Below are 144,179 nucleotides of genomic sequence, written 5' to 3' on the forward strand. Positions count from 1 at the left end.
AGATTAGGGACACTGAAGAAGTTGAGTAAATAAATGTACTGGGAATAGATATCATATGCTGATTGCTTCACGCTGGCTATACAAAATACCAATTTAATGTAATGGGAACTTTCATTTGGGAACCAGTTTACAGGCAATGCCTAAGTTTCAAAAGAGGATAACTGCCTCCTGAAAGCGATGTCAAAAGGGTTGGATATGGAGATATGAAATCCAAAATGGAAGAGCTGTATAAGTTATCATATTAGGTTTATGTTATCAAATTTATCTGTAACAATGTGAACAGACGAATGTTGCCATAGATAGAATTAATACAGTTTTCCTTAAGCCCTGTACGCTTTTTTAGTGAAAAAAAAAAATTAAGACTTTAGTAAGTATTTTTTTCCTATGATCAACATGAAAAATAGTAGGGACATTGGAATTGCATAGACCACTCATAGATCAATCTGGAGCTATAATACATTTTTACTGGAGGAAATCTATTATGGATTAAAGCAGAATAGAGGTGGTCATATATTTCATGCTAGAACTATGTATTGGGCTTTATTCCAAAATTATGATCCCAAGAAAGTGCGTTTAATAATTAGGTGTGTGTGAGGTATAATGAAAAAAGAATCTTTGGCTGAAAAAAAGAACATTTAGACTACTAAAATAAATAGAAAGATCTCTTCAGGGATGAATGATGCTGAAAATAACGTATATTACATTAAAATGCGTGCACAATAAGTTAATACAGATTACTTGCTTAATTGAAATGCTTCTGGAAGAAAATAGCAACAGTAACTGCATAAAAGCATTTCAGACATAGGATAGCATTTTGGTAATTAAGATTATGTCTAGACCATCTAGTTATGATTGTTTTTTTCAGAGGTAAACCACATTAAGCTATTTAGTTATGAAGTGCAGATTTTAAATATGAAACAACAGGGAAAGAATAAAATGTAAAACCTGAAATGAGCAGAAGTCGGTGATAAATATTGGCTTTGCTACTAATCAGGTAGTGTAAGTTCTGCACTGCCTGGTTCACAGAATATTTTTCTCTCTGTACAATAAAGTACATTTTGTTGTGTTGGATATCTGTCTAAAATGCCAAACAAACTGTCTTTCAGAAAAATTATATGGCACTGTTGCATTTCAATGTCTACTGGAAATCTGACAGGAATAATAAAAAATCCCAAAGACAGGGAACTCAGCTAGGTCTTAAAAGTATGCAGTGGGAATTGGAGTGCTAACAAGATTTCAGCTGCCCTTTGTATATAACCTCTTTTAAGCCTGAACCTGAGCCCTTTATTAATATTTTTTACAATCCACTTAGAGAAAAAAGTAAAATATCTAATAAGAGACATTTCCAATTGTTTGGGTGTTAAAAACAAGAATAAAAGTAATAATATGTCTTGCCTAGGAAAACAAGGCATCAGCAAAAGAAGGAATTAAGAAGATACTATGGCCTGATACTTAAGAAGAAAAATAGTAGGAAGAAATGCACCTGTAAGGGAAGATCATTTAAATGTCCATCTGTAGTTGCCTGTACCTGTCCTGTCCCAAATGTCCTGCCCCCAGCCTCACTGAAAATGTTCAGTTTTAACTTGAAATCTAAATTCTCGTGATAAAGGGGAAAGATTAACTGTATAATTATATATATTATAACAAGCCATATTTTTTTATTTATAAAAAACTTAATGGATTTTCTCAGATGGTAAAAGATCAATATATAACATTTTTCTGAGTAAGTCCCAGTCACAGAAGTCTGTGTTATAGTTTCTGCCCAAGAGACAGCATCAGAGACTATCTAAACTTGCCAACACAGGGAAAAGACAGGGTAAACAAAAGTTTAATGGAAGCAACTGTTCGTTCAGACCATGGATATACTAATTCTGGGGAGGTCAAAATTTGACTTCTGCCTATATTGGCTGTATCTTTTTAATACCCAGCTGTAAGCATCTTTTCAGCACTAAAATTATTTTTAATGTAATGTTTCCTACCCCGGATGAAAATAGTTTTTATATTCTAAAATGGGACTTGAGCCCAGTATCCCAATATATAAAGCCATTACATTAACCAGCTGAGATGCTCCGTCATAAAAAGATAACTACCTTTACATAAATAACTCCTGACTATGCAAGCAGGGCTCATCTTTGAAGGTGAGAGAGAACATTGGAGTTTATTATATTATACAAATGATAAAAATTATATTTATAGACCAGACTACAATGACCCTGGTGATGAGCACTGAGAGATTTACACTTTAAGGGGAAAAAAAAAACTTTTTAAGAACTGACATCATCATCAAACAATTTGTGTTTCTCGGTGAATCCACAAGCTGAGCATGGTGTTTTAATGACTAGAAATCATGAATATTAAACTGGAGAAAAGTTGACAGTATTTAAATGAGCATCATTAAGAGACACATAAATTAACAGGATTTTTAGTTCTTGTGGAACCGCCGTTTCAATGTTAATTAAACAACTGGAGTGCTCTTGTGCATTCCCAGCAAACTGTCCCTAATGTGTTCTGCTGAATATCATTATGGGTGGCTGCCTTGCTGTTTAATTATTTTCAAGCTGATTTTTTTTCCCCGTTGCTGCAGTGGTTTTATGCTTGTCTTGCATTCAGAAGGCGATGGGGCTTAATCCCAAAGGAGTCTGTCAGTTTGATCTACATGTGGTGCTTATACTGAAATACCCATTTTTGTAACTAATAAAACATGCACATATAGTGTTGCTGCCTAACCCTGCTGAAAAAGCCTCACTATTGACTGCATTATCTTTGTACGTAACAACCATTTGATGACTTACTGGGATTTTAGCAGTAGTTCCCTATCACAGTGGTAATCATTATTTATTCCATTCTGCACACGCAGGTGGTAAAGAATATGAATTTAGATATAGAGAGGAGAAGCAAAATAAGCATGAGATCTAGTTATTTTCTAAATGTGAAGAGAAATGCTGCACAGAGCACTGTGTGCTGTATCTGTTTAGCAAATTCACTCTTCAGCTGTTCCTTTACTGCCCTGTGCATTATGTATGTGCACATCAGGAATTAAAGCAGGGTTTCTTTTCAATCTTGGACATTCACCTACCCCTCTTGCTACCAGATCTTTAGGGAGAACAGGCTCTGTTTGATTCTCCTTCAATAGACCTTGCCTTGCCAATCTCCTGTAGCTGGCTCTGCATCCTTCCCTTCCCATGGCAGCCAGCACTGTGCCTGCCTCACAGGAGTCCCCACGCCGTGTTTGAAGGAGACATTCCCTCAGATTTTCACATGTATCCAGACTCCCTGTGGGGCTGCTGCTCATCCTGAGGCCGGTCACAAGGCTGTATGGACTCTTGGGATCTGAGGCCACCTCTGCAGCTTAGGTGTTTGTCCATGTTACCTCTTCTCTTGCCAGGTGGTTGCCCATCCTGTCTGCTCTCTCCAGACCCAGCACATACAGATAAAGCACCCCAGCTGAGCTCACCAGGGCCATTGCAATGTGCACTCTAATCCTGATGCTAAAGCAATGCCAAGTGGTTACGTAGGATCCACATAAAGGGGCCACTGAGGATTGCTCCAGCCTACACAGTGATGAGGATGTGGCTATTTCCTGCCCAGGCAGAACAGAGCAAGGACTCTAAATATTGAATGAATTTGTATTAAGTCATGTGTTACTGTCCTGCTTCCTTCCCTTCTGCCCTACAGTATCATTAGAATCAGAGGGCACTACCTTCAAGTTGTGGCTATTTATTACTGAAACCCACCAAATCTAAATCTTTCCTTGGAGGCTGTTGATGTATTCCTACACCATTTAACCTTGACTGATCAACAGCTTGGCCTGCAGAATAAAAACTTAGATGGCAACACGACAAATTGCTGGGTGGCCAACCTGAGTATCACAAAAGGTCTTTTTATATTTGTGAGTTGAGGGAGGGAAAAAAAAAGGCCTAGTTTTCTATCTGGAAAAAGTCAACCTCAGTGGTTGGTGGTACTATTCTGTAGTATTACTCTGTGACTAAGTAAGGCCAAGGAGTGCAAGTGTTAAAAAAATTCTACCATCCTACACATTTGGAAGGCCTATAACACACCTCTTACTGTTAGTGACAGCGGCTTTCTCCATGGAGTTCAGCAAGCCATAGAGATAACATAGTCAGTGTTACTGTGTTGAAGTTATGAGAAATAAAGTAGATGGAAATTGAAATTCTGACACGTTCTTCAGATTTAGGATTATCTTTCACTCTAAAAAAATGCTTTAAATCCAATTTTCTGAGAAATATGACTGAACATTTGTTGATGGGGGAAAAGTAGTTTGCATCCAGGCCTCAATTTAATTAACTAAAAGTTGTTTCTGAATGTTTTTCCATCCTACCTACTTACTCACAGTTGCCTGTATTAATAGAAACAGTTGATACATGTCTTTAGGGGAACTTCCTATCTAATTAGTAGATTTTTTCATACTGCATCTTGCCAATAAAAACAAAATTAAAATAACTAAACAAAGCTAATTATGTGGTGCTTTGAAATACCTGTCACATAGTTGAATATGTATTTTCTCCTTCCCTTATTGTACACTACAGCAGCTAATAGGTATTTATACATCATGCATTTCACTTTTTGCTGGGGTGTTGTTGTGATGTGTTTGTTCAGAAGGTGATACCCAGGTCCTTCATGAACTGTTCCTGACTGGAACAACGAGAAATGAGGTAGTTGTTGTTCACAGAGTAAGCAACTGTGTGATGCAAGCAAGTTCTTGGCTTTATTTGTTTAGACCTTTATCCTTGGAGATCCTCCCTCTTCCCCAAATCTCTAAATAGTTGATGACTAGACATGTGAGTATTGAATGTAGGTCTGAAATAGCATAGAGGTCAAGGTGTCTGGATGTGAAATCTAATCTGAGTTACATTCAGAGCGTGATTTAGCCTTACTTTGGTTTGAGACATTGGGAAACGGTACTCTTCACGTTATCTCTTCAAAAATGTAAAGCAGTCCTTGATTTGGGACTTCAGTACAGATTTAATAAAAGATATTTCCTATATTCTCTCAAAATTTAAGACAACATGATATTGTTTCAATTTGGCTCAAGTTAATAACAGGGTTTATTTGGAGGTAGACTTCAGTGAGTCACCTACTTAATGAACTTGTACTAACTTTAACCATTCACTTAGGATTTCCTGACTACAGGGAGATGATCCAAGGCAGAAGTGTATGTGGATGGATCCTACATAGCATTGGGGAATATAAAGCTAAATTAATCCATACTGGATATAGCTGCTAGAGCAGGTAATTAAATTTAAGCAATTTGCATTGTTTCGGATTATACACCACAAGAAGCTGGCAGAAGCATAGTGCTGTGTTTTACTATTTTGAAATACTTCTCTGAAGAGGGGTGGGTGTGTTAAATCCCAGGACTGTTTACACCAGTGGGAAGTTGTAAATGCCAGCAGCAAATGCAGACAGTTACAAGGTGTTGCCAGTGCAAAGACAACCACAACTGTACTGCATCGAAATCTTGGCTACAGGTTTCGGGAAGAAGAGTGACAAAGCTAGCAGAAACCAAAAGTCCCACCAGGTCAGCCAGACAGCAAACCCCAAAATAATTTAGTAATTAAAGTAGGAGGCAGGCTTTCCTCTACACAGAAATTTGTAGGACGAGTAATAACATCCATAAGAAGAAAACAATATCTCAAGGGTCATGACAAATGCAAATTCATACCACTGTTGAAGGCTGTGGCTTACTTATGTTGAAGGGCAGTGATCTGACTAATTTATGTATATCATGACGGTCACATGGAGATGACTCTGATTCATTAAATCAACTTTTACCTTTGTCTCATTTGAATTTCTTGGAAATATCTAGTACAATCTATAAATTCCTACCTTACTTTTGTATGAAAGAAGAAATATGAACCTTCAAAAAGGTATTCATAATGAAGGCAATTGTGTCATCTTATTCCTTGTATTTAACTTCCCTAGTAAGTACTACAGAGCACAAGCTGTTATTCCAACTCAAGGCAGTGTAAAAAGGCAGTTATTTGATTTTGCTGGGCCCACAGCATAGGATCAAGTACTGTTGTTTCGTTGCTCAGTGTTTTACAGAGATTTTTGGAGTGTTTCTGTGTCATTTAAGTACTGCAAATTATGACCATTGTCTTGTCAAGGAGGCATTATACAGGTGAATGAATGGCTTTGTAAAAGTCACAGTGACAAAAATACATACAAGCCTATGTTTCCTTATTTTGGATTTTTGTCTTTGCCGTCCTTGAAACTTCAATTTACCATCTGCACATGAAGATGCTTCTGAAGATGTCTGCAGGTTTTCCAGTAGAATCCCATTTCCTAATTCTTGCATCTGCAAATCTAAGCCCAGGTACTTTTCTATTACTTTTCCTTCAGCCAATGATATTTTTGCTATCTGTAATCTTGAGACATTAAAAAGTATGGACGTATTTTAAATATGTTTTCTCTGTACATGGGAAGACTACTGAGCTTTCTGGCTCTATGACTAAAATAAAGATGTAATGAGTCCTGTCTTCAAAACCTGAGCACTATTACATGTAGTTCAGTGGGTAAGTGAAGTAGATTAATCCTCTGTGTAGCTTTTAAGACTGGCCTGCTTGCTTGAATCAGCTGCTGATACAAGTTTTGGTTACTGAACAGGGGAAGTCTGGGCTAGATTATCAGCCCCACAGTGTATGTGTTCATTTATATCTGTGTAAATTCTGCACTGTGTCCTATTCTAAACTCTCCATAGAGGTGCTAGGGATGTAACAAGGTGATGGAAACCTGGCCTAAACTCACCATCTCTTTTTTTATGGCTTTCCCCAGTGGAATTTAACAAAGTAATAAAACTGGATTTTGGCACCATTGCTCTTCTGAAAGGATCTGAGGTAGTGAACCACAGGCAAACCCTGGGCATCACCAGTTGCAGCTCTGTGCAGTTTATGATGCACAGGTACAAGCTGTGCACACTTATACTGTCTCTGGTGCGCTGGGCAAGCCAGGTCAAGTTTTCCTCAGTGTGCAGAAGGGAAGAAGAAGGTTGTAATTCCATTACTTAGAAAGTAATTGAAAGTCTATAGTACAGTGTCACAGAAAGCAGGGAATGCACAAAAGAGAAAACTCAGCAAGCAATACAAGGGCTTAAAGACAGCCTAAGGAATAGGGAATGTTCTAGGGACAGGAAACCAGGGAAGAGCTGGGCCCTTGCTTTAGTGCCTGTTTTTTCTGATCTTTACTTCTGGACATGAAAATCCTGGAACTAAATGGAGGCTCAACTAGACAAAACTAAACTAAAATCAAACCTGTCTGAGGCCTTTTTCTTTGGTATCTCACCTCTGAACTTGCACTGACGTGCTGATGGCCTTACTCACAAGCCTGTGCTACACAGGTGCACTCTGCCTGGAGCTACACAACTGTGGCTGAAGTCCCCAGAGGAGTTGGCACCCTTGGGGCAGTGTCAGGTGCCTGGTCCTGCTGGGCACTAGACATCCAGGAGAGCTCAAGTTATTTGCAGGTTTGTAACTACGTTGTTTGAGACAGAAGCTCCTGAGCAGGAGTGTGTAGCCAGCTCTCTGGCAATTGAAATTCAGGTTTTGAAGCAGCAGTAATCTGATACTCAGCTTTTTGGACTCCGAGCTGCTCCAGCACGCACATCAGAGCTGTACTCACAAAATCAGATATAAAACAACTTTTCAAAAATCTTTCTTTGTTCAGAGCTTTTTATGTTTATTTTTCCCGTATACAATGACGATTTTAGTTAAAATAACATTGCGTCATTTGGCTCAGGTTACTAGATAATTGGGGAGTCTTTAAAGCAGATTTTCAAGTTGAGAGTAATGGAGACAATTTATAGTAGAACAGATGGTTGGCCTTCATTTGCCTGTTGACAGGTAGCGTGTTGTCAGCACTTCAGGTTGTTATCATACAGAGAACAGCAGTTCAGAATCTTAATTGGGACCCAAAAGGATATACTCTACAGCTTTTTCTGGGCATTTACAGGCACAGGAAGAAGTACAAAAGAAAACAGGGGGGGAGGAAAGAAAGCTGATCTATACATGTGATTCGAATGCAAAAATTTCGAGTTTGTGTGCAATGATTTCAGTGTAATAATCATTTGGTGAGAAGAAGGCAAAAATTGAGAGGCTGAAAAAGGTCAAAAGAGTATTACTTCTCATGCACAAGTTATTGCCTGGGAGTGCACATCCTCACACGAGTGTTTCCTGTTGTAGTAACAACAAGCAGTTTGTTAAAGCAGGCAGAACACACGGTGTGAGCAGCTATGCAGAGCACCTGGAAGAGTTTTGTGAAAATTGAGAGATTTCTGATTGAAATTTTTTCCACTGTGATTCGGATGTTCACTATACTGAGCAGGAAGCAGCTGAAATCACATTCTCTGAGGCAGCAAAATTGTGATTACATATAAAGTACTTGTCCTAGCTGGAAGAATGTGTAACAAAATCTGTAGCACTTTTCAAATAGCAAGGTTTGCATAAGTATTACTTAATCAATCTCTGGCTTTGTTATCTTCATATTTTATTTTATTATATTTGATTACTTTATTTGGTGTGCTAAACTCCTTCTGGGAGTCTGTCTTTTCAAAAAGCCGATGTTTCCAAAGGGTTTGAAGAAGAAATTGTTTGGATAATGTCTGGGAAACTAAAGTAGGTGCTGGCAGCAAGAAAGCTGGCAGTGTGGTCTGTCAGGGACAAATTCCTCTCATACATGCTGCTTAGAGAGATTCCCCTGAAATAATGCCATTATCCCCAAGAATATTGTCAACCTTTGCTCTTCAAATATTCTTTGTCTCACACATCCAGTTATGAACTCCTTTCACAACTCATTATTATTATTGAGGGCTAACACTGTGCTTGGCCCGAGTCAGTAACACGTAAATCCTGCTCAAAGGGCTAACAAGCTGTGGTGGACTGCTTTCTTGCAGAAATGAAATCAAAGTCTAGAAGCAGGTCACATCCCAGCTGTGATATTTTCCCAAGGAAAGCAGCTCCATTAAGCCTACAGCCAAAGCGTGATCTCCATCTGAGGGGCACATGATGCTCTATTATTTAGGAGCGGAGTATTTTAAAAAACCAAAGTCGATCTCTAGCAGCTGCCTCTTCTTTAAATCTTGAAACAAAAAAGGAAAGAAAGCAAATGCTCTTTTTAGGAGTAATGAGACATCCGAGGAGATGCCGTTTTAAAGCTATTTGAGATTCCACACAGCAGTACAACAAACACCTATTGCCGCAGAAATTTCAGGAACATGTGGGAGATGCACGCAAGCTGGATTAGAAACAGAACGTCCTCTAGCAAGCTTCATTTTCTTTTTTCTTTTTTTTTTTTTTTTTGCAGCAAGCCACAAACGTTACTTTCATCCTCAAAAAGAAAAAAAAAAAAGGAAGAGAACTTTACATAGGCTGGGAAGTGTGAGGAATTCACCCCACTGTACCTTGCCTTGCTGATAATCAGCTGAGCTCAGCCTTCAGCACACACCGCTGCCTCAGCTGAGCACCACAGCTGCACTTACGGCATATTCATTCTACAGTAAGGGTTGGACACTCCCTGTTACACCCTTGCAAAGGATTATTTTGGCCAAATCATGATTGAAAGGATATTTTTAGCTGGTTTCTGCAGACAAAATGTCAGAGGATTTGTTTCTGAGTCATAGATAGAGGTTCTGTTCAGAGTGTTTCTGGAGCACTTCTGCGTCCCTGCAACGTTACATCGTGGAGTTACTGAGTTTATTGTTCTGTGCTGGTAATTAAGTGGGTGCTAAATATTGGACTGAGAGCTATAGCATCCATGCATGGGGTCAGTGACACCCAGCTTTGTGCAGAAAGCCCTGATGAAAGCTGGGCATGCTTTGGTGTTTTGAGAGATTGGAACCAAAGCTGGGCTTTGATGCCCAGTACAGGCATAATCCAGGTAACAACACTAACAACTGGTTTGCCTCTCCCCGCTGCTGCATTCATGTGTGCACCCGGAAGGTCATGAATAGGATAAAAGCACCATTTATTTACTCTCTTTGCTCATGGAGATCTTGGAGACCTTGCTGACCCTGAACTAGAGAAATTAGCTGAGCTCAGGTAATACAAACACATTCTCACCAGGAAGGAAATGAAGGCCTCCTGACCAGGTCTGTGAAAAATTGGGTTGAGCTGAATTTCAATAGTGCTGTTGATTTTAAGGCCTTTATTGGTCTTTCTGCCATGACTGCTCTCGTTGGGTGTGCCTGATATTATTAACCTCCTACACAGTCCTCCCCATCTGACAGAAAACTGCCTACCTTGCAATCTTTGCCAAAAACCTGTTCAATCTTAGGCAGCTCTAACAACAATGTGATGAGGTGAACAGCTGTAGAAGTGAGAGATATGGGAAACAGACTAATTTCTCTTTTATGACCAAGAATAGGATGAAGGATCTGTGCTAATACTAAACACAGTTATACTAAACCTCAGTCTGCTTTGGCTGCTCTTAAGCAATTATTCTCTATCTGATGTTTTATCTTTTAAATGAATCTGCCTCAGCTGCAGAGGTATGAGCAGATGCTTGAAGACTACCTTGCTGAGAGGGCTGAAAACACAGAGATGGGGATATTTGACAGACATTTCACATTTAGCTTGCCAAGAGTGTACCATATTCATTTGCAGCTGAACCCTAGGGAGAACATGGAGCTCACAAGTCTTTATGAGGGGTGGGATCACAACACCCCGTCTGTAACCTGCCCACCCCTCCCAGCCGTTGCACAAGGGCCCTTGGCTCCCAGTTTCCTTGGGGAACAACTTATGGCATCTGCCAGGGATGTGTGGGATAAGAAAGTCAAAGACAATGTTTCCTATGTCCTTGTTTTCCATCCTGCGCTCCAGGAGAGTCAGGTACATTGTGCCCTTAATTATCCCCAATTAATAATTAAGCCTTTTTAAAGTTTCTTTCTTTTTTTTTCTTTTAAGAGGTTTCTCTTTCCCTTCCATTTTCTTTCCTTACTGTAACATTTTCATGTAATACTGGAAAGCATTTCTTCATTGTTTGGACTAATTTCTAAACAGATTAAAAACTGTTGTAGCAGTCAAGCTTCAGTTCCTTCGTTTATTAGATTCAGAAGACAGCAAATTCCTTAAAACACAGATATAAACAGTTATGGTAATGCATTCTGATTTTATAATTAGTTTTCATCACAGGAAACATATAAGTTTGGGCTTCAGATTTTTTAGTACACTCCTCCCATCTTTGACTTTGAAGTTCATGCATTTCTGTTCTCAGCTTTACTCCCAGTCCTTGGTGAGCCATGTAGTAAGGGACAGAAACTTAACTCTCAGAGACGCCAAAACATAAGAGAGAAAGTCACAAAAGAACATGGACCTGTTGGAGTGAGCCCAGAGGAGGCCACAAAGATCATCAAGAGGGCTTGAGCACCTCTCCTATGGAGACAGGCTGAGAGAGTTGGGGGAGTTCAGCCTGAAGAAGAGAAGGCTTCAGGGGAGCTCTTAGAGCACCTTTCAGTGCCTAAAGTGTCTAAAAGAGAGCTGGAGAGGGACTTTGGACAAGGGCATGGAGTGACAGGACAAGTAGGAATGGCTTTAAATTGAAAGATGGTAGACTTACATTAGATACTAGGAAGAGATTCAACCTGTGAGGTTGGTGAGGCACTGCAACAGGTTGCCCAGAGAAGTTGTGGCTGCCCCATCCCTGGAAGTGCTCATGGCCAGCTTTGAACAACCCAGTCTAGCGAAAGGTGTCCCTGCCTGTGGCAGGAGGATAGAACGAGACGATCTATAAGGTCCCTTCCAACCGAGACCATTCTGTGATTCTATGATATTTTTCAATTACTTTTGTGGGCACAGAATTGAGCTGTCGGAGCTTTGCTGAAAGCTGAATTTGGACCCTTGTTGTTATTACATACAACAAGAGCTTCTTAATTTTTGTTTTAATTACTTTTGTCTTGCATATCCAGAAGGATAGGGAATGAGTTTTATTAATACATTGAGAGTGTAATGATCATTAAAGAATAAAGAAAGGATTATAGTATTCTGGTGCAGTCCTCCCACATGGAACCCTGAAACCTAATTGTAGCCCTTGAGGGTTTGAGCATTGCCCTGCTTAATGATAATTTGTGTCACTGCTCCAAAAAAAGAAGTGGCTGTTAGGGCAGGAAAAAAGCTCTGATGAACAATGGGAGAGATTAAATTAGCATGAATGGGCAGAAGCCCCATATGTGATCACAGAATCCATTAAGAAAGGTATTTCCAGGAGAAAGAGGGAAGTATTAAGACCATTGTACAAAACACTGATGAGCTTTGAACAATTTCATCTGTATAATTCTCATCACTTACCTTCAAGGAAAACAAAGTCAAGCTGAAACAGGTGCTGGAAAGGACAGTGGGGTGACAAGGGGGAACTGAAGAGCTTGCCTGACAAGTGAGGATGTATATATTCTGTGTATTGAAGTACAGCAAAGAAAGCCTTGAGCTAGCACCTGCCCAAGATTGTGCATCCAGATGGTGCACTCAAATCTGGAAATAGCAGCCTCAGTGTAGCCCTGAGCCTCGACTGCAGTGCAGCAGCACCTCTTTGCTCAGGTGGAATGATGTGCTGAAACACCGTTACGGCTTCTAGAACTCGATCTGGCTCCCACGGAGTCTGGCTTGCACAGCTCTTCTCCTTGTGTTGTAATACATCCTAAAAGCTTGCTGAAGCTACACAAGTCAAGACCAGAGGGATATAATCTCGCTCTTTTTAAGGACACTCACTGAATTTTGTGCCTGCGTGCTATGGATAGGGTGAGTGAAGAAGGAAGAGAAGTGATTAAACCTGGGGCAAGATGTACTTAAGCTGGTCATGAAAACAGTAGGAGCTCCAACCAGCAGAGGAGCAGTTCTGCAGTGGCTTTGCCTTAGTATTCAGTCTGGCTCTTAGGAAAGGTTTATTGCCTTCACTAGCAAGTTAAAGGATACCACAGTATTGCCAGCTACGGTTGTTCAGCCACTTCTGGGTGAGAACTCTGAAGTGGTAACTGATTTTCAGCACATGGTAACTTCTGCAAAGCCTGGACAGGGGAAGTAAAGATTTGCCTAAAACTACCGTGTGTTTTGGAGACCAAGTTCAATACCAGTTGCTGTGGCATGGAAGTTGCTTTAAAGCCTGTATATGGCAAAAAAGTGCAGTGTGAAATTCTAAAAGTTTTGTTGAACTTATCCAATGCATACTGTTGATGTCTAGTGATGACCTGAGATCTGCGCTAGAGCACTGGTTCAGTATGAACCAAATGTCTTCTGTATGAATATTAACTGAACTCTGACCTCCCAGGGTCTCACTGGTCCTGCCTCTGATCTTGATTCATTCGTGATGGGCCTAAATAAAAGTCTTACTAGTACAGAACATGACTGCTCCTTATCTGTGGCAGGAGACAGTCCTGCACAAAAGGCTGTTTGTATAACTTTGCAGAGAACCGAAGCTCAGCTGAAATGAAGATTTCTGCATGTGTAGGGCAAGGCTTACAAGATGAGTCCCTGCTGTGCCGTTGTCCCTGAGGCAGTGGTGGGGCTGTGGAGTAGGACCCATCTGAGAGCAGCAAACGGGTATGAAGAATCTCTGCTGTGTGTGCTTAAGCACTGCACCAAAGGCAGAATACATTTGTTTATTTCGCTCTTCAAGGCAATTTGTACTGACTAGAAGAGACAGAGACCGTGGAGGTTAAATATTCAGGGTGGGGATTTAGCTGTATGGATCCTATTAAGGTTAATGGAAGTTGTACCACTAAGTCCCTTTGCGTCACTCAGTGAATAGTCAGGAATCCTTGTAGCGTGAGCCTTAACAAGAGTTTAGTCATAAGCAGCAGTAGCACAAGAAATAAAACTCATTTGATGAGCTAAATAAAACCCTTAATTTAAGAACAGCAAGTTTTGTTGTAGTTGCTGTTATATTCAGAAGCTCAGAAAACAAAGTTAAAGAAGAAATTCAGATTTTGTAAGAAGCAATTTCTGTTTTCTTGTCTGAGATCCTTTTCTAAGGCTTATGGTGCAACAGTTTTCAGTATTATCCCCATGAAGATGTCATCAGATTCCCATTCTGTCCTGTTTCAAATACCTCCTGAGAAATTTGAGCCACCTTATCTACACTGAGAGCTAAGCATGTTGAGCCCTTGGCACAAACTGGGCTGCAGTGGAAGTGCAGTCAAGATACGACTTTAACCTTGGATGTAGCAGTCCCAGGCCTTTGACCTGTGATGCTCTTTCTGTAAAATCCAGGTGCAGTATTCCGACATCCATAGTACTGCACTCTGGATTGTTGGATTTCTTTCTGGTGGACCATAATAGGAAACAGGAGGGGAGGGGAAAGCTGTCTTTTATGCAATAAATCGTATCTCACTGGGATGTAGGGAAGTTGCAGACACCCTGGATTGGGCAAATTTGAATCCTCCAAATTTGGAGGATCCCCCGGGAGCGTCTGTAATTCTCCTGAAAATGCTTCACGTGATAAGATCTTTGCCTCTTCAAAAGTGGCTTTTGAAGTCGCTTTTTGCAAAAACTCTGTTCACCTGTAGGAAGATAAGGGTTAAAAAGGCTTTCTGCCTCTAGGAGAAAACAGTAGATTATCAGCCTTATCCCCCTCAGAAACATACAGATAGAGGTCATCTGAACCTTTATGTAACTCAGGACTCATTTTCTCTAATACAATCATATGTTTGGTGATGGATTCAAAGAAAATTGCCCAGTACTTGCAGGGTTAAATCACTAATAATGATGTTAATAGTGATCCGGCTGGCAAAGTATAATTCCCCTGAGATCACTCTCCAAGAAAGGCAGCAGTGTGCTGTGGTGCTTTTTGAGCAGAAAGCATTATATCCCTGTTTTCATGTGGATTAGGCGACCACTTTCACATCTAACCCTTTTTTGACACTTTAAGTTCACGTGGCTTATTGGTGAGGTGATAAGAGGGTGACATTCACTGTTGTCTGACCATCCTTTGTCATTATTTGTCTTCATTACCAGTTTTTGGTAACCTTGGAGAAAGAACTTACAGGAACTATCAGCCCAGATGACAAATTTGCAAGCAGGCCAGGGTGAGAGCTGAAGAATCTGATCTGAGGTGAGTCTCTCTTCCTCTTGAGTAATGCACCTTCTCAGGCTCCACTCTTCAGGATGATGTGATGTAGCAAAAAAGGTGTGAAACAGGGAAATCCAGGCCCAGGTAATTCAGCTCACGTTTATAAGAAGGTTTTGCTTGTTGATTAGGTAATCCTTCTCTACGAAATGCACGGCACCAACTGCTTTTCATGCTAGATTAGTGCTCCTGTGGTCAATTTGCTTTTACTAATGTCAGGGCCCCACGGAGCAGGTTCATCTGTCGCATAGCAACTGCTTCAGCAGCAGTGGAGGTAGCCATGCATAAAAGATTACACATGATGGCAGGGCACAAGTGTGAAGATTTTCAAAATTAGATACAATCTCAGCATGAATATGAACCGCAGAATTGACATGGAAGGATTTTTTCAACTCATCAAGTTTCCATATTTATCAGAAAAAGTGATTTAACAGAAGTGCATGTAAAATGAAGGAAATGCAGAGGGCAGTAATTTAGAGAAAGCAGCAAACAAACCAGTGTCTGTACACAAATAAATGTAAACAGAAAGCCCTACACACTTTCTGCCAACTGTGAGGCCACCTTCGGTTTCATGCTACAGATGCCCTCAGGAGAGGGGATGAGCTGCAGTATTTTATGTACATTTCAAAAGGTCACACCAAAATGTCCCACAATCACTGGTAGGAGCAGGTGAGAGAGCTTATGTGGCTTCACTTGCAGTGGACCTCAGCAGCCCATGGAGCTCCCACACCCTGCCTCAGGACTCTGCCTCCTACCCTGCATTTTTCAGAGGAGCAGGGACATTTTCAGCTTTTACTGTTTGCTTTAGATCTGGCTTTTGCTTTGTCACACAGATGAGTGTTCTTGGACACTTCTTTTCAAACTACATTCACTCTTCTCTCTTAAAAGATGGACAGAGGGAGGGAGAGATTGATCGATTAGTTATTTTAAAAGCGGTATGTCAAAGACTGTGTTTTGTTGCTAAATGAGGCTTTTCTTCTCTGTCTCTAAAATAGAGCAAAAGTGAAGATTTGAAGATCTTTGTATTTGAAGTGCCCTGCTAATTTGACAGGCTACTTTTGCAGGGCAGGTTTGTTTTTGTTTTGTACTTTTCTTTATTCCCTCTTACAGGGAGGACAAAAGACTCGGCTCACGCTGCAGAACACTGTGGCTGATCCTTTTGTATGCAAGACTAGCAGACTTGCCTGAAACAGGAACCTTGGAGGTAAATCAGGCTAATGAAGCAGCTCAGAGAGGCGATGTGCATTATTTTGTATCCCACAATGATTTTAAAGTCAACACACATACAATATCAAGTATTTTGTAGCCTAAGTTACCTGTAGGAGATCCAAGAGAAAACTGTTCATCTAGTTTCCTCTGTGCTTTCATTTAACTGATAGCAATTAACTCTCTCTTTTTTTTCATAGCAAGGAACGTAGGAACCATTTTATTCTCTGGATAAATTTTATCTGGGCAAGAAATTGTATTATGACAGTTGCTATCCGTGACACTAAAATGCTTTTATTAGGACAATTACAGCTCTTTTTACTCTAGGCTGAAAGAGAAAGTGAAGAGCTAACTCTGCTAGAGAGAAAGCAGTTTGTTAGGAATGGCCTTTTGCTGCAAAGAGATCAGGGTCTTCTGGATTAATCTTCGGATTATATAGATTTTCCAAGGATAAGACAGCTAAGTCATCCTCCGTCTCTAAGGAAGACAGCATTGTAGCTGCTTTGGCTAATCTAAGACAACAGCTTTTCCCTCAGAGGGTGTCAGTAATCCAAAAGATTGGTAGATAAAATAATTGAAGTTCTCAGGGGTTAAGTTTAGAGTCTGCAGCCATTTTTGCAAGAGCAGCATCTTATTAAACTGACAAAGCCACACTTCAGTACCCACTGGCCCTTCCTTAGCTGCCATCACAGTGTTATTTCCTCAGCGTGTGTTTGGGGCATTCTGAGTGGAAGGGAAAGTGGGAGAAAAAGGTCAAGGCCTTGTAACAGCCAAAATTCTTCCTTGCTGTTGTAAGATTGGTAATACTGTACAGTTCAACTGTGTTTACTCACTTGAGATCGCAAAGCACGATCTAGGCTGTAATGATGAGGATTATCCTACTCTACACAACAAAAATACTTCACTCTCCCTTGTTTGTAAGTGGGAAACTGAGGCACAGTGTTTAGCTGGCATGCATCCCATCGTGCTGTAGGTTAATGGCATAGGAGGGAGGAGCATCCCCAAACCTAACATTCCATTTTATACTTTAACCAGTCACAACACGTTCTCTTGGACCCAGTGCAGGATCTCTAAGTTCCATAGCTGCTATCCCGTCATATGCAAGGTGATGTTGTAGATATGAATAATTAAGGGTGAGCTCATGCCCACAGCCTGACACACAACACAAAGTACACTCAGCTCATGGACCCAAGGGCCCTCCATCCCTCCCTGCACCACTGTCTTTGGGAACGAGCATGCACAACCTTGTAAGTCACAGCAGCATTTCATGTCACATTTCTGGTATTGACCTTCCCCTTGCGTGCTCCTCCAAGAGGCAGGGAGCAATTGGGCTGGGGAACAGAAAACCAATGCTAAATCAACACCTTGTTCACATTTAGTCCTGTGAAAGAGGAAAGAGAGAGACTCTTCCACCCAACCATGAGTGTTTTTGTTTTGAAAGAGCCCCATCATTAGCCTCCACTCTTTGCAGATTCCTAACATATTCAGAGTTCCACTTTGATAAAATATACAAAATAATTTTCAGCCTCTCCTTACATGATATTGCCAGGGGTTCATTTTCTTTCTTGCACTTGGACGGCCACTTTTATGACCAACCCTAATTTTACTCAGAGCACAATTGGCAGCCACTATTTTTTCAAGCAATCAAGTCCTTCCCTGTTAGAGTGTGAGCAGAAACATGCTGCCATTTTTCTATTAAAAGGAGACAAATCATCATCCTTCTTGTCTGACAGGAAGGCGAAAGTGAGGATAGGAGTCGTGTCTTTCTGTCTAGGTGTATTTAAGCTCATAACATTAATTATGTTTCCACAACAAAACCCAAGTGTTTCTTAAATGTATATACAGTGTACAAACACACACATGTGCAATTATAGTACTTGCAATATGGATGGTTTCTTTTATTCCTCTTTAAATTGTCCTTTATTCTCTTCTAAAAACACACACAAAGACGAAAAATAGGAACTGCCCAATTTGACTCATATGGATTTGCATTGTCCAATCCTCTAACAACAATCAGTGCCAGTTCCTGCAGGCAAAGGTGCAGTTATGGGACAACTCTACCAGTCATCCTGCAATCCTGACAGGTGAAAGTTGGTGCAGACTGTGAAGCAAAGTGCTTCAAAACCATTTAAAAGAAAAAAAAATTACCTTGTACATACTGCCTATTTACTGCAGTGTATCTTTGGAGTCTTGCTGAGGTGGCGGTACCAGGAAGCAAAATTATCGAGTTAATGTTTCTGAATTTGCAACTGCTCAGTCTCATTGTGTTTTCCTTGTACTTCTAGAAGGACAAACACAATAACAAAGAACTGAACAGGGCTGTTAAACTGCTTTTTTGACTTTTGTCTTAACCTCTCAATCTTTTTTTAATGTAAATTGTCCCAATATCTGCAATTTCTCTTCTCATTCAATTTGTGTTTCCACCCAGTAAGATCAAACCATTTTATGTTACCTTAAAAAAAAAAAAAAATCAATAGATTGGGTATGGCACAGACACTAATGGTAATGTTTTTTCCAGTATTTGTGACTACCCCTGTTTATCTGTGATTTTATACTTCAGCAAAACTGTATTCAGCTTCCAAACTCTTCAGCTGGAATCTGGTGGGCTCTTACAGAATTAATTTTGATTTTATCATCTTTATCTCTTCTTAAATATTTACCAGTACACCATAATCTCTTTTCTGTCAAACATTTTGTTCAAGACATTTTTTTAATTTGTTCTGTGTTCTTTTAGAGTCTGACTGTAATAACAGTGTTGCATGATGTCACTACCTTTTCCTTACAAATATTTCACATCTAATGGTATGATCGCTGAATTCTAATTGTGCAGTAACTTGTATTTTATTGCTCAGCTTCATTCATTTTTTTGGAAACATAGTCCAGGAGAATTATGACCCTCTTGCATCTCATGCAGGTGGTATATAAACCCAACAGACTCTGAAATAGAGTGGGTCCATCTGAAAGTATGTTTTTACTAATGCTTTTTTTTCCAGTTATTTCAGAAGTAATTTTAAAAGTGTAAAACTTGATCGTCCTGCTTGATACATTTTTTGTTATCTTTAGATCTATCCACATATTATTCTGTTTTGAACACCTACTTATACATATAACTGTCTTTCTAGTTCTTCCTTCCCATGTTCCCCTTCTCCTTTTCCATCCTGCTTATATCACTGCTGTGGAACCCATCACTTCTCTACAGGTTTTTTTTTTTTTTTGCTGTATTACTTGATTTCCACAATTGCTAAAGTCTGTATTATTTTGGAAATTAATATTATCCATTTTTAGGCTTCTTAATGCAAAAAATATAACTCAAGCATTATACATACTGTATAAAATTTGTTTCAGTACAGAAAAAATAGGCTCCACTTAATTTTTTTATTGATAATAACATTTTCTTGCTGGAAGGAACAATCAGCCTTTCCATTTTCTCTTACTTTGTTTTTCTCATTATACCTTTTCAGATTAATAGTATTCTGCTATCACCTACTTTCACCTGAGATTCAATGTTTCCATTCCACCGTATATCCAGTCCTTTAATTAGCATTTGCTAATTAAACCCATCATATTTCACTGTTAATAGCCACTGTGTCCTCTTCCTTTCTTTGTTCAGGTACAGTTTCTTTTTCTTAGTCTGCATTGTTTAAGGACCATGTCAGGACTGTCTCAATGCAGATTCAGAGCCTTCATCCATCAGTGACAAACTGAACTGTTTGTTCATCAAAAATTTTTGCTTAACTCCCAGATTCCTGAATGACTATAAGTGAGCTTGAACTCTTTACCTCTCTTCATCATCTCTCACTTTACCCTGGGGACTTAAATCTTGTCTTCAATTCCATCTACCTGGTCTAAAATCTGGCCCCTACTTCTCAGTAGTTTCTATTTTTTCTGTATGCTCGTGGTCTCTAGACTTCGTGTCATAACTCAGAGGAATCAAGGTAATGGTTGCCAAAAAGGTACCCAGCACTAAGGTTGCAGCCTGGTTAGATGTGAGGCTGCCAGTGGACACAATGGAAAGACAAACCATCTCCAGAGAGCAGTTAATTTTACCTATCTTAGGCACGTGCCTTAGAACAGGCATGAAGCACTGCATTGGCTGTAGCTCTTCCTCTCTCCAGTGCCTGCAGTGGGAGCTGAAGTGATCATCTTAAAGTTGGGGCCTTGCCTTACCTTAGGTGGCTAAAGGTAGGTGTGATGAACCCTCAGGTTCAGAGCACAACATCCAGACGATGCTGAACATGTTACCTCATAAATCAGTCCTGTTGGCAAGGAACTAACAGGTCCCTTTGGGAATTACACATTTAGCGTCTCTGTAGGTATGTATAGAGGCAGGCAGCCCCATCTCCACCTGGATGTGATCTGGACTGAGCAACCTCACCACACGGAAGTCTTCTGCCAGCAAGGAAGTTCCCTGCTGATGCTGTGAATGATCAAGCCTTCAGCTCCTACCAGTTGTGTCAGGTTGTTCCAAGACTCTGTGTATCAATATCTTGTAGCACGAGGACTGTCCTGCAGCTTCCAGATAGAGGCATCTCATTCAGCCAACTTGTGTACCACAGTGACCTGTGAGGTCATTTATTTAATGTGTATTTAATCCTGCCTCCCTTATTTCTGGTCTGTCAAGAAATTTCAAATTCATCTTCAAGTTTAATTTTAGAATAACCCACAGGTAGTTTAAATATTTCAGTCAGTTCACCTCCTAATCACCTTTCCTTGAGGCTAAATAATTCCCATTTCATCATTCTCTTAGCTACTGTGTTAGCATTCTCCAGTACATTAATCATTTTGGTTGCCCTCTGCTGTACTTTCTCCATTTTATTTACATCTGTCTTCCACTCTCATGACCAAAATTGGACATGGTGTTCCAAATTTGGTCTGCCACCACGGGGTCTTACATAGTAAAAATGTAATTTTATTGGCTTTGTTACAGATATACCTCTTTCTTAATGTGTACTAGCATCTAACTAACCTTCTTCACTGCTGCTGCCTTTGGAACTGAGAGTGTCTGAGCTGGATCAGTCAAATGCACCCAGAGCTTCTTTCTCTTCAGGTTAACTACTTCTTTCCCAATTCATCTGTTTTTAGTTTAGTGCATCTCTGTTAATATCAACATTATTAACTGTGTACACACTACTTTTCTGTGAAGAGGAAAAAAGAGGACATTGCAATAGGAAATGAGCATATTGGCACTAATCAGTGAATTTTTCTTGAAAATCTGTGTTTTTCTCTTCTGATTTATATTTATTTTTTCCTTTATGCCCTTCAAATTTCCATTAGTGCTGTCAAAGTTTTTCTATAAACAACTGAATTCTTCGGAGTTTCAACAATCACCCCTATTTTAGTGTCATTTGTATTATTTAATAAATGTAGAGAAAATTCTTAAAAGGGACAGTCTGAGGATAGCAGAGTAGGGATATAGGGAATGTTAAAAATCCTAACTAAATAGCTGGTTCTGATTTTCTCAGAGGTATAAGCTCATATTTTTCCAAAAACACCACAAAAAAATACTTCAATAACAAACTAACCAACAACCCTCCTAATTCATTAGTAATTTGGACAAAATTTCTGTTCAGGTAAATATGGATTATTGTATTTTCTGGACAAAGCCAAGACTTTTTTTTTTTCCTCAAAGATTTTGTCATATAATCTTCCTAGGATTTCATGCAACCTTATAATTAGGTAGATTTAGAATTATGAACCTTATCATAAATCAAGACACTTTGTTCTTAAAAATGTGTAAGACACTAATCCAGAGTAAAACAACAGAATCAAACATCATACTAAATAAATACAGAGGAGGACGGGTAGAGCATACCATTTTCTTCTAAATTTCTTATTATTTTAGTGACAGATGATTCCAGTAGTTGTCAGGTTGGGACTTAGGAAATTTGAGTTCAGTTTGAGTTCAATTGAGTTCAGTTTCAGGGCAAGTCATGTAATTTATCTTTGCCTCAGTTTCTCACTGATGACAGGTTCTCTGTAAATGCTGAGTGCACTGGATACCACGGTCATAGAGACCATATAACAAAATAAAGGGCTCAAATGACAAGCCCATTTTAATCCTGTTTTACCAGAAGCAAGGGCAATGCTTTTATGCAGCAACCAGACTGAAGTTGCTAATGACCTGAGATTTGGTCATTAGCCCTGCCTGGGTTTAAATATGCTGGAGGGAAGGACAGAGGTGATTTCTGGAGCAGCCACACATCATTAAACTAGTTTGCCTCCTGCACAGAAAAATGTGGCTTCCAGATTTCTCATGAATCCTTGTAAACAAGTGCAGCCAGAAAGTTAAAAAGAGGGTTTAAAAGGGCTAAAAGCATGGGCCAGAATTCCCAGATGATTTATGTTGTAACTAGACATTGTTTTCTGTAAAAGATTCTGTGTCCTATGAGAACATAACCGCTACTAAGATTTTCAGGAAAAAAATATGCCTTTTGACTTGAAATGTTCCATACTGTTTGGCTGATTTGGTCACTTAAAAAAGTAGAAAACATATAAAGTTTTGTACTATTCATCTAGGGTCTTCCTCTACTCCTTTCTGCTGTTCAGACTGCGCATACTGCTTTTATATCAACCTGGGTACCAACAGAGTGTCATTGAGAGCTACTTTTTAATGCATATTTAATAGTTATAGATGTTTAATAGATGTTATAATAGTTCTAGATGTATAATAGTTATAGACATTTAATAGTTATGGACAAATTGTTGCAATATGATGCTTAGCCACATTCAGGTGGTAGGGAAAATATCTGAGGAGTCCTGAATTTCTCTCTGCCTACAGTAGTAGCCAATATTTCAATAACTGTAAACAAATAAAAACGGGTGCAACTCACTGTACATCTGACCAAGCTCTGCTAATTTACCCCAGATGAGGACTTGATTCCAGTGTTTAGACTGAATACATATGATGGTATTTATTTTTGCCCAGAAGGCAATCAGAGGTAGGATTTCCAAACACAAATTGTACTGGCATAATCCATTTAGCTGGGATTTAAGGATTAAAAAAGAGAGTAGGAAAATGACTTGGATGCCCATGATGTAAATAAGATTAGATAATGAATCATTTCCTAATGCGTCGAGAAAATAAGATTAGATTGTTGGTGGTCATGTGAACAGTTTTTCACTGATGACCAAATCCAAACCTCTGAAAATAATCCTTTGCTTGTCCTCATCTCTTACATTGCATCAGGAATATGTCCTTAATGCTGATAATTTTAGACATCAAGTGTGAATACTGCAGTTTTGTGTGACTGTAGGGTGTAAGATGACAGAGATTTGGTGGTTCAGAGTTTACCACCATTTCTGTTGCGCAGTTTTTGTCATTATACTTATTATGAAGATTGGAAGCAAGCTGAGACCATGGGAAATAATGGAGCTCTGCCACCAGTTTCAATGCAGTCAGTGTTTATTTGGGAGTTTTTATGTAGTGTCTGTCCACCATATGAGGAGCTGAACTTGACCAATTTGCTGTGTGATAATAACAAATCGTCCCAGAAAACAGCACTCATGTTAGCCATCAGCTAAACCTGGAGAGCAGAAGGAGCAAATGCTTTATTCATTGAACCTCCATCTTTTATACTTTTCAGATTTCAGCTGTCATTAAACCTTTTTTACCAAAGTAGTTTTAAATTACCCCATTAATTTCAAAATCAAGCTAAGTTCCCTAGTAAGTGAACCATTTTCATCAGTATCTGAAAGAATTCATTATAAAGTTGATTCACTAAGAGCTCTCAACTTAGAACATCAAAAGAACACCACAATTTTCACAATTCATTATGTTCTTACAGTGGAAGCTCAAAACATTTATTGAGCTGCTGCTATTAGGGATTCATGTTAAACATTATAAAAGTATTGCTGATTTTTTTATTTGGTAGTAATTTTCCTTCCCAAATATACGTATGGGGCCAGGATGCCACGGCAGATGCATATCCAGCTGCTGAAAATCAGTACAGCTCTATTGACCTCCTCCAAGCTGTTCCAGTTCATAGAGATCTGACCTATTAAAAATCTTTATTTCTGCTTTTGCATGTTTATATCCTAGTCAATCTTCAGCGATGGGAAAGGTTGAGACGAAGGAGTAGATCAATGTGAGACCAATTGTTAAAATTTTAACTGTGCTCATTTGTAGAAATAGTGTTATGTTACTGTGAGGTTTATGTAACATAACACAGTGGGGTCCATTTATGAAATGAGCTCTTATGTGCTACCACAACACAATAAAATGCTTGCTTTTCTCATCTGGCAGTGGCAGGAAATAAAGGTGAAAGAATAACTGTACAGGGGAGAAGAGAAACAAAGAGTTTGGACAACTGTTTATCCAAATCCTGTGGGCTGGAGTGGTGTGTTTGTATCAGCCCTCTTTTGTTGATTACTTCGCATTTGTAACAGAGTTTTGATGTAGTTTGGCTGAACTGTATTTGGCAAACCAAAAGTATATTCTATTGAGTAAACAGGGGGAAAATCTTAGTATAGCCTTGTTGGATAAATGAAATGAATCAATTCCCTTCAGGGTGGTTGGTGTTTCCTATCGCATTGAGCCTCCTGTTAAACTGAAAGTTAGAAAACTGTGCTCAGATCTAGTGAGAAGTTTTCAGGGAAATCTGATTTTATGTTTGACATGGCAAAGTGACTTCACCAAAATAAGAAAATCACTGTACTGCATGTCACCCCTCAACTCTAATAGAGCTTTCCTGTCAGAGAGCAGATGGGAGATACCGGTCCCAGAGATAGCCTAGAGGCTCCTGGCTGTAAAGATATTGGTTTAGAACTCTGAATATCCCTTTTCATAGCATGTTATAGTGAGGAACTTTTGCTTGTTCCAGTCTTTCTTTATAGCCTGTTCCATATGAATCATTCCTCTACTTCTGAAAACCGTGGCTTAGGGGAGGTTTGTCAGAGGAAAGTTTTGGAGTTTATAATTCCTGAAGAAATTCTTCTCTTGGATATTTTTATGGAAAGAGATGTTTGGTTCCAACAACTCCAAAAGCAGATCAATATCTACAAAAGCAATAAAACACCTCAGCAGAAGAACAGCGAGTGCAATTCAACAGCAATTTGCCCCTGCCAGGAGAGCCTTTGGCAACAGAAAACTTGGTGAGGAGCAGTGGATCACAGTGGTGCAATATCACACACCCAGCACTGACAGAGCAGGAACAGGGCACAGCACAGGGTAAAAGGCCTGATTTGCAAAGAGGAACCAGATCTAGGGCTATAAATACCTTGCCAAAAGAGGTGTCAAACCAGGAGTTAATGGATGACATGAGCTGTATGTTTTCTGTAGGGCACTCATTACTCCTGTCCTCCAGAGCAGCACTGTGTGCTGGCAAAGGGAAGGCTTGGAAGTCAAGGGCCCGTGGAGACAGTGGGAGCTGGCCCCTGGATCATCAGCATAACTAAGAGTATGTTTTACCTTCTAGAAGAACTATGGTCCTAACTTTCCAAATTGTCCCAGGCAGTGCAATACAACAACTACTCCTGGGTGGTAACCAGTTCTTCCTAAAATCAGGGATGTACAGGAGCCTGAATGTTAAAATCTTTTTCCAGTAATGTAATACTGCACTTTCAGATAGGATATCCATATGCAGGGAATGTATCAATGTGTTAATATTCTCTGGAAGAGAAGGCTCTGGGGAATTTGCTTAAGTACTTGATGCCTCTGGGTACATCACATACCATTTGGGTGCTTTGCATGTTCTGGCAGTGGGATATAAACTTATAAAAATTTTCAGCTGTGACAACATCATTTGCCTCTTTGCCTCCGTGAATAACTGAAAGGAAATGTGCCAAGGGTGTCAGAACCTGCTTTTAGAGAGAGTACCTATGAACTTTAGGGGTGTTCAGGCTATGGAAATGACTTGTTCTGTCACAGCACTTTCTGTGGGGAAGTCACACTGTGCAGCAGGTACGTTGCTATTGTTACATTATATATTTGTGATTACCCAGAGTTAGATTAGTAGGGCTGATTTAGGAATTCATCGAAATGAGCTTGTACCTTCCATAAAGGTTAACTTTGCCTTGTACAAAATGCATTAAAGATGAACAGTCTTCAGTGCTATGCTCCTCAGAATTTTACAGTGAATGAGCTACATGTCATTGATTATTTACAGAGCACTCCACACCATAGTAATTCCAAAGTAATATCAAGATATATGTATCCTGAAGCTTGTTGGAATGGAAAAAATGTTACCAGTGATATTTTGTAAAATAAGTACAGTATAAAGGTCATTGTAGGGAGGTGTAAAATTACTGGATATCTTGGCCATGAAATTCAGTTGAAATAAGTTCAGAAATTATTAATCTGTCCTTAGAGTGAAATGATGCATTGGCAAATCTGCAGTGAACTGAATTTCACTTAGGTTTTTGTTTTAAGTGGAAAACTGAAGGGAAGAGAAACCCCAGCTGCACAAAGATTTTCGATTTCACCATGTTCCCACAGAAGAACTGCAGTTTTGACAGGGCTTCAGCTTCAACTGGCAGCACGTCCCATAAGAGATTTTTTCCTTTCCTTTCTTATACAAAGACAGTGTTTAGTATTGTATCTCTGTGTGTTTGCCTGGAGCAATCTAAGGTACTACGGCTTTTCTAATAGCAGTTCACATTTGATTTTCATACTGTGGCTGTTCAAGGTTTCCAGTAGTGTTTTAGTTTTAATTTGACAGAAATTAATAAGTATAAGGAGAAAGATATCATACATCAGCGCTGTACAGCAGTATTGTCACACTTCCTAATTCGTTAGACAATAAGAATAATCTACCACTTCCAATTTAGGCTCAGTAAAATAAACACATGTATATTAATGATTTTAAAATATTTCTGCTCGTTCAAGCATGTCTTCTTTATGCAGAACAGCATCAGATCAATAATTAGTCACCATGCATTTTAATAACAAGAGTTTTTGGTTAGGATTGTTTTTCATAATTTTGCATTTATGTTTGACAAGTTCAGGAACTTGTCTTATTTGAAAGAAAAAATATTAATGCAGAAATTATTTCTCATTGTATTATTGCTTGCCAAATCTAATATGTAAATACCCAGTAGAACTCATCCTTATGTTAATGGAGAGAGGATCATAGAAATCTTGTAGACAGAGTCTATTTGTCCCACTTTGTTCCACACATTAGTATTCTCTGTGGTACTTAATTATTCAGCGTTTTAATTTTAAATTAAAAATAAATACTGTACATGAATGATAATTTGAATGAAATGATAGGAAAACACTGTCACAGTGAAATGTAAGATAAGTTTCCTTACGGTCTTCTGGTCAAAAGAAGTATCGTGAAGAACTACTTCTTATATTTCCTAAATTTAACTCCCTGTCATCATTATGGATCTAAAGAACACATATCAGTGACTGGTTATAATGTGGAAAAGAAAGCCAGTTGAAATCATTGTATAGCCAAAGGCATAGTGAAATTATTATTTAATACTGGATTTATTACCTCTGTGCACATTTTGTGAAGTATAAGGATTGTTACTTTTAGTTACAAAATCCATGTCTTGCATAAGAAGTACATTTTATATATGGATTTTCTTTTGCCTTAATGGCTTTTCTCAAAATAATTAATTACCAACAAACTTATAGCTGGCAATTTTGCCAGGATTTGGCTGACCTGGAGGGTTGTTCTGACTGTAGTTGTTGGGTTCCATGGTGGACTGTAATGCCAGCCTGAAACAAGAGGAAACTTCTATCTCCTGTGTGGAAACAGCTGCAGAAGTGACCTTCTCCCTCTCAGGTACCTGACTTCAGTAGTGGGCTTCATCTGCAGAGGGGTGTTTTGTGACCAGGGACCTCCCTCCTTCTCAGCCCAGTTCTGTGATAGTTCCTCTGGAAGATCTCTGTCTTTCTTCTTGATTATGTGTGAAGATAGTTTTCTTTGCTCTCTTTAATTAGGAGCTATCTCAGAATTTTGCTTTGCTGTGGTTGGACATCCTTTGCATTCCCAGACAAGTTTGGACCTGCTCTAGCTTGGACCTGGACTGAACTATGATCCAGTCACTTTCTACCTCCTTCCTTTTTAACACATTCCACTTCAATCACATTTTCAAATTTATCAGTTTCTTAGTTGCCTTTGTACTAGTTGTATTTCCTTTGGGGAGTTTGGAAGAGGACCTCAGCTCCAACAATACACAAACCACATAAAATTACACATTGTTACTGATAATATACTTCAAGTAAAAGTCTGATTGTTGCATTGTTAATTCACAGTGGAAACAAGCAGGAAGTCAAACGCCCAGTTGTTACTGGTGCTCAAATCACATAATCCTTTACATTTATATTAAGTTCCATCTTGAAGGCAGTTGGACTTCTTTTGCTGCACTACTGTTATGGGAGCCTGTTCTAGAGCATCTTTGCTCTTATGATTAGAAATCCTCTACTTTAGCCTAAATTTATCCCATTTTTCGTTTTTGCTTCAGTGCCGGCAAACCCCTGTAGCAGAGAATTTTTTTCTCTCCTGTTTTTTTTCCACGTTAAACTGTTCATCCCTCTTTTTATTGCTTTCACCCCTCATCCCTCCTTGTCTCAGTTGTCCTTCTTTGCACCCGTTGGAAATTTTTGCTCGTGATTCCGAAGAGCACAATTATTCAGACTGTCTCAAAGAGGCGACACAAGTCCCTTGCGCGGCGGCGTAAAGTCTTTGCATTTGGAAATACCTTCCTGGATACATCCTCAAGTTGCATTTGTCTTTTTGACAAGTGCATTACCCTGACACCTCCCAGTACCTGCAGTCATGGGGGAGCGTGGGTTGGTAAATCCAGCAGCTACTGTGAGTGAGCTGGGCAGATGCTGGTTGTGCTCGAAGGGTAGGGATGCGAATATTTTTTGCAATAAATCAACACTTAACTCTTCGCTTTGAAAAAAAAAAAAAAATCTGTCAGTTCTAATTGGTAAATTTTAATAGTTTGTAGGTTATAATTTAATAATGAAGGGCTGGGAATTCTAAATGAAGCTTAAGACAAGTATCAAAGCAAAATTCATGATGGGAAGAAGTTACTGCTTAAAGTCACATTATCCAAGCACTATTTTGTATTTTTTAAATATTATCCATTTATTATATGTGGCCTTGTGGTTATCTGAATAAATATTCTACTTTGTGTGCCAGAGAACAAAATGGAAATGTTTACTTGGAATGTGAAAGCACGTGATACTATATTATTTTTGCCATCTTATTAATGGAAACAAGATAATTCTCAGTATAGGGGAGCCAGATTTCTTCACTTAGAGGACAATTCAATAAAGAAAGGGGTAGAAATACATTACTTACCTTAGCAACATATTCCTCTTAACTGGGGCAGCAAATCAATACCACAGAACCACAGATATAGAACATTAATAATCTTTTCTAGATGTTAAGACAAGAATAGCCTTTTCAGTGGTACCAAGCCCAGGATATAGTTACGTACTAATAAAGAGATGCTTCAAATTAAGATTGGAGCCATTTTCAATAATTAATTCCTATTGCACAGAGAAGCTATAATCTGATTTACCAAGCAGGGTAGGGCTTTGGTTAGTTTTAAAGGGCGTTACAGAAATATCTCATATTGAAGTGAGCTGAGCATGTGCATGAGGCTGAAATGGTGAATTCAGTTTTGACTTGTCAGCTGTATCTCAGAGCTGTCATTAGAGAAGTCATTGAACCTGTATGTTTCGATTCCTATATATGAAACCTGGGTATGACACTTGTCTTCCGTAAGGGATTAACAGTTACAATCAAGGCTCATCTGTGTGCAAGAAGTTGAACTGTACAGGCATTTCAGTATACTATAGCAATATGAATATGAAAGTAAGAGACCAAAATAATTGAATTATACCCAAATGTGACTTTATTCTGACACTCCTATAGAAGCTACTGTGGGAGATAACCTTGACAGCTGGTCAACAAAGCCTCTAACAGCAGCAAGCACAACAGCCATGTCAATTTTGCTGTGTAGGCAGGATCTCACCTTTTACATGGAACTTTGGAGGTCTAGACCCTGCCTTGTCACAGCATTTAATTGTGGGCTTAACATCATACAGTTCAGTGGTAGACTTGCATTTGAGCCTAGGCTTAAGACAATCTGCCTTCTAGTACAGATACAATAGTGTGGCTTTTTCATATATAATCCAGAAGAACGAGTGGCAAATAGTACACTATCCCAAAGTATACCTAATATACCAAATATTAGGAATAGACTGAATTGATATGACAAACAGATATATTTGAAATACATCTATTTCTTTATGAAACAAGATCTGCGGCCCAGACCACTTGAAATGTTTTATTCTAGTTTTTGATTTGATAGAAATAAGCTGTGAATTCATAGGATTGCTTTGGAGGCTGAACTGTATGGTGGGAACAACAGGATGGTTCTTTGGGCATTGCATAGGCATTTCCACTGCCAAAACCTGTAAAGCTCCAGAACTCTGCACCTTGCTAGGGATGCCTATGTTCAGAGAGAGGGCTCTGCAAATGTGGAGCCTAGTGTTTAACTCAAAAGTCTGACAAATGTGTATTCTAGAGAGTTGTTTTTTGCTGTCAACACAGTCCCCATTAGACTCCACAATACAGTTTTAAGCTCAGAGCCCTACAAAGCCAAAATTACCGTGGAGAAGTGGATGGATTGCCATATCCCTTCTTCAGTTTGAATTAAAAGGCCTGATCATCAAATGAGCCTGCACTTTGGGCTTTGCAGTGGGTCCTGAATTGTCATTCACTTGCTAATCATGCAGCCTGGTGCTGGTGATTAGGGAGGAGGAAATAAAGGCAGGGTTTGACTGCGGATCTGAAAGTGAGCTTTCAAAGGTGACTTTAGAGAAACTCTCTTTTGACTTGCAAACTTGATATAGAGTCAGAGGAAGATTAAATCCAGGAGCTTTGTTTTGACTGGGGGACATTTCCAGCTGCAGCTCCACTTTGCATGGTTACATTTCAGCCAAATCAATATGCATAGCGGGTGGTCCATACAGAACCCTGATACCAACTGCTCACAGGAGTAGAAGTTTGCTTTCTGATCAGACATTCATGTTCAGCTTCAGTGAATCTGCTGTTCTGAATCTGTGAAGCAATGCTTTTCAAATATAAGACACTATTGAAGTCAATAAATATAAAGAAATTGTGTTATACTGTAAAAAGGATAATAACGAATTTTGGCAATGCTTCAGAATAAATGTTCTTCTGATATTGCTCCATTGCAGGTATTTTCACTGAAAGGAAATTCTGAAATTTCAAAATGGTAAACTCTCCCAGGAATGGAAACAGCGATCAACAGGATGTAAGATCCAAAATCACAGAGGTAAAATGAGAATTAGTCTACCCAGAAGCTGCAAAAGAAATTAAAACAAACAGTAGGGATTTTCAGCCATCAAAATTAGATGACAGCAAGGAAAATAGCAGTGAGGTTGGCTTGAGGGAAGCTGGGTTTAAGGTTGGCACAGAGGCTTTCCAAAATGGAGATGATTTTGTGACTCGGTGTTCAATCTTGACAATGGTTCTGTACTTGAGTGGCAGAAAACTGGCTTTATGGGAGCGAGTTTGGGAGGATGAAAATGATGTCCTCTTTGAGGCAGAAGTAAAATTCAAGGAGCAGTTTCTGAGATCTGCCTCACCGTAGTCTGAAGGAATTGGCATTTGAAACTGCACTTCTGCTTGAAATGTATTTAGGACCAAGTTAAAGTAGGGGTGGTATGAGAAATTTCAACATGATTCCTGTATTGAAGATGTGAAAAAACCTGTGATCTAGTTAAATGTAGGCATATTAATGTGACATCAGTAGTACACAAGGCATTAGAGTGCTTTTCGAAAGCGGAGTAATAGAGAGCATAGCAAATGGAAGAAGTAGGATAACACACAGAATAGGTTTACCAAAAGCAGATTTACGAGATTAACTTGATAATCTTTAGATTATCCTGATCTTTTTAGACAAAGAAAACGGCCATAGATGTGATATATATACCCTGGGAGAGAAACATCTGACACAGAGCCACATGGAGAATTGTTTGATTGGGAATGATGAAGATTAGGCCCAGGATTGTAAAATAAATAGAAACTGGCTATAGGAGATAATAACAGATGATGCTGAAAGAGGAAATGCCAGGTTAGTGGGAGCTAAAAGTGGAGTTTCTGAAGGCACAGTCTGGGGACCAATATCATTTAATATTTTCATTAATCAACTAGGCACAAAAAGAACCTGCTAGAGAAATGTGCTGATGGCTGGAGGTGGGAGGGTTTGTCAATAGCAAGGAGGCTGACAGCATACAGAAAAACAGAATATCCTCAGGGACTGGGGAGATATAAATGGGATTACATTGAACAGTTCAAGTAGCAAGGTCAGGTAGCTGGGAACTAATGACAATTTCTAATATAAGGTAAGGCTTGTCGGTTGGACTGATACAGAAGAATGGGACATACATTTGGCACTATATCAAAAGAAGCATTTGCAGTCGAGCTAGGAAAAAAATGAATGCCCTTTAGAAGGCTTTAGTAAGACTTCTTCAGGAATGTAGTGACCAATTGTAGCCACTTCTGTTTGAAAGAAATTCAACCTAGAGAAGGAGCAGAGAGAGGTGAATAGATCATTGGGGGAGTGGGGATTGTGCCTTAGAATACTAAAGCCTGCAAAAAAATCATCCATAAACATGATAGGAATGAAGAGGATTTTTTTAAGCTTCGACAATATTGTTACATAAGTAACTGTAAACTAATCATCAGTAAGTTACCCTGTGTTTTAGAAGAGGTTTTCTAATGAAAGATATGAGTTTTTGGAAAAGCCTTCCACAGCAGCAGTGGGGAGAACCCCTGTAACTATTTCTGTGATGGGGGTGGGTACATGTCTGAGGGCTTCTGCAGCATGTTTGCCTGCTGTAGCAGCACACTGGGCTCTGCAATCAGTGCACTCTGTCCCAGACTCCTCATCCATTCTGGTCCCACATTCATATAAGTCCAATTTAGCTTTTAACCTTGAAGTCCCCTCAAGTGAGCCCCCAGCACCACTGATCCAGAGCAGGGTTATGACACTTCTGCAGCTTTGGCAGACAGGGGTAGCAAAGAGATTCTCCAGCCTTAGGAAACTGGGGAGGGGGAAATGTTTTGCCTCTACCCACCTCTCTGGTGAGGGGTGAGGTAGGGGGAAGCAGTCAGTTTACTGCATAAACATCTGAAATAGAGCTGGTCATAAACAAGAGCTGGGTTTCTCCAATTACTCTTTTGCTGGTCAGGCCATCACTGTTTTAATCCAAGATGTTCAGCTGAAAATATCAGCTTCTCATTGACAAAATGAATACCGTCCCCTCCCCCAGCCATTAGGGTTTCTGGATTTCTGCTAATAACTTTTCCATTTTCCATATTTAATTTGCCTAGCAGAATAAAATAAAAACATGCTGACATTTTCAAGGAAATCAGATACTTCCCATGAAAGTTTTGATGGAAAATTTTCAAAGAGCCCTGAGGCTCGGGAGCCGGTTGCATCGGGGTGTGGCCAGCTAAATCTGCTGCCTGAATCGGTGGGGGCAAAGCCTGAGCATCTCTTAGACCCTCCGGACCTTCAGGTGATTACTTCTAAGAGGAAAACATCTTTTATAGCACACCACGTGCTCTGGGTGGCACCGGCTTTGCTCTCGCAGCAGTTCTGGCTGACCTTGATGCGAGTGGTGCAGAACGCTGAGACGCGGCCGCCTCCACCCTCCCCTTCCTCCCCCTCGCACTGCGGAGGCACATGAAAACTGACCACAGCGTAGCCCTAAATGCTTTATTTTTAACTTTTGCCAGACAACACGTGTATCTAAGGCCGAACAAAAAGAGCCAGAGAAAGGGGTGTAAGTGCTTGTCAATGTCAGAGCCAATCACTGTCAAACAGGGGCTGGATTCTGCAGCTCCGCTGCTTGCGGAGCTCCCGAGCCTTCTGTGGTGCTCTGAAGCCACTGCGATGGATGCCTAGAGAGATGGATAAAGGCAGACAGACATAGATACAGACTGACAGAATCAACCCCCAGATGGATGTCGCTTGAATTTACCAGAAATTAAGATGCTATACTGCTTAAGAAAGAGTTCTATGATCTAATTAAGTCTCTTTTATGTCTCCTTTTTTTTTATTTTATCCTCCACCCTCTTACAAAAAAAATACTTTGTGTTATTTGCAGATTGAATTAGAGGAAAATTGTCTATGGGCTAAATAAAATGTTTGCATTCTTTTATACTAGCATTGAGGGCTTGTGTTTTTTAAAGGAGAAGAAAATGCAGTAGGACATAATAATGTCATACGTTCTAACTTGCTCTTGCAAATCAGGACTTCTCAATATTTTCCTTTTCAATAAAAATGCTATTTATCATTATCAAATGAAGTGTTAATGGAATCAACTCAAACACAAACTCATGCATATATATCTATCTATATAAATAAATATATACATAAAAAAAAATCCTCACTGCAGAGAATGATCAAGCACCTTGTCAGCAATCCATATCATATTCGTTAATTTGATTCCTGCCAAAAAATCACTTAAGTGAGACCTTCTGATTTCTTTCTTTAACGCTTGAGGCTCCTTTCATCTAAGCAATGTTTATTAACCTATTTTTGAAAATCAGCATAAGCACAAGTTACATTTAATTTGTTCTTTTCATGTTCTTTGGGTTTGGTTGTTTTTTTTTAACGTGTTTTGTTTTTAATTCCAGTGTAAGAATTAGAATTGAGCATGGGTCAGTATTAAAAAAACCCACTGGTTCAGATAGTGACAACTGAAATGGTAAAAACTAAGGCTTTTAATGTTTTTTTTTACATTCTTTAAGGGAGACTGATTCTAGTTTAATTCCAGGGCTAATGGTAATGACAGCGAGAAAAGTATACTCACCTGGAGAATAATACTGTGACCTGATGAATGTGGTTTTGGGTACAGTTTCAAACTCTGTGCTCTGTCTGTCTTGGCAGTGTCCCCTTCTGCTATCTTGAACAGCAAATCTCTCCTGCATGCCTCTGGGTCCCCATCAGAAAGGTGAGTAAAAACTTACTAAACTCCTTAGTTAATTTGAAATCTGCAGATTAAAAGCATTATATGACTAGATATTCTTGTTAATATTTTCACACTCAAAAATTACTCAAAACCCCAGTAATCAATAAACTCGGCAGGTCTCAGAAACCAGAATCAGTTTGGAGATGAAAAACTGTCATAATTTTTACAAACCTGAGAGATACACCTATACTTGCATGGAAGAAATCCTGGTTTAACCCCTATGAATGGGGTTTTGCCACTGAGATGATTGTGTCTAGGGTTTCACTCACACTTCCCAATATCCAGGCTAGAAGAAGGCAGCCTGGAACAAGAGAAACTTGCCATTGTGCTCAGTGTAAATGGAAGGTAGTTCAGGACTGCTTCCAGGACTGATCTGTGCCTTCAGTCCCAGTGAGGCCATCCCCTCATTCACCATGTGCTCCACCTTTGGCAGTATCAGGGATGGATTTTATCAGCTCCAAGGAGTTTCCCCTAACAGGTTATGTGGTGACAAAGTTTGTCCTTCTCCCAGCTCTGCAGCCAAGGACAAAACACTTGCCAAAACTAAACTGTCTCTTATAGAATTTACCTGATGTGAGGTTGGGGCTACAGACTTATATAGGGAGGAGGTGTCCTGTCTGGACACCCCCAGTATTCCTACCAGAAAGGGAGAACTTCTTTTCCAAGCTGATTTAAGAAGATGGTTGTGGTAGTGAGATAGTCCTTATAAAAGTGATCGTAATCTGAGAGCTGAAGCAGAGAGATACCAGAAAGAAGCAGGTAAGAAAAAGTTATTCAATTTTTTAGCCCTGTTTATTTAGAGAAGTGGATGGCCCTCAGTCAGGAGTTGACATTGCACCCCTTAGAAGTCTTATGCCTTGCTCATCAGGCAGAGAAATCCATCGGATAACTTGTTGAAATTTAGAGACCAAATCAGCCTCAAATTTTCTGAGAACCCAAAATAAATAAGCTTTGCTCTAGCCACTCAGTTCAAACACATGCCTGAAAGATGTTATACCTCACAAGTATCACTTGCATTTGTATACACTGGGAAATAGAGTGGGTAATAAATCTTCTTACTATTTTTTGCTCTACCAATATGTATCTTGGCAATATTAAAATATATGCATGCATACTTATGAATTTTATTTCTCTTCAAAGGAACCAGCTCCTTGTACTAACAACCACAGCTCTGACTTGATAGACTCCTCTTTACCTGGCATGCCTATAGAAATCTCTAGAGAATTAGAATTCTCATTAAGTGCACTGGAAAGCAGAATTTAATCAAATGTATGCCAAAGCTCGCTGTTAAAAATATGCAACTATAAATTGCATTTCTCTAGAAGTTGTTGCAGTCCTACAGTGACCACTGAAGTCTTTTTATTTATTGTACCATGAATACAGAACAGATAAAATTAAATCCTCCATAATCAATGGCTCCAATTTACACGCGTTGCTTGTCAAAGTGACTTTCTCCAGTCCCCACAAAATGCTATATAATGTGACATCTCACAAGTCTTCAGGAACATCCTAAGATGAATCTGAAAGATAAATATTGCAGTTGTGAGTCTTTCTGTCATGACTCAAATAATTTTAAAATTGCATAGATGTATTCCTCTAACAATGTTAAAATTGTTCTAATGCAGGATAAAACGGTAGTTTTAGTCTCTGTAATTTTTATAGCAGCTTGTAATTTCCATGCACTTGTTACAATTCTCAGATCAGGAAGAATCACAGGAGAAAATGTTTTCAATGGAAAATCTGCCCTGCTGCTCATTTTCCCTGTGAAGAATGTACCCAATGTTTAGAATCTAGGAGGGCTTTTATGAGGTTTTTGATACTGTGTCAAAGACAGACCATTTGATTTGGATTAGCATCATTTCTGGAGTCTGTTAAAGGGATAAGTATGAGCCCACCTGGTTTCTCCCCAAATTTCACGAATACTGATGCATTCATGCAGGCTGGGAGAGGTTTGAGACACATGAAATATCAGAGTGAAAAATTTGTGTCCTTTGTTTCTGCTTTGAATTGGTTTTAACTCCCCAAATTAGAAGAGCTATGATTACCCCAGAAGGGGTTTCAGAACAAGCACTTGAACAGTAAAAGCCCTCAAAGTGCAGTACCTGAGATGTACTGAAGTCTGCTGGAGAGCTGCTGATGTGTGACTGTCATCAGATAGACTGCACTGGGACTTTGGGCTGGTTTGGTGGTTTGTAACACCTCAGTGATCCTTTCAGGCTGTCCTTGGGTTGGGGACATGATGGAGGGGGAGTGCAGATGTTTTCTTGATAAACTGATTAAGGGGGAGGAATGAGGCCATCCTTTAGACTCACACACAGGTTGGGAGAGGAGGAGAAGGTATTGTACAGAGAGACCACTGTAGACTCATTGTTGCAGTGAATCATGTCAAGTTTGCATCATGAGAAAGTGCCTGTGAAGCTTAACGCTGTGCCAGGCTGCACACCGAGGGGCAGTGTGCCAGATCCATGGTTTTCTTTGGATTGAGCTGCTTGGGATACGCTCTGGAGAGGTACAAGGCAGCCCAGGGGAACCCCTGCATGGGTGTTTCAGCACATAGGAAGGGTGGTACATAACAGTATTGCTCCAGATAGAACTTAGGGAAGGGTTTGGGCAGCTGAGGAAGGAAGAGTCCCTCAGGAGGCGTGATAACATACAGGGGAATATTTTGACTTTATATCCAAGGGGACAAATGGGCAAATCATCTGCTTGTTGTGGGGCTGGGTCAGCATCCCTGTGCCTCTCTCTGTACCTTTGGGAATAGCCTGGTTTCCCAGCTGGTGAAGGGCCAGTTATGCTTCATGTCAGTGGTTGGTAGAGAACTGCCAGTACCTCTCTCCTATCTTATATATCCTCAAAACAGTTGGGAAAATAACCCTGCGCTTAGAGAGGACAAGGAAGTTGTCCACAAAGCAAAGAGAGCAGACTCCCCAGGGTAGGATAAGGGACAAAAATGGCACATCCTGTCCTACATCCGTCAGGCTGGAATTAAGGGGAGATGCAATATCACCGGCAGTACCTGGCTGGAGGGAATTGGAACTGGGGACTGAAATGTTTTTCACATTGGTAAGGGGATGAATAAATAACACTAATTGCTTGTGTTTGACACCGAGAAACATTTTGTAACTGTGAAGCAGATTCTGAGAGACCTTTTTTTGAGATTTGTTTTTAACTCTTATAGTTAGTGCACACCCTGGGTGCTAAACCCTGTTCTGCTGTCTTGAGGCTGGTGGGAGATGAGGTTAAGACCAGACTCTCTGTGAAGTCTTTGGCCCTTTCTTATTCTCTGGCTGCCAGGACTGGCTCTGAGATACAGGGCCCTAAATCACAAGCCTAGAGAGGAACAAATCTGGCCTAAAGCTGCCTGTGCTTTCATACCCTCAACCTTATTTGAATCAGAGCCCAAATAAACATCTTCATTTTTCAAAGGGAAACTGCTGGAGCACCAGTGCTGTAGTACTGCAGAAGCCAGTTGGACTGAGTGCTCAGTGCTAAACCCAGCCTTTCTGTATCAGATCACATCTTTTTAGCTCATTCTCCCCATTCTTAATGCCTGAAACTCTATAATTACAAATTAAGACAAGTGGAGAACACAGACTTTTGAGCTAGAAACCGATAAGCCTCCTTCCTCTCTTAAAATTGATGTATATATTTTGTTCTCATAAAGAGCTGTTGGATACAGCATCACCTCAATTATAATGAAACAGCAAAGAAATTCCACATTGGGAAAGGTTTTCTGAGGGTATATTCTCAGTTACTGCTGAAGATTAAAAATAACCTTCTCAAGCAATAAATTGGTTGAGACAGTAACAGGACCAAAATCATAGTGAAATCTAGTAATGAAATATTAATGCTACCGTGTTAAGATGGGAAAATAATAAAAATTCCTTTTGCAGAGCTGCATAGATCATATTACTGGTGTCCTGAGCAAGCTAGATTTTAATATGCATGGCTTTCTACCTGTGTCCTGTTCCTATATACAATTCTGATTAGCAGAAAAGATGACCAAACTCTTAAGTCATGTAACTGCTTCAGGAAAGCAAAGAAACCCTGTTGGAGTACATGGCAGTAGCTCTCTAGAATTAGAAGGCATGTTGCGAGTGACACAAAAAGAGCTGTCAAGTACCTGGTGCTTTGCTTTGCTGCTCCACTAAATGGCCATTGTAGAGCTGTGGCAGACACACGGGGAAATTTCATTTCTAGGGCAACATTATTTTGCGTGAAACTGAAATAAGATAAAAACTAGGCGTAAAGGTATGTTTGAATTTCAGATTGTGCTTGATCTTTGTACGCCAAGAGGACCTCCCTTGGATATCCAGCCTAGCTGCAGGCTTTCTTTCTGGTCCTGGAACCTGCAGCTTTCAGAAGTCAGGCCAATTTAAATTGTGTAGATTGTGCTGCTTTACATAACCTATTTGAATTCAGTCAGTTTAAAAACCTGCAAGGTAAGTAGGTACATTCTGCATACGCCTGTCCTCCTGGCTTAGGGGTAGGTTTAATGTCACACAATTAAACAAAGTGGGGAGAGGAAGCCCAGCAAGGTCCAGCCATGTGGCATTAACCATGCACAGTACTTTCCAGAGGAGAAGGGGTGGCTGATTCACTGCCCAATTGAGGTTACTCCATTTTATTGGTGTCCCTCACCCTCCAGCTACAGGCCCTCTCTGACACCCCACAGAGCAGCTCGTGTGTTGTTGGCAGCGGCCACAGCTCAGCTGGAGGCGGCTGAATTAAGCTCATGGGTGTAACAGGATTGTATAAGTTATTCTGTACAGCAGGTTGGAAGGAGGATGATGATCCTTGCAGTCAGACTGGCTCACTGTGCCCAAGAAAAATGACTTCCAGAGGCACATGTGAGCATACTGAGGCACTGAATGGAAGAGTACAGGCAACTTGGAAAGAGATGGGCACCTCAAGGGGTGAAACGGCAGGCACAGGATCAGAGAAAAAGCAGCTGGAGCAGCAGACCTTGCCGTGGAGTCCACATCTGGCACAGCTGGTGGAGAGACAGAGGCATAGGACCTCCAAAAAGCCAGCGTTAGGAGCAAGGTGCTGAGCTGGAGATGGGGTCTTCAAAGCAGCAACAAAACCCACAGTGACAGACATAAAGGCCTTGTAACCAAGCTGCTCTAAGGGAAAAGGATGTAAATATGGAGAGAGGCTTTTTATAAGGGCTTGTTTTGACAGGACAACGGGGTATGGCTTTAAACTGAAAGACAGTAAGTTTAGATTAGATATTAGGAAGAAGTTCTTCACCGTGAGGGTGGTGAGGCACTGGAACAGGCTGCCCAGAGAAGTTGTGGATGCCCCATCCCTGGAAGCTGAAGGGTAGGTTGGATGGGGCTTTGAGCAACCTGGTCTACTGGAAGGTGTCCCTGCCCATTGCAGGGAGGTGGGAATGATGTGATTTTTAACGTCCCTTCCAACTTAAACCATTCTCTGATTCTATGACATACCAAAGACTAGATGGCCTGCAGAAACACTGCTCCTCTCCCCAGGCCGGGGTCTTTCCTGATGCCAAGCAGCCACTGAGTTTCAAAGCTGAATTAACTCCAGGACATCACTACTGCGCATTATTTTTTTCTCTCTAGGGCCTGAATGCTATAGGGGTTTGCTCCCCTTGAAGCCTCAGAGGAAGGCTCAGTCAAACCAAATACAGACCTACTTTGCTGCCTGTGTATCAAGGATAAGAAAGCTAAAAAACCATCGTAGCAGCTTCCTGGACAGCTTCCTGCCTGGAAGCATTCCTGGACAGCCTGCCTGTTAACATCACCTCGCAGGCAGGTCCCTCGGGGCACAGACCCCGCTGGCCAGCATTTTGCCTGGCCCCTTGAGATGAGCCTTGCAGCCCGGCTGAGGGGACATCCAGGGTGACTTTGCAGAGCCCTGGGTCTGTGTGCCCTGGGGCAGTGCCTGGGCAGGGTGATCCCTCAGGATAAGGACAGAAACAGAGCAGAGAGCATAATCTGTTTTAATGGGTCCTTCTGCTGCTGCTGAATAACTCCCCAGTTTGGATTACTTTTACTGCAGGCACGATTAGTCAGCAATTGACAGGGCAGGGGGTATCAGTGGGGAGTCCACAGCTAGCTAAGAATATGAGCCAAACAAACATTATTTTCCAGCTTATTGGGAGAAAAACCTGCAGAGAGCAGAAAGTTGGTCCCTCACTGTTTTCCTGGGTAGGGATGCAGTCTCGAAAGTGATGAGACAAACACTTGAGGATGGCTGATAGCACTGGAGTGCAGAATAAACACGGAAATGATCCTGGATCCCAAGGCATAGAAAAAAAAAAAGACCTGCTAAAGGCAGCTCAGTATTAGAAGAAAAGCTTCCTGAAACCACGTGAAGTCACTAAAACAAGTGTCTGAAATGCTACACAAATAGTTCTCACCTCCTTCCATCCGAAAGAACTGTGTTCACAACATGCTTCTTCAGTGTTTGCCTTTGAATAATGAAACAAAATATAATGGTCAGTAAAGTTAAGTTGTTAAGAGTAAATCAGTTCTGCTTCCATCAAAAAGCAGCTTGAACTACCCTGTAACACTGAAGCCATCTGTAGTTCCCACATCGATTTTCCTCTCTGCGGCACCGAACATACAAAATCAGCAGGTGCCTTTGAGTGCTCTCTCAGCCACATGGAGAAAATAGATAAAAGCCCTCTGGGCCTCCTGTATGTCTATGTGCAACCTCACCTGTGTGACACCTGGCTGTGCCCAGCACACAGAAATAAGCAGAAGCAAGCTTGGCAGCCTGCTGAATCAGCATATTTGCACTGGAGGAGAAAATACTGCCAGCAAGCAGTGACCTGCCTCTTTGCTACGATGCACTGGTGTGCAGCGTCCCAACAGCAGTGGCTTTGTTTTGTGCCAAGCACCTCTGAGACAGAGAAGGCTGTGCCCAATTTGGCAGAAATAAAGCTCAACCTCCTCTTTCTGCTATTTGCTCTTCTTGGGGAAACTCTGCCTGCCCTGATCCACTGCAAAATGCTGTTTTCACTTTTCAGGTGGCTACAGTCGTGGTCTTTTCAAGAGAAAATGCCTGTTTAAGTGCCTCTGAGGGCATGGCAGATTCTTTGCTGTGCCTGGTGTTCCATTGACCTGACCCTGCCTTACCCAGGCAATGGCACAGTGCTGGTTCCATCCAAGGCAGTTCTTGGCATGTTTGGTGCCTGGAAAATCCGCTGGCTCCATTTTCTCAATGGCTGAGCAGCATGTGGCAGTTCCCGTGTCCCTCCTTTAATTAGAAACTCTTAAAAAGTGAGAACACCATCAAATAAGGTAAGGCCATACTGTTATTAACTAGCAAGTGACTTTATATTTAGATACTTAGAAAAACCCAAATAAAAACCCGTGAGCTTAAGATCAGAGACAACAAAACCCTTTTATCTTTCTGAGCTCATTTGAGTGCTCAAGTCAGGGAATGAGCCCACTTCCTGAGACCTCAGAGCCATGCCAGAGCTGTCTCTGGCCTCTGCATTCACAGCTCAAGCAGCAGAGACCTTGGCAGTCATGATCTGCCCATCCCACAGTGCAAGGGTGTTCCCTAGAAAAACCAGGTATTTTTGCCAAGCATACAGGACGTGGCACTGAACCTGTGGGAACCCACCTTGCCTATAAAGGAGATGCAGAAGGGCAGGTGCCCCCCTCTTTCCCAAAGCATTTTCTGTGCTGGTTGGTGTGGGGAGGAAAGCAGCATTGCTGCCACTGAGCCCTGGGACTGCCCGAGAGCTGCAGCCCTGTGTCCTGTGGAAAGCCACAAATGCCAGCGGAAGATGATGAAATATGAATTCAAAGGTTAGGCTATTTTTCCCCCTAAGCTCTAAAGGAGGGAATCACTACCTTCTGAGATGGATAGTATCATTAATCAGACACTGAGAGTTCAGTCCCTTGTACAACGCCAAATCATCCGGACTTTTATCTTCCCAGCCCTGCACAGAAGACAAATCCAGACCTGCTAGTGCTTGGGAAGGGGAGGAGGGGGAAAAAGTTATTAGGAGAAAATTTTTGAAGCATAAACAAAATTTCAGCAAAAGGTTGTTCCCGCCATGACACGATTATAAATGAGATGATCAGCCACAAAGAACATGTTTTTTGTGGCTTTAGCAAAATTCTGCTTCTTTTCTAATGGTGGAAGTAAAATATTTAAAGGGATAAGGACAGGGTTCCTTTAAAAATTCTAGATATTTTAATTAATGCCAATAGCATTAAAATATTATGGCTCAAGATGCTTATGAAAAGTCTCTTTTATTCATTAAATTTTCCAGACCCAACATAATTAGAATTCTTAACATTCGTGATCTCTCAGCATTGGCTTCCAAAATTAATGGTCTGAGTAATTTCTTACAGCAGATGAACTGAGTTTCAAAATAAATGTATCGCAGTAGTAAACATCAGCTTTCTGTAGAGGCAGGATGCACCAGTCAAAGGCAACTTTGGAGAAGGAAAACACCCTCCATTTTCTCTCTCCTGGATTTCCATATTCAAAGGACATAAGGAATGATTGTATTCCTACATGCAAAACACAGGGAACCAACTAACAGAAGCCGCCTGCACCACTTGAGCATGCGAATCATGCGTGGTTTTAGTGTCACACGTTCCCTCTGACACCCGGGGTCCAGGACAGGGTGGTGCTCAGGGTGGGTTTGGGAGCACAGGTGAGTCAGGGATGCTGTTTTCTGCAAGTCCCCGCTTCATATGCTGTGGAGGTTGAGAGGGCTGTGGGAATGCAGCTGGGCACAGGATGCTGTCCCAGATCAGCCACCTGAACGGTGCCCTGCAGACCTGGGCCCTGCCAAAAGCCTGCTCTGTGGGCCTGGGAAGGTCGTTTAACCCAGCGTTTTGCATGGGGTTGCTAAAAGTATGCTGTTCATTTTGGCATCTCATTTCCAGAGAGTGGAGCACTTCCAGCTGCAACTCCTGCTGGTGGGCTGTGAACCCAGGAAAAGCCACGCCGAGCTCGGAGCTGTAAAACCTGCCACTTCCGACCGGGCACGGTGGGATCTCACAGCATTCCCTGGCAGCCTCCTGATGGCAAGACTCAGGATTCTGGATCCTGTCCCCAGTCATGGAAAGACAGCAGCTCTGGTGGGTGAAAATCACTCTGCCTGTTCCCCACTATTTCCTCCTTGTTCCAGTTCTGTCTTTTCTCTCTCCATCTATTTGCCTTTGGGATGGGGCTACTCCCTTCTGGACAAGCTGAAGAGCAAGATGAGCCCAGCAGGGCAGGATCCTCAGAGTTTTTAGGATTTTCACTGAAAAAAAAGTCTTTGATGAGAAAGTCAGATTGGATTTTTTCCAAATGCTTTCACTTGGCCACACTTGCATAGATTTTCACAGCAGTAACAAAAAGGCACATCCTTAATACAAAGGTCACAAGTTGACTAAATTTCTACTCCCCTATCCAAACCGTGAGGAGTCGTGGTGCATCTTAAAGAAGAGGATGTCAGTTCTTTTTCTTTTTTACCATTACAAAACAGTGCATTGTTCCCTGGCCTTGCCCTTGGGAATAGCTATATTGTTTTGGCTGAAGCTTTCTGAAAAAATTCAGCCCGCGGCAGATGCCCAGGATGGAAAATGACAAGTTACTGGTCAAAATATGACAGTTATAAGCAGCTGAAAATAGAGTCTTGTAATTGGAAATGTCAGACGGTCTTGACAGAAGGCAGTGCTACCAGCCCACCAACCTCGGGAAGTTTGCTCAGGATTTTATGTGTAGGTAGAGGCAGTGTGTGCACCTTCTAGTAGTGTCAGTAATTTTGTAAGTGGCACAAAAAGGAGTAGCAAAGTTTTCTGGGTGTTAAAGCACGGCATGAACTGCACTCCTGCTGCTGGCAGCTTTGCCATCTATTTGGATACAAGCAGGAGAACTGCTGTGCCAGCTTAGCACAACCCCACCTCTGAGGCCAGAGGAAAGGCTCTGGAAACAGAGCAAGGACTGAACACCCCTCCACTCCTCAGCTTCTCTCCAGCTGTTGCTTTGTGAGTGGAGTTGGATTCCCCAGAACTTCAGTTGCTAAACTGAAGACTTCCAGGGCAATTTTGCAGGGAGAGAGGGCAGGTCTACACCCCTCAACCCCTGTGAGCACAAATCCTGCCCTCAGCATCTGTTATGTGGAGATGTGGTGGGGGTGTTGACCCTGCTCTGCATTTCTAGTTATTTCTTGTGTGCAGTGTGTGCAGGGACTGGGTTTGATTCTCACAGCTTTCTGACTTTAGCAGCCATTTGACTTTCAAAAGTCATTTGACTTCTGAGAACTTCAGAAGGCTCCAGCCAGAGCTCACACTTGAACCAGCCGGTCACTGCCTGCCTTTCAGACACCTTCCCGGGAGAGAAATTCCCCTTTCCCTGGTGCAGGGGCAACCATCCAGCCCTGTAGTCAGTCACTGCAGTTTCATTAAGTTTTATATTTAACTTTCCCTCAGCACCTGGGACCAGAAGGAGTGTGTTAGTGTCTCGGAGCTGGAACACTACATTGAATTACCTTGTTGGTTTATCTGGTCATAATAGCAAGAGAGATCTCAGTGCTATAGTTAAGAGTCTGTCAGCATTTCCATTATAAACCCCTTACTCTCAAGAGGTTTTAACTTAGCTTTAAAAATCTGTTCCATTGCACAAACTTAGTTTATAACATGGCAAAGAACAATATTTTATCTTTTAATATTGAAAATACACACAGAGTCAGTTCATATTGAAATATATATGTGTGTAGCCAAAGACAGGCTGGGTTTAGGCAGTGATCAACCTGAACGGTGTCTTCTTTTTAATTTAGCTGACATGATATTATTACTCTGGCTATTTTAATAGATAAGATACTGTGGTTTCACAATCTCTTCCATTACTGGCACACAACTCCTCTAATATATGTTAATATGATTATACACAAGTGCAGCAGAGTCACACTTGGAGGAAGTGTAAGAGGTTTGGCACAAAGGCTGCTCACCCTCCTTTTCCTTTTATTCTAGACTCTCATTCAAGGGCACTTAGCTCACGCTCTGAAAAAGCAAAGCAAAAGCCTCTACCAGCTGCCTGGCAGGAAAGATTTGGCAAATGTGTCACCATGGTTCTCTCTGTTGTGGTCTGCTGGGCAAGGAGGCATCAGCAACTGAGGAACAATCTCGTGCCTGAACTGGTCCCCTTAAGGCCTTTGTCCTCCACTGCAGCCTCAATCTTCTGGGCAGTGTGGGCAGGTGGAAGAAAGGAGCTGGAGAAGGCAGCATCTATGGGCTCTGCATCCCCTCTCACCAGGGACTCGTATGATTTTGTTTGTTCATTTGTTTCTTTAAACAAAAGTTTCTTGGTTTCCTAGCTGGGTCAGGGCTCTTCAGAGGAGCAGTGGCTGTTTGTCTCACCTGAAGATCCAACCAAGGATAACATCTTTGGATGGGAAGGTTTGAACCGTATGACAAAAAGCACCATTTCCATCTAGGGCACATGGCCAGAGAGCAGGGCTGCTGCACATGGTCCCTGAAGGGCTCAGTGAATTGTTTACAAGGCTGTTTTTTTTCCAGACACAGGTGGGCAAAGGAAGGAAGCTCCTTCTCCCAAAGCATCCAGCCCTCCTGAGAGGAGGTGAAGATTGCTGGACACTGGGCAGGGTGAGTCATGCAAGGAACCTTTACAGGGAGTATCAAATAAAACATATCCCCTAGGCATTTATCTTTTTTTTCTGGACAAATTGCTCTTTATGTGTTAAGGGAAAGCACTTTTTTTCCCAGCCTCTCTGACTTCTGAAAACTCATGGCAAGGTAGTTCATGCCCCAGAGACCCAAAAGTGTCCCCATTTTCCTGGTATGGCTGCACTGGTGCTACAGCCTGGCTACTTTTGCTTTCCATCCCCACCCATATCACATGTTCTTCATTTCTTTCTACCCTTCCCTTGGTGAGGCTGCTGAATTTCAGATGGGGTTTGCTCAGGTTGGGATCAACCTGCAGTTGCTGCTCAGTGCAGCCAGGCAGCCTCTGGCTCTGTTTGTTGGAGGCAGCTTCCAAGTGGAGTCAGGATTTTCTTGCTCACAGCTTTCCTGCCTCTTCTTCTAAGGTCTTCTTCCCTTTTGACACTTACCATTGGAGTCTCTTCTGACACACATGCTGCCACCCCTTTGACACAGCTATTTTTCAGGTCTGAAATTTTTAAGATTCTCCTTCTTGTAAAAATGCTGGCAAAGGGCCACACAAGTGTGTGGACCAGCTGATAGGAATTAATCTCAATCCCAGGCTGACGGTTTCCTGTCGATAGCCAAGGCTACCCAGGCAGGGCTGCAAGCCCATGATTCAGCAACTTCGACTGATTAATCAAGTCACTTGATTTTTTATGCATGCCAGCGTGCCCAAGGCAGCTGTGATAAGTCAGCTTCTAGGCAGAGTGCTAGCAGTGCTGAGGATGTCAAAGGGGTTTGTGATATTGATATAAATACATATAGATGCCTAGTTTTCTGATTAGGCTGTGGTTTTAAATAGTCTTCAGCGGCGTTTGTTCCGCTGATAGAATCCTTCCCGCAAATTTACATGCACGTCGTACCTCTGATGCTGCATTTTTTAATTACGGATACACTTTATCTGAGTTAAACATGTAACAGGCCCCTCAGCATAAATTATACTTGGTGTGTGTGTGTACCGAGAGCACTTCCCAGGTGTGTGAGAGGATAAGTGCATGTTAAAACAGCACAGCCATCTCAGAAAGGGCTTAGGAACTGTTTTCATTTTCAAAAAGAAACAAACAACCCTGCTAAAATCTCTAAGAACACCATCCCAGCGCAATTTTTGTCTGTGGCAGAGGAATGCTGTATCTTGTATTTCCCACATGCCCTCATAGTTTTGGGGATGTGCAGGTAGAATTCCAGATGCTGATGGGCTTAATAGCATAAGTGTGTGCTTTGAGACAGTGTGTTTATAGCTCTTTCACTAATAAAATGAAGTAGTAACAAGAGAAAATGTCAGCACGTTTTCCTGGCATCCTATTAAAAAAAAACAAAGAGAAGGGAAAGAGAAGGGCAACTTTTTTGAGGCACACAGCTGGTGAGAGTGTGAGGAGCAGGCCCCAGGTTCATTTCCAGCCTGTGGCTCTCAGAGAGCACCCAGGAGTCTCAGCTGTCCCGGGGGTCAAAGCCAAGCATGGAAAAGGCGGGGTTACAAAGAGCTTGGCTTCCAGGATGCTCCAGCCTCCTCATATGTAACCACATGTTCTACTGGCTTGTTTGGGTCTGGCTTCACTGCCTTACTTGGCTACGAAGGTTCCGTAGCCATCTCCTCAGTGCAGGAGATCAGGAGACGTGACTTAGTATCAGGTGGTTCTGCCAGGTGTAAAATTAAGAGCAGGTTTCAAATTAGTATGTTAGAAAAATATCAGAGGCAAAATTAGAGAATGAAGGCTTGGCTTCAGGGGAGTCAAAGGGATGCTGATATTTGTGTTTGTCAGTTTTTTCATGGCAGCAGTAGTTGTTGATATTTATTTTTCCTCACTTCAGTGGAACAGTGTTTGTTAATAAATCTAATAATAAAACATCCACAACAATTGCCAGATTTGCCAATTTTTTAAAAATTGAGGCTAAACTGAGTATGATAGAAAAGGAATTTGTGTTGGGTTTTTTTTTTTCTCCCCCTTGTAAGCACAGAAGATGTGGCAAAAAGTTATGGAGCCTGTAGGGAGCACCTCCATGAGTGACTTTTCCTGGCCAGGAGAGCTCAAGTACAGTTAACACAATTTGCATTGCAAGCTGCAACAATTATTGCAAATGCACCAATATAAAAAACAAAACAAAACTCCAACCCTGCTAAAACTGACTCACAGATGGACAAATTTGTTATTGTTTTCATGATCTTTTGCAATGTGTTTGCAGGTTTCCACAGCCTTGTTTAAATTCAAGCAAGGACCTTTTTGCACCAACTTTGCAGGATTTAATTTGTGAGTTGTACATTTAATTCTCCACAGCAGATGGTGATGTGTGGGTGTACTGCTGTATATTTGCAACAGATTCCTTATCCTACAAAATTAATTGTCTCATGTGCTGATTTAAAATCAGAATTGTATTGTTCGTAAAAAGCTAATTCTTGCATATCATTTTGTTGGGACCCGTGCAATTCCAACAAAACAAAAGGGAAGAAAAGTCTAAGTGCTGCTTTAAAACAAATGGATAGTGGCAACTCTACAGTCAGTCCTGATGTGCAGACTGAAGAGCTAATGACCTCGTGAGTTTAAAAGTTCCTACATAAAATTAAGTATTTTGGGCCTTGGGGTCAGGTTGCCTCGATGTTGCCATGAGAAGGTTTCTGGGGCAGTTCAGCCATGCCCAGCGATCCACAGCACAGCCAAGGCCTCTGAATTAAGCCCCTTTTCCTTTGTGGAGGTTTCTTTCCTTAGCAGGGATTTATTTGTAAATGATTGCTCTTTCAATGGCATTGCTTATGTTCATTTGCAAAGTTCAGGGGATTTTTGGTTTTGTTTCCTCTAATGATAATGTCTTTATGACCTGTGCCCCAGCCATGCAGCATCCCAGGCTCCTGCCTGGGTCTTGGAGGAGAAAGGGAAAATGTGAGGCTGAGGGGAGCATTTCAGCAGGTCAGGCACTGCCAGACTCATCAGCCCGTCACTGACCGCTCCAGCAGCCTTGTGTGGCACCCAAAGTGGGGCTTTGTCCAGGACAGGGTCCACACTGGTGTCCTTGGAAAGGGGAGAACTCAGGGCCTGAATGGTTGTGGTGTTAAGCAGGCGGTCATGATGGATAAAATAAGGCCAGAGGTGACTGTTCACCTGCTCCTCCTGCCGAGTGGTGGCCAAAAGGGCTGCTGTGACACAGGGGCTGGCTAATCGGGAATGGAATTTGGGAAATCTGGTTCCTTACCTGAAGTAAGGGACTGATGCAGTGGGTGCTGTTTGCCCATGGGTTGGGTAAGACCACGGCCCGGATGGAGGGTCCCCAACATGGGGGATTTGTACCATAGGGAGTATTAACAGAGAACTAAATAAAACCCGTCCTGCTCGTCCTTCAGACGCTGGAGGGAGGTTGGGCTCACCCCAAGGATCACTGCATGGCTCACCCAGCTGACAGAGTGAGGATGTCACACTAGGGAAGAGGGCTGGGTGAGGGGGCTACCAGCATCATAAGGCTGGTGGTGGGAGGGTTTGGGGACAAGACACTTATTTTGGTGACCAAGTCCTCCCATCCACCCCAAAGCAATGTGCAATGTTGGGGACTTCTGGACTTGTTGGCAGAGCAATGCTCCACTTAGCACACTGGTTTGCTTTCTGTCTGGGAGAGGGCATATGAACCTGCTTTGGATTGTTTGCCTGTAAGTAGCAGTAGTTGGGTCTTGCTTGCTGGCAGCATCAAACCTCACGAATTTGAGAATGGAGGTTTACTGTAGAATGAACAGAGGTTTTACGATTTTATTTTTTTGCTACTGTGCAAGAAATAATTCGCATCTCTGTAACATTTAAAATCTGAATTAAATTTAAGATGAAATATTTTAAAATATGGTGGACTGGAGTTTAAAAATGTCAGTGATACCTTGGGGGTGTGGTAAACAAAACTTCAAACCTGGTCTGAAAAACAGCTATTGTGTGTTGTATCCATCTTCCCAGTTATTTCTACTGTGAGTAGAAAGAGTGTTTCAGAAAATTACTAATGTGGTCATCAAAAAGAACCAGTCTGATTTCTTGTCTTCAATTGTGGGTGAATCAAATTAGGGTGCCTTTGTATGGACCCATCCTTTTGGGCACATTTCTTCCTACAGCCCTTTCTAATGCTCAGCTCCAGCAGATTTACAGGAACAGGCTTTTTAAAACACAGGCTTTGGGTTTATGGGAGTAGAAATAGTTCAAGCTCAGTGACTCTTTTTGCCCAGTAAGTTTCTGTTTTCCTGATCACTTTGGTACTTCGCTGCACGTGATCCCACTAGAATTTCTCGAGCGCATCAGAGCACCATACTGTGTTTCTGGGAAAGGTCTCAGAAATGCTTGTTGCACCAGCACACACATTCACTGGATGTTGAAGGTACCCCCCAATGCACTTGGGATGAAAGCAGCCTCCTGACTGTGAAGCCAGGGGCTGCACTGCAGCAATGCACCCCACAGGAGAGGCATTCGTGTCTTTGTGAGTGATTGTTGCTTTGTGTTTCCTTCCTGCAGCAGTTCCTGTTTGTGCCCAGGTGATTTGCCCCCTCATGAATTACTGAGGCTCAGCTGGATTGGCTCCATCACATCTCCTGGGTTTAAGAAGTCAGTTATTTTTAGGAGAGATATACTGGATTAGTCTGAGATGTCAGAGCTTTCGCAAAGTTACGCTGGATTTGATCTCTTTTCATTTTGCTCTGTATGCACAACGAATTACTTCTGTGCAGTGAGCCCAGTCTGCAAGATCTCCAGGGCAGGGAGCAAATCTTTACTGTCATCACATGCTGACCTGGCTTTACCTCATCTATCTGTAGTCAGGTAAGTGGGATGTGCATGTTAACAGCCTTGCCTGGCTTCTGGTGATGGAGACTTCCTGGGACACCTCTGGATGTGCCTTTTCCCCTTCATCCTGAGGCTGACCCAAGTGCCCAGGCAGCAGCCTCTGCCTGATGCAGTGCATCCAGGCCCCCCTGCCCACCCCTCCCAATGGAAACCATTAGCAGCACCAGAGTACGTGTGTGTGTGGCTGCTACAGGTTCGGTTCACTAGGAAAGCTGACTGCCCCCACCGTGAACTTAAGGGTAGCTCACTGCTGTCTTCAATCTGCCAGCCATCACTTCCAACACACGCTCCCCTTTCCCTGCATTCCCAGCCCAGCTCTGTGTCCAAGGTAAGCTGAAGTGGAACATAAAGTGAATGCACTTAAAACACCCTCCCCCAGGTGATTTTCCATTGATGCAGCAAGCTCACTAATTGCAGGAAGAGTGATTACCCTTTCAAGAAAGAAATATAAAACTTGATTACTTTGAATGAGTGTTAGTGAAATGCGGTTCTGATCCCAGCTGGGCAGAAATTGTGTTTCAGTAAGACTTTCTAAAAATGCTCCCACAGGATCAGCACAGGGAACCACAGGCCTGTCTGTGACCGCTTTTATCCAGTGTATATTTGTGATACTCTCAAAAGGGGGACTGAACTCTCCATCCCAGATGCTTAAATGTGGCAGAGTCCCTTTCTCCCCTGTTACTCGTGTATGGGAGCTGAGATAGAGCTCATACAAGCTCACTAATGGGAGCTGTACAGAATGGAGAAACAGGTACCCGACGTGAACGGGATGTGAAGACCAGCAGACAACCTTTAACTGGAAGCAGGGAAATAATCTGCATCAAAACTGGCCTCCTCTCTGAAGTCAACTGCAACATGCCCATAGTACAGCTGCATTGTCTTAAGAACATCTAGACTATACTGTTGATTTTTTGTCTCACTACTTTTCCGACAGTGTAAAGTGGACAGAAGAAAGGATTGCAGAAAAATTAGATGGCAACCCTAACAAATGCTATAGTGTTATTTTGTAACCAACACTATCTGCTATGGCTCTTTCTTAAATGGAAAGTGCAGGTTTTTTAAAATGGGCTGGTGCAGGTTACACTATGTTGTAAAGTGTATGGATATATGTATATCATCAAAATGGGTGTATATACATATATAGGTAGATGGAAGGATGATGTTTTTTTTACAGCCAAGTCTTTAAACAGAGCAAATAAATCGCTTCTGCATTTTACTATGGAGTGGTCAGGTGGATTTAAGGATGAATTAAGCAAGCTGTAAATTTAAGAATAAACTCACTCTGTGGCCTGAAAGTAATTATTATAACCAACATGGTAACTTAATCTCACAAAAACACGAGTTTATTAATAGGTGAAGGAGCTGAAGAACCACACAGTCCATCCAGCCCTCTGATAGTTTCCTAATCTCAGTTACGAAATTCAATGCTGCAGTTTTACAAGGTACATATTCTCAATTAGTGAATGTTACAGAACATAAACATGAAGTGAATATTTGTATTAATGAGATTCAAACAAGTCAACTGAAAGAAGTATCAACTCTAGTTATAACACATGGTGAAAAGAATCAAATTTGGAATGTGATCATATATACTGTTGTACATCAGACAATATGTACACTTTCATATTGCATGACATTCATAGCATATTCATAGAAAAGTCAAACTAAATGATGGCTTAAAAACTTATCACTGAAATTTGCTTGCTACGTTTTAAAGTGTTGATATTGACTGAGTTAATATTTTCATTGTGTAAAAATACTGTATATAGTAGAAACCCTTCAGCATCTTCCACATTCAAATAAACGAAAGTTACAGCTTGGTATTTGGTGTTCGACATCTTAAATTAAATGGCCGATTCTTTTCTAGCCTTCAGAAGGAAAAACAAATAGTGAATATGCTCAATCTGGTTTGACTAGTACATTTCTCTCTTGAAGACCTTGCTTCTGGCATCAGAGACTAACATCTACCTCGTCTGAGGTGTGGCTGGGAATACTAAAACATCTGAACACGGTTAAAAAGGTGGAAAGTCCATAGCCATTCTACACACTTTCATTTATTGTCTGGACAATTAAAGTACAAATAATTCAAACACAACAAGGTTATGAAAAAAACATTTACAATACTTTCCCTCAGAAATGATCTAAACTAGCAAGGTTAACATGAAGTCATTCATTATAACTAAAGTATACAACTGCCTGGTCCTAAGAAAGATTTTTTAAATTATTATTATTATTCAGATAGTAAAACACATCGTAGAGAAAAGATTCTGACATGCCTTCCCCACTAATGCTTAGCAAATGCATCAAAACTTTCCCAGCAAACTGCGCTCATTCATAGCAGATGATGTATAAAGGTTTCCCTGAACATTGAATGAGTGTTCCTTTAAACTAAAATCTAACATTGTTAAAGTAAAAAACTGATAAAATTATGATGCAGCCTTTGCTTTTTAGTTATTTGTCTACTACAAAAGTTTGCCTCTTCAGTGTGAAAAAACAATACTTAGTCTACATGCAGTTAGTGGGTATAGCATGGAAAAAATGCACAAAATAAGCACAAGTTATAAATAACCATAACGTTTTATTACCATTAAGACTAAACTTGTATTGAAAAGATTTTATATAACAAGACAAGAAAAGCAATAGCAAATTTAACTATCAACTAGATTATGCATAGCGAGTAACTGTTTCTAGTACTCAGGGAAGAGCATGACCCTTTTTTGTTTTAAATATATAACCGTACAAAGCACAAACATACTAAAATGATCAGTGCACTGGACATGGGAGAGCACCCCCTCAGTCATTTTGTTCCCTTAGCTCTGTTTTCCCCAATCTGAATTACATTAAAATAAAGACCCAGTTGTTTTCTTTTCTACTGTGCAGTAAGAAAAAATATTCACAACAAACATGACAATATATCAAACAATATTTCTACACAAGTTACCTTGATACCTCTGTCACTTAAGTATCATAAGAAAACATTTTAAGACATATACAAACAAAACTAGCAAAGTGTTACAACTTATAATAAATTAACCAAAAGAAAAAATAACTTTATATATATATATATTTATATTATATATACACATACACACACAACAAAATGACACAATAATATGCTTCTTCCCATAGTTTAAGTAAACAAATAAGTAGACTAGCCAAACTAGCTATATTTGATTTTGGCCATATGCATCACATCGGCAATTAAATAAATAAGTGTTTCAAGCAACATAAACAGTGTTCCAAATGTGCCAACACAGCCCAATTATATTAGCTTGGGCTATAAAGTGAATTTGAAAATTCTTAACAAATTTAAAGCAAATGTATTTTTTTCTAAACACATTACATTTAACTATGATACTAAGATATGTAAATAATTTTGTAGCACCTACTGCTCAAACCAAGGAAGTTTTTGATCAAAAAATTAATTTTTTTAACTTTTGTTCTGCTGATATCCCATACTGATGACTTAAAGAAAAACCGTCTTGCAACTCATCTCCTTGCTTTTGGGTTTTGACTGTGGGTAACTGCGTGCCTGGGAAGAACACTCTCCCGTACTGTATTTAATATTTTTATTACATGCTATGAAAAGATACGAAGATCATCTGTTTGTAGCCCATCCTTCAAAAAACAATCTACTAATCCAGTTTAAAACACACATCTTGATCTCTAAAAAGTTACCAGTGCAGTATGAACATGACAAAGTTGTCAATTTCCCCTAAATTAGCCAGTCAAAATATTTTTTCTCAAATCCAGATTCTCTTGTAAAAATTCTTTATATTTTATAAAAATAGATTTTTCTTGAAACCCATTTTCAGCAAAGAGACCACCTCTTTGGCAACATTGTTAATGTTATTTAAATTGTTATGTCATCAGGTATCCCCCGTTACCCCATTCCCTAACAGAAGACTGTTTAGTTCACATGATACAAAAGAAAAAAGGAAAAATAAAAAAAGTTGCAAAATTATGTTCTTCTTTTTGCAATTTTTATTGTTCCTCTTTAATTTGCGTGGGGGGTTTACCAATCTGATTCAATCAATGTTTTGAAAAAACTGAAAAGAAAACAAAAATCTTTTTTTCTCGCTTTTAATCCCATTAGTTCGTAAAAATTGTTTTTTGTTTTATTATTTTTTCAAATGAGTGAATGGTCATCTTAAAAAGACCCACCTTCAAGGAAGGTAGTAAAACTAGCTGGCCGGGTAAAAATCCCTGCACATTGTTATCTATGTATATTATATTCAACAACGACAGCTATGAAAGAACATTCAATGCATCAAAGGTTTTTTTTTTTTTTCTAAGCATTATAAAATCCTTTCCTGTTCCTCACAGGATATCCAATGTTTTAATACTTAGGCAACACTGGCTTATAAAGTCCATGGTTGAATATAAGCCTTGAAGAGTTTTTTTTTTGTTTTGTTTTGTTCGTATATATATTTATATATATATATTTTAGTAAGTAAGGATATGAAATTCAGGATTTGTGGGTTTTATTGGTTTTAAAGGAAACTTGCAATACTCTGTCTCCTAAACGGTATCCATTAAGGCTGGCAATCGCCATGGCAGCTTCGTCGTAGTTGGTCATGGTGACAAAGCCAAATCCCTTGCACTTGTTGGTGTTGAAATCACGGATCACCTTGACATTATTGACTGCTCCAAAGGGACCAAACAACTGCCACAGCACGCTCTCATCTGAGTCGGGAGACAAGTTGTAGACGAAGATGCACCATCCAGTCCCAGTGTGACCAGGGATATTCATTCCGACAAGGCTCGTCATACCATCAATTGTGATCGGAGAAAACCTACCGAGTAAAAAGAGGGGTCTATTCTAAATATATCTCTTAGCACGAGCTATACGGGTCCAAGACTTTAAAATAAATAAGCTGATGTTAATGAAGGTTCTGGATCCTGTCCCTGGAAGATGACCACAGAGCCACTCTTGCTCTCTAACTCCTACTGAAGTGGAGGGAAGCCGTACTGAACAAACACACCAAATCCGGGCATAAATGCATCTCCCTCCAAGGATAAGCCCTGCTTAGATGTGTACAAAGTCCTCATAAAAGAAATGCTTAAGGACAATCTGAGTCAAAGAGGGTCTGCACATGCTGCGATAAACAAGAGTTCATTTAAAAAGGCCTGTAGGAATTTGCCGCTTATTTCCATCACCTAAATAAGTTTCAGGACAAGGGAGATTTAATGCTTTACCTCCTACCAGTTTGCAGTGAAAAACCCCAAGCAAACTTCAAGACCTATTTTTAAAGATTAATATGAAATGCCTTTGTCAGGATTCAGCTATAACAGTAGCCTCTTCAGCTAAAAATACTATTAGAGAGACGTCTCTAAGTGGCAGAATTTGTTTCTCCTCCTAACATGGTCCATAATTGACATACACTGGGAAAAAATCCAGGTAATAAAAAAGTCCTAAAGCTGGCCACATAGGCAGCAATTTTTATTGCAGAAGGTTTATGCAGCAATTGTAGAGTAAGTAGAACATAAATACAATTAATGAGCAGATCAACTGATACCTTCACAATGCGAGGCTTCGTGTCCGTAACAAGCTCTTGAGTTCTTCAAAATAGTCAATGTGAACTGACAAGCTCCTAGAATGCAATACAGCACCCTAACTTTCCTCCCTCATTGTCCTTTGGGACTCATGTTCTTCAACTTGAACATCCAAATTGAGCAGCTAAAGCCAGGTGGTATTGTTTATGAACAGAGAACCTTCACGGAATAACAAAGGCTGGGCAGGATCCATGGAGATCATCTCATCAGCCTCCTGCTCCAAGTGAGGCAAACCTCTCAAACGAGATATCCTACTCATGGCCCTGCAGAGGGAAGTTTAGCAAGTCTCCACAGACAGGAACTCTGCTCCTGCAGCCCCTGCTCCAGGGCTCCATCCCCACTGGGAATGATTTTCCCTTATCCTCAAGTTGAATTTCCCCTGCTGCAACTTGTCACTGCTGACTCCTGTCCTCTCATAGTTGACCTCCAAGAAAAGCTCGGCCTTGTCTTCTTTCTAATGCCCCTTGTAGGCAGCTGAAGGCAGCAGTCAGGGGCTAAACTCTACATTTGCCTTTCCCAATTTCCACCACATTCCTCCAGCTTTTCAAGGTCTCCCCAGTGGCAGCTGTGGCCAGGAGCACAGTGACTGCCCCTGCTCCCTCACCAATTTACTGTCACCCGCTAATGCGAGGAGGGTGCATCGCAGCCCATGACTCAGGTTATTAATGAAGATGTTAAGCAGTATCAGCCCTCAGGATCAACATAATTTTCCTTTCATCACTGTGAAAAAAAAAATGACATGCTTTCTGAAGCTACACTTTGGGATATGTTTTAAAATAACAACTGCACAGAGGAAACGTCTTAATAAAAACCCGGTTTCACATGTACCTTCAACATGACGAGTTTTAATACCAGAACAGAATAATAATTCCTAAGGATTTTCTGAGCGATGACTGAGGGAGCAGAAGGAGGGAAAGGAGGGACTCTGTTGCTGAGTGAGCTCTTGCGCTCTCCAGAACTTTTTATACTTGTAATAATTTCCACACACATTTAGCAATCTGCACGATATTATGCAGTGTATATTAAATAACCATAAAAGAAACTACACACTTGATGGCTGCTCACCGTTCTGTTAACTCCTGATGGCACTTTCTATGTATATTTAGCAGAAAAAAAGATATATATTCCAAGTGTCTTAAGCTGAGGATCATCACTGGGATGTAGCTACGCTGTAAATGAGCAGTTCACAAATGCTCACAGCATCCGATCCTCGGGAAGGTTTGCAGACAGTTTATTAAAAATATGTGGCAATTTTCCAACTCAACTTCACTTTTGCAAATCCTCATCTCAACATCTTTCAGTTTCTCTCCCACATACTGAAACCAGTAACATTATCATAATGGTTCAGCATGGAAAGATGGCTGGACAAGGCCAGCGCATGCTGCTCCTTCCACCGCAGGTGGGACCATAAATAAGGCAGCCAGGGATTGTATAAGCCAACAGCTTCAACTCATTTTGAGATTTGGAAGATGGGACTTCAGGTCCATTGCTGGCCAGTGCCGACTGTGCCAGGAACATACCTAAGCCAGCAAATGCTGCTTTTCTGAAAGGTTTAAAAATTTAACATCAAGTACAACACTAAGGGATGCACTAGTCTGTAAGTAAGGGTGTTGTAAAATCTGTACAATGCAAAGCTCTGCATGTCACAGTATGTTATAAGGCTTTGCATTTTTAAGAAATGTTGCACTGATGTAAAGGGTTAAAGTTTCCTATAGTTCATGGACAGCGGCTTTTTCCTGGAAACCTTTAGGAGCTACGCAGCTTTCAACTATTTACGTACCATGAGCACAGCAGCTGCTGTAAAGCCAACAAAACACGCACAAAACTGGTGCAAGTGTATTGACACAAATACAAGATCACCTATTGCATAAGTAGCTTTGCTACTAGCAAGCGATCTGAAATTAGCCTCAATAAAACCTTTTTTCCACATCAGCACATCTCATTTTCCATCAGTACCACTCAGTTAGCACAGGGAAAGAAAGGGCCAATCTCCTGTTTCAGAAATGATCAATACAGTACTTTTTGTGATCCTAGACCTATAAATTCAGGGTTTGCTAGTGCAGGTACAAGTTGCCAAGGTTTGCTGAGAGGAGATAAGAACTAATTTAAGATGCCTACAGAATGACTTAAGCACTGCCGTGATTTCAGACTAACATTGCAGACTGAATGTTAAGAAAGCAGATACACAACCTATGAAGGCAGGTAACTTGCTTTTTCCCTCTGCAGTCACATGAAATCAAAATGCAAACCCTCACTGGTTCAGTCTAAGCCCTGTTTGTCCTGCACCACACATCAGTGCAAAATGCCATTGCCAGTGCAATTCCAGGGAAGCAGCAGCAGCAAAAACCCAGGGAAACCTCCCAGAACAAACCCATCCTTCTGATACGACTTATACCTGACAGACACTCGAGGCCAAGAGTTATACCATGTTTCTGACAATGTATCAAGGAACAAAGGAGATGGGGGAACACAGGAGAAGCGATGTGTGATAAAATCAGGTGGTAAGTTCTGACTCACCGTATCCCCATCCCCGCTAAGGATACTGCAGATGTAACAAATGCACAAATGAACACCAGCAGTGGTGCTCTGTTTTGACTACTGCTTTTGTAAGTACTCTCAAGCTTTGAGATCTGTACAATGGCTACCGTGGCAGGAGTTGAAACCCACGTTGCTGTCTACTACTAGCTAGTGTAAAGATATACTTACCATACCTTTTTTACAGGATGAGCTTCAAATAAAAGCTCAAATAATTTTCAAGTGTGGTGAGTAGAGCATTTCAGGTGATTAAGTAGTATTTTCTCATCTTAATTGTGGGGGATTGCTGGACATCTTACGGTAACATCAGGAATAAGACTACACCTTGATTTTGCTGTAAGGGTCGCTCGCGTTGATTTGTGCCATTAGAAGAAACACTAACAACACAACTCATTTTAGCTATCAGATCAAACATACTCATGAAACAGCATAAATGTTCACAAATCAGCCGAGCTTTCACACATGCGTGCACGTACAAACACACAGCTATTTTAAACAAAAAAAAATAAAATTTCAAGGACTGAAAAAAAAAAATTCAAAGTATTAAACCTGTAACAAAAGAAGCTTCGGGCTGATTGAGGTGCAACACAGCTGTGTTTTCAAGTCAAACTTATGATGCCAGATGCGGGACAAAGGTGCTCTTGACTGTGAGATTGAGACAACAGCAGCCTAATTCTGGTTTTGACTTAAGTTTTCAATTATCAGATCAGAGATTTGTTAAAAACTCAATAGTTTTGATTCTGGAAAAAGCATCATTTAGCAAAGCAACTGCAGTTTGAATGCTTGTAGCTGTTGCACCTAAACCATTTGAGAAGCCCACCTGTAAATAAATAAAAAAAAAAGGTTGAAAAGCCCCACAGAACTTGGGCATGAGGCCTTTAAAGTAACAAAACCAACTGAAGTCCAAACTTAAAAAGAATTTGACATGCTGGTGGAAGAAAAGAAGGAATAAAAAAAATAAAGTTAGTGAATTAAAAAAAAATAAATTGTAGCACCAATCTGTGCCAACACGGACATCTGGCAATCTGTGGAATTCTAATTACCTCTTTACGCCATAGGCCATATTAAGCAAATTGTCCAGCCTGAAAAGAGAAGGAGGGTCTTTGGGTTAATGTCTCACAGATGGCAAGATCGCTCAATGGAACTATTATTAATAGCGTTCCATTTTCAAAGAAGAAACGTTCAACAAGTTTCCCACACATCTAAGGAGCCTAACAACTAACTCCCGGCCTGCTTTGTTAAGTCTGAGGTTGTGCTTAAATTTCCACCACAGCATTTAAAAGCCTTTTTTAACTTGTCTACCGTCTTAGAGAAAAACTTCATCTCCACAGTTTAAAAAAAAAAAAAAAAAATAAATCCCCTTAGGGTTTTTCTTTTTTTTTTAAACAGTATTAGTATGAAATTTTTGCAAGTAATTCAACTGCTTACCTTATATTTACAGTTAACTTGGAAATAAAATGTTGAGTCCAAAATTGCTGGAACTGGAAAAATTCTTAACTCTAATTGCTTTTACATAATACGCTGTCCCCTTTTTATTATATATATTTAGTATTAATCCTTCATGATATGTCAATCTAAATGACCACCAAATTTTGCAGAATATAATCATCTGCTTTCCATGGCAGCACAATAAAGTCCTTCTATCCATGGAATGATTCAGTGATAACCTCAATGGACACAGCTGCGTGCCAAAGACACAAAAACAAGCGTAAATTTAATGTATCCAATGACTGACTTTTTATGATCTTTAATTCATTAGCACTTTTCATCACTGACAAACTAAAATTACTTTTGAATAATTCTCTAAAGCCAGTGTGCAACTCAGTTATGCAAATATGTTCAAGTTTTCTTTTTATTTGAAAGCTAGGTTGCCTGAAAACTATTAAGTATAAAAGTAATGGGAACATCATGTATTGCTAACTCTGGTTTATGCATCAGATGGAAACAGTATATTCTGGATGCAAAGCGTAAAACATCCCCAAAAGCATCTGAAGAATCACACTGAAGACTAATACAAGGTCTCTTTATACTAAGAGCAGATATCTCAGGCTAATAAATTTAATGATACTGCTTCTGACTGGAACAGACTCAGCTTTTTTCCTGCTACCAATCCACTGTCATTAACATCAAAGTCTAAGCTGCATCAAAACTGTAGTAATACAGCAGAAAATAAAAGCATTACCAAAAACGAGAGCAAGAACAGGATAGTCACTGCTCATTTGATTATCCGTGTAACTCTATTCTGTCCTCCATTTTTCTGGGAGCCTTCATGACATCTGATTGTACAGTACTTCGGCTGTTTTAGTAAATACAACATGACTACTGCTGTCAGCAGTTTTTCCTCCTCATTCTCCAGGAAAGAATATTTAATTTTACAAAGAAAATCAGGTCAGCCTACGCAACTAAAGCACATTTTCCTGCACAGCACCTGCCCCACATTGTCGTCGCTGGTGGAACTTCAGTTCTTTTCCAGGTAATTACCTGAATCTCTGAGCCTGGTGGTGAAGTGGTCCAGGGTAGCGTCTGTTGGGAGACTGATACAGCTGTGAAAGGAGTGCCTGGCTTGTTTTCTGGCTGGGGTTATTGGCAAACTTCACAGTAATTGGTTCTGTAGCACCACTAGGCTTCTGGCCATTTAGTCCCTTTATGGCTTCTTCTGCCTCTATTCTCTTATCAAAACGGATAAATCCCACACCTCGAGAAACCCCTGGGAAGTAAAAACACGTGAAGAGATGAGTATTTACAGGAACAGCCTCATCCAGGTAACATGCAAACTGAATGGTGGTGGTTTTGACTTCACAGAACACATAGTTTCCAAGTTAAGGTAAGTCCTGTAAAGAAAAATCCTCTTCCTAATCTGTAATCTCCAAAGTCAGCCCCCATCATATTTAACAATGACTTTAAGTAAAAATGTTCTGCACTATGAGATTCCCTCATTAAAGAGGCAGCAACTGTATACCCCTGGTTATGTTTGTAAAGAACCGGATACTGCATTTTACACTAAAGGCATGCCGTCCTAAAACCCAGCAGCAAGCAAGCATTTACAATTTTGCCATTCCCAGAAAAACGTGCACATATCAAGAAAAGTTTTCTTTTAACCTGTGACTTGATCAACCAGAATCCGTGAGGTGATGATGCGCCCATATTGTGAGAATAACTGCTCTAATTCTTTCTGGGTCATGGTTTTCGGAAGGCCGCTGACATACAAGTTTGCATCTCTGATGGATGCTGAACTTGGACGGGCATATGACACCTATGGAGAGAAGGAAAGCCGGGTTAGTGAGCTAGAGCCACCCTCTGCATTTTAGACAGATAATTTCCTGTTCCTTCACAAGCCACAACCCCTGAGTTCAGACATTACCTGCTCTGCAAAACCAACAAAGCCAGGAGAGGCCGGAAGAACAAAGGAAGAACTACAGAGACCTTAAAAACAGACACAGGGGTTCTCTAAGTGCAATCATAAAATAACTATTGTTCAGAGGTAGATAAATGCGCAACTTCCCACGCAGGGCTTTGTAAATTTACCCCCATTGGTGTGGGTGTATGGATGATTTGCTGGAGCCAACCTCGAACTCTGAAGTTCGAGCAATGTTTTTCTTTTTCCCCTCCAAGTGTCTGAAACAGATCAGGTTATTTGCAGAGTGATCTTTTGTGCTCTCTCTCTTTGTGTTTGCATCCTGAGCTGGCAAGATGTGTTCTGGATGAACAGTAAAGTACTGGTGAAATTAGACTAAATGAACATCTGCTCAGGGAGCTGTATACTGACACTCATTGTCGTATCTGCAATTTATCATGAGAAGTTCCCTTGTACTATAAGCCCAGAATCAGACCATAAAATATTATAACCAAGCAAACAAGAAAACCTAGCTGTGGCACTGCATGTATGCTGCTGGAAAATTACTAAATCAAGACTCTTAACTGCTCTTCTACCTATGAATCAGATTTATAATTATAATATGTGCATAAAAAGCCTTCTGCACTTTTAAAATAATATATACATTTAGAATACACACATTTAACATCATAAAAACACTTCCTGGATGAAGTCTAATGGCAGGTATTCAGCGCAGATCATGAATTACTTTGCAGCACATCTCAAACAGCACTGGAACCAAACCTGAGTATTCTGCACTTCATTTTGATTTCTTTCAATATAAACAGATCAGTACACTTCTGTATTATGTCTTAAAATGTGTCTTGGAAGGAAGAAGGGGGGTTCCCATCATGAATACAACACATTCAGCAATTGTCTTCCCTGTTCCTGAGGCTCAGCCTGAACACAGATCATGTCAAATGGATGTCTATGTGTTTTATGTGTCAAAGAGTTGTCTTTATGTGCTCCACACCTAAAAATAGATGTTGACTCAACACAGAAAATTATGTTAATGACTAATATTTGCTTCCACAATCTTCTCTGCATAATAGCAGACAAACTCCAAAGATTCTAGATTTTAAGGGTTTTTTTTGGTGATTTCTTTATAACTTACATGTTTGTACATAACCTTTTAAATCTAACATTTACAGAGAAGGCTAGAGAGAGGAGGTGGAAAAATTTAGGGAAAGAAATATGAAAAAGAGGTTCAATAAAACGTTTGCATCAACAGAGGCAAGCTCAGGCAGGCACACAGCACAAAGGCACAAGTAGACATAAGGAAGAGAGAAACCTTCAGTGCTGAAAGGAAGAAGGATATTGAGGCGGAAACTATTTTGTGCCTCAGCGATTCAGGACCTCACAGCCCATGAGCTCCTGATGGGGTGCAGCATTTCCATCACTTAATTGCTGTTCCTGAACAGCCCTTTGACATGCCAGGACCAGAACACACACAGCACTGCTTGGCTTTTATGTAACAAAGCTCAAGCCAGGTCTTTGGGAACACCAGGGACAACCATGCCTACAGCTCGGTTCAGTGATCTCGTGTTGGTTGCTTCTCACTTATATCCCATGTTGGGGCATTTGGAAAAGCAGACTCTCCCTCCCCACTCTGTAAATGCCTTACCTTGAGAGGGTACTGTAAGAGTTCAGATACCTACAGTTTAACCTACTTTAGGAATAACAGTTTAAAAAATACATAAGAGCCTCCCTGGAGCAGGGGTAGGGACCTTACCTATTCCTCAAAACTGAGAACAGCAAAATTATTAAAGTTCCTGGGAAAACAGCCAGGGGTTTCCTTTGGGTTTCTCACTCTGGCACATTCATTAACCAAATGCCACATTACAGGGAGGATGAAAAGTGCTGGGATATGTAAAAAAACCACCACTTCCCAGAGCATAAGTGCCTGACATTTTATATACATATATATACTTCTACTCTCATGGGCCTTGCAGACAGGCAGGGGAAGGAGAGGCTACCTGCACTCCCAAGCCCCCCATGTGAACACCTATCGCTGCTCAGGTCTAGTTTTTATTTCCTCCCGCAATCAAACATTCAGGCTGCAGGGGAGCCTGAGCCAAAGAAAGAAGCTGCCAAAAGCAACTCAGCCGTCTTTAATATCAAGGAGAAAAGGTTGTGAGCTGAATGGACTCAAGGCTAGTAATGTCAATTATTTATCTGCTTTTGAATCTTTTTCATCTTCCCTCTCAGGTCAGCCAATGACAAATCGATCGGTTAGAGTGTGCCATCCTGCTTTCAAGCTATTATTCAGTTAGTGCTGAGGACGGGATGTCTTCCCATGTGTGAGCTATCAAAGGAAGAAATCGCCCACCCTGACCCTCCATCACACCAGAAGCTCCTTATGCTGCGCGAGTTAAAATGGGAGCGAAAACCAGCTCCCATTTTATCACTGAAAACTGCAAAGCACTGTGTGAGGATGCTGCATTAATTCTTTATATTCACACTTAAGAATGATTTCTTTTTTTTTTTTTTTTTTGCTCACGGCAGTGTTAGCACCCTGTAATGAAACAGCGTGTGGAAAAGAATATGGAAGCCTAGCCACCACAAAGAATTCAAATAATGAGCTGGAGAACACCAAACTACTGTTTGACCCAAGCATTTCTCAGCATTAAAATGTTTGTCCGCTTGTGTGACGGTTGAAGGTCGAAGGACGGTGTTGTATTTCACTGCATAAGATCATTTAGGAGTTCTGTGGTAAAATTTGCAAGGAAGATAATAAAATATTGTACAATTCGTTTTACAGCTTGCTGGCCTCAGATGTTAGTTTCTATAAATACATATATACTAACTGAGAAAAACATTTACTAGGACATTTCTCATCTGACATTGAGCATTAGCCTGTGTAAGGGCTTCTCTTCAGTACAAACAGCCATCTCCAGAGTCTGCACCACTGTCTCAAAACACTACTGCAGTGTCAGAAGGTCCAGCATTTCATATCTTCCATGGTAAAGCACATTTTTGTTCAGTTGCACAGAAAATATCTCCAAGTTCAAGTAATTATCTTCCCTATTGATTTCCTACCATTTTCCCCACACAGAAAACTTTTTGAAGAATTTCTAACCTCGAGACTCCTCAGAACGTAAATTGAAGCTGTCTGGCCTTTCCAAGCCAGAGCCCACAGCAAAGGCACCCAGAGGCATGAACGCATCCCATTTGTCCTACAGAACATGTAACAGCAGCCAATGAAACACAGACATTTAACCACTTCACTGCTGCTCACCACGGGAGAAGCCTTCAGCTCACATGCTAATCCTGGATGTCTCCAACATCAAGTCCATTTCTAGATGCCTCCTTGCAAAATTTAACTCCAGTCTGCTCCAAACGGGAAGCATGCTGTCCTTTCTGGAACGATGTACTCTGCCAGCAGAGTCACCCTGCCCTGGACACAACATCTAAGCAGCAACCAAGCAGCTCCCGTCTTACAAACACCAACCTGTGTGGATGTTTTGCATCAACAAAACATCTCTGGAGATGTGTGTCTGGCTCTGCCATCATTCACCTGGGGAACATGAGACTAACCAGGAGCCTTGAATCACGGCAGCACAGGCACCCACAGGCCACCAAACCACCTGCTCGTGGTACCTGCAATCCCTGGGACACCTCTCTGGCCACAAGCAGGTAAGGTGCAGTTGTTGTTAAACGACTCCTTGGGCAGCTTCCAAGAAAATCTGAATAACATTCAAAGATACCAGGCTTCTCAGGGACCTTAATTCTGAGACTTTGCTTGGTGTCTTTCCGTGATACGGCCCGAGATACAGGATTTCTTGTGTGAGTTTTGAGGTGAGTCACTTGGTTTTCTTCCGCCTGAGGTCCAATGTAGAATGGGGACAACTCTTTCCTCACTTGCTGCCCCTTATCCCACTGGTACACACTGGAAGTGCTTTAACATAACTGCTCAGAGAGTTTCACACATGTAAATAAGCACAATCTCACTTGTTTCATGCACATACAGAAGCAAAATCTGCTTAACGCAAGTAAACAGGCTATGGTAGAAAGACACATTTCCCCACAGCCACTTCCAGACCCTCACTCGTGTCCTAATTTTGTGCAAAACCAGATTTGAGAAACTCTCCTGCGAAAGCTACGTACTTTGTCAGAACAAGCACACCCAAAAGCCCTCTGGTCCAGAGGCTGGAATACTTTCACATCCGACGCTTGCACTGCTTTGTCCTTTCTCTTCCCTAAGCCCTTGGCTGGCGGATGCAGGACAGTGACGATGCACTTTACTGTTGAGCAATTCAATGCCATTTTACCAGGATTAATTATGATTGCAGGTACAATGGTCTACCCCATCAGTTCAGGAAAGACATCCATTGATAATAACCTAGAAGTACTCTCGCTGTATCAAGAGCAAGGCTAAGAGAAATAATTGCTCAGGCTCAGTGGAATGAAAAGGACTGATTGGTGAAACTGAAGCAGTTAAAACAGAGATGGCGATTAAGAGAAGGTGCACAAAATTAAGAGGTAAAGACTGGTGCCTGCTCAAAGCAGCAGAGCCAAAGCTGAACCTTCAAATGCAGCACTGAAAGGTCCTTCAAGCAGCAGCATCATTATGGACACAAAGGTGGAAGAGGATTTGTTAATAAGCACTACCAAGTCCAAATGGTTACGCAGACAGAGGCTCCTAAAGAGCAAAACAAGAGTAAACTTAGTTGAGGTTTTCCAGGTCTGCAGCACCTTTTAAAGTTCCTTGTCCAAGGCTTTGTCCTGGCGTGCAGCAGCCACTGCAGATGATCCCTCTGACTAAGTCTGAGCTACCCTAAAACAGAACGAGCAATTACCCTAATTTTAAAAGGAACCATGGAACAGCTATGTCCCAAATCTGCAGCTTGCAAGTCCCTGTAACATAAATTTTCAGGGAAGGAAAAAAAAAGGGACACAAAGCGAATGGACACTTTAAAATGCAAATCCCTCCTTGCCTCAGTCCAATATGTTCAGCTACTCCCACTATCTTCCAAACCCCTCATCTACCCTCTTTTTCCTGCAGAGCATCTAAGCCCCCTCTGTGCCTTGCCCAGATTTCTCTGTACACCCTCTCCTTATCACCTGGCCTTTCACAGCATCCCATTTCTTCACTGGGACAAGAGGCTGCAAGTAGTGTCTGGCAAGCTTGGTAGCAGGTGGCCCCTGGGTAGGCTATGGAAGAACACAGTTGGAAAACACAGGGTTTTTGGCAGAGTACTGCACCAAGAGCACCCAACACCAGAGCTTTGCTACCATCATTACCAGTAATCCAGCATTTTCTGGCTGCAACCCAAACTGTTGTATTTAACTCTCCCCATACCTCCCAAGCACTTCAGGATGGGGTGCAGAAGATGCAGCTCTTCCCCACCGCTCCCTGCTGCAGCCTCCTCCTCCCCTGCCCTGTGCTTCCCACACCTCCTTCTCTGCTGAGCACGGCTGGAAGGCAATCTTTTTGACAAATGACTTTGTAGGACGGAGAAGTCTGAGGCTGCTGTTATTTGGTTCCCTACAGTGACAGGATGGTTTGTAGTTTTGTGGACAATTACAAGAATTAACATGGACAGATTTAGAGCCTGAGTTTCGTGGAAATAGCTGGCATTTTGAAAAATGCCAGAGAAACCAAGATAAACAGGAAGATCTTTGAGCAGTAATGTTACTACCTTATTTTCAGAAAACGCAGGATTACTTTCTCCCACAGCCTTATTCACTGTATTTTAGACCAAGACCACCCAGACCTATTGATCAAAACAGGAGAGTAAAACAAATAAAATTCCACGGTATTTATTCATTTAACTGAAAATTAATATAACTAGAAAAGGCCCCTGACCACAGAGGAGTGATCCGAACTGCCTGGTATTTTATCATCTGATAGATTTGATGGATTTAAAAACTGGAGGTTATCAAGGGCTCAGAGAACCCAGATTCCTCGTCCCCTCAGAGGAGACATCTCCCTTTGCTCCAGCAGCATCACATCATGTACCTGCTCCTGCAAGTGAGGGAAGAAGCAAACCTATTTGTCAGGCAACAGAGAAAAGGAAGGAGAGGGGACACAGGACTGTACTTCAGGGGGTCACCGGCTCTCTTTAGATTTCAAACTTCTTTTCAAAACTGTTCTGCCCTTGTTCCAATGAAGTCAGGTCACCTGAATCCCCAAGTAAATTGTAAAACACTTCTTTCGCATCCTTTCAGACGTTGTCCTTTTTCCGGAGCAAAGCAGCAGTTTAAACAATCTGTAACCCCATGCATCACACATCTTATTTTCCTTCTGATATTTGATGCAACTGAATTGCCAGGCAATCTTCAACAGCAGCAGTGACCTTTCATATGCTTTTATGGATGGGTAAATTTAATTTCTAAAAATAGATTCAATTTCTGGAATATATATTTATTTCAACACACACTGTATCTTCCCTTATTCTAAGCTGTTTTGTAGAATTATGTCAAGCTTTAGCTGTAAAAATAAAGTGAAGCTTTCTTCCTTCACAAGAGAATGATGCTGCTACAAAATGGCGTAAATAAAATATGCACTATGATAAGCTGAGGAGGAACATAACGTGTATAACCTATTACCAAACACATAACACTTCCTCCAGTGCTTTCCCCAAACAGATATTCTGTAAATTGTCACCTCTCAACTTTGACTTGAAAGGGCATCATTGACTTAAATAAAATGCACATAAATATTTTAGCTGCTACGGTGAAAAGGGATTATTTATCATAACAATGAAAGAATAAAAAGAACATTTTTTCAGTTATTTTAGTCCACACATCAGAGCCGACTGTGCCTGGCTGTTCTGCTGATCCTGCTATAAAGCCAGTTCCTCCTGTGACTGCATGGCTGTTTTGCAAGGCATCAGGAGAGAGAGAACATTAAGCTGCCACAAAAATGTTACAGAAGTGAAAACGACAGCATTTGGGGCCACATGCAGAAAGTATATATTATTTTTAAACAGGAATTAAGCCTTATGGGGTCAAAAAATGAGGGCAAATGTAACCCCCAAGAGCCAGCTCATGTTCAGTGTAGGTGTAAGGAACAGCAGAGCCCATGACTGAGCAAAGAGATGGGACACAACCAGCAGGACCACGGTGACCTTGGCAAGCAGAAGTGATTTGCCAGTGTAAAAAGGCGTTCACAGATTATTCGTTTCAACTTTCTTTCCATCAAAACAGCTTCCAAAAGGCAGCCAGAGAAATGCCACCTGCAGGGCTGCAGCTACCCAACATACATGGGCAGAGGCCAAGGTTCAGCCCATCCACCAACAGGACATCTACAGATTGATTCTGGGGCATAAAACCCAACCACCTTCACGAAGAAAGCAGAAAAATGTTTAGTTCTTTTCCAGTTTGATGTTATTCTACTATTAAATATTTTCTGGCCTACAAAACTATATGCCACCAAATTCCTTTCTAGATGTTCTTTCAAGAGAGCCTTTTTTAACACACCAACAGTGCATTTTTAGTAACTGTAAAGGGTATCTATGGCTGAAGTAATCGAGTCTGATAATTAAATACAGTAATTCCACAAGCTAAAATACTTCATAATGAATGACAGTGAGATGCTAGACAGTGAGATGCAAGCGAGGAGGCTTCAGCAGGGCTGAATACAGTTTCTCATCACCTTGCAAGGTGGAAACCAGGGATGTCTCCAGTGACACAGGTGCTGCTGGCAGCAGTGAACACACATGATTTACCACTCAGCATGAACACTGGGAAACCTTCCCCATCACACTATCAGGAAAGCAAACCTAATCTATTAGGATTTCTAGAAGCAAAGCATAATTAAAAACACAAAAAAACAAGGGGATAAAGTGAGGGAATCACATGCAATCCTGCAATGAAAAATGGGGGTTGCAAACTGCCAATTAGACATCCTTGAGGCCAAACCTCGGCTATGGAATAGATTTTAGGCAACTGCATAAAATCTATTTTATTTAAAAAAAAAAAAGCCTACACATCTTCCCAGTCATTGAGAAACTTATGTAGCTCCTGTACACATAGGTTAGATCAACCTCATTGCTGCTTATTCAATTTTAACAGCTTTCAAGAGCTCGACAAGATGTCCTGTATTCGATAAAAGTATTAGCCACTAATAAACACAAAAACCCCAAACCAAACAAACCAATGCATTTCTAAAATTTATACTGAATTGAAAAAAAAAAAACACACCAAAAAACAACATTACACAGAACTTTTTGCACGGGACATTCTCAGATAAAAATCTTACTAAGGAAAGTATAATGGGCCTGATTTTGCATGTGAGAAACGTATAATAATAATAATAATAATAATTGGTGTGGGTTGGAGTTTTTGGAGGCCTTTTTGTAGCTTGTGTAACCTTGGAATATTATGCATGCAATAGCATTGCTCTGGTTCACAAAATAAACAGAGGAAAGCAACATAGGTAATTAGGAAAAGAAATGTAGCACCTTTGCTAAGGCTAAATAATGTTCAAAACTACATGTGCTGCATTAAAAACCGATCTAGATTTTTCAAGTTCCACTGAGTTTTTAATAAAGTATTTTCAAAACATTTTTCCTGATAATGTGCCTTTAAAAGCAATTTCGAGAGCAACTTTTCACTGTAAGCAGAAACTGCTGAGAGCAAGCCTGCAGTTCCACCTGCAGCAGTTGATAAGATGGTAGATTTTTGCTGCCTTGCCTTACATATTCCTCAAAGGTTTTCTATTTAACTCTACAAAACCATGCTGTGAGCATTTGGATATATGGCCCACACACATCTGCTGGATGGAACCTGGATGGTCTAGGGGAGGTTTGGAAGTAGCTTTTCCTATGTAGCCCGTGAAGTTACTCCACCACTTTCATAACTCTCAGCCTGGGACTTCTGCTCTTCACTGATCAAACAGACCAGGGAAAAACCTGCTTGAAGCAATCCACAGAGATACAGTGGAATCCAACAAATATTTTTGCTTTAGGGAATATAATTTTGTCCAAACTTTTAGTGAGAATGGGAATGCACAAATAAAGTATTGACTACAAGATCTGAAATCACTGACATTACTTGAACCGATATTCACTGAAGTAAAGATTCTAGTTTTACCTTCCTTAAACATAAATTTTTGGCTTTGAAATACAAATTAAGTACAGAAGAAAAATTAAGAAAATTGTGCAAACCAAAAGCCAGCGTTCAAATATGATCAAAGTAGTTTCAGATAATTTGAACCTGATCTGCTGTTTGTGCCCCTTCAATTTGTTGATTCACATCCCTTAAGCTGTATTATTTGTCAGAATTTGGGATGTAGAAATCTTCTGTAAGCTGTTTCAAAATAGCTTTATCAGCCATGCAGCAAAAACCGTGACAGTGTAGAAGCTTGCTTTTCTTGTGAGACCACTAAAGAAGGTCATTGAATAACTAATGGTCTATTACAACAATGAAATAAGAGACTTTAGTGGGAAGCCTCCAGCTTTTCAAAGAATAAATCAAATTAAGGATGTAGAAACTGCGGAAAAAAACCTTTTTTTTTTTTTGAGAATAACATATTCTAACTTGAGAGAAACATACTTATTTTAACACCTGACAGTGACAGGAGCATCACTAGAACAGCTCCATGTCAAGGTATTTCCCATTAAAATATAAGAAAACATCTAACTTACGAATACACTGTCACGTACTTCACCTGTTTATGGAAAAGGGTATCGCTCTGGATGTTTTATTCTACATTTTAGCCTCACTGTCATGCTTTAAGGAGCTTCCTGTTACTTTCCCCTCCCTTTAACAATAGCAGCAATGTCGGAGAATAGAGATTTTATCTTCTGCCTGTCCTCCCTTGTTCCAAGGAGGAGCTCGTTAGTGCCCTTCCAACGGAGAGTAAAAGAGTGATGAAATTGCCAGAAACTCTTTCAGCTACTTCCTCCCACTTCCTGAATTGAGCAAAAGGCATTTTATATTGTCTTACCTTTATGGTTTTGGTCTGGAGTCTGAGTCCATTTAAAGTGTTAATGGCTTTCTCTGCATCCTTTGGATCAATGTAGTTAACGAATCCATACCCTAAACTCTGCCCTGTTGAAAGGCAGGAAAGAAAGAAAAAAAGAACTCAGTATTTTTCAGCACAGGAACATGATTCCAAGAGTAGAAACACATTTTTCTTATACTGTTCATTTCATCCCTGCTTTCCCTTATGGTCTCTATGCTGTTCTTCACCATTTTGATATCTCCTGAATACAGTGGAAGCCAACATAACTTTAAATTGCTGCTCTGAAGATCCTACTATAAGAATGAGAAGCAGCAACCTCCCCACCCTGCCTTCCACAGGAATTTACTGAAGAGCACATATGAGGCTTGACAGCAACAGAATTGTGTAATAGTTTTGTGTTCCTAATAAATGTAACTGGTTGACCTGTCAGTAACGAAGCCACTTCTTAAAAATCATAAACACACACACATAATTTTGCTACTGTTTATAAACAAGTTTGTAAGTGTTTAAAATCAGGAAACAGCGTTTTTACATTAACCTTGAAGGGGCTGACTGAGGAACAGATAACCACCTTTATGTCTCGTTTTACTGCTCAGTGAGCAGCCAGTAAATAGGAGGAGAAAGGACAGCCCAAATTGCAGCAGGGCGAGGGACCACATTAAAGCTCCCCTCCGAGTATTAGAGATGACAGCAAACCCAAACAGTACAACTGCTGCTGCGCATGGGATGGCAGGAGCCCACTTTAGCAGCCAAAATCATTTCAACAGCTTCTGTTTTACCAGCGAGATCTGTGTTTGTGTTTGCAGTGGAAAGAGACCTGGTTAATAACCGGGATAAGTGACAGGGAGCTGGAGGGGCCGCGCTGTCAGCACCACAGGTATTGTGCACACATGGATAAAACTACAGGTCTGCACAGGGCTGAACCTGCTCCACAGGGATCTTTTCCTGATTCTCAAGTAGCAGCTTTGCAGCATCAGTTCTATTAATACAACATGACAGACAGACGCTTCCAGATCCCTTCCTTTGAGCCTCCTACTGAACTTATTTTTTATGTTTGAAAACCAGAGCAATTCTTAATTTTTTTTTTTTGTTAAGGCACATGCACTTAGAAACATATACAGATCATCACATTTCAAGAATCAGTGAGCCCAAGCAGGCAGGCTAGCAGTCCTGTATTCCAACCACGCTCCTTCTCATACACCCTTCAGTGTATCTGGAGCACAGCAAGCCAAAAAGCAACCTGTCCTTTGGCACTGATGTGCAGGGGACTGAAATTCTTCTGCTCACAGGCAATGAGAAAGGAAACATGTGAAAATCCCTCCCAAGGAGAACGGCATTTGTGGAGATTTCTATCCACGGGAGCAGCAAGCAGCGACCCAGCTCCTGCTCATCAGGAGAAAGGCGAGGTTGGGAAGGCAGCTGCACACCAAGTGCCTTGATGTCCCCTGGAGGCACAGATCCTGCCTCCCAGCACAAAGCTTTGTTTCTTTGTCTCCTGGACTACAAAAAAGCATCTGTGTGTTTCTCAAAGTCAGACGCCACCAAAAATACAGTGTTTGCTGTAACACAAATACAGGGAGCGCTTCTGTCTTACGAAATCAGATCAAAGCCCTAAAAGCTGCTAACTCTGCGATGGAAGACTTTAAAAATCCATGGAAACACTGCAGTTCATGCCTGAAATGCCCACATACAGGCGTAAGGATAAAAAAAAATGGCTGTTTTAACCTACAGTACCTCCAGGGAGCAATTCCCTCCAATCAATTTAACTTCAGGAAAAAAAGTATAAAAACATATTTAGTCTTCCTGAAGAGCTAAACAGTCTCGAGAAAAATATTCTTATCCAAGTTACATGACATTAACCAAGAATAAACTGAAGTCTGGCTGAGCACAAAACCCAGAACAGAAACATTGTAAAGATACTTTCCTTACCATGCCTTCCTCCTCTTCTTGCCTATCTAAGATATTTTATACAGTCCCAACTCCTGTGCCTCTGAACACATCAAATCTTTAATGCATTTAATCCTAAACAGTCCTGGGCCAGAAAGAAGCCATCCTCTAGGAGACAAACCTCTTTTTATGCTTTAGGGAGACTCAAGGATCAGAACTTTGATAACCTGCCTTTGTCTTTTCTTTTCCCGTTGATCCTCTATGGACATTCAGAGATACCCAGAGCAGGAGTTGCTAATGCAAGGCCCTGGAATTTATGTCAGGCAGTCTGACCATGGGCTTCCATGTCCAGCCACTGTTATTCTCAAGGCACATGGTCTGACCACTACAATCTAGAGAGTGGCCTTTACCTATCCCTCATACAAACATTCTCACTTCTTACTTGTGCAAGGAAGCCACCACGGAGAGCAAACCCGCAGACAGCACTAGCAGCAGGGAAGGGAAATAATGGCAATACATGAAAAGAATGATACAGCAATTCCACAGACCATTTACTACCTTGCTCTGAGTTCTCCAGTAACACTCAAGTTATTTAGATATCATCTCTGCTTCTCTCTACCAACTGGAAACAAATATATTTTCTCCAAGGTGAAGGATAATGAATACCAACACTAATAAAGCTGTCTTGTCTGCATGCAGGACTGCAGAACCTGGCTTAAAGAAAACTATTATACTGTCATAGCATTTTCCTTAGAATAATAGGTCTGCAGAAACATGATTTCTTCTTGCTGGTGTATATACCCCTGAATGCCATGAGATATATGAAACTTGTAACTGGATTTAAGGCCTGTTACTCAGAAGCTATTGGTTATGAAATCATATCCAACACACTAATTGCTATATTGGCTAAATAATATTCTCACAAAAAAGGATGGATCTACTCAGCATTTTAAGCACTGAATTTCTGTTAATTCAATAAACCCCCCTTTTATCTTAAAAGCTCAAACCCTGTACCCTTTGCAGCCCACTGAGATCTTGGTGCAGTTGTTTCCACCAGCAAATTCCTGCTGCTGCTTTCTGCCATATGCCTCACTGTATCAGTGAAGCTCAAGGGAGGAAATCTTTCATTAAGAGCTTTCCACTTCAGGTTACTTTGTATTTTCAACCATCTCTCCCAAACACTATGGTGCACATGAAGACAGACACATCCCAGTCTCAAAAAACTAAAAAGAAAATAAACTCAGACAAAGCTAATTTGTGAAAAGCTTTATGACTGTAGCAAACATCATAAAGTTTCAGTGTGCTAAACATTTATAGCTAAGAAGCCAAGAAAAAAATTTATACATGCAGCTAAAAATATTATTTTCAAATTCCTCTAAAGAGCAATACACCTTATGTCAGACAAAACACAGACTCTAGATATGAAAGAACTAAAAATTGTTACTGGTAAAAAACCAGAAAGTATTTGTTCCAGAATACAGTAACCAGTATGAACTTCCCTATTTTCTCCATCCTGTACTCTTATTGCATGTACTCCAAAAGGGTAACACTTCTTTGGACACAATCTGGCAGCACAAAGCAAGCAGCTGGACCTCTCAGTGGGATCCCACACAGACACTGTAGTTCATTCCCATGCTACACTTCCCAGGAACAGCACCGTAAATAGTAAATATTTTCTGTGATTTGGAATCCAATAGTTCATCGCATGCTGCGATTCAGTAGGTCAGGCAAGAGATATTTCTAGATGATCCTAAAACAACACCTTGTTACATTGCTATTACCACTGCTCTTTCTGAATGTTTTATCTAGCTGCAGAGAACATATACTGGACCTCCTATGATCTGGTAAGGAACAGGTCTAAGCAGTAACAGGGGTAGAGATTATCAAGGACTTGACAGTTATAAAAAAAAAAAAACCCAACACCACACAACAAACCAGCTGAAGCCAAGTCCAAGTTGATAATGTACATATTTTGCATTTTAAGAAGTTTCATTTTCAGAGCTGAAAATCATCAAGATTAAAACAAGCCACGAGAACTATTTTTTCCATGTTCTGTTTACCCTGTAACATTTATCCACACATCCCGAAACCTGCAACTGTGAAAAAGACAGTGCCAGAGACCTGTACCTTCCCTTACTGCTTTGTAAGCCAGTCTGCTTAGGCCAACTCCATACTTAAAATAGGAGATAAAGGGAAAATACACAGAAACAAATATAAGTTAGAACAGAAATATCATAAGAAAAACAACAACAACAAAAAAATCTCTGGCTAGTAAAGATCAGAATAACAAAAGAATTTTTTTTTAGATTACAGAAAAAAGATCCCTGAATGCTCATCCTGACTCATCAGCAGATACTAATAGTAACAGTACAGAGACAACAGACGTTATGTACACCTGAAGAAGCTACATGAAGTACTAAACAGAAACTCAGGTGGCTGCTAAACAGGAGGTCCTAAAATTATGTATGTTTAAATGAGATGATCTGGATTACATGCATAGATGAGACTTCAAAAAAAGGGGCCAAAGGCTCTCTTGTGATTAACAAATTCCAGGAGCCCAGAGGAAAGACAATTTTGCACTGAAATTCAAAAAGAAAGGACTGGATGACCCAAGTAATTACAGGTCCATCGGTCTAATGCTGAGCAAGGCAAAAATTACAGAATATTCAATACTGGACTCTTATAATAAAGAATTATAAGGCGTAATAAAACCAATGTCAATCAAATTAGGTCTCTGGAAAGTAGATTCTGTCAAACTAAACTGACAACCTTCTTGATGAGATTACAAGTTTGACCTATAAATTTTAAGAATGTTGATTTAATGGCATTGATGTACTTGGTCTTCTCTAAAGCACTTGATTTGGTACTGCTTATTAATTGACTAAAACAAAATTAACATGGCACACATTAAGTAGATTTAAAAAGTCAACAGATCTCTAACTGGGAATTGTGAACAGGAAATCACCAGAAAGATGTTTTCCTACAGGTCTACCTCAGGAAACAGACCTTGGCCCTAAATTGTTCATTTCCACCGGTATGTGGAAAAAACCCAAACTTCCTGCTCATGAAGATCAACTGCAGAAAGACAGGACAAGAAGATAAGAAAGGACAGGACAGAGTGAAGGTGCAAAGCAATTTAAGCTCCTCAGTAGACCACAAATACATACATTGAGGTAGCACAAAGATTACTTTCTGACAAACGAAGTTAACTGTGGCATACTTTAGAAATGCTGGAATGAAAGATTGACAGAGGCCACATCAAGCCTGCCATGTTGACAAAAGGGTAAAAACAATTCTTCTTGGCACAAAACCCACACACAATCAAAAAGGGAAAGAAAAACCACCAATTCTGATCTGACTGTGTGCTTTGCTGGCCAAGAGCAGTGTCCAGCCCCGCTGTATGTGCTTCAAGCAAGACACAGATGCCTTGGTGAAGGTGCCATTAGAGTTGACTACAGCACTAAAAAAAACTCTTTCAACTGAGATATGGGGGTCAATCTGCCCACCTGATCAAAAAAGTTAAAGTTGAAACTTAACAGTACTATATTAGTGTTCACTTAAAGTACAGATTCATTTTTTTTTCTTAACAATGTCTGTCCATGGAGTTATATATTCCAAGTCCCATTGCTTGGCAGGTGAAACCAGACTAGAAACAATACAGCAAATGCTGTTTCCTGGGCAAGTCATTTGCTCTGTTTTTGATATTGAAGGTAAAATGAATTTAAGTACCTACCAACCATTTTGTCAGTTCTCCTACCACTGGAAATTCTGGAAGTTTGTGGTTTTTTTTGAAAGCTATGCTTTTCTTGCTCAAGCAGGAATTAATCCAGGAAGGTTTTGGCATGATGCATTAAGTGCTCTACAATCTCTTCTACTCTGAAGCTCTACAAATAACACTGTTCCTGCTGTTTGTAGTAGGAACTGTATAAAGAACAATCATTGCCACAAGCAAAGCAGAAGCAAACTCCCTTCTCAGAAAGTCTGAAGCTTTCCTACTGCAGGAAACTGTTTTAATAACTTACAGAAGAGTACAACTTTTAATTGCTCACCTGTGACCAGACAGGTTCAAGAAATGTTTAAAAATATCCTTTATATTTGGAAATAAGTTACTGTGGCATTGAACATCACGTTGAAGGACTACGGTCACTACAGTCACTCATGAAAACAAGCACAGAATGGGACAGCAGCAATCCAAGCTGCCTTAAATTGTGGTTTTTGTTGTCCCCTGCCCAAATGTAAAACCTAATTAAAGCTGCCCGCCTGACAGCCATAACACAAACGCCAGTGAGCGCCGATGCTTTTCTGACACAATCCCTCCCTTCAGAAGTAGGGCACGTCTGACAGCTCATCTCGCATTAGCCAGGCAGAAGCCGTCAGACAGTAACAGCCTTCAGTCACTCTGGGTTTGGGACCAAAAGACAAATAATGCTCACCGTGAATTCTCCAAACCTCCCAGCACCGTTTTTGCCTGTTATAACCCCACTGAAATGTAGGGAAGAAACTGGTTGCAGGGTGAGCTTTTCTCTATAGAAAAAGCCGAGTGCAACTTGCTATCCACCTGTGGCTCTTCCAAGCAGACCTGCACATATTCTTCCACCTTACCCAGTGTTTCTCAAACTGGAGATGTTCCTAATACACAGCACCTACGGCTGGCTGGGAGAGAGACTGGCAAGAGAAGGACTCACCGCGCTTTTTGTCTTGTAAACAAGAATAATCAAAGAAACCTAGTGACAGTCAAGGCAAGCCCTGACCCAGCTGGCAGGCCCATTTCACAGCACCACCCTGTGAGGCTCCAAACCTCGTCAGAAGTGCTTTAAACACATTCCTGGGAAGACAAAGAATGACTACAACTCATATGAAAAGCTGTATGAAGTAGGGGCTTTTGGAGAAGGTTACATAAATACCCTTGAGAAGATACATTCAAAATGTACCAAGAGGGTCAAGTGAATTGACTGCTGTATTTTTGCTGTTGTTATTTCTACGACAGTTATCAACAAATAGAGCTGTTCACCTAAAAAAAGGAGGTAAGCTATGGAGAGAAGATTCAGATCAAGGCAAAATGAGATATGATCATGAGACCAGTTCAAACCCTGCTCCTTGTCTGATGCTTTTTATATCAGTAATGTCAGTCTCATTCATCCTCCACCCCTGTACCAAGGAGAAGCACCTCCTGTCACCCCAGCAATGCACACTGCAGTCTCAGAGAAGCAAACCAAGAGGGAAGCATCTCCTGCATGCGGTGCTCCTAAGACCAAACAATTAAGCTAAGGCTGTCACTGTCACAATTCACTGCAATCCAACTATGAAGGGTAACTTGTTCTGTGCTTAGTGCAGCTCTTTATCACAGCACCCATTTAGTCTATAGCTTATTTACAATACAGTCTCTTTACATTTGTACACACTAGGATTTATTCAATACATATTGTCCATGCAAGAAAGCATTCTTCTCCTATTACACTTTTGCTTTTACAAGAATTTAGGGAAAAATGCATAGTCTTTCTCCAAGCAAAACCAAGACAAGTACGAGTAGTAAAATTGCTTGGTTTTTTTACCTCTTGCAGAAAGGTGCAAGAGTATAAGTTTTGTTTGGGAACCTTCCACCAAACTACTGTACTTCAGGTGCCCTTACTAGTTCTTTTGAGAAGATCCTACTTGTACATCAGGAAAAGTCAGCTGTATTTAAACGCAATCCAATCTAGAGTCCCAGACATACTGTGATGCTACAGTGCACCTACAATTAAACAGCATGACTTATTCTTGGGTTAAAAATAGCCATCTGCAAATTCTGAGTTCAGTAGATCCTTCTTCTTAAGATACCACTGGAGAGTAAAGCCAGGTTCCAGATTCAATGGGATGCCCTTATAACAGATCCCCTCCTAAGAAACATGCTTGTAGTTTCATAACAAGTAAAAAAGCAAAACTAAACCCAAAGCTCAAGGAAAATCCCCCTCTGTTCCATAGCTACACCACCTGCAAAGGCTACATAATGACACAGAGCTCCTCAGACAGGACAAGATCCCTCAAGCAAACTCTCTCCCATGGCATCAGAGCTCTGATACCCAAATAACAAAAAAGTCGGGTGCTCCCCATAAGGTATCTGCAGGGAAAAAATTCCTGTTGCTGCCTTAATCCTGGAAATACCAGAGATAAAAGCTCATTCATGCAGGAGACAGGCCTTTTTTGGGGAGCTCGAGGGGAGACACGAGTTGCACAATGAGGTCCCAGGGGAGCTGTACGCAGACAGGATTTAATAAACTCCAGTCCAAGTGGAAGGGGCTTCTTCACACCAGGCCTTCTCCAACAGAGATGCTGCTACACGATTAAAAAATCCCCCAAAGGAAGCCCTTGCAAACAGTGTGCTACATCCCACGGAAAACTTTCCCTCAGGGACAGGATAAGAGAGGGAAAATGAACCAGACATACAGACACCGCTCACTCAATTTTAATATTTGAATGGAAAGTGCCAGATACCATGACAACAAGCCTAGAAAAATAAAAGGGGAATAAAGAGAAGTGTTGCTCAAATGTGAAACAAATCCTATTAACACAGCTAAAGCAATCAAGTGATTTGTGCTAGTGAGGTAACTGTGACCCCTAAACCTCCACATCTTGCTTTGGAAGACAACCACAAAGGACCTGAACACAGTGACCTCAAAAACAAAGCAAGACTCCCAAAAGCCTACCTGCAAGCTACCCACAGCAAAAAGCAACATCATTCAGCCAACACCTTGTCGAGTTAGAAAGCCTGATTTTGCCAGGCAGTGCCAGAGGAGATTACATGAGTTTCGTCCCCTTCTGTAGCTCTGACAAATCTCTTAATGCAAGACAGTGTAATTTAATGTCTTGATTTTCAGAGATGCCCAGGCAGTAGCAGTTCTCATGTAAATGAAATACTAATTGACAGTAGCTGCCATCCCTCAAAATTAGACACAGTAACGATTCTCACTCTAGAATAGCCTCAATATCCACTCAGAAAACAGACCAAGACGAGGTATGCTTTGACAGCCTGATGCTGTCCAGCACCACCAGACCCTTCTGAAAACCCTACTCCCACAGAAATTTCAGGAGGACTTTCAAAAACACGCAATTGCTCAATTTTAAACTTGACCATACCAACAACTGCTCTTGAAAATAGTGCCTTACAGTCTCCTAAAGGCTTCTGTCATTGCAGGTGTTCTGCATCTCACCTGAAACAAGGCTTTGCTCTTACCTGCACACTACAGAGAGTTCAACCAAGTCAGCTGTGTGACTGCTGTGCTGGAGGACATGGACTAATCTGCATGCAAAGCTTAAGTGGCAGTTTGAGACAGATGTTGCTGACTTGGCTGGAGTCTTCTGCTGTTCCCATTACCGTAGCGTGGAAGCATTTTATCTCTGAAACGCACCTTTCCTCACAAACACCACTGAGGAAAGCACTTTTATTCCTACTGTGGAGAAGAGAAACTGAAAGGCATCACAATTTCCAGGGTGAACTTGGACAGAGTAACACAGTTGCTAAAACAGGGAACTAAAACTGCATCTCTCTACTCCAAGGCTGGAACCTTATCATTGGCCCACTGCAAGTTGTGCTGGGCTGGAGATATCTTGGAAACAACACACACATTTCATGCTGCAGAATATATTATCCTCCTTTTTCTTTTTTGTTTTCCTGCTTTTATCAAGTTTCTTTAAACGTAAAAATGGATTTTCAGCACGGGTGTGTTCATACTACTGCAAGGAACTGATTAAGTATGTTTTCAAAAGCTACTGCTCCTGACATGCACGAGACAAGTGAGTTCCATTTCTGAACAAATATTTGGATTTTGCTCCCCTCGGTTGACATCTCTTGCTTCCCTTCTTTTCATCTTCTCCTCCCCCTTCCTTCAAGGAGCACACAGCCTCTGAATTAGCAGCTGTTCTGAGAAGAGCAAGGCTGCACTCCTCCCCGCTTTGTCCCAGAACAGAACAGGGACTGTACTATAAAAATCCAGTGTTCTGGGGACAGGCATGAATGGACAAGAAACAGCCATGACTTGTCTATCCTGAACAGTAAATTCAATGCTGAAAAGACAAATTAGACACAAGAATGCAGACTTCAGAAACAAACAGGCTAAGCTGAAACAAGATTCAGTAAGAAAAAGTGAAACCAAACAGAACCAGAAAAAAATTGAAAGATATCAGCACATAAAAATGGTAAGCAGCAGTGTGGAAAGAAATCTGCAACAGGAATTAAATATGTTGTAGGAAACCTTTCTCATCCCAAATAGGGGATGTCACATCATGGAGAAAGGATACAGCATTGTTGGACCAGCAGCAAATAAAGAACGGTAAAGACTGCGCTCAACTTGAACAGGAAATGTATGTACTGGACACAAGAAAGGCAAGAAAACTGAAGGTAAATTTTGGCAACCACCAGGTTTTTAAATTAAGCAAGACCTAAGGCTCAAGAGTGACTTAAGATGCCAGCTTAAAAGTGTTCAGCGGTAAAAGAATAAATACGGTATCCTTTGATTAAACTGTGACTAAAAGCATATAGATACTTCAAATGTATAAAGACTGTGACTGAAGATGAAATATTAGAAGTGTGCTACTTAACACTGTTACTCATAAGATGAAATTAAAAGAGGGTAAAAAAAATTACATGATCTGAAACCAAAGAGAAAAGGCACTCCAACAGCATGAACCAGCAGGTCACAGAAGAGGTACATGCTTCATTACAGCAGATGTATCTTCCCTCCTGCATACCATCCCAAATGCTGCCACTTCTGAAATTTAGATGAAAAGGGAAGGCAATGAAAACTTAACACTGAACAATGGAGCAGAAACTGAAGGCAAACCAAAGGAAAGGGTGATTTTTTTCCCCTGGTCAGGCTTCAATCAAAAGGACAGTAAATTCGGATCAAAGTGAGCCCATACTGTACCATACACACAGTTTCAGTGCAAATGTACCAAACTTCTATAAAAAAAGAGCAACACTAGGCACCCAGAGCCAAAGTGTATGAGAAACCCCACTATTCTAGAAGATGATGGTAATGAGTGGTGGTGAGATGGGAGAAGAAAGGCAGAACCAGGATAGAGCCTGTGCACTGACCAAGATCCCCACTTTACAAAGGGTCAGAGAATTGCATCAGTACAGTGAAAAGTCAACTGTGGCTCAAAGTAACCCACAACTTGGTCTGTAGGTGAGAGATCTTTACTAAAAGGCCAAGAAGATGCTCTCTCAATGAGAAAAACTATGCAAGCAGAGGAACTGGGAAAGGAAAAACACAGCCAAGACATGAAAGTCCAGTGCATCCTCAAACCTGGAATAATTTCATGTGGAAATAGTGGCAGTAATGCTTCCAGTCTAAAGGAAATGGCAGAGAAACATAAAACTGAAGAAAAACAAGAGTTTGTTTTGCAAAACAAGAATATTAAGTAGGACATAACAATATACTGCAGTAGCAATACCTGAAACCTGGCTGACTGCAAATTCAAAAGGCCCTGGTAATTTTGTCATTAAATGACTTAATTCGGCAACAGTTAAGGTTTTGTACCTCAGCCTCTGTCAAACAACAAATAACAAAAGCCACCACAATACCAACAAATTTCACAGTAATTCGGAACAATGACTTGGAATACCTGTTCTGTCTCATCAACAGCCCACTAATTAAACTCTGAGCTCTACTAACCAGTTTTGCCAATGCACAGAGGAAAGTAATTTGTTACAGACCGGAATACAAAATTCAATATTAACAACACAACCCGTGACTGCAGCATTTTTAATCTGATCAGCAGAAACATAAATAAAAGCTGCAACCTGACAGCTAAGAAGGTTAATCTGGAATAGTTAGATTTACGTAGATTACTTTACACAGCATCTGGAAAGATGCTGAGAAAGGTAAAGCCACTTTATTGTATTGCAAAATGTGCTACCTATAAAAATTTTGCTATCCACCAGTACATAAACTACAGGGAGCCCACTTCACAAATTTGTTTCACCTTTAAGACAGAACTTTCAAGAATTTTAAAGCAAGAGCAAGAATTTAAGTATGTTTCAAATGTTTATAATATTCCTTTTAAGTACTTGCAGATAACAGTAACGAAAAGGAAAACTGCTTTAAGGAGAAAATATTATGACTGTGTTGTGTGCACATAGACAGTTCTATCACTTCAAATTCTTGATAATTTTGTTGAGAGAAATATCAGCATGAATATGCTCCTTGACGAATTTTCTCTAGACTGAAAATCTTTTCCTTTTAAAGGTGGCAGATTTCATCTGCTAACACCTTCTGCCATGACATTATCCACATGAATGGCACTGGAGGTACCATGGGTTGATGTCATGAGTACAAGCCATTCTTGTTGGCTGACCACCACCAAAACCAGTGCAGGTTCTATGATGCATAACTCTTGTAAAAGGCTTTTCGCAATACTAAACACGTAGGTGGAACCTAACATACCTAACCTGGAGCACATCAGTACCACAATCCTATCAACAAACAACATCAAGGTAACTGAGCAGCTATTCCAATGCAGAGGAAAGCATAAGGGAAAAATATGTTATCAGTCAAGCTCCCAAGCTGTTCATGTTTGGAGATGGTGGGGGTTTTTTTGTTTAAGACAAAGTGGCTTCCAGAGCAGGAAAATATTTAAAGAAAAAGAATTGGGAAAAGAGATGCAGTGGTAAATAGAAATGACACAGATACAGCAAGTAGGAGAACAGAGGAGTCTAAAAAAGGAACTGCTGGAGAATACTTCTTCCTTGCTACATGTCCTATCTTCTCATGCCCTACCTACGGTCCTCACAGCAGGGAAAGTCAAAACACCCCCTCCATCCAGCCAACAGAATCCTTGGGAAGAGGAAGGCAGCCTCATTTTGTGGGTCCTAGAATGCTGCAGCAAGAGGAAGGAAGCCTGTTGATAGCTAATTTAAGGTGCTTTAAAATCTGTGTGAGCATCATTATCTGAATAGGGCAGCAGGGACATTAGACCTTGTACTGCAGGAACAGCAGCCCCTCTAGTACAGCAACAATTAATCACACTGGCAATGCTGCCATTTGCTTGCTTGCAGGTGAGTATGACGCAGCTTTTTGTCCATCTGCTTTTGCAACACCCCTTAAAAACCATCTAACTGAACAAAAAAAAAAAAGGCAGTTGGGACTCTTGTGAATAAAAATAAGTGTTCAGGGTTTTTTCCCCTCAAGTTGATATATTCCACTGCTTAAACAGATGCTGAGAGTCATAAGAACAACAGTACTAGGTTGGAGCAGAGGTCTGTCTGGTCCAGTATCCTGTCTCCAGCAGCACCTGCAAGTCAGTAACTTGCACTGAAATTCCTAGCAGGGACAAGCAGGAACATCTGCAGGATCAGTGACTGTCCAAGAAGGATGGGGAAAAGCACCTACATCCAAAAACCCCCAGCAGTAAGTCAGCCAAAGCCCAGCCAGTGAGCAAAGCCAAAGAAATGGACTTGGACTCCAGGGCCACGATGCTTTCGTCCCCTTGTCCTCTTCTTAAAATAAGAAACCTCACACACGAGAGGAACCACAAAATTGTGGCATCACAGACATGGGAAATGTGGCATCTGTGCAAAACCAGTCTTAACAGACATGCAGAGATGAGGAAGGGCCCAAACAAAACACAGGCTGTACCACACATGGTTTAAAAAGTCAGAGGCTGCAGTACCCTATCGATGACCGTTCCAGGAATGAAGCACAGGACATGAAGAGAATACTGCTGAAATCCAGAGATTTGTTGGCAAAGGCTGTGCATCAGAGCAACTTCCAACAGCCCAGATTCCCGAGATGGTTATCTGTGCTGACTGTAAGCACACAATTGCCAGTGAGCTGCATACAAAGGCCGTTGGACTCCCAATCCAGGCAAGCAAGAGAAACTGTGCTTTAAGTGGGAGAAAAGAGTAAGCAGCGAGCAGTGTTAAGTGCGTGCAGGTGCAGAAAACCCCCACAAATATCTTTGTGCATAATAACATAATTAGAAACTAACACCTCTTAATCATAAGCCAATTTAAGACAATAGCCTGTTTCCAAGCATAGGGATTGAGCCTTTGAAGTTTTCTGGAGGCAAAAGAGAAGGAAAGTATTTAAGGCCAGGCAAGACCTCCAAGCAGCAGATATCCCAAAAGGAACCTAGCCCTCTGCAGATGGCATCTCACTTGACAATGAGACAGAAGCAGGTTGGCTTGATCATGTAAAATGGGTCCTTGCTCAAGTGACAGATAATTCCAAAAGCAAAGAAGGTCTAGGTCTGAAGGATGGGGTCTGAATGGATGGAACCTGAAGAACTAGTGGATCAGTTTAGGAACTTCACTTAAACTGAGGTAGCAGAAAACAGAGAGGAAATGCAGGAGTGCTGAGGATGTACACACTCCCATGGACAGCAGATCCCAATACTGCTCTGAAGGTCTCAGGCTGACCATTCCCAAAAGTCAAGGTGAAGATCTCGGCAGAACTCTTCTGGTTGTAGAGAAAACAAACTGGCTAGAAAGTCAAGTGATGATGGATCTAACTCAGACAAGAGGCAAGGACTTCCTGACTCACTGATTCTGCGAATCAGCTACTGCAGGCAGGTCAGGTAATCCTGGTCACAAGTTTACTAAACACAGTCTAAAAGCCAAGAAGAAACTCCTAATGCAGTTCTGGTGCAAAGCAGCCTCGTGAGAAGGGAGAGCAGGAAGCGGATCACTTTCAAAACCATTTAAACTGGTTTTACACAGGTCACTTCTGTTCTTGGACAAGTTGTATAGTAAGAGCACTGGGGAGGCAGGCAGAGGTGACAGCAGTGGCATGGACATGCTGCTCACCGGTGTGGCTGAAGGGCAGAACTTCTTAAGCAGCAGGAAATGGATGAACGCTGGGAAAGTCAAAGCCCTGAAAGGTACCTAGGTGGGCTGTCTAATGGTGCCCCAAAAGACCCTGCCTCAGCTGGAAGACAGTGCACTGCTAGTGGGCATGGCTGCCAGTCTCCCAGAACTTTCCTCGCACTCTCTCATGCTGTTCCTCCCCTTTCTCCTTGGGCTAAAAGGAAAGAAAAGAAAAAGGGTTACAAGGAGCTGTGCACAAGTGCTGAAGCACAGGGTCTGGGCTTCTAGAGGGGAGGGCAGAAGGAGGACATTCTGAAAAAGGCCAGACAACACTGGAAGGTAAGGGTGGACTGTCAGTCATCGAATAGAGGGTTCTGCCAGAGCCATTTCACCCAGCTGTTCCCTGGTACACAGCTATACTCAATGCAGGTGATACGAAGGATGGAAAGAAAGGTCTCAGAGCAGAAAGTGAGCAGACACACTGAAAAGACTCATAAATAACCCTGTATTTGGAAGTCATGATTTCAGAGTGGTAGGTGTGCTTGTGCTGTTGAAGAAAACCATGCTAATCCTTCTGCACTACACTCAATGGGAAGGTGATGTTATTTACTCAAACCAAGCAGTAAAAACTGAAGAATACGCTAAATATGCATTAAAGGTATTTAATACACTTCAGAAGCAGCTCAGGATTGCAACTGGTGAAGTTAATTAGAAAGCTCTTTCACAGCACAAGGGTCATGCCTACTTCCTTTCTGCCTATTTGCCCAAATGCTCATTTCAATTGCTTTTTTCCCCAATAATCAAGAAATCAAAATTCTTTTGTTCATCAGCACAGAGTAGGCACCAGGCGACTGCAGAGAAGCGATAACAAAAATGATGGATGCTAATTTGACCATTTTCCTCAGCGTTTAGCATAGACATCAAACCACACAAAACCATTTCAGAAATCCAGCACTAAGACACTCGCTACCATTTCTGTGTTCTCTCCCCCACAGTGCTAAGTTCAGATACTTAATGCAAATGTTCATTTAAATAATCAATATTTGGGGATTGTCTTGAATCTGCATCCCTTAAAATAGGATATACAACATGGAAATTCAGTTTATCTCTGCTCAAGAGCAGAATACACTTCAGGAAATAAGCTATAAAAATAACTAGGCTACGAAATTAAGATCAATTTATCAAAGGTCTTTAATAACATTCAGAGCTATATATTTAGTCTTTTAAAAATAATTTTACATTTTAGATTTAAGAGATCCTGGAACATGTCTGTTTTTCCATATCTTCTAATATATTATTCTCCACTTGCAATTAGAAGTACCAGACAAAGGTTATAACCAAAATTTAAAGCCTACTCTGTATTCCAGCTGTTTCAGAGAAAGAATTTTCTTTTCAGTTCTAAACCTCATTATTTTAGATTTCTGCTTCTCTGGGTACTTCACTTTCAGCTGCAGTTATGCTACACTCTTGTCTAACCACTCTTTCCTCACTACATTTTGACTATGCACTCAACACAAAGAAATAACTCCCATACCAATCTCCTGTACTTACTAAAGTACTGTAAGGCCAATCTACAGTCACTTCCTGAAAAACCTAAGGCAATTCACTTAATTTGGTATTATTTTTCAGACAAAAGAACTCTAGCAGAGTACTCCGCTGCATAAATATTTTTCCTATTTCAGCAAATACCAAGTCTTTTGCTTTCAAGGAAGTCAAATGCAAAAACTCCACAGCTTGTTACAGAGATTCCCTATACAGCCAATTTGAAGGGCACTACTAAATACAGCCTTTAAAAGCAATCAAGCCAAGTACCAGAATTATATATTCCTCTATATATGGTGAACACCACAGTATTAGTTTGGGTTTTTTCCTGTTCTGAAGGATTGTATTAATTCTTCTCTTTTACTAGAGCAATGAAACTGCTGCTACCACTCAGTCCAGGGCAGCAAGATCTGTGCCAAATAAATGATCACAGATCAGTGACTAGTTACTACTGCTTTACAGAGAATTACTAAAAAAAACCCTTCCAAGTCAACAAGGGAATAAACTACCTCTACAAGGTATTTTTCTACTAAACCCTGTTATTAGGTGGGCTTATGCCATGAGGCATGAGTGTTTACATACTTTTTAAAGAGTTTATAAGTCTTATCTAACATAATCCCCACATTCTATAATCCTATCTGTTTAATGTATTTTAAGTGGGGAAAACTGCTGGAACCAGTAATATCTCAAAATGGAAGGCACTTTCAAAGCACAATCAGTGAACTGGACATAAAATACAGAAGTAGTTTATGCTCAGATTAGACTTTCAGTCATTTAAGGATCAGGTAACTTAACGCTGGGTTTCACTGTAAGCTATATTTATCTGCATATGGGTCATTTTTTCTTCCCATAGGACACACTTTTGGCATGCCCTTCTGCAAAATTCTTAGAGAAAAGATACAAAAAACACTGTTAGCCTTTGTATTTGAATTTTTCAGTGAATACGTGTTCTATCTGCAGTTTCTAAACATAAATAGCTGTGAACTATTTCCCTTGAATAAAAATAAATCTTTTCTTCCCTTGACAAAGCAGGACAATTTCACTAATATCTCTGCAATTTCCAGCCTATGTGTTTCAAATGCAGACTTAACCATGCGATGGTTACCTACTGTCATGAACTCTATTAGCAAAAGGCCTCTTCCCCATAATTAAATTTAGCCATTAATCCCATTTTTGCTTTGTGTCTTTACGTCATGATGGGCTTTCAGAGTCCTCCTTCGATCCCAAGATGGTCACTGTGACCTCTCGGTCATCTACTCTATAAGGCATCAAAGCCTCCCATTAAATACATAAAACTTAGCTGCTGCTGCCTACTGCAAACACTGGGCCAATACTATAAGATGTCTGCTTACCAAGGAAAGCTTAAGGAGTGTTTTCCTGCCACTGCACACTTGCCATCAAATCCAAGAGCTTCCCTCCTGGAGAGCGGTACTGGTGGGGAACATGGTCACGCCTGCCTGCCTTCCCTCCTGCCTCCCAGGGACATCACCACAGTGTGCAATTAATGGCTTCTGCTCCTCAGGATACAGACCTTCTCCATCCACTGCTTTCAAAGCAGTTACCAGTTCCAGATGCTGCTGAAATTCAGGCTCCTTAATTAAGCCCTAAATTTCAGCAAACTCCAAACATGCAGCTCTCTGAACAGCATGTTCTAGATAGAAACACAGTCGGTTAAATAAAATCTGGGTCTTGGCTTTTTTACAGCAGCACCTTTTCAGTATGTGCTGGTGAGCTGCTTGTTTTACAGGGAAGTAGGAAAAAAATTTTTATAGAGGGCAAACGATAGCAACTTAACACAGTGTGGACATACTTCTGCATCAGAAGGGGTTCATGGTGGCTTGCTGAGAGCACAGGTGGAATACTCTTCCCAGGTCAGGAATTTACTGGTTTCTATGGAGGACTGAGCACTGAACACTGCTCACAGGAAAAATACTTTCCTACACCATCAGTGCTGTGTTATTTCTGACTCCGCCATTTTATTGGCTTTCGGTTCTTGGATCATGTGTTTGAACATCCAAAGAGCGAGGAGTGGACAATCCATAACTTCTAGAGATGACTATAGGTAAAGGAGTCAATATTTCCTTCTCTCCTAACATGCAGCAACACAAAGATGTTACATTTTGAGTCAACAGCTTGTCTGTCCTGGATTTTCACTAGGATCATCAGTATCTATATTATGCTTACAATGCCATGATTATTTCTGAACACAGTTTTAATGCATCAGTCCTATTAAAAATACCTTAAATTAAAGTGAAGTACTTCAGTCTTTGTGCTTAGTCTTAAAGGAACTGCAAATTCAAAAGGAATGATTTAAAAAACAAAAATAAAAAAATCCAGAGTTGCATTTTGGGCAGAGGAGCAATGACATTCCTGATTATACGTGCAAAGAATACCAAGTTGTACCACACAGCAGCATTATGCATATTCAATCATAATTTAAGGGATGGAGAGAAATCTTATATCAATAAATATTCTGCTTTACAGTGTTCCTGGATCATTTGAAGACGGGAAAGATTATTTGAGGACCGAAGATTTTTAGATACTGATCATCTGAATATTCAGAGATATAAACTCCTGGGTAAGTTACAGAGGAATAAAAATGTAAGTCTTGAAAGCTCAGCTAAGGCTACCAAATCAATTAAATAATTAATAACAAACACCCCCTTCTCCCACACACAAACTATGTCAACAAGGACAACTCACTTGGCCAGCAGCAACTACAGTGTCTGACGGACACTACGCTGACTGGGTCTTTTGTTTTCAAACACAGGACAAAACAAGTTCAGCATTTCTTCTCTGAATATTCTCATGAGTTCAAGCCCTCTCCTTCAAGTCATGAAGATATTTGTCACTGGTTTTCTTAACACAAAATAAGAAATAAGAGCATCTGCAACACTGTATAGCTTAGCATCACTGGTTAGTGCTGAGCCCCACATCCATCTGAAGCCGTGGTTTTCCTACATCAAGTCACCTCCCTTAATCTAGCACTGCTCTGAAATGTTTATGCTACTTAGTTGGTTGTTTTTTTTCTTTCTTGAACTCAGGTTCCTTCTCATTTTTTGAGCGCAGCTGATTAAACCTGAACAACTGGGTTGTTGGACGAAATATGCTGTAGCTATGAAATGGTACAGCAGGGACCAGTTTCACTGTTAATTTAAAATGCTAGAATTAATTACGTAGTGTAAATGAAGAATTTAATAAGCACACTTTACAACCACAAGTTCTGCTTTTATTAAACACCCTGCCAAATGAAGGCAACTATCTTCAGTCTGTTTTTTCCTTGTCTCATTCCCTTAAAATCTCTGCAGTGCAAAAAAACCCCCTACTTTTGCTATTGCAACCCCTCCCCCATAATTAAAATGTATGCCTGACTTCCATCTCCTCTCTCAAGTCATCAGCATCTTTAAAAAATGCTTCTGTATATCCTGCCTGTTCTGAGAAGCTACCAAACAAAACCGAAGTTTACGATTTTGGTTTTGAATACCAAATTAAAGGCTGTCTTTGAAGCTGTCATTCCTATTCAACTCAGTACGGTGTACTACCAAATTAGCATAGTTTTTTAGCGAAGGAATATGCTTGTTTAAACATGTGTCTTTCCAAAGCGAGGGGGTAACATCACAAACCAATTTTATTAAAAACTCCTACTACTGTTCTAAGACTGCAAGAAGACTGAGCAGGTGACTATTCCTGACATATATTGTTTAACCCATTTTTAATAAGAGTTCAGGTCATGAATTCTATCAGAGATCCTGTGAGTTTAACAGACTTGCTTTACACCTTTGAACTCCTCGAAAAAAACCAAAAACATTCTGGAAGACTTAACATTATTCCACAAAAATCTGTGCAGCTCCTTCACAGGGGAAATGGAACCTTTTACATGAACCAATTCAATCCTACCTAGCCTTAGAAATACATTTGAGATTTTCTACCATGGTTTTGCCATGATACCTATTCAATCATGATTCAGTTTATGACCTTTTCTATTTTTCTTGAAGCAGCCTCCCCCTACAGCTAACTTTTTCTTCTTTTATTTATCTGATATTTTAGCTCAGCAAGGAGGCAAACTTCATATATATGAAGACAAATCAGATTTTTAACAGAACACCACTTGTTTAGAGGCATAACAAAACAGAACTTGCTCAGATGAGATTTATTAAAAAAGAGGCCAAAATGTCAACAAAAACTATAAAAAATCCAAAAGCAGATAAAAGCTACACTGTTTCAAATCTTCACCGTTTCAGCAGGAGCTTCAGAATTTACTGGTGTTTTTGCAATACAGTTTTCACTGTTAAAAACAATACCCACATCGATTTTTAACAAGGAAAAAGCAAAGAACCCCTGAAAAGCCGCCAGTCATCCCTGTTACAGCCTACTGGCATACTTCACCCTTCCTGTCCCCAAAAAAAACCAACCAGAGCATAATGAAGAAACAGATATAGTGATGATCCGGAAAGATGAGCTGGGTATGACCTCAGTGCATTTCCATTTTGTTATTCTCCATGTTCTAAGAACCTTTAAAACATGAACTGCTTCTGGCAGAGAACTGCATTTGATTTACTAACTTTGAATTCAATCTGAGCAATGAACATGCATCCTCAAATTTAGTAATGTTGCACAATGCCTTGAAAACAGGCCTGAAACCCTAGCAGATGAAATTCTGTTTTCAAATACAGCACAAATAATTTGGAGGACTTTTTTTTTTTTGCAAATTGGGTTCTTTAGTACTTGTATCATTTCTTGAAACAACATGTAGGGGTGATGTCCTCGAGGTCTCTGCGTAAGGTTTTTTCAAAGAACGGTTCCCGTAAAATATTTTAGTGATCAAAGATTTATGGACTTTGCACTGAAAGAGAGCACAGGCAAAAAGACTACCCAAGAATATGTCAGATGACCATATAGCAAAATTCTCACATCTTCAAATACAAAAAGAGACAAAAGCTTAGACATGGAGTGAAACAAAACGAATACTGTTCCTAGCCGATGAAGTAATGGCTCTCCATCCAAAGATAGCCAATTCCCTACGAAAACAACAGTGAATATCTAAAGTCTTGAAATTCTATTGTTAGGAAGTAACCATGAATTTGAGGGATATGGTACTCATGAAACACAAGACCTGCCATGATCAAAATCCAAGCTAGGCACACTGGACTCCTGCAGATGAAGGTTAGGTATTCACTTCTGTCTGAAATAACTGAACTAAACTGCAATTATATTTCTCAGATAGAAGAGAAACAACGGTATGTAGAAAAACAGTAAAAAAATAAATAAGTAAATTCTGTTTTTCAATCTCCTTCCTTTTAAAATGCCCAAAGCCGTGGCCAAATCACAAGATAAATTGCAATAGATACATCATAGTCAATGTGCTAAAGAAAGCTCTGCTGGACTACACTTGTGAGGACTTGAGCTGCCCTGCAGCTACTGCCATTTGTTATGTGCCTTGTGTTCAACTAGAGCATTGCTGTACGTCAGGAAATAAATAAAAAAGCACTGCATGTCGAAAAGCACTAAGCAGATCATCCTAACGCTGCCAATACAATGGCTGCCAGGATGTTGTAGAAGTAGGTATGAAGATTTGCATTTTAATTCCTCATCTTTCCACGGTGCCTCTTTCCACAGAGCACACACCCAAGTTACCAGGAGTGCACCTGAGAGGAGCTGCCTCCTTTTCTGGAACCCTTTCGTTCCCAAGGCTGCTGCTCTGTGCTAAACATAACAGTGCTGGTGATGCACTGAACAGCAGTGAAATTTCAGCTGCTCCCCACCTACGGTGTGAGTAGACACACAACCTATAAAACTAACCTATAAAGCAAGCAATAAAAGCTGATGGTTCATCCCATCATCTTGTACACCAGTGAATTCCCGGCTGCAGCAGCAAGGATACGGAGCAGGCAAGGTGCATCTGCACCCATCCACACCTCCCCTAGTGACAGTGCAGACATCTCTCCTCCTTGAGGCAGCATCTGTAGTGGGAGGCTTTTGTTCTGAAAGCACCTACCAACGGGTGCCATTCCACACAAAAAATGATCACAGCACATTAAAATGTGTTTGGGAAACTGTTCACTAATCAGTATCTACAAATGCCCAAACGAAATTCAGAGCAGTGTGTCCCAACTACAGTTCACTGCTGTTCAGAACATCATGATCAAGAAGCTGTGATGGGCATGCAGAACGATCTTAGGTTACAGTGTTCTTAAACAAGCCAAAATTTAATGAAGGTATAAGTGAAGCTCAAATAAGAGAGTCAGAATTAGGAAGAGTCAGTTGGCTCAAGCTATTCTGACTACAAGTCAATGTTCAATAAAAATGAGAATGATCAGGAAAGCAAAGCCTTCATCTGAGCTCTCCTGCAAGCAGCTGCACAGTGTTACACCCATCCAGGCTGGCAATGTTCAGACTTCCCCTCAGATCTGTACAGAGGCTGAAAGGTGAGGGGCTTCTCACCTGTTCTGGATCCCGTGTGCAGCACTGAAAGCTAAAGGCTTGCCATTTGAAGAAGTTTACCACTGTATCCGCAGCATCCCCTGTGCTAAGCACTTGCAACACAAGCACTAAGGTTTTGCTGTCCCCAAACGTAAACTGACCCCGGTGCAGGTAAAAGCTACAGCAGGAAGCGCTTACCTGTGATTTTGTCTCTCACGAGCTTGCAGGATTCGATTTCACCAATGCTCCCAAAGAGACTCCTGAACTCCTCCTGGGTCATGTTCTGGGGTAAATAGTTGACTATGAGGTTGGTTTTGCTGTCATCTGTAGCAGCCCCTGTCTGCATGGGGGAAGGGCAGTTTCTACTGTTGCTGGAGGGTCCATTGGTTGTATTGGAAGTAGGGCCATTCGACACCTGAGGCTCCATGGTGCTAATTATCTACAGCAAAAAAAAAAAAAAAAAAAAGAGAAAGGGGAAAAAAACCACCTTTAAGTTTCATAGATACAATAGCTATTTTTAAAGATACTCACAAACGAATGAGTAGGTAGCATTTGTGGCCAATTTAGATACTTCAACAAAAAAACGCGGCTTGATTCCTCTGTTATTGTTGCAAAGTAGGTCATGCTAGTCTTTGGCTGTGAGCATATACTAAGATGCAGTTAAAAAACCTTCTTTTTTTGTTAATGCAAAGCTGATTTCTGCTTTCATCACGCAGCCATTTTCACAAATGTAAATTTAAACCACATAAATTTAATTATAATTTAAGGTAATAATCATAATTAAAATTATAGTTCCATTAAATCAGATGAACTAAGTGTATGGCTTTATATGAAAAGGTAAAATATTTTACCTATTTAATAACTGTATCACAGAGTGCAATGACAACAACATTAACCAGGCACAGTCAATCTGCACCGTGTCATCATTCAGATCTCCTTCAATTAATAAACTCAGTGTCCCAAGATATACCACTTACTGGTTCCAGTGATGACCTATATTCTCCATCTATATTTTCCACTAACGAACTGACACCTCTTTAAATAATAAAGCCCTAGATTTGCAATCTTCAGAGATACAAAGGTCTTCAGATATTTACTGAAATCAAAAAGGTTTAATCAGAGAAGGGCTTATCAGGCACAGGTGCAGGCTGGAATTATAACAAGCACATCTATCTTGAAATGTGAAACTCAAATTTTCACAGAAGGAACTCAAACAGACCTTTCCAAAAAACGATAAATAAGAACCCAGCTTAGCAAAGTGCGTTGCAGGACAGTAGCCCCATTGTCACCAGTGCCACCCATCATGTGAGCAAAGCTGCCTGCATGTTTATCTGCAGAACACAAGTTTTCATCCAAATACTGCACAAGCAGACAAAGGAAGCAGAAAAACCTGGGTACTTCAAGCTTTTTCTATGTTATTTGCTCTACTGTGGCTTCCAGCCTGTCTTTACTGTTGCCACTGCTGACAAAAGAAGGACATCATCTTAGTCTCAAATATGGATAAATTAAAGCAAATGGTGGCTTTTGCTGCCTACTGTGAAGTTTGTGATGTGCAGCTTCACTGCTATCTCATATCGAAGATAACCCTCCGACAGGCTCAGTCTCCTTCCATCAAGGACTGAGACAGGGATCCAAACTGCTGCCCCAGGCAGGAGATTCCACTGCCCAGGGACAGGGATAAACACAGGAGAACAGAGGGCTAAGGCATCACACTCTGAACCTGGTATTCTTCTGATCCTGTAATTATTATAATTACTCAAGACTTAATTTGCTTTCTTTTTTAAATCCAGGGAGGTACATGTTGTGACAAATTAGGCCTGTAATTCAGGAGGATGGAGACACACACACCAAAAAAAGGGTGTATATTCTAAAATTAACAGCACGAGGGTGGCTCAGAGTCTAAATAGGTTATATTCTGGTCATGTCTTTTTTTTTAATTGAAATGCTTCAGTGTTAGTTTAATATCTCATTTAGGAAATAACCCTCTTTTTTATCAATGGAAATAAGTTTTGAATTACCATTATTTTTTATTATCAAGCCCAGGAATAGCTACTTGGTTTAACAGCTTTTAAATAAAAAGAAGCCTTGTCACATTGTGCTTAACAGAAATGCCTTAAACCATACAGCAGAATCATTTGGAAAATAAACTGCACAAAAATAGTCACTTCTTGAAAGACATGGGCACATCCAAACCAGAGTCCCCCTGCCAATTTTACCAGCCACGTGGCACCAAGCACTGCTGACATCCTCGGCCAAGCTGTGCCAGCCCCACGCTCTTCCTTCAAGATTTCCCCTTTCACCTATCGGCCATACATCCCTTCTTCAATCCAATTTCATACATGTATTTACTCACACATACTACTAAATGCTTCAGACGCTGCCAAATCTGTTTAGCTGGGGATTCCAGCTGGAAGATCACCCTTTGATCTCTGCACCTCCGTGACCCCACAGCAGACACCGGCTCTAAGCTTTGCTGCAGGGTCGGGGTTCACACCCCCAAGGCTAGTGCACCTCAGCTCAGCACAGCCTGTTCATATAGGCTGGATCTGCATCAACTTGATTAAAATTGGGGGAAAAATTCCACTTCTGATGCTAACACGTAGTCAGAAGACGAGTGAAGCAGCTGACATGGTTAACCGCAGCTTTCCATGTGCCTTTACATCATTGGACCATATTCTTCCCAACATAACCCACAAGATAAACTGCAGTTTTAGGGACTGATCCTGCCCTTCTGAAGCCAGCAGGAATACCACACCATGGGTTTCAGTTACAGCAGAAGCAGGACTTCAGCACAACACACCGAGGAAGGTACATCATCTATTATTAGCAACAGACACAAAAGCTATCTATAGTTCCCCACAGTAGACAATAACGCTGGATCTTTTAAAAAATATGCAAAAGAAAACAAAATTCGAAACTGCCTGGTGTCCTACTTAGGCATTTTGCAATGCATTTTAGTTCGTTTTCAGCATGCATACCTTCCACACCAAGCAAAGGAACAGAATTCAACTCAGACATTTAACACATTTAGAACATTAAAGAGTAAGCTGCTCGGTAAAAATCTGTTCTTGAACAAGTACATTTCCTCATATACTTCAAAGTATCTTGGCATAAACTAATTTTGCACCAGGTGCCAGGTTTTCTTCCTAGTTACTCTCAACTCCAATTAAGTTTTCCTGATTTTTTAACAGTACAAAGGAAAACTGAGGCACTTATTTGCCCTTCAAATTATTGCCAAGTCATAGGTTACTGAAAATGGACTTGCTATATTAAAAAAGAGACAATGGATACAGAGAAACCTTGAAAAATTATTAAAAGTATTTCTAATAACGAATTTCAGATTTATTTTTTTTTTACTGCATAATTTTAAGTCTCCATTTACAATGGATTTCTGTGCAAAAGCAGTTACATACCACAGCTTGCATTCAAAGTTCTTACAGGCACAAAGGAGTAATACTTACTTTAGCTGTACATACTGATTCTCGTGACGAGTAAACACTTAAATTATTAATGGTAACAAAAAGGTAAGTCCTAGCTCTCCTTTCCAAACATTCAGTCCTCTCCCTGGCACGTCTGGTGCTGAAACCCTGTGGGGAGTTCAGTGTGCATGCACTGGGACATTTATTGTCGATGACTGTTTTTAATATTAAGTAGCTGTTGATTCCACATCAGTCAGCACATTACATAAGAGTAACATTATTTATTCAAATAGATTTCAACATGACATTCGCTGTATGGTTTTCTTTTCTTCTATCCACAACACTAAGATTTACATTTTTAATTCAATACCTGTATCACAACACGAACATTTTTGAAACTGATACTCCCGTTTCTGGGACAGGCAGTTAACTTACTAGGTTTTAATTACTGGTAATAACTTCTTTAAATATAGGAAAGTATTGGGCAGCAGTCCAATTCTATCAAAATATTAAAGGAGGCTGTAACTCTGTCTAACTCATCAAGGGCTTATTCAGATACAGGCAAAACAAATGTGGAAAATTTAACAATGACTTAAGCCCTACCCTAATTTTTTAAAAACAAAATATACTGAAGATTATTATTATCTTGAAGATTAGTATTAAAGCTCTATACCCATGTAAAATTAGCAATACCTCTGTGCTCTGAGCAACACCTCTTTTTGTAGACCTTCTCTGACCCAATTTAGGCAGCTACTACTGGTCTTGAAATATTACAGTGCAAATGTCATGTGTGATGACATTCACATGCTACTGGTACAAAGACGCCTTTTTTTTAATTTTTTTTTTTTTTGGCAATAACTTGCCAGACTCCCAGTACTGCAATACAATATTCTATATACAGGGTAATCATATCTCTGAAGAATAAACTGCAGTTACTGCTAATAGACATTTGATCATTTAGGCACCAATAATTTGAATAGTCTGTAACACTGAAAAATACGATCTGTGACAGAATTTGAAGACTGCAATTTTGTAAGTTAAAGGCAACCCATATTTCAAATTCTGCATGTTTTTCAGACTGCTGCTTTTAAAAATGACGACTTCCTGGTGCACTACTTTTCTCACTACGGTAATGTTATCAGCAAAGCAAGAGGTATTTTAGTTTGACAGATTTCACAAAGAAATGCTTTGGGGAAGACAACATAAGCTTTGCCAATGTTTTGCAAAACACTGCTTACCAAAAGGCTTGGTATAACCCCTCCCACAGAGTATCAGCCACAAATATCCATTAGAGCAACTCCTACATTACTAATGTTTCAGAAATACTTCTATCATATCTTCGTTGTTTTTTTTTTTCAATTAATTCAATTTCAATTTACTCCTGCTGAAATATTAGCTCCGACAATAATGCAAACAATACCTGTGTGCATAAACACAACTATTACAATTACAAACTATTACAAGCCAGAGTAACTGACACTAATCTTCAGTTATTACAGTAAATGTGTGACATCCATCTACCATTACAAAGCACAGTTAATGAATCATTTAGAAAACTACCCACAGACTAAGACAGCCTTATCTCCCTACTGCATGCAGAAGCAATAGCCAATGGCTCGATAAATGTAAATATACATTTTTTTCATATTTTCGAAATTTGTTCTCAGCAGTCTAAAAGAAGTGCTGCATGTTGAACTGAGACTGCCACATACATACACTGAATGGAGCTGGTGTTCAGCAAATAATCAGCACCCATTCTTGCCATCTGAATTATGTGTACTCCACTGCCCATATTCCACAATAAACAGAAATTGATTTGGTATGTATAAAAAAAAAAGTCACAATTAAGGATCTTAAGAATAAGTGTTATTTATAGGCACTAAAGAGAAGTGTTTTTAAACATACCACAAACAATCTTCTCCTAAAATCAAAATCGGGAAAAAACTTTAAAACCCAGAAAATTCATGCAGACATATCCATTTTGAGGACTCAGAAGTCAAAAAAGTTAGCTATGAATAATGAACTGTTCACAGCACCTAAATGCCAAGAAAAATGATCATGGCAAATTACACCTCATGAAGAATTCATGAGGTCTAATTTTATATTATTTCTAAGTGTTCATTAATGAACAAACTCAGAACATTTTCCCATAAAAAAGAGTTTAGATAAATAATGCAAAGCTCTTACTTTATCTAAAAAAGCTCTTTAATTAGCATTGCAAGTTGTTTGCTTTTACAAGTGAAAACAAATGGTGCCATGGCAGAGGTCCCACAGCCATCTCCTGAAAAACGATGACAAAAGAAGAAACAAACAAAACCTCTCAAAGAAAATAAACACAGATTCACAAAGGTTTTCCTTCTACAATGAGAAACACGCTTTAACTCCCACCAAATCTGCTCTTTTGAATTGAAGTCAGCACAGTACAAGCCTCTGCTCCTCTAGAACTTTTCTGCAGGTTAGAAAACCCCCATTTACAGCAGCTGCCTGACCAATCCATCCACAGCCTTCCCATCTGCTGAGCCATGAACAGCCACGCCAGAGCCAGGCTGATCCGTGGGAATGGAGCAGAAAATACATCAGAACATCCAAGACGAGGTCGCTCAGCCCTGGACCAGCCACTGCACTCCACACCCCACCTTCAGATGCACTCCCTGCGACTCACTCCATGAGGATTTAGCACGTTTTTGTAGAACGAGACACTGGACCATAAAATGTTTAGAACACATCATACCACCTTCCCCCTTAGGGGTGTTAAAGGAAAAGGACAGTGATTTTAAGTCTTCACTGGTTCAAAACCACAACTCCAGCCAGAGCAAGAAGTAGGTGCACCTGAACCTCCTGCAGACCTCATGTTGGGCTTCATTCTAACGTGACCTTAGGAGAGGCAAATGATGCTCTGTGTGCAGCTCCAGTACAGATTTTCTTAACTGTAACACAACTGTCAAATTTCACTGTCAACTACATTTTTATTAACGCTTATGTACTGCACAACTAGACTTTGCTATTATTTACCTAATAAATACATCATGAACATGAAATAAAGGAGGAAAATGAAGCTTTTGGGTAAATCTGCCTGGAGGGAAATCCAATATTCCAGAAACAAATCATTATCTAGCACTCCATATTTTGACATGTTCACCACTCATGCTCCATCTTTACCTCCCTTCAAGTAAAAGTCTTATTTAATATTTTAAATATAGATACAGCTGAAAATATCAACTCAGAAAACTAGCAGTCTGTGGCTCTCATGGCACAGATACAGTTGTTTTACTTGCTTTGAGTGTGCTACGCTCAGGTTGAAATGGCATTCAAACATTTTCAGCAAATTCACATTTATGGGTGCCACAATAATTGTATAGAGCACACAAATGATCCAAATGGAGAAGACAACAAATGCACTCGTTTTAAGAGGCAAGTTTCAGTTCAAATAAAGGAGGAAATTATTTTCTTTAATAGCTAAGTTTATCCTGAGCCAGTCCATTATAGGCTTTTGTGTGAATATGCTAAAACAAGATATTCTGTCCCCAGTCTGCAGTGAAACAAATGCAAAGTTTATTGGCAATATTACTTGTTATCACAGCAGTGCCTGAAGGATAGAAACGATAGCAGCACCAAGTTGTGCTGTACAAATGGGTAGTAAGGGCAGGGACTGCTGCTGTATCAACACTGTTACAAAAACCAGAAAGGCAAAATCTGTTACTTTTATTCCATGTTCTGCAGAAGTGAAAAATCAAACCAGAGGAAAGTATCTAGGTAAACTGTTGGAAGTTACACGGTAAGCTGTGACAGCTCCATAACACACCACCACCATGCCCTCAAACCTGGCCCAGTGATAAGGTCCTCTATAGAACTCCTAACAACTTTCTCAAAAAGCAAACTGGTGTAATGATGCACCAAATCACATTTTCTTTGAGAGAGTTTCAGATAAATGTCTTCTGTTCCCATGAAGTACAGACTCTACAGTTTTGCATTTGATTTCAAGGACAAAAAGGGAATGAGTGGGGAGAAAAAGGAGACACCAAAATAAGCCACAACTATTTCAACATCAGCAACTACTAACTGAGCAGTAGAGGAAACCCCTCGTGAAACTACACATTCAATAACCACACAGGTAGGAACAAAGGCACCATATCACACACTTCGTACAGCTTTTTACTCTTCCTACAGCTGCTCTGGGGGCAAGAAACTGGAGGAGGAGAACTACAATTATACATACAGCTCTGCACTCCATAAGGCACAGAGGAAACACAGAGGACTGGAGAGCAGATGCATGGACAATGATTCCATGCACAGTGACTTCTGGGAAGCACGGCAAAGCGCTGCACAGCACATCTGTAAGGACAACAATTCTGCTCTTCTGGAAGCAGAATATAGTTGTAACTCTGTCTTATGTATTACCTGAACTCAGAGACTTTGAGGTTCTTTATGAATTTCTACTGGGCTTCCCTTTCCACCGCTGTTTCCAGGTTCCTCACCTCTTGCAAAGACTGTGGAGAAACTATGCCCGTTGGAAACCTCAGAGGTGTTTGGCTCTGTTCTTAGGTGTACTCCAAATGCCTTATCAAAGTCTACAGCAACAGCACTAGTGAAATGGTGAGGAAAACTAGAATAGGTGATGGACATAGAAGTTTGCTGCTGCCCCTGTGTCAAGGTCATTTTTTCACTACCACAAACTGACTTCCAGAATGCCAGCCAGCTACCCACTTCTTTATTTAAAATGGTTTTAACAGAATGTGCTTGTTATCATTTCTGCCATCAAACATGATTTACCATAGGAAGATATGGGAGAACACAGCCTTGATTTCACAGCATTCAAACACTGCTCTGGAGCAGAGTTTTGGAGAAAGCCATCATCAAAAACACCCGGAGAGAAAAATAGATGTGTCCTGTCTGTTAGATAGGTTACCCAAATAGCTCAGGTTAAAAACCCTTACAAGCCCTTGCATCCAAGGCCACAGACCACAACAAAGGCTGGTGACAGGGAGGTGTCCTACTTCTGTATTGGGACACACCCATCAAAGGCTCCTGCCCACCTGCATCTCCGGGGGTCACCAGCCGCCTCTGCGCAGAGGTCTGTACTACTTTTGAACTGGAATAAAGGCAACGTGGTCAGGCTCTAAGTTCTGTAGGAACATTTATTTCCTCTTCAATCACTCTTCTACTTCTGCCAAATTCATACCAGGCAAGTCTGTACCTAAACTTTTACAAGGGCTTTATTTTATTTATTTCATGATTCTGGATTGCTTCTTATTCCCTCCTGGCTTTTCACCAAGGCTACTACTTGTTCTCTCAAGATACATACAAAGGCTAAAGGAGTCTGAAAAAACAGTCTTAGCAAAAAGATCTTTCTTTGATTGACGCTCCAAGCCAAAATTTGATGAAAACATCCTCTTTCTCCACAGACTGCAGTTTATTAGCGAGATATCAGAGGCAAGAGGTCTCCCAGTGACTGCACTGTCCCTCTTGAAAAAGAGATGGTGACTAAAAAACCCATATTTAAAAGCTGTGCTAACAGGGTGATGAAAGATACACCAAAAGCATTAAGTACATGAGGCAAACCCTGAAAGATTGAAGAGGGTCTCAAAAGCCTAGATACTAGACAAGACAAGAGCATGGCAGAGATCAACATTTAAGACAGATCCTCAGTCTAAAGGACATACAGCCTAAAAATACACTGAAATGAAAGCAAAGGAAATTGAGAAAGTATTTTTATATTTCTGGTTACTTTCTGCATTTTATTTTTAGCTCTGTTTTGTTTCCTAATCACTACTTACTTGTGTGGTTTACTGACTATATTACTGAGTTATATATTGCTAATCTGTAACTGAATTATATTACTGACTTGGGAATATGCATGTTGCACTGTGTACTGACGCACAGATTCCCACGGGTACGTACATCTTCGTGTAAGAAGCAGACAGCTGCAAGTCTTCAGCTGCTGTAGACCTGTCACAATTCCACTTTATGTTTTTTCCCTTTAAGAAAGTAATCTAGAATCATTTGCAACCCCGAGAGTTTAGACAGTGAACGCTGTATTACAAGCCATAGCAAAACCTAAAAACATCTACTTACCAGAAGGCAAAGCAAAGCAAGGACAGCACAGGCTCTCCGTGAAGCCTAGGAACATCCAACCCCCCCACTGCTGTTGTTTCTACTGAAGTTCTAGAAACAAAAAGCTACAATTTTCAGAAGCCCTTAAGCGATTTAAGATTCATTAATGTTCACTGCAATAGGATTTCAGCTCCTAAGCCATAAGCTCTTGCGAAAATGTTGCCCATGTATTTTTCATGCAAAGACAGGCTTACATTAGGCAGGAATGGGTGGTTTTGCAAAACACATGCCCCATTCAAGATGTTTTAAGGCTCTGTCCTCAACAGGACCTTAATGAAGACACACTGGTAAACGCAATTAGGAAACACTAATCAACATGTGTACATCTCGACTGCTGGCAACAGCATCTCTATGGATACTGCTGCTTGCAGGTCTCAGCGAGATAGACCCCAAAATAGAAACTGTGATGTTCAGCTAAGTCCTATCTCTATCATTAGAAATGTTTGCTTGCTGCAAACCAACGGTGTATTTCTCTTAAAACTTAGCCATATTAGTAATAAGAAATAAATTTACATCTTTTCTACCATTCGCCTGTTAGTCTACAGCCCTGTACCACACTAATGCTGCTTATGGAAACACACTTTTCACAAAACATAGACCTTCTTGCTTCTGTAACATACCGACAGTAGACAAAGTTACAATGAATTACTGGAAGGAACACGGCCATCACCATCTTAAAGGTAATGAACAGGTAATAGCAGCTGAGGACTTGACAAATTTCTGGTGGAAAAATAATCAGAAATTACTTTCTAGTAAGAAAAGGCAGCTGTTTACTCTGATGGTCTAACAAATAGCTACAAAATGGCTCAAATAAGAGTAAGTTTTAATATACTGTATGGGATAAATATCTCAGTAATACTTAAATTCAAACAATCAATCTCAGGCATGAAAGCATCTATGCTAATCCCAAAGCCCTACTACCCATAGATTAATAATGTATTATTCGTCAATAGAGGACAAAATATCAAGTACATGTGCACATACCTGTCACAGGTCAGGCTAACACAGATCATAATGGTTTATCCTAGACAAACAATCTCTGTACTAAGGAAGAGAAAACGTGCCACAGGCCAAACCAAACACCCTCCTTATTGCAATTACTAGGACGCCTCCTAAAACTTCCAAATGAGATATTCAAATTCACCAAATTCTTATGCGAATAAACAAACATCCCCTGAACACGAAGAAATTAAAAATATATCAAAACTCCTCTTAAAAAGGTGAGCAGACCTCATAGATAAACTCATGGTTAAAACATGATTCTGCTCAAGCATCCAACAGGAGCCCTGCCGAGCTCAGCCCCTGCTCAGGTACAGGTGCTTGGTGACAGGGAGGTACCCAGGCCACCCCAGCTGCCCTGACTCAAACCCCACACAGTACATTCTGCTTAGATGTCAAAAGGCAGCTGGGAGTACGGCAGCATTAACAGATTAGCAGGCAGAAGTGTCTTAAGAGCTTAAACACATAAGAACAGCCTGAGTATTAAAGTCAAATCAACCAAGCTACTGTCCCTTCTACTGCCCAGGCTTTCCTTAACAACGCTCAGCAGCCTCAGGCAGACTCTTTAAACTTAGAGCTGGATCCACTCCACCCATGTGTTTCACCTCAAACAGAAATGACACTGTCATTATTAAGACTAGTACCTCACCTAAGCACCCCTGACCAGAGTCATTCAGTCCAGGTGTCCTGGTCCAGCCTGGCACTGAAATGCTGGAGGAGAACGTGGCTCCTCCAGCGGCCACAACAGCTACGTGTGGCTGCAAAGCTCCTCCATCATCACAAAGACTATCACACAAATAATAACATTCACTTTTGCATTTAGCAAAGACTAATAATGAAAATTAAACTCAACAAATGTCTATCCCAGTGAGCATCTACATTTGTTAACGCTTCTTTCAGTAGTTGGGTGATGACAAGCACAGACAATAAAAAGAGGATTCTAAAAATATACTACTCTTTTCCCCTGGATTAGCGTGTCTACAGTTAAATATAAACTGTGCTCTATAAATTATCAAACACAATGTCAAATTCTGAAGTGCTCTCCGGAATCTCTCACGGAGCACACGAAATACAGAATGATAATTTTGTCCTGGCCCAGTTAGTCTAAAGAACAATATGCTACTGTGCTAGATCATGGAGTTAGTTCCCATCAACGGGCACACTAAAAATGGCCACAGCCACCACCGTAGCTGCACATTGAATTTTTCAGGACTCTCTGCATCAAGCAAAGAGTTTAATTCCCTGAACAGCTGCTCTCACAGGAAGGGAATCGACAGCAACATTGTCACAGTATAGCTGGCACACACATATTAGGAAGAATTTCCAGCATTCACGCTTTCTGCTAAAAATCAACTTCCCCCTACTCATCTACTGCCAGTAACTTCATTTGGAACAAAGATATACGGGGAATGATATTAGAACTATTTTTACTTAAGAAGCATTTATTTACGTGCATTATTACTTCTACAGTGTCGTGACTGTACCTTCTGCTCTACAGAAATAATCTTTGCCCAACAAATTCTTCTGCACATAGTTAAGCAAAGTCACTGACCACCATTCAAAGATCGAGGAGGACCAACAGAAGATTAATACAAGTATTGCAATTAACAGTCACATTTTTTAAACCTCTCAAGCAGGTAAAAAAGCCAAATACCCCCAAATACCTCTGATCTCAAAAGCAAAAAGCCTTAACACTCCACCACGGGGTAGTGACTTCAACATGGGATATTTCATGCCATTGAGTCATGAATTTTATATATTATCTAAAATCAGACTGCTGATGACTATGGGAGTCTACGTGTCAGCTGAAGAGGACTGAGAAAAGGCACGGCCTCCTCCCCAGATTAGCACTCAACTCGTTAAAAAGGTTTGTTAGTATTTTGCCCATGTTTTTTTATGACCCTCTCAAACCAGAACAACTATAAAGAGGTTGACTTAAACACATCATAGACATCAAAGGTCTAAATTAATCCATGTGTTAAACGAATGTCAAACCTTTCAATGAAGTTCAGTCTAGCAACAATAATTCTCAAAGTCACAAATATCAGTTTTGCTTTTAATGGTAGCAGGGGAACTCAGACTTCTGGCAACTGCCCTGACCTGCAGCAGAAGAGTCAGGGAGCAGAGTCAGTTCCTGAAATCCCACATCATTGCTGGGCAATTAGACATAACCTTACAAGAGGAGACAGATCTACCTTAAATTATTAATTGTAAGTATTTCTGTCTTTGCTAGTTTTCCAGAACGCAATGAGAGCTTCTTAAGGGGAGGAAAAGGAAGAAGGACAAGCTTCCTTCATCCCTTACGTCCCTACAAAAGCTTTTCAACAGCACTCAACCTGGGAGAAAATACTTCTCAGTGCTCAGGAAGACAAATCAGCTACTCCAAACAAGCGCACATGCAATTACAAGCCAACAGGTAGGGCCCAAGCACAGTGCAGTTACCTGCTCCAGCAGAAATCTTTTTGGTCTCTACATGGAGGGTCAGATGGGACGTTCTCAACCAAACATCCCTTGGGAAGCGAAAACCAGAGGAAGAGGTTTGGTTTTCCTTCCACGGCTCGGTGAACACACCCAGGCATGCAGCAGAGTGGCTGGACCTGAAGGACTCGTGCTACTGGAGAGGCTCCAGGGGCATTGCTGCCCTCTGCCAACACCGAAAGTCACTTACGTGGACAGACGCATTTATGCGTGGAACCTTCTCGAAGCACCGCAAGTGAGAGCCACCTCCCATAGTCATTTGTGTCTGTTTTGAGACAAACATACATTATCACATCGCCTTTACCTCCAAGAGTTCTCAACGCTCCAAAACCACCACATATACTACCCGCCCCGATCCCGAAAAATACCGGCGCACATCTCCGGACTGGGAAAAATACCAACAGTAACGTATAGGAATTTTTATAGCAATTAAAGAAGTTTAATTTTAAAATATTAAAATAAAGAATGCTTTTTCCCCCCTCAGAATTCAAGGACAAATAAATTTCCCATCACAACAGCATTGCTGACGCAACTGCGCGTGCCTTAGCAACAAAGGCGTACTACAGCACTTTATATACATCACGCCTCTAAATATTGTCAAAGCCAGGTTTGTATTTTACTGTGCAACTGTACCATCTTCAGAGAGGACACACAAAGGTTTAGCTATCCTTTGTTTTAATTAATCCTTTTCTTAATGTTCTGTCCTTCCCATTTAATTATTGATTCCTAACTGGTTCTCAGCATTTCCTGACTTGTACAGATTTTCTTAGCCACTGAGGTGAAAGTCCTCATGTAAGACACTGTCAAGGGTAGAACAATAGGTAAGATGGACTCTCAGCTTCCTCCCTAATTTTTGGGGCCCTAAAGAAGCAATAATGCATCAGGAGCTCCAAAACCATTAGGGAAAACAGATTATAGTGACAGAAAATAAAAAAATCAACCAAATACCGCTGAGCTGATTTCTAATGAATTTATGCAAGCAATGAAAATGCTACAAATAAAGCAATGTTAGGTAGTTGCAAGAACTACTTGCACTCTTATCATAATCTCATCTGAAAGTATTTAATTTCTAACACTGATGTTCCAATGCTATTGCAAACTCTCTGAATACTTAAATCGGTAAACAACAAACAAAAGGTCTCGTCTTCAGTGCCCCAAGCTATCATCCAAAACTAGTTATAATTAAAGGTGTGAACAACAGAGTAACAAACCTGCAAAGTCAAGGTTCTGAGAAATTAATGGGCATCACACCACTGCACCAGTTCAGATTTATCACTCATTATCTCCCCGACTAGCACAGTGCTGTTTCACATATTAGTGCCTCCTTCTTTCCTCCAAGCCTTTCCTGCCTTTTCTAGATGGCTAATTTTAGACAATTACTGCCTCTGACACATTGAGACCTTTTCTCCCTCCTTTCTTCTTCTTGCTGTAAAGCTAGTGACCTACAAAAGCCCCCTGCACCTAAAATATTCCAGTATTTTAGAAAGTAAAGATTGATCATTTGAGGGGAAAAAGCAAGCAAGCGGTCTCTGAATATCTGTTTCTCCAACATCTTCACTTTACATTAACTCAAATGGTTAAAACATACTTAAAAGGTAAGGCAAGGTACATGTACCCTTTAATATTTTTATTAGTATTAAATCTATTGTACTTGTTGAATTGGAGTGTTACCATCCTCTTTCCAAATTCTTTAGAAAATTAAAAATGTCCCTTGCTTTTAAAGTTGTTTTAAGTCCTACACTGCTGGTAACTGGACATTTACAGAAACAACTGGAAAGCATTACATTACACAAATGCTCTTTCCCTTCTCATCCAAATCCCAGCATTTTCCTTAACACCCATTCAAGTGAGAAGGGAAGATACACATGCATGAACACATACACACAAATACATGTCTACCCATCTCTTCCCTCCATCCTACTTGGAAAGGAAAAGAGAAAGACTAAGAGGGAAAGGAGTGCAAGGGGGAGGGGTGACTTTCCATCACACATAAAGAAATTTTGCAAAATCTGGCCTATCCCTTACAGAGGTACCATGGCTTTTAACATCACCTCACTTGCAAAAAGCCTGTCTGCGCCCACTTCTCCCCCAAAACCCCAATGACATTGAAAAAATACTGCATTGCAGTATTTGCCAGTGCATCAGAGTGCATCCAGTTAGCTGTCCCACAGACAAACAAATGTACATTTTAATGTGTCCAGCCACGTAAATGAGGTGTCTAGTGGACACAGATTGCCAAAACAGACAAGTGGATTTGTCAAGTTATCTGCATCTCTCTTCCTCTAATATTCTCTGCCACTGCCCATTTCTTGCCTGAGGTGTTTGCTGAAATTATTTTCAAAGTGCAAGTTCCACAGAAGACAACAAATTCCCCTGTTAGAACATGGGACATAATCATACCTTATTTCTTTTGAAAAACCTTGGGGTGTGGAGTGGCTCTAGGTTATGTACCAACAGTATGACAATTACACACAGAAAATAACCTGCATTTAATTAGTACACTCCCAGCATACCAAGTAGGAAGGTTGAGGAGAAAAAATTCCCTGTAACCTAGAAGGTATTTCAAAAAAATTAATGCATTAAATATAAGTAAGATTAATGCAACCGGATTTTCTTTCATTAGAGTCACAATATTTAACAGGACCAAATAAAGATGATGAAGACTATTCCAAACCCATTCAAATGGGATTTTTAAGTATACCCCTTCCAGTTCATTGTAACCATCCTTTGTCACAACAGCTCGGGCTCAGTTTGAGAGAGCTCAAAAAGGTAAAATTAATAAAGAGCAAGAAAGCAAAGAAGGCAACCAAGCCAGTCACCAGTGGAAAGGCATCCCTGTATCTAACATGAGAACTTGATAAGTAGAGTACATGGGGACAGGATTTTAAACTGATGGCTGGTATTCACATTGCATCAATACCCAATTGCAAGATTTCCTCCTTTCTGACCAGTAATTCACCAAGATAATTACAAAAAAAAAAAAAGAAAATGTTACGTCTAAAGACAACTACATTTTCTCTACCTTGTTGTCTTAACAGAAAGAGGGTTTACATTTTAATCTTTTAATATTAGTAGCAATTTTAATTCTGTTTCACTAACTTAATGGCTATTTTCTATAGGATGATTTACAATGCCATCTTTTACACACAGAAAGAAAATGTCACTATGTACATGCAGGCTGTATTCATTAATATAATCTTAAAACAAAGAAAAGAGGAAGATCGGAGCAGGAACACGTGCACCATAAAACAAGGATTACATTATTTTTAAATCTTTGTAGAAACACCAAATTGAACAGAAAATGAAAATGTAACTACTAGCTGATGACTCTTAAAACAAACAATGCAGCTGTGTATAATAAAAGGCACCCTTATTTATTGTCATGACTAAGTTAACAGATTTAGAACACAGTATCTCTGTTTTGGACAGAAGAAAAATTATTTTACTCTCGCATACAACTACAATGCATGTCAGAATGCATCTCTGCACATGCACAGACTGCAAAATACGGAATTTTACACACGCACACACACCCTCAAGATTTTTTCTCCCCTCTACATTGTAAAGCAGTGTAGTTTTCAGAGGGCTGTTCAATCACTTTTTCACAGAAAGGACTGCAGCAGAAGCAATACTTAAAACAAAGCAAGTTATTAGGGGGAATTACATTTTTTATTCATATTTAAACTAAGCACTACCATTCCTACTTGAATTTGCATTCAAAGCGACTCTGCACCTGAGAAAGGAATAAAGTAAAAATATCTGAAAATCCAAAGACAGAAAAAAGGACATGTTCTATATTCTTGCTTTGCTTCTCTTATGCCTCCTGATGTGTGATAGATAAGCATTTTCTGGGCGACCACATTTTTGTATCTTTTACGCTACCGTCTATCACTTACTAGTCTACTACGCTTTTTCAACACTTCTAGCACCACCAGCTATTTCCCATTATTGTTTGCCACTACAATTAAGAGACCATCACAACTAGCAAAATATTCAACTGTGGTTTAAAAAGTAGAGTTGCCAACAAGGAGCCTGACACTGGAAGTGGATATTGCTCCAGCAAATATATAATAAGACCGTGGTTAAAGGTGGGGCCGGAGACGAAGAAAAGAATAATATCGTTATTTCCGTAAATTCCACTCAGCACGTAAACCCTAAGATATGGTGAACTCCCCTGAACTGATTATTCTGCCATATAACCATCTGATTTTGTAAAAATACCAATATCACTTAACACAAAATCACTGCTTAGGGTAAATTCATTCTACCTACTGTTCTCATAGGGACATTTGCTGGAAAATTCTAAGAAATGATTTGCAGAAGCTATCAGCTGTGGGAGTTCACTATTATACCTCTGTCAACTTCATTCAATATAATTTACATTTTTTTTTATACTGCCTCACAGGATTCCTTGCAATTTTTTGCACGTACAATTTCACAGCAGGGAGGGGGAAGGAAAAAAAAAAAAGAAAGATAACCCTCTTTTGCAGAGGAGAAAGAACAGATGCTTAAAACCAGATTTCTAGAAATCACTGTAAGCCTGAGCCAGAAATGTAATTAACACCTATTTATAAAGAATAATTAAAGTTGTGACTGCCACAAAGAACAGCAGAGATAATCGAGGTAGCCCCTGCTTCTTTTTTTTTTTTTAGATTTTTTTTTTTTACACTGTTTGCAGTATTCCCACATGATTGCCACCTGCTCCCCCACTCAGCTTCCCCTATGCTCGTTTCCCCGGCAACCTTTCATTGGCTTTTCCTCCCAGCTATCGCTTTCAGTTCGGCTGCTCAGTCTAATCTTATTTGTTTTACACCCATCAAAACAAGCAGCTAGACAAAGACAATCCTGTAAGAATGGGAAAAGACCGTCGCTTTGTTTCCCCGGTTATAATAAATATCCGCGGCAAAAGTCTGCAAAACGTTAAATTAAGGGGGAAGGGGGGTCCCCGCCGCCCCCCCCATCCCGGGGCTGGCAGGAGGGCCGGGTATTGTGCGGGCGGCCCCAGCCCCGGTCCCCGCAGTTGTGTGTGTCTGATCATGCCATTTTGCACAATCTGTAAGGAAAAGCACAAAAGAGGGGACGAGACGAGCACGTCCGGGCTCCTCCGCCAGGAGAATATGGTCTAAAAATAGAAATACTATTTTTCACATAAATGGCTTTGACTTCTCCCGGCATTTTAAAAAAGCACAAAACAACACGGCTCTTCCCCCCACCGCCACCCCCCCAGCCCCCACCCCGACACAAAAAAAACACACCCTTCCTTCCATCCATCCATCCATCCATCCACCCATCCATCCTCGACAGCACCGGCTCCATGGGAAACGCGATACCTGAATTTCGGAGGCGATTATTAGGTTTGTATTTAAGGCTGGTGTAATAGGAACGGAGATTAAAAGGCATCATCGGCCGCCCGATCCGCCAGGCACACGCGGTACCATGACACCGTGACTGTCAGCAGAGACCATCCGCGCTCAACTGAAACGCAACGTTCAATGGAAACGCTGTGAAGTGCCATCGCAGTTAGAGACATTAAATGGATGTACAGATACATATGCACACACACACACACACACACACACACAGAGGCAGACATATCCCACAATAAAAAAAAAAAATTTAAAAAACCCCAAAAAACCAAAAAAACCAAACAAGGCTCTCTAATTTTGTTTTATGACTCACGGTCCGCCGCCCTGAACAAAAGAAATTCGCGAGGCACACGAGAAACGAGACAAAACCCCACGAGCAGGCTCTCCCCGTTCACTTACCATTTTCAAGCCATTCCACTCCATCTGTGATCACAAAGATGGACCCTTACAGCCCCTCACAGAGTCAAAAGCAAAAAGAGCGTTATGTAAAAGCTGACATTCCTTCTTACAGCGCTGCTGCCCAACGATGCAACAAAATCGACATATACTAGGCACTGCAACACATACAAGCCTCCTCCTCTTTTTATGAGGTCACGACAGGAAACTCTTTGAAATACAATATGCAGCATTTACTGAAGCTCATATAAATCACCCTCTTTTAAAATTACCATACCTATTGCGCAGTCCACCAAAAAGAAAATTACCAATCTCAAGGCTTTTTTTTTTTACCACTCCACCACCACCCCCCCCCAGGATTTTGCTCTGCATTTGTATCTCCAAAATGTCAATGTGGAAATTAACTCCCCCCCCTTAAAAGAAAAGCCTCTTCTTCCTTTTGCATTTCAGTTAGCCACATACCAGCCTTGCATTAGAAATGAGCTTTTTTCTTTATTCTGAGAGAAATCGCAATTACCTTAAAATGACAAAGTACATCCTTTATTAAAGGATACGCAGACATTAAATATGAAAGAGAGAGAGCGAGAGAGAGGGGGAGAGAGAAAGGGAGGGGGGGAAAGGGAGAGATCATGTACAAACAGATCAGTAGAAGAAAACTAAATTCATGGGAAAACACAGACTGAGAATGATGCAGATTCGGGGAAAATCTGTATGTTAGCTTCTACATCTACCTCTATATAAACCCGCTACAATCACATTTTAAATCTACTAATACCTACCATAACCATTCTTAATGGCAAATATTGGGTGTCTTGAAAGGCTTCAACTCTTCTAAACGGTTTGGTTTTGGTTTGTCTTTTTTTTTTTTTTTGCTTGCTATAAAGGTTTTTCAGGGAGATTAATTTTTTTTATTATTATATATATTATTTCTTTCGAATTTTTTTTGTTGCGTTGTTTATTAAAGAGCTCCACAAAAAAAAAAAAAAAAAAGAAACCACCAAAACAACAAAAACAAAAACAAAAAAAAAAAAAAGGGAAGAAAAAAAAAAAAAAGGCAGCACAGTGGCTAAGACGTTTGTGCGGCGAGAATTAATAATAAATAATAATAATAATGGTGATAAAGGTTAGGTCTGTGTTGTCGCGGTCTCAGTGTGGTGCAGCGGCGGGGCGGCGGCGCCGGCGGCGGGCGGAGCGCGGAGCGGCGCGGGGCGGGACGCGCGGAGCGGAGCGCGCGGAGCGGCGCGGGCCCTGCTGCGACTGGCGGCCGGCGGCGCCCCTTTACCGCCATTTATGGGGCCATCTGTCAGCGGCGCCGCGCGCTGATTGGCCCGCGCCGTGAGGGGAGGGTGGCGAGGGGTGGCGAGGGAAGGGGAGGGAAGGGGGGGGGGGGGGGGGCGTTGCGACATCAGGTGCTATTGAAATTAGCCGCTGCCAGATTGACAATGTTAATGATGCGGTGACCTCTACAACAACAGAGACCAGATTTCTGAACTGCTGCTTGTGTCTAGTAATTAAGGCCCCCGGTTGAAGAAACAACACGCAGCTCCGTATTTTTTATTTTTTTTTTTTAATTTTTTTTTTTTTTTTTTTTTTTTTTTTTTTTTTTTTTTTTTTTTTTTTTGGTGTGTGTGTGTGTTATTCCCCCTCTCCCCACCCCTGGTGCCGTACCTCGGCCATGCTCCAGTGCCTACATCTCCTTACCTCCTGCGCGCCCCGCTCCCAGGTCCGGCGTATTTTAACCACCTTATCTTTTTCGACAGTTGCTTTCCGGAGAAATGCATATTTAATGATCTGCCTCTAGGCTTAAAGGCACAACAAAAGCACTTTGACGTGCATTTAAAGCTGCATTTATTTTCAGGTACTATTGATTTTAATAATCAACCCATCTCTCCCTTCCTTCCGCCCAGCGAGGTTTTTAAAAATATGTATTTTTAAAGGAGTGGATTTGATGTTGCTGCCACTTGACGCTGTCTAAGGCACAACAGACACCTATTTATCAGGGTGCTCCCCCCGAACGATAATAGTATTTCAGAATTATTTTGCCACCTCACTTCGTTATTCTTCAGCTCTACAGGAAATAAAATGACGGCGAACTTGGGGCGTTTAAGAGAATTTTTTTTCCCCAGCCTTAGAGAAACGTGCTTAACTTAACAATGCACACTCATTAATCCTCCGCTTGCTGCCACTGACAAACTAACAAAACTTCACTTCCAAACAGCAATATTTCACCCATTTCTGACCACAGCAAGTTTATTAAAAATTCTCAAGTTAGGAAGCATTCATTTCTTTCTCCTCCTTGAGAGTTATTTTCCTAAAGCATGTTTAGTCCAAAGTAACAAGGCATGGCACCCTGTAATTGCAACAGACCTTGAATTTATGTTCATCTCAACCAAAGCAACCGAGTTATTACTTTATTAACATATGCAGGATCATTTCATTTTACCACCCACACATTCATTTCATCAACTAAATACATTTTTTTAAAAAAAAATTAAAAACGCTTGCAATGATACTAAACGTAAGAGCTGAAAACTGAGAAAGCTGGGATGGGCCACATTATAAGCTCACTTAGCTCTTTCCCAGAGAAAGAAAACCTGACTACAAATCACCAAAACCACTTTCAAGATATGTAATGAAATCATCATTGTTCCAAAAGTTCCTTTTTTTTAAAAAAAGTATAAATATGCTTTCCAAACTGCTAAGCTCTGAATTGACATTCACTACATTTTAAATTTCTTTAAACCATAGACACGCTCAAACACACAGAGACTAAACACACCAATAAAACATATGAAATATAGTAAAGCTCATAAAATCTAGCTATACACAGACCAAGCAAGGAGAAAAATCACATTTAAAAAACATCACACAATCTATTTGTGGAATGAGCACTGAATTCAATTAAAACATGAACAATGTAAAAGGCTGCAGAGGATTTCTCTCACCACGGATCCTTCTGAGCACATTTGTAGCTTGGTAAAAACTAGCATAGATTAAACTAGCCCGTAAGATACGTTTCCCAACTCAGATTAGATGACCTACAGACTGAACACAGGCATCAAAATGCTACACAGCTAGTATATTACCATACATTCTCGTGCAAATATACATCAAATATTAAAGTTAGATTTGTAATGCAAATTTTTTACTTAAGGTCTCTTCAGGGGTTAATAACACCAAAGAAGGCATCCAGAAATTATTTTTAAGTCTTTTCAACTTCAGCCTACTTTGTTACTATAAATTCGTTATGCATATCAAAAGATTCAGCCATTTTTCTGAAACAATAATCGCACGCTGCTCCTCTAAAAAATTAGCTATCTTATCCGTCTATAAATCCAGGTACTGTGCACACTGACCACTTCCCCAAAAAGCACCCCACACGCGCAGCCTTTCCGAGAAACACTAAAACAAATGCTCAAACATCCTCAGAGGCCTCTCTCTGTAAAGACAAAGGCAGAATCCTATTGTTGAAAAAGTCAACCTTATTCTCGTGTTTCCACTAGTACCATTTATCTTTCAGGGTAAGGGACTGACCACCGCATCACGGTGGTGACATTTGTAAAGCATCAGATTCTCTACAGTCTCTCCAGCATCAGCCAGCAAGCCCCTAAGCAAAGCATATTTTTAGTGCAATCTTCCATCCCCACAAAAAGAAACTTGTCTTAAACAGCTAATCCAATATCAAAATGAAATCACAGGGTTGTTTCCCAGCCCCCCCCCCTCTCCTTACCATAAATGAGCAGTTTCTTGACTCATTAATGACAGTTTCCCTTAAAAGAAGTGATCTCATATCACTGAGCCCCTCTCCACCACGCATACATCCCAAAGGTTGCGGGTATCTTAGCATCAGTAGCCGCTAGCAAGCTCTCTCATACAGAGCCCAGATGGACTATACCAGAAGCCAATTCAGCGTTAATAACTACCTACTCTGTGCAGTTTAGAAGCCTTACGTGGCATAATGTCCTAGGCAACAGCAGCCGATTGAAACCGCAAATAAAAGACAACCCAATTCTCCAAAAGCATCAAAAGGAAAAAAATAATAAATTGAAGAATGATTTTTTTTAAAAAAAATCTCTTACTTTCATAAGATTAAACTGGATCATTCACAAACATATGAAAAAGGAGAAAAAAAACCAGATGCTGCCCAGAAAAAGTGACAAAATATTACCTCATTATTTAACAAAGCAGCATTAAGCGTCCTGCTGATTTCAAACATCTTGCCACAGATTTTGGTTAAGAGAAACAGAAAGAATCCTTTGCAAGCCCTCTGTCTGCAAAGGGTTCTTCAATTTTCTTGCGCACAACAGAATAGTCAATATGTTATTTCCCTAGAGTTCGCACATTAAAACATCTAGTCAGTGAGCTGAATTTTCCCCTTATCACACTGTAGACTCCTGTTATATGTACTGCTCTCTTTGCAAGATTAGCCTGCCCCAAACATGGCTGTTGTTTAAACTATTCTTTAAAGTAACAGTTCACTCCATAACCACCAGGTGGGCAGTGTACACAAATTCAAGTAACCATCTTAAAGATTTTTCTTGGAATAGCTGCTGGTTGTGATATACAGTCTAAATGCCCCCTACACTTACCAAGCACGAGGAAAAAAAAAATTGTCACTGTTTAACGCCCTTTCCTCCCCAGAAGCGAGCCCACACACAACCCACTAACATCACTTAACTTTTAACACAGATTTTTTTTTTTTTAAAGGGACCTTAATTTATACAGGAGCTTTTCATTCAGCAAAAATGAACTAAGTGATAAAATCCAATCAGTTCTGAGAGCAAAGTGCAATTAAAAGGGAAGGTACACCCATAGAAGTGGTCTATACTGCAGAAGAAACAACATCAGCATTAAGTTGAAGCACAATAATGTTCTTTCATGGAAACACAAAATTCAGCATGTAAATAATTCACACGAGGGTACAGTTTGTTAGAAAATATGAACTGTACCTTCAAGCAAATTGGAGACAACTTGATAAAATACTGGCATGACTTATTCTGGCTTAAATTTATTTATGGAGCCACTGTTGCACACATCAGAGCACAAGACCAAAATACGTGGAAAGGATCCAGCTTTCAACAGCACCTAAGTCTCCCAAGGTATCAAACTGTCCCTATTCCATCATGTCTGCAAGCTAATTAAGTACTTTTCCCCCACTTCATTTAAGGTCAAATACCTCAAGAAATACTTCCATTACTATAAAAAATATGAATTCACTCAACGCTCTACAGCAACACCCAGAGGCTTGAATGAGATTGGGATCTTCACGTGAGGTGCTGTACAAACACATTTGAAAAGCTTCGTGCCGAAGGATTTACAAACAACATTTACAAGACTGAAAGCACAAAGCAGAGGTGTGAGAACAATAAACAAAGAGCATCACAAAATGTCTTTACCAGCTGGGATGAACTGCTGGAGATATAAGGCATCTCTGGCCACTACCTGTGCTAAGGCAGATTCCAAAAGGTTATTTACTGAGGTTAAAGAATAAATGCATTAGATGGACAAGGACTTTACCACCTACAAAGTGCCATTACCTATTTCTTTCATTTATAGCAATCCATGTTGAGTAACTATATGCAGAATAGTGATTTTCTTTGCTGGCCTTTAACTAATATTAAAGTGATGCAGTAATGACTTAACCTTCTTGAATATGTATTGAGTTTCAAGTCATCCCTTTTTATATGAGAAAGGTTATTTGCATCGATTTCTGTTTGCATGAAATAAGCTTATTTTCTCATTCACCATATGCCTTGAACACTAATTAAAAGTGTCACTTTCTTCTAATGTAAAAACGTAATCATTTAGTAAATAAGTATTCTTGGCTTTTCGGTCTTTGTGATAATCTATTTAAGGACTTTTTATTTCCAGGTAACTTCAGTGCTTTGATTACCACGCACTCCTCTGATGTAAAAAGAAATGTTTTATAAATACATATTTTTGCTGTTGTTTTTTTTTTTCAAATAAAAAGAAAAAAATAATCTAGAAGTGCATCTTTAAGGACCCGCACTCCTCTTACCCTGAGGCAAATCCATCCAATCAATATGAAACCATTCACATGCCACCATCTGCCAAGCTGTAGAGCAATGTGGCTGGAACAGACCTCTTATAAAGCAGCAGTGGTCTCATTTTCAGTCTATTAGGGAAGCACCAGAGCTCTCGTGTGCAAGGACACAACACTCCAACTCAGATCTCCTCACACCACTTTCTCAGTGCACTGCTACAGAACTCCTGTAATTTTTGCTGCTCGAGTTTTCACACTAATCAAAGCAAGAGGGAGGAGAAAATGATCAGTAACAGTCCTATTCCATGGCAGTACAAAATAAAGAATTCAATTTAATTCTATCCTAATATGATTATAACAAACCATTTAAATGCTGCTGCCTGCGAACTACAACCTGGCATTTTCCATCACCTCATTTTCTGCTCTTCTGGAGACTGAACATTTGCCCCTAGAATAGTGTTACTCTTTTCCAAGACATTGCTATCGTGAAGTTAATACTTAATTCTGATCAAAGAGTATTTTGTTGTTTGACAGACGGGAGGGTGCAGGTGTTTGAGGAACCAAGGAGATGCACATGAGAGCAAGAGATGGATCTTAAGTACAAAATGATTTAATAAAGATAACGGGCTGGGCAAGGACATTACACAATGCAAGCACCCGGGTTTGTCTTATGCAGTAATTCAAGAACCTCTGCGGAAACAGCCTCCAGTTCACGATACCACATCAACACTATCTTTAACAACACTGAGCTCACACAGTCCATCAGCAGTTCTCATAATGATTTAAAATGTTCTCCATCACCTATAACCCCATGCAAATTAGCTGTATGACTAACTAAAAAAGAGCAACGGAAGAAAAAGGGAACACGAAGGGGTGCAAACCCCTTATAAATGTACACAGAGAGAAGAAAAATTATTTTAAAACCATCCATGAAATTACAAGAAACTGAAAAGCTAAACATGCAATTCAGTGATGCTGAAAGTCACAAACTCAGGTGGAAAAGCCAATGCTGAATTGTTCATGGCACCTAACCCAAAGCCAGACTTCAGGAAAGAACAAAAAAAAAAAAAACCAACCAAAACAACTCAGTGAAGCAGACTGCTCTTTGCTGTTCATGTCTGCAGGGGATGGGATAGACTGGGGGGTAGAGGGAAAAACAATGGCTAAACAGGTTATTTACCTATACAGCAAGGCTTTTTTCCACTGTTACTTGAACAGTTTACAATCAACTCTATATATATACATAATTTGTTTAGCTGCTGAGTAATTTAAAACACAATCAAGCAAAATAAAACACCCTACCACCAACTGCCCTGTGGAAATCAAGCAGGAGGGGGTGATTGAAACTGTAACATTGCACGACACTGAGAATGTTCTTCAGGCAACTGCTCTTAAAGGGTAGTGAATTCATATATTTGAGGAAGAATCCAATTTTTAAGGTTTCACTGCAAAATATGTAAGTCATGATAACTGAACACTAGCCACAGAAAAGAAATATACCATTTCGGAGAAAACAGTATGAGAAAAAGGTGACTGACATGGTTTGGAGCTTTTATCTGATGATCTTCCAGAAACACAGGAACCTGTCCCTGCCTCCTGTTCTGCCCCTGCTGTGGAACCCACCGACAAGCTGCACAAGCTCTGCTGCTGATGCGACGTACTGTGTGGTGCAATGAGACTCCTCGTGATGCTGGGGAGATGAAATATGCCACAGACCTACCTGGAAAAACTATCACCTTTTTGATCTGTGCCCAGAAAAGAAAGGAAAAAAAAATCCAGGGTAGTTAGAGATCTAGCTCCTTAAAGAGCTAGACATTAGATGCAGAACAAGACAGAAACCCTTCCTATATACTTACCATCCTAAATGAGGAATTTAGAGGCACAAAGCTTCGGCAAGTAGTCACAGTTCCCACAGAAATCACACTTCAGCTGCTTTTGCACAAATATGCTATTTAATGTTGCTTGCCCACTTTCTTTTTCATGCCTTATGAGATGTGTAATTTGGATGCTGCATAGCTGCTCTAAGTATCACATGCCAATTTTCCAAAGATGTGTGTATTTGCAAATCCCACTGTGGATACTTATGTCTGAACGCTGGGAGACTGGAACAAAACTCTCCAGGGCACACCAGAGCACAGAGGTAACAAAATGAATAGATGTAAATAGCTCTGATGGCAAGTGAAGTCTCAGTGATAGGAACAGCATCCTCAATTTCAGAACTGAAAGCAGGGCACACACAGAGATTTAGGTGTGCATGGGTGCCAGTGAATAACCTCAACAAAGGTTTTCTGGGACTGTGAGGGTACAGGCCAACCAGGGAAGTGGGCCAGCATCTCTGCTACAGTGCAAGAAGGATTTGGAGAAGATGATTCAGCACCTTCCCAGCATGTCCTTGGCTCTACACTCCTCTCCCAGCTCCTAACTAATGCTTTGCAACACAGAGCATCCACTCAGTCACAGTATGTCTTGCCTGGCCAATTTTCAATACATTTTAAAGAACCCACTGTCAGGGCTGCAAGACTGAAAAGCAAAAGGCAGCATTTATTGTAGGTAAACATGTTAACACAGCAATAATGCCAGTAATCCTTTCCCCCCTTTCCCAGTTCTTTTACTTTTGGCTAAGGAATATAGATTCCAGTGCTTTCAGTCCCCTGATTGTTTTCTTCCTTTTAAATTCAGAGACATTAAAACTTGTATTCAACAGACATCCTAAATCCTACAGCTTGCTTTCCTATCACTACAAGCAGGATTCAATCCTACCTACAGGGAGAGTAAAAACATTTCTACATTGCTGTCTATTTTGTATAATAGAGTTAGCAAAGTTTCAGCTGAGCACAAATGAAGATGTTTTCAAAGATTTATGACTGCATTTTTAAAATGTATTTACTTGTAAATAATGAAAGGACCTAGACACTGAAGAACTCCAGACTTACCAGGGAGATTTACATGAGTTCAGCCATTTTTAATGTGTCTATGTATAAGCACAAAAACCCTCATAAGAAATGTGAACAGGGTCTTTCAACCAGCATTGCCTAATTTTAGAACAGTTGATGGATTTGCTTTAAACCCACCCGTAATACAGTGTGCAATATACCTTGTACTCAGGCCAAATAATATCAATAAGAAGAACAAAGATAAAAACCTGAAAGGGGATTAATGTGCTGATGTTTCCAAGATTTGAGACAGTGATCAGAAAGATCTGGGGAAGAGTGCAAGGTGGCTGGATCAGAAGAGAGGTACAGGAGGAATCAAAGGAGACCCGTGAGCAGCGTGCAGAGGGGTTATATCTCCTGCAAGTTGCAATTACACAGGAAGGATGCAGAAGCAGGGAAGAAACAAAAGAGAATAAAGAGAATAAAAAGTGTCAAGAGCTATTAATTGTCCCAATTACTTCTTGTTAGAACAGTTGGCACTTACATATAGTATTTAGTACCAGTAGGCAGAATGTAAATAATTATTACAATTTTAAACATAAAAAAAAAATAAATCTCACAATCACATCTGGGTCAACCCTTTCATGCAACCTATTCCCAAACCAAGGATGCTCGAAAGGAGAAAATAAAGTTTAAAATGGCTTTAGTACACAAACCAAGCTTACCTCATGCTGCAAAGCTTACACCTGTATGCACAAGTGCCAAGAGTTACCAGAAGCTTCCTGTGTACATCTGTTTTATTTTACCCCTCAACAAATAAGGATTAAGTACGTTGCCTGAACAAGGTATCCAAAACTCAGGGATAAACAGCTCCCTTATGAACATGGATGGCACAAGTCTTTAGTGTATAATTTAGATTACAGAAGTGACAATTTTTTTAACAATAAGGAAAACAAAAGTAAAATAAATGGTAGCAGGTATAAGAACCAGAGCTAATGCAGTATTTAAGAAAGGACCAATGCTGACACTCAACTGCTCATACTGACAGACAAAAAGGAAGGGACTAAAGAAAGGCAACAAAAAAAAAAAATCAGCTGTGGCCCCTCTTCTTGCCCTCTGCAGTTCACGGGGCTCATGTCTTGGGATCAGGATTCCTACCCAATTTTCACAGATTATGTGCATTTATAGTTTTCTTTAAACTCCTCTTTGCCAAGTGTCAGACATACCTTAGCAGATGATTTTTAGCTTCCTTTGAAGTAGGGCAGATGAACAATGGGTATTTTTAGTACTTTTTTTTAAAAAAAGCATTAAAAATATGCTAGTAGCTATAAAAATTGTTTAGGGCTAAATTTCTTAATAAATAACTTTGGTTACAATTACTTAGCAATACATATTTGGTGCTTGGGCTTCAAGGGATCTGTGCAGCCCAGTTGGGGAAGGTAGCAGGTTGGCAACCAAGAGTGACTTCACTTCTGCACTCGACCACCTCTCCCACAGCCACAGGTGATATGTTTTCTTCACTACTTCAGATTGACTTTTAATTCAACAGGAAGGTAAAAGAGGTGAGGCAGCAACCAGGCTGCTTTTGTTTTCTCCAGTCCATGCAGCAGAGCTGTGAGAGGATGGCCTCTACCTGCACATCAGTTTGCCTCATCTAAGGTTACAACACCATCTAGGAGCAAGGCTCTCCAACCCCCCTTGTACAAGCAACTATGGGCAACGGTCACTTCCAAGGCACAATCCATCTGTCCTGCACTACAAAGCTCTGATAAATCATGCTCTTGACTTCACTGGCTATGCACTAAGGAGTCAGACCAATCTCACCATGGGTTTACCAGGTGATGAAGGCAGGTGGTCTCCAGTTGATACCCACCTAGCTGCACATTTACCCAAACTTCAGCAACCCTGGGGATCTCTTTGCAATCCTTGGTAGAACTGAGCATAACTGGTCAGAAGTACAAGTAAGGACTTAAGTGAACAGCAACTCAAGCAAGGCAAGTTTCAGACCACCCAGGACCCAGATCACAGACCCAGACAATGCCAACACAGTGCACCATGACAGCTACACAAAGCAAATCCTGCAAGACTATGTTGGTCTGTACATGGAAAAAGCCTAACATCTCTGGAAGCATGTAAGGCAACTTACCAGAAGAAAAAACCCAGCAAGCTTTATTTCATGAACTCTTGGATAGATTCTCACATAACATAAGCTTGGATTCTGGACCTCCAAACAGCTAAGGCTTAAGAAAAAAGGGTTCTAGTATGTCCAATTTATTTGTTGCTTTTCCCAACAGTCATCACATCAAAACAGCTACTCAAAACCTATCCAGCTATAGGCCATCACTGTGTAGTTTAAGAATATTTCGCTCCATTGCTTGAATGCATTTATATTCTTCCAGGCAGTTTTCCTGATGTTTTCTAAGGATTCCCCAATGCAACAACAAATGATCTTTCTTTTAATAGTATCACTGGATGCGCTCTAACCTGCATCTAGGGACACCCTGCTCTGCTCAGATAAAACTTAATTGTTCTTCTGACATCGTACAATGAAGGAACTTTAAACTCACCTAATATATGGAGCAACCCTCTATTTTTAACATTTTCCATAGCCCCAATGCCTACAGGAACATTTCTCAAGTAAAAAAACTCACTTAAAATGTTCCAGGAGAGCACAGATAACCAACCTACACCTAGTGAGAAAAAGAATATATTTATTTTTTTTAAAGTGTCAAATAAAGGATTAGATTTTATTCTGCTGTAGTAGGTATCAGTGATGCTGTGGAACATTTTACAAAGAGAATTTCAGCTGCTGGCAACAAACTGCAAAAACCCCTACAGCATGTCTGTACTGATTTTTTCCCCTAGACTATTTCCAGAACCTTTTGCTTTCCATCAAAATATCAGGACAGCATAGGTGCACACCATAAAATTCTGTGGTTTGGTAGTGGAAATTTCAGCTCCTGACCTTTTGGGTTAATGGCACCATTTAAATTTCAGACACAATGAAGCCATTAACCAATTACTGAACTGACCTCACTGGTAAGGGGAAGACTGTCAACACTGAGAATGAGGCCAATTATTTAGGTGCCATCATCTGTTCAGGAAGTCACCCTCTTCAGCTGTAAGGGGGGTACTTTTGAATTAGATGATCAATGGAGCATAGAGGCGTGAGAACGAAATCATATTAGGATGTGAAACCAGCTAGAGCATGGTACAATGTAACTTATGGCAGAAGCTAATTGTAAGGTCCATTGTGCTTTTTAGCAAGTCAGCTTGATATCCCCTATTATCAGAGCTGAGTTTTTCCTTGGTTTTGCTACATATTGCAAGATAGATACATCTACCCTTGAAACACAGTGGTAGAGGTCATACATAGGGGTGAGAAAGATGATGATGGGAGGAAGATGATGTGGGCAGGGGTCGCTCGCCCCTTGCCCTACAAGTAGGGCATGCGCAGACTGTTGCCATGAGGTCATGATTAGGCGGTGTTTGGCTGCCATTCAGGCATCACCTTATGCTACGTACTGGCCCTACGTAGTGTAATGTGGAACTGATAAAAATGGGGTGTCGGGACTGCTGAGTTGAGCGATACCCATCCTACCACCGAGCCTGTGTTGCTCCGCGGGGACGCCCGCTAAGCATGGGTACCGACCAGCTGCTGCAGATCCTGACAGCCCTGGCCTGTCTGTGTGGGTAAGCACAGGTTATTGATAGGAAGCAACTGAGAGAACAAACTTTTTAATATCCTTTTAGTGTTCCTTTAATTCCCCTTTTATGTTTATAGTTGTTTGTTTTTTTTTTTCCTTTAGTTTCCCTCTTTACTAACCAATATCATGTTATCCATAATATTGTGTTAAGATCCTTTTTTGGTATCCCTTTTTCACTAGTTAATACTGTATTAAATGCTGTTTGTAGTATTTGTTTTAATGCCACCCGATAAGATAGTTATTTTGTATCCTTTTTTAGTTTTTAATTCCTCTTGCTAAGTTTATTACTATTATTATTATTCTCACTGTAATAAAAGATATTTTGTGTGCTTGAGTATTTTTTGGCACTTGTCTTTATTCCGGACATGTATCCGAACGTACTGCTACATAAATTGGCGTAGTCGGCAGGATACATGGAGGAATAAGCAGTGCCCCAGGGAATTCGTTGGTGGAGTGCTCAGCTGACGTTTCTCTGTGTATTGGTGGGAGATCTTCAGGTGGAGTGCACAGCCTGGAGAGCCGCGTCCCTGTGTGTGTTGTGTAAAAGGGAGATTCTCAGGTGGAGAGCATAGCCTGGGAAGCCGCGTCCCTGTGTGCGAGGTGAACTCTGTGTGGGTGCCGTGGGTGCCAGTGTCTGGGTTCATATCTTCTGCTAGTTTTACTTTGTTTTAAACTGGGTTTTGTTGTTCTTGTTGATTAAGTTACTATATGGGTGGCAGTGCTTGTGTTTTATATGCTTTGTTTGGTTTTTTTTTGCATATGGGAGGTAGTTCTGAGCAATTAATTGTGATCACACTTCTTGAGACCTAGAATTAAGATTTGTCCTTTTTGTAACTGTTGTTTATATGTACGACTTCATTGTATTAATTGTAATAAATATATCCTGGGACCTAGAGGCAGCCAGGAGATAAGGCTAGATCGTACTTTAAATTTTTATTGTATTCGGTGTGGAGCGAATCAAAGCCTAGAAGATACCCGGTGGATTAGGTTTTATTGTTGTTTCACTCATAGGTATGTCTTTCTGAGGATTCATTCAGAGTTATTGTAGAGTGTGTATTTTGTGGTTGGTATATAGAGATTTTAGATTTGATGTGTATGTGTAGTTAGGCTTGTTTGTGATGTAAGAGCCATAGTTTGTGGATTGGTGTGTCTCATTGTGTTTAGCTTAAAAATTGAGAATCTTTTGTCATTGTTTTGTTGGCAAGAACGTTAGTAGATTAAGATGAAAAAGTGGTTAGGAGGGTCAGCCGCAGGCGGCAATGAACCCAAGAAAGCTCCTCCCCGTGAATTAATAGAACTGGGGCAGGAGCCATGGATTACTTTGTGGAGTAAGTGGGAAGCATGTACAAAGATTCCTCTTGAGTATTGGGGGCAGCAGACCCCGATGGAGGTATTGCGATACTGGGAGCAGTTTACCCCTACTACTAAATCAAGCAGTCGTCTAGAACAGGCTGGACGAATGGGGGGTGCACTGCTTACTGCATATAAGTTAACTGTGGAAAAATGCACAAAACTGCAGGAGCAGCTGAATGCTGTAAGAGCCACTCAGTTGGTACAACGCCAGACTTTACTTGACCTTCAGGCCGAAAGAACAGGGTAGAAGATAAATGTGTTACTTTAGCTGAGAAATATGTTGTGAGAACTGTTCGGCACAGACAAAGGAAAATAGACCGAAGTGATCGGGGACCATGGGTGCGAGCTATAATCACTTCCCCTGATTGAAATCCAGAGAAGTGAAATGGTAACGTATAGAGTAGTAGTGATGATTCTGATGAGGACGATTTTATAGAAAATTCAGAGAAGTTATCAACATCAGATGAGTTGGCACACAGAGCAAGAGGCTGACTCTGTGATAATAGACAATGTTGATGCCACAAAGTTTTTAGAGTTAACTAATGATGTATATGTACAAAATGCCCTTTGGCGTTTAAGACAAACACCAGGAGTTGATAGAACTTTAGTTTCAGTTATTGCTGAAGGTCTTAGTGACCGTTTTACTAATGATGAATCACGGCAGGATGGAAGTTCATCCTGGGTAACTCTTCATCAAGCAATCAAAATATTAAAGGGGGAAGGGATGAAAGTAGCTATTGAGCTGCAGAGCCCTGAACTTTACATGCAACAGCCTTTAATTCCAGTAATGTGAAACAAACTGTTAGAAGGCTGTCCTGTACCCTGGAAACCATACATTATTCCACTACTAGTGTCTAACTTGGGGGCACCCATAGAAGAGATCATAGAGAGGTTGCAGCAACTTGGTGACCTTCCAGGCCTCCCACCCACAGAACAAAACCTTAACTTGATACAATTATACTGTTGTAATGAGGAAGAGTAATATGACACCTCAAGTAAATATTAAGTTGTTAGTATTTGGAAGGGGGGAGTTGTTTGTGTTTTGCCTCCCACAGGACCCTGCTGGCTTCCAACATGTTTGATGAAACCTTATCATGAACGGCAAGAATTCTGAACAGAGATCAGTGAACGTTGAGCAGCACAAGACCAGCCCGAATATCACATGGAAGAAAAACATATCCTAAATATAGTTAATTGTGTCTACTAACTTTTGCTAACTGGTGTAATGACTCAGTTATCGTGTACCTGTCTCTTGTGTGTCTTGTCCACACCTGATGTTGTGATTCATGTAATGAACAATGTCCTGGTCAGAGGCTGGGGGGATATACCTACCACAGCCATGACTACTCTTGCATTAGCCTATTCAGTGCAGGTCATGTATCTTGAATAACAAGATGGATTGGTTATTCTTTTCTGCATAGCAGGTCTCGTGTCCCAATGGATCCCTGGATCTACTATTCCAGAGATAAGAAGGTTTATATTTCTTAGATGAGTTGCACCAACAATCTGTATGCTTTGTTTTGTATTACTGGTAAGCAACAATCAGAATTGGAATATTATTCCTGAACTGTGTGCTGCTAAGTTGTTTTGGCAGCAGTGTTAAAGGTAAAGGCTAAAGCTAAGCCCTGGCTTCAAGAAGTGAAAGACATATGTGATGCTGTGTGCAGAGGGACTGCAATTGTACTTGGTTTTGTCTCCTGGGATGAGGCAGACATACCACTAAGGGGGGAAAGAAGACAATGGAAAACTATAAAACTTGTAACATCCTGAAGCCTAATGGTCATCACTGTATAGAATGATCCGTTTCTGTGCTATTCATGTCACACCAGTGATGTTTGTGAAGATCAGACAGAACGGTGTGGTTTGAGAATTCTAAATCAGACACTGATTGTTTTGCATGCTCATATTTGTATGTGTTTTGTCCCAGTAGTGTTACAGCAGGTGGCAAGAATTATTTGGAATCAACAAATGACAGAAACCTTTTAGCTTACGAGTCTATACAAGAATATATGTGACTGTGAAATAACCATGTGTGAGGTGCTAGGCCTCGCAGAAGAAAAGTTTATGTTGAAAAGCTGGTTGGCAAGACTGCAAATGAAGGACTGATGTTTGTGGACCTCCCTATGGGCTCTGGCTTGCATCATGTTTACAATTTTCTTATGATGAATTGGTAATATTCTAGTTAAGTACAGAAATGATTTCACACTCAATGGTATAGTTAATGTAAAGATAGATAAAATTCTTTTATAGCATGGAGGCAAGAGATAACCTGTACTATCACTCCATGAGGTGAAGGGGGATTGACTGCAGTCAGGGGTAAACTGGGGCAGGACGGTTTGCTCCCGATGAGGCCTGGAATCTGTACAGAGAGTGCAAGCTTTCTGTGGGAGTGGTTGGTGAGACCAGGATGTTGTCTGGTGTTGCATCAAACTCCAGATATACATTGCCTGTGATGGCTCCTAACAGGCCTATAAATGTGTGACTGGCAGTCAACCACTTCATACTATAAAAGATGAATCCAAACTATAAAATTCTGAAATGAGAAGTTCTGTTGTACTAGACTTTATATTTTGCAGAAATTCCTGAGATTCATTGCGTTGTCTGAGCCCATATGATTGGACACACCTGTTCACCTGTCCAAACTTAGAAACTAGGTCTGTCAACCGGGAAAAGATTATCTCAAGTACTGTTGACTCCAAGTAAATGACCACTGTAATCCACTTAGATCTCACTGGGGATGGACATGATTATATTATTGTCTGTATTTTCGCTGTTACTCAGTTGGTATGTTGTTTACATTTTTAGAAATGACACTTCATCAATACGCTGTTCGAGTCATTCACCAGTGTCATGGTCCAACCATGGACCACGCGGTGGGATGGAATCCAACAGCCCCCAGGAGTTGGTTTCTCCCCTGAGGGTGCAGAGCAGCAGAGCCTTTTCCAGACCCAACTGTACCTTCCAGAAAGATATCAGCTATACTTTGCTTGTTTACTGACTTCTGTTTTAGATGTCAATGTGTGGACCACCCTGGCCAACGTGACGAAGATGGACGTGATATGTGTGACCATGGTAACTCCCACGAGTCCTTTTCGCACCTGTCTGGTTGGAGTACCTATTGATAACTACCGGTGGGAGACTCTGTATAATGAGACCGTGTTAGCAAACTGCACACATCCAGGAACTCAACAACCTCTTTGGTGCTGCCAGGCATCGTGGCGAGCTAAAGGCGGAAAGGACGCTACTTGGTATATTAAGTCTTTAGCATACATGCATAATTTTCCTGCTTTACCCATTCAACCACAAGAGCTGGACATCTTAGGGACATTAACTACAACTCGATGCTTCTACCTAATCTATACGTCAGGTACCAAAGTTAATGAAGGAGGAGTTGACATTTTTCCTAGAGATATATACCAGAACGCATCAGCTTGGTGCAATGAGACTCTGCAAAAACAATTTATTCCTGGATCTGATGCGATAGGTCTCCCAAATGATATGTTTCTCATTTGTGGACAAAGAGCGTGGAAAGGTATTCCGGGAGAGGCTGTAAGAGGCCCTTGTACCTTTGGACAATTAACCTTTTTTCATCCTCGCAGCGTAACCTTGCCTAAACTAAGAAGACGCAGACGTGACACACGACGATTTACTCCGGACTGTAACTCTGATGTAAGGTCTTGGAATAAAGCCGAAAGAATAACTGCTAGTATAATATCTCAGATAGGGACTGCTCATGCTTTGGCTTCTTTAAATAAACTAGGATGCTGATTGGCTAAAGAAGCTAATGCTACTTCTGCTGCTTTGAGTGCACTGCTCACAGATGTAGATTCTGTTAGACATGCAAGTTTACAAAATAGAGCTGCTATTGATTTTTTTGTTGTTAGCCCAGGGACATGGCTGTCAAGATTTTGAGGGCATGTGCTGTATGAATTTAAGTGATCATTCTGAATCTGTTCATGCTAGCATCCAGAAATTGAAAGCCCTTACTCAACAATTACATGTTCGTGATGAATGGAACCTCTTTGGTGATTGGAAATGGGGATGGCCCTGGTTACGAAAAGCGTTAATAGGCTTGTCAATAGTTGGATGTATAATAACATGCATATTGTGTATGATTCCCTGTATACTAACATGTGTACGTCGAATGATAAACACCAAGCTAAATGCATTACAATCTCGAGTAGTTCGTTATCACCCTCTTGCTACCATTGATCACGCGGTGGTATGTAAGGGGGGTACTTTTGAATTAGATGATCAATGGAGCATAGAGGCGTGAGAACGAAATCATATTAGGATGTGAAACCAGCTAGAGTATGGTACAATGTAACTTATGGCAGAAGCTAATTGTAAGGTCCATTGTGCTTTTTAACAAGTCAGCTTGTTAGGTCCATTGTGCTTTTTAGCAAGTCAGCTTGATATCCCCTATTATCAGAGCTGAGTTTTTCCTTGGTTTTGCTACATATTGCAAGATAGATACATCTACCCTTGAAACACAATGGTAGAGGTCATCCATAGGGGTGAGAAAGATGATGATGGGAGGAAGATTATGTGGGCAGGGGTCGCTCGCCCCTTGCCCTACAAGTAGGGCATGCGCAGACTGTTGCCATGAGGTCATGATTAGGCGGTGTTTGGCTGCCATTCAGGCATCACCTTATACTACGTACTGGCCCTACGTAGTGTAATGTGGAACTGATAAAAATGGGGTGTCGGAGCTGCTGAGTTGAGCGATACTCATCCTACCACCGAGACTGTGTTGCTCCGCGGGGACGCCCGCTAAGCATGGGTACCGACCAGCTGCTGCAGATCCTGACAGCCCTGGCCTGTCTGTGTGGGTAAGCACAGGTTATTGATAGGAAGCAACTGAGAGAACAAACTTTTTAATATCCTTTTAGTGTTCCTTTAATTCCCCTTTTATGTTTATAGTCTTTTTTTTCCTTTAGTTTCCCTCTTTACTAACCAATATCATGTTATCCATAATATTGTGTTAAGATCCTTTTTTGGTATCCCTTTTTCACTAGTTAATACTGTATTAAATGCTGTTTGTAGTATTTGTTTTAATGCCACCCGATAAGATAGTTATTTTGTATCCTTTTTTAGTTTTTAATTCCTCTTGCTAAGTTTATTACTATTATTATTATTCTCACTGTAATAAAAGATATTTTGTGTGCTTGAGTATTTTTTGGCACTTGTCTTTATTCCGGACATGTATCCGAACGTACTGCTACACATGGCTGTAAGAAATGAATCAGCAAACTAATGTTCAGATCAAGGTTCCAAGTCAGATGACTGTGGTCAACAAACAACTCCTCCCGAAGTCGTACTGAACTGGTAGTAATAAGCAAATTAGACTATATTGCTTATCCTGAGGATGTTTACAATGACAGGTTGACACTTGCAAGTTGCTCCAAGAACCTACCTTAACCTACATCACCATTCTCAAATGCAGCTGCTCTACTCAGAATCTCCATTTTTCTGAATACAGTGGCTACTCTTCAGTTTCTGCCATTCATTATGTTGTGCAATAAAAGTGTTTCTTCCTAAGCTGCCACATCTATGTAGAACTTAGGCTGATCTTTTATGCCCTTTTCATCTAGAACAGAGATCTTCCCCCAAAACAGAGAAGTTGTCTACATATCTCAGATAGTATACTCATACCAGTTCTTGAAATGGAATAAAACATTTGCTGCTGAACATCTGTGAATGGCCAGTCTTTGCGAACGAAGATTTGGGAAGGTCATTACCCTTCGAGCCTGCGCAGTGGATTTTTTAGGTGAGACACAGTGTGCACTGAACTGAACCCACCCTTTAATCCTGAGGTTCATCTGCCGGGGCCGAGCGAAGCTCAGACGGTGGCAGCGAGGTCCTCAGGACGTAGGTTTGTTTAGAGTGACCTTCTCTTAGATGGATGGCCTTACAGGGCTGACGAGCTCCATCTGCCCGGGGAACTCCTCTGACCGGGAATCGAACCCGGGCCGCGGCGGTGAAAGCGCCGCATCCTAACCACTAGACCACTAGGGGGCCCCTTGAACATCTAGAATTAAATTGTTAACTTGTGAAAACTGGAATTATTTAGTATCAGATTTTTCAAATAAGGTTCTGAAGAATGGATTGAAGTTAACAGAAAATAGAATATTTCAGCTGGAAGGGATCAAGAACAATCACCTAGTCCAACTGCCTGACCACTCCAAGGCTGTCTGAAAGTTAAAGCAGGTGGATAACACCATTATCAAAATGCCTCTTAAACACTTACAGGTTTGGGGCAACAAACACCTCTTCAGGAAGCCTGCTCCAGTGTTTGACCAACTTCTTGGTAAAGAAATGCTTCCTAATATCCAGTTTAAACCTCCTCTGACTCAGCTTTGAACCATTTCCATGCCTACTGGCACTGGATACTAGCGAGAAGAGCTCAAAGCCTTCCTCTCTACTTCCCCTCCTCAGGAAGCTGTAGAGAGCAATTAGGCTGCCCTTCAGGCTCCTTTTATCTAATAAGAGATGCCATCTCAATTTGAAAATTCATCAACTGAACACAGCAAAAGAAACATAGAAAAGAAACAGGGCAGTCAATCTTAGAAGACACAAATGGAACATCAGCATACCACTGAATGGTGAAAAATTCAAATAAAGCAGAGGTACAAACTTATTCTAGGATGATTTAAAAAAAAATAAAAATCCTGAAGATATGAAGGTTTTTCAACACAATTTCATCCATGATTAAAAACCCCAAGCAACTGTCAAGCATAAGGATCTTAGGACGTGCATGAGATACAAAAAGAAATTTTAGAAGCATTTGCTATTTTTTTTGTTAAATGAAATACACTAGTGCATTCTGCTAAAGAAAGAATGACAAAGTAAAACAAATAGAGTAACAACAATAAAATGTGAAAATCTGAACTGCAGGGGGAGCAAATAAAACACTTTTGTTTGCAATTACTTTCAAGTTAACTAGATGAAGTATCAAAAAATTTTAATAGTCTATCTTTCCATGCTCTGCACTCATACTTTGGAATAAGTTTCATGGTCTCTAAACTGGATGTTTCTGTTTAATATTTTTCACATATTTCTTTCTACTTCTCTGATTTGCAGTCTTAAGAACAACTAACCAGTACTATCAAAACTTACTTTTAATCATTAAGACAACATTTTTCTCATCTTTTTTTGCTTCTTCAAATGTCCTCCATTTCAATGATGCGTACAAGGAGAAGAAGGCATTATCTATATCCATCTGCTATTTCTTTTCTTGTATTTAATCCCTACACAGTTCTGAGTAGGCAAAGATGCTTTTCAGTTTCACATTCATTGATCATAAAGTGAAATGTGACTGCACTTATCTACCACAAAACTAAAGCTCTTTATCGTAACCCTGTTTTCCCCCATCTACATTAGCAAACCTGTATTTTCTATATTTGTGTTGATGAAAAAAATATATTAGAACTATGTAAACCAAAGTGTTCAAGCATTTAAATCTCTGAATTTGCAATTCATTGCTGTCAAAGCAGCACTTCTTTCCAGCTTCCTTAAAGTTTGAATCCTATCAGCATTTATTTAAACAAAAATCAAGAATATGAATTCCAGAATACTAGACAGACAGTGCCACTGAAAAAAGTGAATTATCACAATAGTATAATTACTACAACCCTAACGACATCCAGGCCCAATCTGCACCAAGACACTCCTACCCTCTCTCTCCTAATTAATTACTATTGCTCTGCCTTTTCTGAAGGCAAAAATAAATGAGGGCAGTTAACATGACAACAAGCCTCATCTATTTTGGACTGAACCACTTCAGTTCAAATATACACATATCCGACTAGAATAAACTATCTTTACTTGTAGGTATAGGAGGTAAGCAGTCTGGAAACAAAACTATTAATTCTCTTCATCTCCCTGATGTTCATCTATCTTTCTAGGCATTGTAGAACAACTGACTTGGCATTTAGCTTCACGGGAAAGGAGCTGAAAAATAACTTGTGGATGAGAAGTGAAAATATCTTAAAATCCCAAATCAATTTATTGTTTTGAAGAGAAAATTAATAAACTTTTTACCCTTGATAACAAAAGTCATCATACAACATTTTCATCAAAACTGGGACATATTTTCTAGAAAACAACACTGAATTGATTTCACAATCAGTTCAAAATATATGGAATCAGACTGCTATTGCTTCTTTTATAAAGACAGGGCTCCAGTTTAAGCATTAAAACACAGTAGTCTGAGAAAAGCAGTGCTGGACCCAGGCAGGAAAAAACCCCAAGTTACTATTTTCTGGTCATTAACTTAACCACTAAATTTCTAAACAATTAATTCAGATTTTTAGGAAGATTATTCTTCAGATGCATAAAAGATTTCTTTAGGTAAAAGCATTTAGAATGCTAAATGGAATAAATTTAACTGTTCAGTGAAAGATATGACACTTGTTAACCTAAATATATCACTATAACTACAGAGAAAATCAGAGGTAAAAAAATCTTAAATCTTAGGCAGGTATTTTTCATTTGTAATGCTTAATTGGTGAATGGAGTTCTTTAGATATATGAATTACAGCTATTTGGGCTATTTTTCAAAATTCCTTTTACCATCATTGGCAAGTAAAAGGTGCTTTAGGTAAGTGATTCATCTCACTGGTTTTAGATGCAACATCAGTGAGACAGGCACATCTATAGTTATGTCAGATAAATCTTAACCAGTATGGTTTATAAACAAATGACAGCACTAAAAAGACTGATTCTCACGTGAATCACTACAGCAAGATGTAATTCTGTACATTACCACACTCCTTTTAAATGAGCCCTCATTCATTTTAGCTACGAAACCATTTTTACCCTGAATAATATATAGCATGCATACAGCAGTGTGTCACTAAGGGATTGCTACCTAGTAAGTTTATTGACAATTTTGAAGTAACCTGAGAAATGAATTTAAGTGTCCTTTTTACTTGCTGAGACAATATGAATGAAGTGACATGTTCAGCTTTCAGTACTTTGAAGAATGAGCTCGTTATTATACAAGCTTAAAAATATCTTGGTGATTTAACTTTAATTTCTTATATTTTCTTTTGGGGAGGAGGATACTGCTGTAGGTTTCTGTATTGCCCATATGGTGCTGTGTTTCATGTTTGTGACTAAAACAGAGTGCTGATAAAATACCAATATTTTAGGTATTGCTGAGTGGTGTCTACATAGTGTCAGGGCTGCCTGTTTTTCACCCTGCCCTCCCAGCAAGTGGCGTGGGGGAGGGCACTGTGTCGAAAGGCAACACAGTCAGACCGCTGACCCTGCCTGACCAAAGGGATATCCCACACCACCATGGTCAGCAAGAACTCGAAGAAGTAGTCTTTCCAAACTAGGCACTGTACATAGACTGGCTGTGCATCAGTCTGCTTATGGGAGGTGGCTAGTGATTGCTCCTGCATTACACTTATTAAACTGTCTTTATCTCAATCCATGCACTTTTTTCTTGCTTTTGCTCTTCTGATTCTCTCCCTCAGTGTGCTGGTGTATATGTGAGAGAGAGCGAGCGGGTAAGGTAGTGAGTGCTTATTTACTGTCTGGGAACAATCCATTAGGGTTTAAAACTTTTAACTTTTGTCCCTGAATTTCCTTCACACAGTTTTGCCCATTAAGCTCACTGCTCAATTCAGTAACCTCTAATGAATTTTGTGTAAGTGGTCTTAACAAACCACTGAAGGAAAAAACTGCAAGTTACACAGTATCAACCCATAATGCAGTACAGCAAACTTTGCTTATTAAGGGTATGAACCCAACTAACTAACCTTGAGCATGGCCCCCTGAGTTCCTCCTAAACCGTCACACTTCTCTGTTTGTCTCAGGATATTAAAAATTCAAATTCACTGAATACATTATAAAGCCTGTTTATTCCCCATTTCAAATAAGCCTACAATTCACACCACTATTACACTGGAAGAGCATTTTATCATGCCTTCTCCCATCCCATAGTAATTTTCTTTAAGTTAATAATTTTGATTTTTTTTTTTTTTAAATCTTAGATCATATTTTCCAAGCATGAAGAGAAATGACAAAAAAAAATTATTTGAAATGCTTGGAAGATAATATTCACTGGTGAAAGAACAAAGACTCTATAGGCAATGGAGACTAACTTTGCACTTACCAATGCCCTCCTGTTGTCATTGTTATGTGCCTCGGAACATCATCTTGGGACATAAACCAGGAAGAGACAGTAAAAATTACTGAAGAACTGTCTACCTTCCTTCAATTTCTGTGAAGACAGTTCTAAATAAGATCGCTGGCATCAGCAGTAAGATTTTGTACAATGAATGGACAAAGTTTGCAACTGTCAAACAGAAACCACCTTTGTTGCAAAAAAATTACACACAGGTTTATTAGGTACCATTGATGTTTTATTTTACAAAATTATATAGTTATCTAAACAGTCATCCTGCAGTTTCACATGCCAAAGCTGACAGAAAAACAGTCCTAATTACTTGTTTAAAGAGGGTGTGAACTTTCATTGAAGCACATAGAATCATAGAATGATTTGGGTTGGAAGGAGCCTTAAAGATCATGTAGTTCCAACCCTCTTGCCATGGGCAGGGATACCACCCAGGAGACCAGGACTCCACTTCCTCAGAACTCTATCCAGCCTGTCCTTGAACACTTCCAGGGATGGGGCATCCACAACTTCTCTGGGCAACCTGTTCCAGTGTTTCACCATCCTCACAGTAAGGAATTTCTTCCTAACATATAATTTAAACCTGGCCTCTTTCAGTTTAAAACCATTGCCCCTTGTTCTGTCACTATTTGCCTGTACAAAAAGGTCTTCTCCCTCCTTTTTATAAGCCCCCTTAAGGTATAGAAGGTTGCTATAAGGTCTCCCTGAAGCTTTTTCTTCTCCAGGCTGAACAACCCCAACTCTCAGACTGTCTTATAGGAGAGGTGCTCCAACCCTGTAATCATCTTCATAGCCCTCCTCTGGACCCGCTCCAACAGATCCATGTTCTTCTTGTGTTGAGGACCCCAGACCTAGACATAACACTCCAGGTGGGGTCTCACAATGGCAGAGTAGAGGGGCAGAATCACCTCCTTGGACCTGCTGGCCACCCTTCTTTTGATGCAGCCCAGGATGGAGTTGGCTTTCTGGGTTGTGAGAACACCCTGCTGGGTCTATCCAGTTTTTCATCCATGAGATCACCAAAGTCCTTCTCTGAAGGGCTGCTCTCAATGACTTCCTCCCCCAGTGTGTTCTCATGTCTGGGATTGCCCTGACCCAGGTGCAGCACTTAGCACTTGAACTTGTGGTTCTCATGAGTCCACTCCTCAAGTTTGCCTAGGTTCCCCCTGAATGGCATCCCATACTTCTGTTGTGTGAACTGCACTGCTCAGCTTCCTGTCATCTGAAAACTTGCTGAGGGTAAGTGTTAGAATGTGCAAATATAGATTGTAACAGACACAAGGTATATGTCTGTCAAGATCCATTTAGTCCAGTCTTACAATTCCAGTACTCCCCAAGTCCCAGAAGAAATGTTTTCTCATTTGATAAGCCCTGAAAAATAGCAGCTGTCAATGCCTATCTAATGATAATGGTAATGTTGAAGTAATGGCAGTAGTATCATTAAGTCACTTCAGCAAGCTGTTCCAAACAAACTCCCTTAAAGGAACAGGACCTAAGAAATAAAGATTTTTGTGCATTTGAACTGATTTCTATGTGTCTTGAGACATTGTTCCAGACTCTCTTCATTGATTCTTAGTATCAAAATTATAAGCTGTTTTGGTGTAAGAAAGGGAAAAAAATAATTTTGTTGTGCTGCTCAGAAAACCTTTCCCATGTACTAAATCCTGAACAGTGTCTGATTTTTTTTATCATGAGGAGGTGTTGAAATTCTTTGGCTGAAACTTCATTGCAAAAAAAATCTCATGAACCCTGATGGATGAAAATGACAGTTTAGTTTAAAAAGAGCACAAAATCAAGGCATGGTTTGAACTATACTTGTTGTAGTAGGATTTCTGTAGTAATGTACTATATTAGAATTATATAACCCATAATGATCCAGGTCAGATTAGCTGAGTTTTATCAACTTGCTCCTCTGATAATATAAGTATCAAATAGAAATTAAATAAATAAAATACTAAAGATGTTTTAATGGGGGGGGGGGGAAAAATCACAGAACTGCTCTTCTGAATAAGGCACACATCTAAAAGTCATATCAAGAGAAAAATACTGTACAGGTATGTTTAGAACACTTTAAAATTAGAATTACGGGTACACTGCTATACCAAAATCCAGCACACTAATATTAATGTGAATATGCATTAAAAAAAAAATAAAAAAAAGTGGTAGATCAACTGCAGTCAAGTATACATACGATTTACTGAAACAAGTATCATTAAGATAGAACACAAGTCTGTTTAAGTTAATAATCTACTAGGAGAAAATTTTAACTGCTTCTCTCACCTGCTTTTTTAAGCACATACTTGACAAAGTCAGACATTTTCCAAGTATCAGGGAGCCTTAGAGAGAAAACCACAATCAAAATAAACAAACAACCACAAACCATAAAAAACCCACAAACTAGGTTATCTGACTTAATCAAACAGAGATCAGCACGTTAGATAACGGACCTCCTTACCTCAAAAAAGGGAACAATTAGTGACAGTTTAATAAATAAAACGAAGAAGAATAGGTTTGCCAGAAGAGAAACGAAGGAAATTGAGATAACTGAGAGTTATCAAACTCACAAACAAAATGTATTCTGGGAAAGTAAATGTTTTTGGCAACTATTTTTGTAGCCTCTTCTAGCCTCTTCTGCTAATAAGACTACGCATTTTTACCACTGTAACTTGCACAAGCAAATCTAATAGGTCATCAGCATCCCTTACTTATTTTTGAAGAGTCACAAACTACATGTAGCTTTCTGGTATTTTTCTTTTTCTAGGTAATTCAAATAATCCCTATAAAGTAAATCTTGAAGAGGTTTAACACAGTTATCAGAGAACATCATCAAAATGTTGAAAGACTAAGAAACAATAAATTTTCAATAATTACACATTGGTTTAAATCTAGTGTGAATTGCACAACAAATGGTACTGCACAAAATGTTTGTGCAGATAGTAATGTCTGTTTTTAAAAGAAAAATCCTAGAACTTACACACTCCTGTTTCCTCACCTTCACTTACAGAAGTAAACAGAATGTATTTCCAATAAATACTAACAGATGATTTTAGTCAACAGAGTTGCCAGTAAATCAAAACAATTGGAGTTTATTTTTTATTTTCGTTTTATTAATTTATTATTATTCAAATGTACTTGTCAAAGCAATTTTTATTTTTGTATGTTAACTCAGATGCATTCTGTGACTAGAATAAATTGCAGCAATACAGTTAACAGAATTTTAGTCTTGGAAAATGATGGGGTCTATTTCAGAATAGTCTGAAATAGTGGGATTGTTCCCAGGCAGATCAAGGACACATAACTTAACAATTTGAGAAGAAAAACATGACAAAGGATGTTGATCATGAGGATTATGGTGTATGTCGTACCTATATACTTCAGCTAAGATCAAGAAAACAGCCACATACCATCAGGACGAAGGCCACTAGTCCCACACACCTAGCCCACTATCTTCTTCTAAGCAACCATCATATATTGACCATTAGCGTGTAAATCTAAAACAAATAGTCTGCAGGCTCTTACTGTCCTCTTCTTTCCCCTGAGGTACAAACAGAGAGGCAAAGCAGTTGCTCTCTGCTGGCACTACCAGCTTTATCCTCACTATTAAGGAGCCCTCTTATGTACCAACACACGCAACTCACCGTGCTAAATACTGGTTGCCATAAACTCAGGTTGCTTTTTTATACCACTGCACTGTTGCTTGGTAAGTAAAGGAATTATTTATATTCCTCCCATTAAGCTATTGATTACCCACTTTAACTTCTAAAATTATATAATCCACTTTTTAAAGTGTCCCATTCTCATGTCCACTTTTCTCTTAAGTTTTGGGTTTCTTTAGGATCTTTAACTGCTTTAATTTTGAAATGTTTCATTTCCCTCTTGTCACAAAAAACTCAAAAACTCTGAAAAGCCTCAAAATTATAAATCATGGCTATGCAATATTTAAAACCAAGACATGTAGACTGCAGCAAATAATAGTAAAATAATACCTATTATAGAGTTAAACTTATTAACGGAGCTTGAGCAAAGGTTTCCTGTAGAATCTACCTAATTCTTGTTAAGACTGAAATGCCAATTGACTATATTTTATAAATAAGCACAGTCAGAGGTATAAACAAGCATGGTTTTACCTCAAAACTTACTTTGTTCCCTTGATAAGTGCATTTTGTCATATAAATTTTCGTTTATAGCTAACACAACTCTTCTAAATATAATTAGTGCAAAAAACATTAATAATTTCTCAGTAAATACAATAGTTTGCAACAGCATAATGCTGTTTAATAGGTGAAAAAATGCAGAATACCACCACATTACACAAATACATGAATTTAATATGTAAGGGTTGGGAAAATCAACAGCCAGATTCTCTAACAATGGCCATAAATCTCCTGTGACTTAGTTTTGGTAGCCTAATTTTGGTAGCTAATTAATCATAATCAACTAAGTTTTCAAGCAAAGACAGACCATACCATCCTTTTGGTTTTTTTAAGAAAATCAAGAGAAGTTATACTATTTGTTACATTTTTCTTGTCCTCAAAAGCGCACAAAATAAAGGACAGGGATTGTGTTTTACAAACTCTTAAAACTTCTGTAATCCAATTTATTTTTTCCAAGTCCTTACAAGAAGAAGCTCCCCTTCGCAAGAGAGGCAACTCCTGATACTAAGATTTATAAGACTAAGATTTTTTTTTTAACTAGATTTGTCAATATTTGTCCCCTTTTCTTCTCTAAATAACTCTCAGATAGTGTGAGATAATTGTTCTAGTTTGTGACTGGACTCCCACAGGGTTTTAGCTGTCATTAATGATTTAAGACTTTCCTTGTGCAACAATAAAACCTAAAACCTCAACCACTAAAGGAGGCACCACACAGACCACAATGAGTTGTTTTACAAAGCCATAAGTGCATCCTAATTGCCTTACCCCCCCTCTTTTAAATTTATTATGCAGGTTTTCATCCAATGAAATCTTCTCTTTAATTTACAGATGATAGCTCAGTCAAGAACAAAGGCCAGAATTATACAGCAGACTAGGAGATGACAATAATGCAACTCTAATCACAAAGGATAATTCTAAAGGAGGAAAATGAAAGGCAGATAAATAAGCATAAGAAACAATTTATTAGTGGTCAGAGTTTCCCTTATTTAAGAAGATAGTTGCATCTTCATTACATTAAGTATCTCAGCATTTGAAACTCAGTGACAAGAGGGCAAGTATCTGCAAAAAGTGTAAGAACAGCATAGGCGTATACTGAATTTTCTCCATTATAGCATCCTAATCTCCCAGTACTTGTGACATAGGAATTTCTTGCTCTAGAAATAACAGCTTTGTTTCAATAAGCTAATGGATTTTCTTCCATTCATTTCTCTGATTAGTTTCTGAACTCTCAACATTTTAGAACCTTAGCCCTTAGTAATGAATTAATGAGTCACACATTTTCCTTATGATTTGTGCAGAAATATCTTGCTATACATCTGCTACGGGATTATTTAATTTCAGCCCTCTACTTCTTGCATTTTAAAAAGCAGAAAAAACGTGTTTTCTATCACATTCTTCCCTTTATTCACCTCTGTTTCAAATACACTTGGTCATCTCTCTTCCAAGCTGAACGATCCTACTTTGTTAAGT

At 40.3% G+C, this 144,179-nt stretch overlaps 1 protein-coding gene and 1 non-coding gene across 9 annotated transcripts; both read right to left on the reverse strand.

Moving 5' to 3' along the window:
* Positions 1 to 53,016: 53,016 nt before the first annotated feature.
* ELAVL4 (ELAV like RNA binding protein 4) lies at positions 53,017 to 118,820 on the reverse strand. Of its 8 annotated transcripts, XM_039382766.1 has the most exons (8): positions 114,475 to 114,645; positions 114,040 to 114,184; positions 95,901 to 96,141; positions 73,055 to 73,158; positions 62,886 to 63,039; positions 62,268 to 62,493; positions 60,830 to 60,868; positions 53,017 to 56,512 (listed from the first exon to the last, which is right to left on the reverse strand). In XM_039382766.1, the coding sequence occupies exons 3-8, from the start codon at positions 96,127 to 96,129 to the stop codon at positions 56,164 to 56,166; spliced, it is 1,101 nt and encodes a 366-aa protein (XP_039238700.1). In that variant the 5' UTR covers positions 96,130 to 96,141; positions 114,040 to 114,184; positions 114,475 to 114,645; the 3' UTR covers positions 53,017 to 56,163. The 8 variants fall into 8 exon arrangements, with proteins under 8 accessions (XP_039238700.1, XP_039238696.1, XP_027595219.1 ...); XM_039382762.1 differs by lacking the exons at positions 114,040 to 114,184; positions 114,475 to 114,645 and adding an exon at positions 118,640 to 118,820; XM_027739418.2 differs by lacking the exons at positions 114,040 to 114,184; positions 114,475 to 114,645 and adding an exon at positions 118,202 to 118,333 and having other exon boundaries at positions 53,017 to 56,491.
* Positions 118,821 to 134,354: 15,534 nt separating this feature from the next.
* Positions 134,355 to 134,426, reverse strand: TRNAE-UUC. The gene has a single exon. It is a non-coding gene; the product is annotated as a tRNA-Glu (tRNA).
* Positions 134,427 to 144,179: the final 9,753 nt, after the last annotated feature.

Source organism: Pipra filicauda, unplaced genomic scaffold, assembly GCF_003945595.2.
Source record: "Pipra filicauda isolate LSUMZ 115617 unplaced genomic scaffold, ASM394559v2 scaffold282_size1924045_pilon, whole genome shotgun sequence".
NCBI lineage: Eukaryota > Metazoa > Chordata > Aves > Passeriformes > Pipridae > Pipra > Pipra filicauda.

Excerpts from the sequence above, each read along its gene's own strand:
- ELAVL4 (XM_039382760.1), bottom strand. The coding sequence starts at position 118,318 with ATGCTAAGATACCCGCAACCTTTGGGATGTATGCGTGGTGGAGAGGGG. Across the intron at positions 96,142-118,201 it reads CAAGAAACTGCTCATTTATG|ATAATTAGCACCATGGAGCC; the intron begins GTAAGGAGAGGG and ends TTTTTGCTGTAG. Across the intron at positions 56,513-60,829 it reads ATGGCCTATGGCGTAAAGAG|ACCCCTCTTTTTACTCGGTA; the intron begins GTAATTAGAATT and ends TATTTAGAATAG.